This window comes from Xenopus tropicalis, chromosome 4, assembly GCF_000004195.4.
Source record: "Xenopus tropicalis strain Nigerian chromosome 4, UCB_Xtro_10.0, whole genome shotgun sequence".
Taxonomy (NCBI): Eukaryota; Metazoa; Chordata; class Amphibia; order Anura; family Pipidae; genus Xenopus; species Xenopus tropicalis.
The window spans coordinates 108,254,675-108,398,853 of NC_030680.2; positions in this window are offsets into that span (position 1 = coordinate 108,254,675).

Here is a 144,179-nt window from a genome sequence, read left to right on the forward strand (position 1 = left end):
TAGTTGGATAGTTACCTATCCAGACAATAATAATGTTTTCTTTAAATGGCTTTCTAGTCAATAGCTGAGCCTCGAGACTTGGTAAAGACAACTGGTAACTATGTTGACTCATGAATAAATCCTGATCTCCAGAAGATCTACATTCTGCGCTGCTTCTGAACGTCCCTACAAAGCCAGAACTGAGCAGAGAGTGTATTTGCATGCCATCTGTAAGTCTCTGCAATCTTTACAATTATTTTTACAGCTAAATGATATGCTGAGGGAAATCAAGTATAATATTTTATAGCAATGCTGTTGCTCAAACATCACTGATCAGATCCAACTCTGACACATGCGTCTGCAAACTGCTGCCCACCAGCATATGTTTGAATCTGCAGACGTGAGTTCCACATCCGCTGTGCGCGCTATCAATCATTAACCCTATAAACGATCAGTGACATGGTTCTGGGTGAAATCGAGTGTAGAAAGGCAGAGGGTTTTTATAGCATTAAACCCCAATGTGTTCACTGCCTTAAGCAACTTACTATCTGCTGGATCAGCCAATAGAGGAATTAATGATCAGGAAACTGAATGATGGACAAGCTATCTAGGTAAACCTTTTTCAGAAATGTATGATGATAGATGCACATGATTCTTTTATTATATTTAAGATATATATTTAAATACAGTATATATAAAGGTATTCACAGGAAGAGCTTGACATTATGTTAAATATATGAATTTTGGAGTAAATAGAAATTGTTTATTTTTTATATATATATATATATATATATATATATATATATATATAGTGCCAGTAAGGTAAGGTATCATATCAAACAAAGAACATAATAAACTGAAAACAAGCATTGCAGAATTAAACAAGAAAGTTAGATAGGTCTACCTACAAAAGCTTAAAATATAGAGATATCGGTAACAACTGAGAAAAGTTGCTAAAGAGAAGTTCATGGCAGGGCCAAAGGAATTTTATGGAATTCAGTCTGCTAAAAGACTTCATAGACTTTACTATATGACATCATTATTTTAATTTAATCTGTCCCTCCAACTTGCTGTGTAAACTATACTTGGCCCACTACTTGTAATAAGTTAGACAGTGCTGCTTTATGGTTTGGTATGTGTGCATGAGATAGGCATCCATAAGCAAGCAAGTGTGTGGTGGGGCTATTAGATTATATTCAAGAGAAGAGAGGGTAAGGCACTGAAGGCTGGGGTGCAAAAGCTAGATTAACTGGTAGAGGAATGCACTCAAGATGGGGAGTTTATTATGAGAGGGGAACCTGCCATTGAGGAGAGAATAGAGGGAGGGGGCAGTAAATATGAGGCAATGTTAGGCATACTAGAATATAAAGAAAGCAGTGATTGCATAGCACTATTATGTAGTTAATTAGTTAACCCATGTATTAACAAAAGAGTAAAAATTTATGGTACAGGGAGTTGCCCTTTTTTTCAGGATGAAACAGTGACTACCTTGAAGACTGCTGCTCAGTATTAAGTTTTTTTGGCTGCAAGTATGTTTTCTGCCCCTTGACTGACAGATTCATCCCTCAAGACAAGAAATCTCTTTGAATGTCTTTACCTCTCTCTTCTGCCCTGTATTACTGTATTCTCCCTGTTACCAAGCACATCCCCAGTGTATTGTCCTTATTGCTTTCAAGGAAAATACAATCTATGGTTTGACACACAAATATGGTGAAAGAGTCTAGCACTGGATATCATCAAAACATGACTAATATTAGTTTACAAGTTAAAACAGTAGGGGCACTCAGCTCCGTTCTATGGTCCAAGCAAAAGAGAGTTTTCTTATTAACCCCTATGCTGCCAGTCCTCTTTCATATTGGCATGCATGCATTGACAAAGCATATTACAGGACAAAGTGAATGCCATAGATTTTACATAGCGTTTAAATATTATTCAGCTTCTGGAGATAGTTCCTTCCAACTAGATACTGGATTGGATCTTAGTGAAAAGAAAAAAAAGGCAGTTTGCAGTATCACATTGAGATGCATTGAGATGATCAAGTTTGGTTGCAAGATCTGTTCTGGTCCAAAGTCTAACTGGTAGGAATTCTCCAGCTTCAGCATCCGAGCAACTGGTATTCAAGGAAACTTCCATATAAGCAACAGGTTAAAAACATATTGATTTAGTAATTGTACGATTTTAAGGGAATTCAAAAGTCTATTGCAGCACAGTAGCAGAAATGGAAAACACACATGTATGCAACTTCCCCATTACATAGTATTATTTGAAGTGAATTCAGTAGGAAAATTTGAGAGTAATTGCAGAAAATAGACTGCAGCTGTGCCAAATATTAGTCAGTGGCTGCTGTAAAAGCAGGTAGTTCAGCACCATATAATAGGGTATTTAAAGCTGAAGTATAATTTTGCAATTTTCTAAATTCCAGGTAAGGTCTCACCATGATTTAGCAGTGCTGCTCCAGTGGAATAAGCTGAGATTTAGGGCAAAAGAATAAAGAAAATGAAATACTTTATGAATGATGAAAAGCCTTGGAACTGTGATTTACTGAGGGGGATTTAGGAATTGTTTTAATAAAGTTAGTAAATGTATACTTATATTGCAAGTCAGTATAAAGAAGTGTTTTGAACCTTTTCAGCTAAGGGTTCAATAAAAAAAGATGGTTTTTTTTGTCCTATTAAATCTTACCAAATGTTGATCCAGTGAAAGGTGATAGGAGAACTTTTCTAAAGCAACAAAGACTTTTGATCACATTAAAACATCTGCTGCTGAAGTTCGGCATGCATATTTCTTTATTAATTGTACCTCTATAACTTTGTTGTCTAAAATCTACCTTTCAGTCTTATCATTATAACTTCATTATAACTTATGTGAGAGTAAGGGGCTGATTTATTTACCCACGAACGGGTCGAATGGAGTCCGATTGCGTTTTTTTCGTAATGATCGGTACTTTGCGATTTTTTCGTATGTTTTGCGATTTTTTCGGATTCTTTACGAATTTTTCGTTACCAATACGATTTTTGCGTAAAAACGCAAGTTTTCCTATCCATTACGAAAGTTGCGTAAAAAGTTGCGCATTTTGCGTAGCGTTAAAACTTACGCGAAAAGTTGCGCATTTTTCGTAGCGTTAAAACTTACGCGAAAAATGCGCAACTTTTCGCGTAAGTTTTAACGCTACGCAAAATGCGCAACTTTTTACGCAACTTTCGTAATGGATACGAAAAACTCGCGTTTTTACGCAAAAATCGTATTGGTAACGAAAAATTCGTACAGAATCCGAAAAAATCGCAAAACATACGAAAAAGTCGCAAAATGTTCGTTTTCAAGTCGGAACTTTTCCAATTCGGGTCGGATTCGTGGGTTAGTAAATCAGCCCCTAAGACTATGAAGAGTAGGTAGCATTAATCCAGTGGAAAGTATGGCAGTGTTAGCACTATACTTATAGGCCACGTGGGCACTAAATGTATGGGCAGTGTTAGCATTGGTAGTTAGTAAAAGAGTTCTTAATAAAAGTTGAAAAAGTTCATTTACAAAAGAGGCACATGTACAGAGAAGTAGAATGAAGGGTAAAATTGAGAACAATGTGACAGTATTCACTAAGGCCCATGTATGCTCCTTGCAACTTGCCAGCATCAATGCTCCTGTTCCATCTGCTCTAGTTATGAGTGAAATTTTTTTCCAAGTTTGAATTTCACATTTCACCATTGGTGAATTTTTTCAAAAAAACATGCCAACATTTTCCCACTGAAATTTTTTCTGCAAGAAAAAAATGCTACATGGAAAAAATACTTATTGATTTCGATGCATTTTGCATAAAAAAGGCCATTGGTCCATTGGTGTTGGAAAAAAGCAGTAAAAAAAATACCCACTGACTTCAATGAGTTGCTGTTTCATTAATTTTCAGGGGTTTTGGCAACTTTGGGGTAAAACAGGACAGACTCCACTTGCTACAATATTGCTGGAATTCTGGAATTACCCACTAACTTGATTCAGGCAGTAATCCCAAAGTTCCCCTATTGGGTTTCTACATGGATGCAACTGACTTGCGCCAAGCAAATTGGAAATAGTACTACACCCACTCTGAATTCTCCATCTCTTAAAAGTGGCCTGTAATCTGTGCCCTTTTTGGTGTATTGCAACAACATTTAAATTGAAATTCTAGGAAAAGTGTGTAAAGAGATAAAATAAATACAAAGTACTTTATTCTATTAATGTAAATAGTTTTATTAATTTTAGGGAGGTAGAAAGGTAGAAGGGGAAACTAGCTTGTTCTAGGAACAAAAGCTAGACAGATAGCTAGTATAAGACAGCGTGGGTCCCCACAAGGAGTCAGTATTTGGGGTACAGCTCCAGTGGTGATTGTACACCAGGTAGGGAATATGAGTGCATAGCATTGTGAGTGCATGGGTAGCCTTATATTAAAACTAAGAGACAGCTTGGGTGAAGCTTAGGTGCTGTAAGGAAACAGAGGTCATGGAGGCTTGAGAGGGAAGGTATGCTGTGTGAAGCTTGGGCACTGTAAGGAGACAGGGGCCCTGGAGTCTTTAGGGGATATGCTTTATGAAGTGTGTTCATACACATAGAAAAGTTACCTAGTTGGTTTACACCAGCCTGTCCTGCTCTGCATACTAAAACTTCTGCAATAACGAGTTCTGGCTCAACGCACTTCATGTGGTCATGACTACTGCTCTCAGTAAAGGCCTACATTGGTCCCAAAGGGAAACGGTAACCAACATTACAAGTGAGGCATTGTACAAAAAACATGGTCATTTGTGTCCTTAATTTCATTATACAGTTTTGTTTATGTTTACAAATGTGGCCTGCAAACTTGCGCCAGGCCTTGTAACCCATATCAAACAGAAAGAGTTGTTTCAGACAGGTAACCAGTAAATTCTACTTGCTGATTTGCTGCTATGGACTAGGATTTTATCTTGTTTCAGGCCCCAGGGAGCCTTAATCTGGCACTGTTATATATTCACCAAAACAGAACTTGGAAATCCACATAGTATTGTACAATTTACTAAAAAAGCAAATCTCCAGCTAGAGGTTTTACATAGAGAATAAGCCTGACATGTTCAACATCAATTAAAATTATAATTCAGAAACCTCTTTACACAGAATTAAACACTCTTATAAATAATAAGGCTGCTGACATGAAGAAGATCAGTTGACTCTAGGATTCTTTTCATTTGTGTCTTTCTAATGAGCTGATTTACAGTCATTTTGTACTCCTTCATTATGAATCCTCATCTCTGCTCATCTCCAGCCAGCAGCTGTGTCCTTTAAAGGTTATTGAATCAATTGTCTGATTTGTTCATATACGTGTGTGGGAAGGAGACGTGTGAAAAACGTATCAGTGCTGTGGTGGGTATAGGTGGCAATTGATAATTGCGAGTACCTTTCATACTTCACAAGAGATTGGAAATTCATTTTTCTATCATAATAGCTTATATTTCTGAATGGGGAAATTTAAACTGTGTAGGTTTCCACAGTTCTAATGAATAGAATGGAATAAAATTATAGACAGAGCAGTAAAAGTGATGTTAAGAGAAAAGAAACCTCATTTATGACCATAAGTGCACTAAAATCGAACCAAGTTTGTGCACCTATTGAAGCTGTTCATTAAATGTATTTGCCCAAAACATGCATCTTGCACTTTCACATAGTTCACACTGAATGCCATTTTGTCCTTTTTTCCAGTTCTGATAATTTGTGCTCTGTTGACATCAGAGAAGCCTGGAGCCACCACCACCTTGGATTTGGCAGTAATTCAAGGGTTCCCACAGCTGTTGATGTCAGAGCCAAAACTAGGGTTGGCAAAAGAGACACATGCCTAGGGCATAATGTTGGAGGTATGATGGGCACGTACTTGTCTGCCTCCACCTTGCTTTGGTCCGTCTGTAAGATGGGCTGCAGGGGCTTGCCTTGGGCACCCTAAACCTTAGGCCTGACACTGGTTGATGTCAACAGTGTGCACTAAAAATGACTCAATCACCACTCTAAAGATGCTAGCTTCAATTGCATGCAATGCATGTGGTACATCATGCAAATTTGTGGTGCTTGCAACTCTGCATGTGGCAGCAATAGTGCTGGAATTCTGGAAAAATATGCTTCATTGTGTAAAAAAAAATTGTAAATTACCTCCAAAAATGTACCTTAAAAGAGAAAACAGGGCTAAGGATTAAAAAAAAACCTTGAAAGCAAATAAATACAAAATGTTTCACGCAGAGGAGGATAGTACGTTTTTTGTTTTGGGAGACTGCTAATACAAGGCTTTCCAATAGAGAACTTATATATAAATGTACAGCAGCTGCTCCCTTTTTGGGGAGTCAAAACCTATATAAATATATATATTTATACATATATATATATATATTTATTTTATATATATATATATATTTCATTATGCTCCGCTCATGTGTAACAATGCTATGAATTTTATGTTTAACATTTACAGTGCTGGTTTCATTTTGTTTTCTTACAAAACATAGCAACCTTTATATTGCTACTAAACCCATTGAGTTTGCATAATCTATTCACTGAGAAAATAATCTGGGATAGTATAATTAGGGGAATATGTTTGAGGTCATGATGTCTCTAGATAATACAGACCCCTTCCTTTTGTCCTATAGTTTTGTCACACACATAGTTTTTTTAATGATTTCCCAGGGACAAACTAGAAGGCAAAACAAAGAAAATATTGGTGTATCACCTCCCATTATAGTTCAGCAGAAGCAAACATGGCACCCTGGATGCCATATGCTTCATCATTGCCTATGAAGAAACTTATAATAGATCTGGGACAATTATTAAATTTTTTTCAGAAATGTCTCATAGTAGCAAAATGACACCTATGTCATTAGTTGAAAGGCTCAACATACACTTTTATAAGTCAAACTGCTCTAGGCTGTTCAAAGACATTTGCTAAATACTAGCTACTACAGATTATGTTAGTAAATTTGCCTAATTAATTTTTACTCTATGAAACATAGGGGCAGTCAATCCTCCCTTTGATAAATGATAGGAATGCCTACTTTGAAGAAAAAAAAATGAAGACAGAAAAAATATTTAAAATGGAACTAGTGAAAAAGCCTGCATGGGCTATATCAAAGTGGCTTTTCATCCTTTAGGCAACCAGTAATCATCATCAAGGCATCATCCTGTAAAGGGTAGGCTTAAACATAAGACATAAATAGAAATCATTTTAAAAAATGAAAAAAAAAACTCCTCAAGAGCAGAAGGCACTGGAGACAACTGCTGGCTGACCATTCAAGTTGAAGGCGGCAGGTACTAAACCTCCTACAAGATTTACAAGGTGGCAGAGCTGACAGATGCTGAGATAAGCTGAGAAGAAAAGGTTATACTGGACCAGGAACCAGAGGAAGGATTTCCAGGAATCGGTCTGGTCAAAACAAGAAAAGCACTAACAACCAAAGGAAGCATCAGTTGAGTCATATAAATCTAGAAAAAAGGGATTAACCAAAGTAAAGTTATATTTTGTAGATTGTAAGCTCTTTTGGGCAGGGCCCTCTTCACCTCTTGTATCGGTTATTGATTGCTTTATATGTTACTCTGTATGTCCAATGTATGTAACCCACTTATTGTACAGCGCTGCGGAATATGTTGGCGCTTTATAAATAAATGTTAATGTAATGTAATGTAATGTAATAAGGACTTTCCCAAGAACTCTTGGAGGGGTCTATGAAACATCTCTACAAAGCAGAGTAATGCATTAACCCTGGTCTGTGCTGTACAGTAATCCTGGCATGACTTTTGTTCTGTATGTCCTTACAAATGTTTGTTGTAGGAAGTTATTTTAATTGTTGTCCTTCATTAGTTATGAACTCTGTGTACTTGCTGGCGCTGGCTACGTCCTTCATTATAGATGCATATAGGATTCTCCTGCAATTTACATGAGAAACCAAGTTTTTTACACTATTTGTGCTTGGACATGAAAAACATCATATTTGCTTTAGTGGTGAGCAGAAAAGCAGAATGGTTTATGACTTCATGCTGGATGTATATTGTACCATGTTGGGCTGTTGACATGACATGGGAGAAGTACTCAAAATGTAGAACCACCAGCTGGGTAGCAGACAGAGCATACAGGATTCTGATTAAAGAATGCCATATGCACCTGTAAATAAGGGAGTCATTGACAGCAGCAAGCACAGTTAGTTGGCAGAGGGACTAATATTAAAAGAATACTGTTATGGGAAAACATGCTTTTTTCAAAACGCATCAGTTAATAGATTTTTTTATATTTAATTTTGACCTGTGCTCTGATAAACCTCAGTTACACTTTACTGCTGAGCTGCAAGTTGGAGTGATATCCTTCCAGCAGCAGAACAATGGGAAGGGAGCAAGATAGCAGCTCCCAGTAGATATCAGAATAGCACACAATAGTAAGAAATCCGGCTTGGGACTCCTCCAGTTACATGGGAGTAGGGGAAACAATAGGTTACCTGAAAGCAGTTCTAATGTGTAGCGCTGAGATGGATGCCTACACACCAATGTAACAACTAAAAAAAAACTTTTGTTAAAATTTTAAATGGTAGAGTAAATTATTTGCTATGTAAACAGTGCAATTTCGAAATAAAAAGTATCCATAAAAATCACAACAGTATCCCTTTAAGAAATAGCTTAAAACAATACTAGCCATTGCAAATGTTAAACCGGATTACAGTATGGGTCCTCTAAGCCCCAGTGAGGGAAAGGCACCTTGGCAAGAGCCATGTCAGAATCTTTACAAGACGTGGGAGCATTTTAAAGCTTAACGGACATGTAAACCCTACATTTTCTTACCACGTATATAAGTTGGGCACATCCCCCCATCAACACGGCATCATCTGTACTGCATATATCCCTCTGTTCACCAGCTCCATCACCAGCAAAACCAGCATTGTCATCTCTTCATTGGCTGCTAGACTGATGGTTTGGTTAGTAACCTGTGTAAAGAAAAAATGATGCTCAGTTAGCCAACAGCCAAAGCAAATTTCTATAGGAGGGAACGAGTTAAAGGAGGAGAAAGAAATTATTAAGGGGATGCTGCAGCAGTGGGGTTTAGATGCCCTTAAACATTTTATGATTATACATTTGAACTAAAACAGGACCATGGAATGTGTATTGATTCATATGTCATGGCCTTTGGTCACCAAAAATCAGCAAGACACAGTGTACTTGAACTAATGGAGTATTTTCTGTTACCATGATATAGTATTGTCTCATTTGAGTTCTATCATTTTTAAAACTGCTGTTTTTCATTAGTTAAATAAATAGATGCAGATAAACCAACATATGATAGGTCACTAAAGCAATAGGCTACAGATCTCCACCTGGCATACTGATAAGAAGTGGTTATGATGTACAGCCCATATGATTTAATAATTACTTTTATTCTAACCCAATCAATATAATTTATTAAAATTTCATCACTCACTAAGTAATGTAGGTACATGTCTTTTTCAAAAATGTAACTCTTCCTCAATCAATAGATAGCTAAAAGGAGACAACAACACCAATAAACTGCAATTCATATACTCCTGTATAACATTCACACACATAACCTCATTGGACCCACAGTGGAATATATGTTATAAGAAACTATAAATCACTTTATACCTGATAAGTAAAGGCGCTGTAACCCTTATTTCTTATGTTCTCTTTCATACCTTTTTAATAAAACTTTTCCAAGGTGCCTGAATGGGAGTTTTTGCCTGTTCTTAGAGATTCTGTTTTTCCAATAGAAGCCATGATTTGCATTTTCTTCTGTATTCGGGGCCCTAATTTGCTTGTGTATCAATTATTGGTTGTGTTTTTGTATGTAATCTGTATATTTAATTTCTGCACTTATCTATTACACAGGGTTGTAGAATATGTTGGTGCTTTATAAATACGTGTCATTAATTATAATAGTAATCCTTCTTGTCACCTGCCAAGGCCTGGATGTCAATCAAAGCAATGTGTAGTAATCCTATACAATGCCATGGCCAGAGGGCAAACCTTAGTGGACAGGGACAGTGTCTGAAAGCATGGGAGGTAACACCAGGCACAAAGAATCCTTTATAACAGATGGAAGTTATATATAAATGCACTTACAGTCTAATAAATCTGTATCTAGTGAATGCCTGTCCTCAACTGGGCACAGTTAATCAACAGCATTTATAAGGCTAAATAAGACTGAATCTACAATACTGTTAAATATCTTAACAAAAAAAACCAGTATAAAGATTATAGTCATTTTACAAACCAATTATATTCCTATGCACACTGTATATACTGTAGGTATGTTAATGAACTTTATATCCATGTGCCATATAGTCCCCAATGCAAATTGTTAAAAATCTGATAAATTTGATAAATAATTTTACTAAAGTAAAGGGATAGGCAGACAAGAGAGTGGATGAGCAATAAATGCTTTCAGGAAATGCAAGGGAAAGAAGAAGGGATTGTAAGCTCTTTTGGGCAGGGCTGTTTTCACCTCTTCTATCGGTTATTGATTGCCTTATATGTTACTCTGTATGTCCAATGTATGAAACCCACTTATTGTACAGCGCTGCCGAATATGTTGGTGCTTTATAAATAAATGTTAATAATAATAATAATGCCTGGTATGCTAATGTAATGAAATAAATTACTGGGATATACTGAGTCAGAGAAACTTTGAGTAGTGCTAATAAAACAAATGATATTGTTTAGAAGGTACAAATGATGGCAATAGAAGTATCATGCTGTCACCATAACCTTCTCTACTTCTCAGTCACATGACTTGCCCAAGCCAGTCAGCTCCAGGCACACAGGAATCCAAGGTTATAACAAAGAGTAGAGCTGGCAGTTTACACATTCTGTGATACCTCAAACAAAGGCCAGGCCTACTGTCCTGTACCTCCGCCTTCCGTTTACTGACTATGTCTGGGCAGCAGTAGAATATTTGTTGACTTGCTCTTTTGGTGACATCTTCTTTTAATAAGACGAATCTGTCTCTCTGTGACTTTTTTTCCCCCTTCTTTCTTTTTTTTGCTGCTGGCTACGCTTACTTAAAGTGTAAAATGTCAAACTTTAGCATGGATGACAATCTCCCTGTGGGCAGAGAATCAGCCAGTGTATTATTAGCTGCTGAGATGCTGGAGAGATCACCAGCTTTTTATGAGGTCTGAAAGGCTCAGAAATACATGGGCAGTGGGTTAACCCTTGTATCTCCATTATTCCCAGTACGGGGGGGTGGGGGGGGAAGAAGCTGTGCTCTCTCATCACAAAGTGATAGAAATAAGATCAAATTGCGTCCATGAAACTGAACGTATACTAATCTTCTTGTCACTGATTTTATGATACCTTGGCACTGTATATAATTAAATAGTGACAATATAACCTTGCAGCATGGTTTGCAAGGCTGAAAATACTGTTTTTCCTGTTTTGTACTGTTTTTAAAACTTAGCCTTAACTGAACCCAATTTATGTAAATCCAGAAGCAATTAAGAGCAATTTTTTAACGGTTTAAGTATCCCCTTTGAGGATCAAAATTTGTTCAGGCTCAGAACAAGGCTACAGGGCCAGAACTAGGGGTAGGCAGAGAGACAAGTGCCTAGGGGGCAACGGAGAGGGGACACTGAGCACATACGTCTTCTGTGTCGCTACCCCTAGGTCTATCCTGTCTGGTAAATCCTTCATTGAACATTGAGGAGGATCAGGAGGAGAAGATTTGTTGCCGAGCGAAGTTGGAGACAAGTGGGGGGATGTTAGCTTTGATGTAACCTTGTCACCTCATGTGGGCGAAGGACATGCCTTGGGTGCCAACTTCATTTGGCTCGGCACTGCAGACTGATATTTAAAGTAGCCCTAAAGTACACAGAGGCCACTTAGCCCTCACAAGCCCAATAAATAGTGACTGTCTTTGACATTTTACAGCAGCCACTCTGAAATTTGCCAGAATCCACAGATTGCCAGTCCAAGCCTGTCCCCTTCCATTCTTTTATTTTCCCCAGTAACAGAAAAAGGGAAGGCCTAAATCTTTGGAATCTATTTTGGAACCTTATACAAATGTCCCAAGCTCTGGACATTTCAAGATTTTAGAGCAGAAATCCCCAACCTTTTTTACCCGTGAGCAACATTGAAATGTAAAAAGAGTTGGGGAGCAACACAAGCATGAAAAAGGTACCTGAACAAGCCAAATAAGGGCTATGATTGGCTAATTGGTAGCCCCTATGTGGACTGGCAGCCTATAGAAGGCTCTGTTTGGCTTTACACTGGGTTTTATGCAACCAAAACTTGCATTCAAGCCAGGAATTCAAAAATAAGCACCTGCTTTGAGGTCACTGGGAGCAACATCCAAGGGGTTGGGGAGCAACATGTTGCTCACAAGCTACTGGTTGGGGATCACTGTTTTAGAGCATGCAGAATGGATTTTGTCTGGTTCAGAATTTTTTTTGCAGAACTGCAACTCCCAGTATCCTCCAATAGTTCTTGCTGCAATAGTTATGTATATACATACTTTGTCTGTGTTTGCATTACTGTTATTGTGTAGCCCAATGTGATTTTTTTTTTTACAATATAAGGTTCTTATGTAGTGCCCTCTGCTTTGAATTCCATTGTCAGCTTCATATAAGATTGGAGATGGTGGCCCTCATGTACAAACAAAGGTGCATGTTTGCACCAGGGCAGTAACCTTTAGCAGCTTATTTGCTTTAGTTATTCCAACTTCATAAACTGATTAAAGCAAGTTGCTTATTGGTTGTTATTGCTTACTACCCTGGCATAAATGTATTCTAGTTAGTAATTATCATTACAGCACCCAAAGATGGCTGACTCAGCCCCAGTAAAACGTCAGGAGTCTTCTGTGAGAAAAACAATACATTAAATAACTGGTTCTGAGATTCCCTCGTATGATAAAGTCTTTTATTTGCAAGTTAGGAAGCCAAACAGATACATCACTGTGTGATAATAATGAATGTAGATGTGCTTTGTCGATTGCCATTGTGTTACTGTTGGAAGGGAGTCACGGCCCAGCCTGTTCTGGCAGAAGGTGACAGTTTTTATGTGGACAGCAATAGCCCATTTGAGAAGACTGCGGTGCTTGCTGCCCTGCACTAACAGGTCTGCTATTTCTGCTCATCCCCACGACACACGCCGGAGCTCATTTGCATGTAATGAGCCCTAGATACATGGTAAATGAGATCACTTTGCATTTCACTGCGTTGCCATAGATATTTGCCCAGCTGCACTGGAGAAATTGCCGGGAGTGCTTAATAAATGTAAGAATGCCTGCGTTAGGTTATCAGCCTTAAAAAAGAAAAGATAGAAAGAAAGAAAAATATGTATATTATTATTTCTGTTGTAGCTGTTTTAGTAATTTGTAGTGTTTCTGTAATCTCAAATAATCTCTTTTTAAATGAATATTCATTGTTCAAAGAGCAGGAGGTACGCAGATGGCTTGTATAATAAAGGTATGGAGTCCATTATCTACAAACCCATTATCCAGAAAGTTACAAATTACAGGAAGGACATCTCCCATAGACATTTTAATCAAATAATTCACATTTTTTTAAAAAATGATTATCTTTTTTCTCTATAATAACAATGCAGTACATTGTACTTGATCCCAACTAAGTTATAATACATCCTTATTGGTAGCAGAACAATTATATTGGGTTTATTCAATGTTTAAATGATATTTGGTAGACAAAGTATTGTCATCCAAATTGCAGAAAGATTCCTTATCCAGAAAACCCCAGGACTCATACCCCAGGTCCCCTCTCTTATAAATAGCCAATATAGTAAATAAGGTCATATATATATATATATGACCTTATTTACTATATTGGCTTTGATTCCCCTGTACCAAAATCCAGTGTACTTATGTGCACCTGAGGCACAGAGAGGTAAAGGAACTTGGCAGGATGCAGGAATGAAGTATGGAAAACAAACATCAGCATTTGCATTGGAACAGTTTTTACATACATCTTTACCCACTGATACAGACAGGTCCAGCCTTAGGGTATATAGCACCATGTGCAAAATAGAGCAGTGACAGCACATCAACAATTTGAAAGCAGTGAATAAAGTACGGTGGTCTCTTTATCTACCAGCTGCATCTAGCCTGGCTACAATATCTCAGATGGATTGCATACATACAAGTGGGTATTAAAAAAAAAAATCTGTTTTACTATAATTTGTGTGTTTGAAGTGTTTATATAGAAAGATGATAGTCAGTCTGGCTAGTTGTGGCACTCTGTTCGACAACACACACCAAGCATCCTAGCCAAGGATACAAAAGGTACAGTGTGAGAGACTCTGCAGAGCAGTCCACATCTGGCTAACAAGGCAAATACAGTACAGTATGGGACCTGGGGTTTTCCATGATTTGGATTTCTGTGATAAAAAAAACATTTTAACATGAAATAAACCTAACTGGATTGTTTTGCCACCAATATGGATGCATTACAGAGAAAAAGAAAATATAAATAAAAATTCAAATTATTTGCTTAAAATGGATTTGGGAGATGGCCTTCCTATGACCCTTAGCTTTCTAGATAATAGGTTTCCTGATAAGGGATCCCATACCTACGCTTACTAGTCATATTACAAAATACAACAAATTTGTACAGTGTAAAGAAGCTGTGGATACTTGACTAGAACCTCAAGCAACATATTATATTGCCAAACTTATCTCCTCTGCTTTTTTGGTTTTTCAGTCTAGTATTTGTGATCATCAACAGTGACATACAGAGCAGATGTCCATGTGCAGAGTTTGGTTGTCCTTTCTTGCTGTGCATCTCCATGGAAGGACCAGGTTCTTCCCCTCTAGCAGCCCCTGCGTGAGGTGTGCGTGGAATACACAACAGGAAGTAAAGATTTGGGTGTGTGATAGTGCTCAGCAGCAGCACTGAGCACTATCACTTCATAGTAACATAGTAACATAGTAACATAGTAACATAGTAACATAGTAACATAGTAACATAGTAACATAGTAACATAGTAACATAGTAACATAGTAACATAGTAACATAGTAACATAGTAACATAGTAACATAGTAAGTTGGGTTGAAAAAAGACATACGTCCATCAAGTTCAACCATAATGCCTATATATAACCTGCCTAACTACTAGTTGATCCAGAGGAAGGCAAAAAAACCCCATCTGAAGCCTCTCTAATTTGCCACAGAGGGGAAAAAATTCCTTCCTGACTCCAAGATGGCAATCGGACCAGTCCCTGGATCAACTAGTACTAAGAGCTATCTCCCATAACCCTGTATTCCCTCACTTGCTAAGAATCCATCCAGCCCCTTCTTAAAGTTATATAATGTATCAGCCAGCACGACTGATTCGGGGAGGGAATTCCACAACTTCACAGCTCTCACTGTAAAAAATCCTTTCCGAATGTTTAAATGGAACCTCCCTTCTTCTAAACGGAGTGGGTGCCCTCGTGTCCGTTGGAAGGACCTACTGGTAAATAAAACATTAGAAAGGTTATTATATGATCCCTTTATATATTTATACATAGTTATCATGTCACCTCTTAAGCGCCTCTTCTCCAGTGTAAACAGACCCAACTTGGCCAGTCTTTCTTCATAACTGAGACTTTCCATACCCTTTACCAGCTTAGTTGCCCTTCTCTGGACCCTCTCTAACTCAGTAATGTCCCGTTTGAGCACTGGAGACCAAAACTGAACAGCATATTCTAGATGGGGCCTTACCAGCGCTCTGTAAAGGGGAAGAATAACCCCCTCCTCCCGTGAATCTATACCCCTTTTAATACAGCTCAAAACCTTGTTTGCCCTTGCAGCTGCTGCCTGGCATTGCTTGCTACAGCCAAGTTTATTATCTACAAGGACTCCAAGGTCCTTCTCCATTATGGATTTGCCTAGTGCAGTCCCATTAAGGGTATACGGGGCTTGCATGTTTTTACATCCCAGGTGCATGACCTTACATTTATCCACATTAAATCTCATCTGCCACTTAGCTGCCCAGATTGCCAGTTGGTCAAGATCCTGCTGCAGGGATGTCACATCCTGGATAGAATTGACTGGTCTGCAGAGTTTAGTGTCATCTGCAAACACTGATACATTACTTATAATACCCTCCCCTAAGTCATTTATGAACAAATTAAACAAAAGTGGACCCAGTACAGAACCCTGAGGGACCCCACTGAGGACCTTATTCCAAGTAGAGAATGTACCATTAACAACCACCCTCTGTACCCGATCCTGTAGCCAGTTTTCTATCCATGTGCAAACGGCTTCACTAAGACCAATAGACCTTAGCTTAGAAAGCAGTCGTTTGTGGGGAACGGTATCAAATGCTTTCGCAAAATCCAAATAGATGATATCTACTGCATCCCCACTGTCCAGCTTCTTACTTACCTCATCATAAAAAGCAATTAAATTGGTCTGACATGACCTGTCCTTCATAAAGCCATGCTGATTACTGCTCATAATGCCATTCTCCACTACATAATTTTGAATGTGATCCCTTAACAAGCCTTCAAATAACTTGCCCACCACGGATGTCAAACTTACAGGCCTATAATTGCCAGGCTGAGATCTTACTCCCTTTTTAAATATGGGAATGACATTCGCCTTCTTCCAATCCCTAGGTACCATACCTGATGAAAGAGAGTCTGAGAATATCAGAAACAAGGGCCACTGCAATTCTGCCCCTAGCCCTCTCAGTACCCGAGGGTGTATTCCATCTGGCCCAGGTGCCTTGTTTACATTTATCGTGTGTAACCCTTTAAGCACCATATCCTGTGCCAACCACTGTGTAGTTGGAGCTGAGGCAACAGTGCAGCTATTGGGTGGGACTTGGCCCTCTGGCTCCTCTACTGTATACACAGAAGAAAAGAACTGGTTAAGCACATCTGCCTTTTCTGTATCCGCTGTAACCATATTGTTATTATAACTCAATGGGGCCACACCCTCAACCTGCATCTTTTTACTATTAATATACTTAAAAAACTTTTTGGGGTTAGTCTTGGCCTCGGCCGCGATGCGCTCCTCATTTTCTATCTTTGCCTTCCGGATTGCTGTTTTACAACACTTGTTATAGTGTTTATAATCATTAAACGCAGCTACTGTCCCCTCTGACTTATATTTCTTAAAAGTTTTTCTTTTTCTCCCTATTAACTTCTTTACCTCAGAGTTAAGCCACATAGGGTGATTCTTAACACTTCTACTTTTTCTTATTAATGGAATAAATTGAGAACAGTAATGATTTAATATCATTTTAAATGACAACCATTTCTGCTCTGTATTTTTATCAGAAAACATAATGCCCCAATCTATGCCCTGAAGCGCTGCCCTTAAGGAGCTAAAATTTGCCTTCCTAAAATTCAGTGTCTTTGTTGCCCCCGTGTAAATTTGTTTCCTGCACCAAACATTAAATGAAATAACATTATGGTCACTATTACCCAGGGGTTCAACCACTTGCACATTTGCTATACGTTCTGGGTCATTAGAGATCACTAGATCTAGTATAGCATGGTTCCTGGTTGGCTCCTCAACAACTTGTGACATAAAGTTGTCATGCAGCAAGTTTATAAACTTGTTCCCATTTACTGTCCTGGCAGTACTATTGCCCCAGTCAATATCAGGGTAATTAAAATCCCCCATTATTATCACTTGCCCCAAACTAGCAGCCTTTTCTATTTGCAACAGGAGCTGGGCCTCCTCCTCTTCGCTTACATTAGGGGGTCTATAGCATACCCCTACAATTAGTTTGGTAGATTCCTTACTATCTGTGAGAAGCTCAACCCATAAGGATTCAGCTCCCTCTGTTAACCCCATCACTTCCTCCCTAATATTTGCTTTTAATTCCTGCTTAATGAACAGACACACTCCTCCTCCTTTTCTATTGCCCCTGTCCCTCCGAAACAATGTATACCCCCCAATATTAACTGCCCAGTCATGAGACTCATTCAACCAAGTTTCAGCAACTCCAATCACATCATATTTCCGCTCCAACGCCAGTACCTCCAGCTCTCCCATTTTACCAGTCAGACTCCTTGCATTGGTAAACATACATTTAATACTGGTTCCGGCGTGAGAATGACGTGTAAACAACTTATGGGCCTCCCTGCCATTATCAGTATCCCGAAGCAAGTCTCCTCCCCCATTTTCCCTTACTATGCCCACTACCTCATCTATCCTGTCTACCACAGAATTTCCCTCTGCACCCTCCCCCCCCATTCCTAGTTTAAAATCTCCTCCAACCCTCTAGCCATCTTTTCCCCCAAAGCAGCTGCCCCATCATCATTGAGGTGCAGCCCATCCCTGGCAAAGAGCCTGTAGCCGACTGAGAAATCAGCCCAGTTCTGGAGAAACCCAAAGCCCTCCTTCCTGCACCAATCTCTCAGCCACGCATTAATCTCCCTAAGCTCCCGCTGCCTTCTTAATGTTGCTCGTGGCACAGGTAATATCTCTGAGAAAATTACCTTGGAAGTCCTCGCCCTCAACTTCGCACCTAGCTTTTTAAAATCGTTCTTGAGGACTTCCCCCCCCCTCCTCTAACTTTGTCATTGGTACCTATGTGTACCAAGACCACCGGGTCTTCCCCAGCCCCTCCCAACAATCTGTCCACTCGTTCCACCACATGCCGAACTCTAGCACCAGGCAAGCAACACACAGTTCGGCATGTAGGGTCTTTGCGACAAATTACCCTATCCACCTTTCTAATAATTGAATCCCCTACAACTATAACCTGCCTTCCCTTCCTAGCACTATTCCCCCCACCTGTATTAGAGGTGCCGGCTCCCAGGGTGCTCTGAGAGTCAGCCCGCTCCATACATGCTAGCTCAGAGCTGTCTTCCCCAGCATCTTCACCTAAAGCGGCAAATCTGTTGGATTGTACAAGCTGTGAACCAGCCCCCCTACCCTTGTGTCCCCTACTTCCCCTCTTAACTGTTACAAATTTGTCTCCCTCATTAACCTCCACTGTCCCTTCTCCACCCCCCACTACACCGGCCCCTGCCAGTGGTTGCTCATTGAGCCTCCTGTTCTCCCCCATGTTTGCAGCTGCCCTCAGTGCTGCCAGTTCCCCTCTTAGATTCTGCACCTCAGATTCCAAGAGGAAAACCCACCTGCATCTCTCACAAGTGAATGCTGCATGGAACTGCTGCTCCAGGACCACATACATGCGGCAAGATGCACACTGAGTAACACCAGCAATCATACTGCAACTCATATTGCCACTGGGTACTTACAGTCTCCCGAATGCAATCCCTTGTATAGTGCCTTTTAAGTTTCAAACGCCTTTTTTGTTTTTAACGCCTACTATACACTTAATCTACATGCAACACTTTAGATTAAATGCAAAACTCGCTAGCAGTTCCCAAACTCGCTGTGCAGTCAGAAACTTATTGAGGTTCAAACCAAACAGCCAAAAGTCTGCTGAGAATTTACCAGATTTACTCCACCCCCTTAATTAGTATGCTCAATCAGCCAGGTAGCCCTTACAAGTCACACAGCAGTTAGTTAATTGCACTTACTTCCTTCTTTCAGCCAGCACTCCCAGCATGCACAGTAAACCCCAAGTGCCTTTTTTGTTTTTAACGCCTACTATACACTTAATCTATATGCAACACTTTAGATTAAATGCAAAACTCGCTAGCAGCTCCCAAACTCGCTGTGCAGTCAGAAACTTATTGAGGTTCAAACCAAACAGCCAAAAGTCTGCTGAGAATTTACCAGATTTACTCCACCCCCTTAATTAGTATGCTCAATCAGCCAGGTAGCCCTTACAAGTCACACAGCAGTTAGTTAATTGCACTTACTTCCTTCTTTCAGCCAGCACTCCCAGCATGCACAGTAAACCCCAAGTGCCTTTTTTGTTTTTAACGCCTACTATACACTTAATCTACATGCAACACTTTAAATTACATGCAAAACTCGCTAGCAGCTCCCAAACTCGCTGTGCAGTCAGAAACTTATTGAGGTTCAAACCGAATGGTGTTTAGTTCCAGACTGGGATTCAAAATAGTTCCTGGCATTTCAAGTACACAGAAGTCCAAAAAGCCCACCACAAGCACAATAAGTAGTGACAGATTGTGATGTGCTATGAAATGTATATAGGGAATTACAAGAGGTGGTAAAGCACTATTTGATCTAGAGCAGTGCTGTCCAACTTCTGCGGTGCCGAGGGCCAGAATTTCTCTAGCATACATAGTGGAGGGCCGCTAATGGAAGCCAGTTTTGACCACTCCCCTTTTTAAACCACACCTACTTCAAACCACACCTATTTTATCACAATGGTGGTAGTGCAGCAAAAACCCAAATGCTTGGTCCTTACTGCGGGAATATCAACCGTCATTCATATGTGACAGAATTATATTATGTCATATTAAGATATTCCCTTAAATCCATATGCCTCCTCCTCCCCTGTGGATAGCACAGCAACCCCCACCACCTAATTACATACCTTAGGGACCATTCAATGGCTATTTCCAACTGCTAACAGACTCCCAGAACAAACCCCTTCTAGGTTCACCACCCACAGGCAGCATAGGGCAGGCAGAGTATGGCACACACAGGCAGCACTCTGCCTGTCCTATGCTGCCTGTGTGTGCCATACTCTGACTGCCCTACCCTGCCTGTGTGTACCATACTCTGCCTGTCCTATGCTGCCTGTGTGTGCCATACTCTGCCTGCCCTACCCTGCCTGTGTGTGCCATACTCTGCCTGTCCTATGCTGCCTGTATGTGCCATACTCTACCTGTCCTATCCTGCCTGTGTGTACCATACTCTGCCTGCCCTACCCTGCCTGCTTGTGCCATACTCTGCTTGTCCTATGCTGCCTGTGTGTGCCATACTCTCCCTGTCCTATGCTGCCTGTGTGTGCCATACTCGACCTGCCCTATGCTGCCTGTATGTGCCATACTCTGCCTGACCTTAGCTGCCTGTGTGTGCCATATTCTGCCTGCCCTATCCTCTGCCTGTGTGTGCCATACCCTTCCTGCCCTAGTCTGCCTGTGTGTGCCATACTCTGCCTGCCCTACCTGTTTGTGTCATACCCTCCCTGCCCTATGCTGCTTATGTACCATAATCTGCCTACCCTATGCTCCCTGTTTGTGCCATACACACAGGCAGCATAGTCCAGGCAGTACCTACAATGTCTGAGGTGTGAACAGGTGAACAATGGGGGTGATTACAGCCCGAGCCTGAGGTGTGAACACTGCTGGGGTTGAACAATGCAGGGATTAAAAAGTATGAACAACACAGGGAATTACAGCCTGAATCTGTGGAGAGAACCATGCAGGGGGCCAGTTAATGTCAGTACTGATACCATTTAAATCTTACACAAAGGTAAGCCATCAAAGCAGCCAGACAGGTAGGGGGCCACACAGAGAGGGGCCGCCAGTTGGACAGCACTGATCTAGAGAACTAAGATTCCATTGTTGTGTTTCACTGTGGAACATATCTGTGCTCAATGTCATATTCTTCAGCTGGTTGGGAACCGGGGAACTATGGACACCAGTTGGGCAGGTGATTCCATTATTTTTAAAACTACATGCCTGATGAAAGGCCAGAGGGCCTGGAATGTTATTGTTACCCTGCCAATTTAACTGACAGAAAGAATACAAATACAAACTGTGATTAATTACGTATATTTGTAGTAATTTTATTGCTGGCAATAGTAATTGTAGTAATTTTATTGAGATGGCATATGCGGCACCGCAATTTCCAGAAATCGCAGAAGTTGCCTTGAGAGACAATTTACATTCAAGCCAGTGGGATGGCATATCAGGGAGATTAGTCGCCCACAACAAAGGAGATTTGTCGCGGGCGTCTACCACAGCCCTTGGAAGGGATACAATTTTGTTATCACTCTGCTTATCACTTATTTACTGCCGGCCCTCTACAGCTGGGTCATATGCATTAGCTATAGATTGTGAACCCTGTCTCCAGACTTTCTCTTTGCTGCTCACCATTTTAACAACATATAATTATATTCCCACCCTTAATCTGGATACTGTTTAACCATCTTCTCAGTTGAAGGGCTCCAAGGAATTGTTAATTGGAATCTGACTGCCAAGGCAAGCTGCAGCTAGGGTTTGGGAAATACTTTGGCAGCAATCCCTTCCTACCTACACAGGTAAAATAATATATTAACTTATATAAAATAAAATAAAAAAAAAAGATTCACTGTGTGACATTTGCAGTAAATATAGCAACATCCATTTGCATGAAGCAAAAAAATAGGTTTTTCCTTCAAGTATCAAGCTTTTAAAGCAACTCCTGCTTGGATATTCAGTTTAGCTGATTTATGGGTTCTTTTTCTTTTTATTGAGTACACACAACTGCTTTTAAGACAACTGATATTGCTAAGATCAGGATTGTTGAGAAAAAATAGTAGCAGAAGCCAGGGACACTGGTATTGTTAATTAAGAAGTGCCCTTATACCTAAACCAAAAAGGAAGTGTATGCTGCAAAGGCTTCATTTAATTATACTTTGCACTTGCTTGCACTGTATGGGCCAAATGTCACAGTTTTACTTTGCTTATGAAAGGTGTATTGCATTGTCTGACACTTTGCACTTAACCATAATATACAGAGAGACACTTGTGCTTTCATTTTGTTTATTATAATTGGTTCCATGTCAATTTAAAACACCTCTTTGCAGAATGAAGTTTAGAATAATGTAATGCTCTCACTAGGTGTAAGGTTTGCTTTTCTCGAGTGAAATACAGTTTTCTATATTCATAGAGATGGCTCTTATATGAGCGCAGTTAGCTATTTTCCTGGGGTGTGACGTGTTTTCTGGTTACTTCTATTCTCTGGGGCTCAGAAATGTATTCTGTGCTAGAGGGTGAGTTATGGCTCCAGTAGAGGTGAATGCATAATACCATGCTAGGGTATTGTTCTTAGGTATCAAAGTAAAAAGAGGGCTAATTCACATTGCCCCACTGCATCAGGCATTGTGCAATTAGCTGCAGGCCCCTGAGATCTGTTTTGGAGCACTGAGACCTGAGAACTGTACTTAGAATTGAGTGTGGCTGTGTTAGACTACGCTATATTCTAAAGGGCTGGGCGGGGGGAGGCACATAGGTGTCGTCCACCTCTTGCCCCCTACCTTGTGTGAGGGGCAAGATAGGAACAGCAGGAAGTTACACTTTTTATCCAGCACAGTGTAGAGGGGGCTCAAGTGCTCTGAGAGATAAGGCTCTTGTGCCCCTTAGTGCTCTTCAGTGCCGGGCTAAGCCTGCCGGGGGCACCCTAGGCAACCTGCTCGGCTTGGCCCATCTAGGTGCCCCCCCCTCCACTGCCCTTTTAGAATCGAGCACAGCCTAATGCAGCCCCCACTTAATTCTAATCACTGTCCACAGGTCTCTGCACTCTGCACACAAAAAAGAGCACAGAGGCCTGCGACTACTTGCACAATGCCCCACACAGTGGACAAAGTGCAAAAAAATGGCTGATTCTAACTCTAATTCACTTACTGGTAGAAGTACTTGTGATAGACAGCCTTTTTTTTATTCAAGTGATTGCTGGGATGGGCCATGGCTCAAAGAGGGCTGTAGTGATGAGTGAATGTATTAAGGAGGATAAAAATTTCCATTTGTCTGCTAAACAACGTTGAGTAGAAAAATCTGTTTGTAGAGAAAAATATTGGCTTAGCATTTATTGTGCTAGTAATGTTCCTTAAGCCTTGTCTGCCTCTTAATCCCTTCTAGATTCTTCTACTGCACTCAGTTAGTAGAAAAATGGTTTCAAGGTACGTCAATGCTGTTTGAAGGCCTACCTTTGTTTGTTAATCATGTTTTTTTTATTCCAGTAGTCTCTTTGCCTGTAAAGCCAATGGCACATGAAGCAATTTCATGAGTTTTTTACTTGTAGTAGTAGCAGCTCATTTGGTAGTGGATAAAGCATTCAAAATGACCCCTTGTATGGCAATCCTTAATAAGCATGGATGTACAATCTCTTGTATTGTGACAAGCGCACTATCCATGCTTTCAGGCTATTTCTGTACAAGTAAATAGGGGTAGATTTTGTTGGTTTCGTTAACACCTATTGACTTACTAATTGCCTGATTGACAAAACAATTTGAATCGCCCCTGGTGCCATTTCTCTAAAGCTTTCCTTTAAGGAGGGCTCCTGTTTCCATATTTTACTATAATCCAAGTGCAAATTTTAGCCCTTCTGTTGGTGATACATCTTTTACTACTATCTAACTGAGCTATGGGGTGTGAAAAATTGCTTGTTCCCTTTCATTTCTTCCATGTTTACTTCTATCTTAGTGCTCCCCTGCAAGCTGAATGAAGGCCACTTACTGGGATTTAATTATGTGCAACCTGAATCATGCTAATTCTTCAAGGCCCCTTATGGGAGCCGGCCTCTTTTCTCTTGTTCAGCATGTAAAAAATACAGGGGCCGTTACTTGGTTACGAGACGTCAGGATGTGTTTAGGCCTTTGCTTCATGCACAAATGTCACCCTGCCATGAATCATTATATCCCATTTTCTGAGGATATGTTTGCAGAGTGGGCTCTGCCAGGGAGGATGAAGGAGGTTAAAAATAACATTATGAGAGGGTCTTTTCTATGGTCACAGGTGCCTTCACAAATATTGTTAACAAGCTGCCTGACAGTAATGTTTAACCATGATGCTGCTGGCAAGTTGTGCTCTTTACACTATATGGCTTTGAATACGATATTAGTAACACAACTCGACATGCACACAACTGTCATGCACACAAGCATCTTTATAAAACAACAGTGACATGAGTTAAACATTGATGTAGTGTTTATATGCGATAAATCATACAGGTACATATATTACTAAAGTGCACCATAATGTGCCCATTTTTGGCTGTTTTGTAGCACCATATGGATGACTGTGACATTGCGATTGCTTAAAGTAGGACTGGGTCTATATTCCGTTTTTTACTATACATGCTGTCTGTGTTCCTCACTATTTTAAGGATTGCAGATAGCAAGATCTGTCCAGGGAATCATAGCATAACATTCTACCCTACAGGTTGCTCAGTATAGTAATGCTGCAGTCCTGCAGAATCTGACAGTGTCCTACAGCTCACCACTGGCATTATTTGCTGGGTCATTTTATTACTTTTAAAGGGATTGTTCACCTTTGAGTTAACTTTTAGCATGATGTATAGAGTAACATTCTGGAACAATTTGCAATTGGTCTTCATTTTTAATCATTTGTGAGTTTTTTAATTTAATAATTTTACTTTGCATTCAGCAACTCTCCAGTTTCAGCAGTTATGTGGTTGTTAGGGTCCAGATTCTAAGCAACCAGAGAGTGGTTTGAATGAGATGCTGATGAGGGGACCTGTGTAGAAAAATTAGTAATAAAAAGTAATACCAGTAACAATAACATTGCAGCCTCACAGAGTTTTAATAAATAAGTTAATAAATTGATTTTAATCAATGAGCAAATACTAATCATATGCGTTAAGTGCTCAGATCAGTCTGGAGACTTATAGGGTAAGCAGTACATTTTTTGGCCATACAGTACCATCATACACTGCACTTACATAAGTCCCAGTGATGGATTTCGGTATACCGTAAATGTACATTTCCACTAGGTATATGAAAATAATAATCATTTACCATTTGAACAAAGACCATTACGCACCAAAACCAGGAAGGGGCAGTTCTCTGTATTTTTATGAACTACTTTTGGTAGGAGTAGGCTAGAGTGACCCCTGATAAACCATCTGTACACTGTATGGGCCAAGGTCTATGCCTGGATATGCTACTTTTTTATGTGTTTAGTGGTGGCTTAGACTGAACATTAAGGGTAATGTCCCAAGGGGAGATTAGTCCCCTGCAATAAATCTCTGCTACTGCAGACGACTAATCTCCCTGCATAGTCTTTCCATTGCCAATAAAGGGAATTGCCGGTGGAAAGGCCTACACATCACTTTGGATTTCCTCCTGCAGGCAACTTTGTGCGACTTCGGAAAACTGAAGCGATGCGTAGGCAATCCCCTTTATTGCTGGTGGAAAAAGGCTTTTTGGGGATAGTGTCTGCCTGTGGTAGCAGAGATTTATCATGACTAATCTACCCATGGGACATTACCCTAAAGGTACTTTATTAGTTTTTACTGATTGCAGTAAATGATTAAAGCCAGAGTATTACATTCATTCTTATGCCTGAGCTGGGAAAACTGGGTGACAAAGGCATTTTTCATATGTTATCCGGTAAAATAAAAAATACACATTTCACTTTGAGTGCTATTTAAATCTATTTCTCTTTAAGTTAGGTGTACAGATTTCTGTTCTGCCCTCTTAAAGGGGTTGTTCACCTTAAAATTAACATTTTGTATGATGTAACGAGTGATGTTCTGAGACAGTTTACAACTGGTCTTCATGTTTTATTATTTGTGGTTTTTGAATTATTTTGCATCTTGTTCAACTCTCCAGGTCGCAATTTCAGCACCTATTTGTTGCTAGGGTCTAAATTATCCTAGCAACCAGGCAGTAGTTTGAATGAAAGACTCAAATATTAATAGGAAAGGGCTTGATTAGAAATATAACAATAACTGAAAGCTGGAAAGGGTCAGAAGAAGGCAAAAAAATGTAAAAACTATACAAATAAAAAATGAAGACCAACTGAAAAGTTTCTAAGAATGGGTTATTCTATAACAGTGCTGTCCAACTTCTGCGGTGCCGAGGGCCGGAATTTCTCTAGCATACATGGTTGAGGGCCGCTAATGGAAGCCAGTTTTGACCGCTCCCCCTTTTTTTGAACCACACCCACTTCAAACCACACCCATTTTATCACAATGGTGGTAGTGCAGCAAAACCCCAAATGCTTGGTCCTCACTGCGGGGATATCAACAGTTATTCAAATATGAAAGAATTATATTATGTCATATTAAGACACACCCTTAAATCCATATGCCTCCTCCTCCCCTGTGGATAGCACAGCAACCCCCAGCAACATAATTACACACCTTAGGGACCATTTAATGGCTGTTTCCAACTACTAACAAACTCCCAGAACAAACCCCTGCCAGGTTCACCTCTCACAGGCAGGATAGGGCAGGCAGAGTATGGCATACACAGGCAGCACTCTGCCTCCCTTATGCTGTCTGTGTGTGCCATACGCTGCCTGCCCTATACTGCCTATGTGCCATACTTTGCCTACCCTATGCTGTCTGTGTGTGCCATACACACAGGCAGCATAGACCAGGCACTACATACAATGTCTGAGGTGTGAACAGGGGAACAATGGGAGTGATTACAGTCTGAGCCTGAGGTGTGAACACTGCAGGGGGAAAACAATGCAGAAACTAAAAGGTGTGAAAAACACAGGGGATTACATGTTTAAACAATACAGAGGGATTACAGCCTGAATCTGAGGTGTGAGCAATGCAGGGGGGGCATTTAATCTCAGTACTGATACTATTTAAAGCTAACACAAAGGTAAGCCATCAAAGCAGCCAGACAGGTGGGGGGCCACACAGAGGGCGGGCCGCCAGTTGGGAAGCACTGTTCTATAACATACTAAAAGTTCATTCAAAGGTGAACTACCCCTTTAAAATTAGTGTTTGTAGGATACCAGTACCAGTTGAAATAAAAAATGTAAAACACACACACATATATGTGTGTGTGTGTGTGTATGTACAGTATATATATTTGACAGTTTGTTTTACTGTTTGTTTTACTGTAATAAAATATAGAATACTTTACCTGACCCTAAAGTCTGTCTGATGACATCCTGCTTACACATGACTAATGTCATCACATGAGGGAATACAAACAATATTTAAACTTTTTGCAAACAGCCCATATTAGATGTTAACATAACAACGTCACTGTTAGAGCATAGGATTAGGTTGATAACAGCAAGTGCGATGGATGGTTGGTATAGCCCAGCCATGATGTACTGGTTGGTTTAGTCCAATGCCTAATGATATGCCGCAAATCCTGAAAAGTAATGAAATAATTTGTATTCTTACCTATATACAGAACACCTTTGTTCATTCGGTATAGTACATTAAGATTTTATTTACGGACTTTTATACAATGAATGTATTGTTCTTGCTTAAAAATCTACATATTGTATAGTGCCGTCTCCTTACTAAAAATGTTTAAATATTGCATTTAAGTTGCTGATTTAAATGCTGATTGTATTTAAACTTCAGATTTTATGAGGGTTTTTGCCATTTTGGGTTTATAAATGTAGGATGCATTGTTGTGTAGGGACCTATAGGGTCAACAATCCCTAAAGCTTTAAATATAGCTATAGCTGTTTCTGGGCAGACCCATGTAACCGATTTCCTATTTACATATTGTACATTATTGGTTCATAGGTAGAACAATCCCTTTTACACTCTAACATAGTGTTTGCAAAGGGGTTGATCTTTCTCTTTGGCCTGCATCTGTTGAACCAGGTGGATGTTCCACTGAGCCTGGGCTCAACAAGGCCCCAGTAAAGCCATCTTACCCCAGAGGGACTATTACCTTTGGAGAAGTCAGGGAGCAGGGACCCCGTGTTAATTTGCACCATGTACCACATGTATGAAGCCTAGATAATGTGAGTAGTGAAATGTTTCTGTCTACAATGTAGATTGGTGTAAAAAATCTTTATCTATGATTACATTAAAACCATCATATTCATATTCCCTACATGTTTAAAGCTAATTGATGGATTGCTGTTCCCTTTGCTAAGGGTCTGTGGCTGGTGCACCTGGACCACCCTCTTGACATGGCAAGTTTTTGTACAACGTATAATTGAGTGCCACCACTGTTTATGTTGCCTTGGAAAGTGAAACTCCTGCTGCTCAGGTACCTGTATACTTTTTAGTATACACATTGTGGCTAATTTGGCTTATTTTGTAACCGAAAAAAAATGAGAAAGGCAAAATCCAATAAATCATCTTTCTAAAAGAGCAGAGTCACTATTGCTTTAATTCACATGGGAAAATAAGAAGTATTTATTAAATTAAAAAATCCCAATGAAACAAAACAAGAATGTAGGCTTGCTGTCCCCTTCCATCTCCTTCCTTTGAAATCAGCAATAAATATAAAGAATAGTAGTAACACAGTACTGAGGTGTGTTGGAGTCAAATGGGCTGGAAAAAAAGGTTAAAATGGTTAATTTTGAGTTCATCTTGAGCCTTGGGGTAGCTGAATAAACACCACATATATCATGTGATCTTTCTGGTAAGTAACTCCCATTTTTCAGTTTAGGTACAGTGGTCTGTGTGCCTTGCAAGCATAGAGAAGAACAAATTAGCAAATGAAGTAGCATCCCGAGGCACATTTCTACACCACGACTCAGCAGACTTACAAGGCAAACATGCTTCAGGCCCCAAATTAACTGTTCTAACATGGGCTTTTAGGAGGAAGTAGACTGAATATTCATTGCACTGTTAGCGAAAAACTATAACAGTATTGACATGATACACCAGTGTGTATCTATGGGGAATAGGACAACATGAATATACTCTAGTAAAACACAGAGATGCTCCAATACTAATCAAGACTTATGTAAGTGTTTCGAAACCTGGAAAAGGTCACTTAAAGACATGGGCATCTGGGCAATGGTTTTGGTTATTCTTCTTTCCATGGAGCAATCCATCCAGTGACAAGGTTCTACTTTAGCCAATTAATTGGTAGTAGTGCAGGGCAGTGTTTGCCAAGGGAAGTCCTTCTGTCGAACCTGTGCTAAGTGTTAATTTTCAAAATACAACTAGCAACAGCGCAACCAACATATTTACGTTATTTATCATCCCTGTTTTCTTTAACTCATGGCTGATGGCGTAGGCACTGTTTTCCTTTGCCAGGGAAGGTAATCATTTTTTCTGACTCGACTAAAGAGCACTTGTACATAACTCCATTCAGTTTCCCCTCCACCATCTCACACAAAATATTTGTCTTATTTTAGGGTTAATGTCTATCTTAGTAACAATGCCATTTCCTGGAAACTCCTTGGTAATTCCTTGGTATTATTCTGTGCCCTGATCATTCAAATCTTGCTTAGAATAAGGTGGCCACACTGCTTCTCCATGCTAAAGGTTGTGTTGAAGATTACTTTTATGGAGGTCTAGGCTATAGAGAACTGGACTAGTTTTTTTATGCTTTTCCTTTAACTGGAGAAATGTAATTGACCAGTGGTAGTTCAGTGGTTGAACCGTTAGAACTTAGCTGGACATCATAACTGCTGGAAAATGGCCTCTACAAATTAAATGCAGTAAATGGATAAGACTTTGACAGACACTGGCTAAGCCACTTGAGAGTTTTGCCAATGGCATAATCCGCCCACTGCAAAAGGTCTGGCTGGATCTGCTTATTTATGTATAATTAATGTGGCACATGACATAACACATGGGGTGAGATTCAGAATAGGCCCCACAATTTTAAGTACACAAAGGCCTCAACAGCCCCACACAGGCCCAATATAAAGCCTCTGTCTATGGTGGCTTTGAGCAGCATGCCTGGTGTCAACCATTCTAGACCTGAAGTCCAAAACTGAGAATAGTTTTGTGATATAATCTGTTGGATTATAGTAACTTGGATCTTGATAATAGAAGCAGGAGTTCATCCTTTTAAGTCTGTTAATGGATTGATGACTAACAGGATCAATCAGAATTACAATAACAGAGTCACCAGCCTATACATAGAACTAGATTGTTACTGTTTTACAGACACCGCGTCTTATTTAACTGCTTCCTCTGCTTGACTGGCCTTGCTCATGCTACTGATTTGATGACAGTTCTGGAAAACCAAACAGTGCATTGAAGATGGGGCAATTTCAGAGTTTGTTTATGGCAGCAGGGTGTCATTACCTTGTGGCATGCAACTGTATTGCAGAAGAAATATCTCTGACTACCATACCCAGCAGGTACAAGCACTCTTCCTCAACACTTGGTAGGAAATCCAGGTCATTAAACAAGACAAGTAAAATCCCTCTACAGTATCACTATCTCTAGCAATTAATTTAGAGGCATGCTGAAAGCTAAACGGTTTCTATACTGTATATTTTGTTTCAATTATTAGCCGATTATCCACCCAAGAAAATGTTTGTGAGTGCATTCTGTTAGTGTTAATATACAGAGCTGCTATGATTATACATATCTGAAGTTATACAGTATTTATACACAGTAGGGCCCAAACCTGTAATTTTTTTTATCATTTATTTAAAACAAATACACATTTTTAATTATTTTCCAAGAATATATTACAGGTATAGGATCTATTATCCAGAATGTTTTGCACCTGAATAAGGGATCTTTCCCTAATTTGGGTCACCGTAACTTAAGTCTGCTAAAAAAAAGAAATTAACCCAACAGGGATTATTTTACCACCAATATGGATTTATGGAGATTAGTACAAGCTAACGTTTTATTATTACAGAGTAAAGGGAAATTTTTAAAAATTAGAACCATTTGCTTCTATGGAATCTATGGGAAGTGGCCATCCCGTAATTCAGATCTTTTTTGAATAATGGGATTTTTGGATAATGTATACCGTACTTGTATTTGGAAATGACAAAAATGAAATGTTTAAACATTTAGGGAAAAGCTTGTATGAAACTACTAGTTTATCTGAATATCTTGTTGATAGATCTGCCTTTAGCAGGTGCTAAGTACAGGCCTCCAGTTATATTTGTTTTTCACTTGTCCTGAAAGATGTAGGAAATCTGATGCAATATTTCCGCCTCCCCCGACGACATCATAACCGAGGAACATTACAAAACAAAAAATCAATCCTCTAATAAATGTAGCTGGTGTACAACCTTGATATCTCTAGCTCTGCTGTTACGGTTGCGCCGTCCTTAATTTCGTTATGTGGGTTTACCTCTCATCCCTCCTTCCCACCTTTAGGTTCAGCCCTGCTGCTTTCTAAACATGCAATATTTAGGACGCGCTTGACATCAACACAGTATTTAAAAATTATCTCTCCCAGCTGAGGGCATCGTGAAATTTTATGAATGCTCATGAAAAATTCATGCAACGTCATAAAGCTGCCATGATTATTTCATTTGTTCTCCTGCATTAAAACTGGAGCAACAGCCGCTGTGAGCTTAAACATCATGTGTCAGAACGGCTGTTCCACATTCCTGTACATCACAGCGGTAAATGACAGGTAGGCATCAGGGTGCTGGCCTTGCAGAAGGCTGTCTGTCTGCACTCAGAGTTTGCTAGCTGTAAATAATGCAGAACCTCCAATGGTCCAAGTACGAATAGGCTGCATTAACCCTAAAAGCAACAACAGCAATGCTTCAGCGTCTCTGTCAAAAGACATGGAAGCAGTTTACTGAACTGTGAAACAAGATTCTCAAGGATAGTCACTTTTTAAATCTGCTCTGACATCGGCGTTTTAACACATTAAAAAGCATATAGAGGAGGTTTGCACTGAAGAATGTTTTATTTTGAAAAGGACAGCAATAGTCATTTGCGATTTGAAACAGCCATCATAGCACATATCATTCTTACAGTACATACACACACAGGTACACAGACTATATTTCTTAAAAGAATAGACAACACTTTGTAGTGAAATTTACTGTATATTAAAAAGTACATTTCTATATATTATCTATATTAAAATGGGGCACCGAGAGTTGTGATTTCATAAGCATTTATCTTCCGTTTGGGAAGCCACAGACAACTGCAGAACACATTTAGGGCTGCTTTATTCAAAACAGGGGAATATGGACTGTTCTGGTCAAGCATCACATTATATATGTGTCAGCCCTGCAGGTCCCAGCCTTCAGAGGTAATGGATGGTCCCAGTCAACCTCTTTCTGCAGGAGATGATACGATCGGACGTTATCTACTCCAAACCAATTCACAGGCCTCCAGCCGCTGCCGCTCATTTATCATCTGTGAGTCAATGGATTCAGAGGGGCTCAGCCAAAGTGAAGTGACGCAGGGCAATTCAGGGGCTCTCCTGCCTGTGCTGACAAGGACAGCCTGACACGATAACGCTTTTGGTGACAAGTGACAGTGGCTGGTAGGAAAGAGAAGTGGACAAGGGCAGCGGGCAGCGTAGGAATGTGCCTTTGCAATAAAAGAATTATAGTTCACATCCATAAAAAGTAGGAGGGCAGCTGGAAGCACCCAACACATAGTTAAAGCTCCTACAGTATGGAAAAGAGTAAGTCTGCTGTCCAATAGATCATGACCTCTCAGCCAAAAGCTATGTAAAACACCTACATGTTATTTCAAATAGGATATAACGATTGCAAAGTATGATTGTGAAGTGTGATGCTCATATACTGTATAGCAATGCTTCTAAAGGGTAAATGCAGATACAGTATAAGAAAATGCACTAAAAGTACAAGTACATAAAATACTTGTTTTATAATATGCATATTATTTATTTGTTCTTTTTTAAACTTTCAAACAAAAAGAAGGAGGAAGTTAACTAAGACTGTTACTCTTAATAGGGTTACTGTTATAGCTAGGCCCTTCTGGCTTGCTCATTAACAACACAGCCTACACTCCTGAGTGTTACGGATAAGCCTTTGGTTAATCTAGAAGAGAGGCATATGTGTGAAGTGCAAATCTATTTATTAAGCAACAATTACATGCAGTGGATGTTTTGTTAAAGTGCTTACTTCTGGGCTCCAACAACAAATGCCTCCTTGGTGGACACACTTGAGTGCTTAAGGTGCTTGTTCATTCACTCAGGCTACTAATCCTCTATCACTCTACACGAGTCAGTGCTGCTACTGTGAGCTCCTTAAGTGTAAAGAATCTGTATAATCCTCATTTATGGGGCCCCCTTGCTTACTGTGCTCTCCATTACCCTTAGCTCTAGAAACATACACAACCTCCTTCTGAAGGGCATTCAAGTGGAAAATAATGATCGAAACCCTATTTATTGTACACACTAACATATCCGTATCAATTCTAGTCTTACCAACTTACTGGGTATTGCATCCCATGGTGAAGCTTGCACTAACCCTCCCACCCACACAACACCAGCCCTCTTTTATTCAGAGATTCTGTGGGGGCTAAATTATCTAAGGGTGACTGCCTGCAGTGCTTTTACAGGGGAACCAGAATAATATTGGCTGCACTATTTATGGTTGGAAAAGTGACTGCAAGAAATATACACCCATAAAAGTTAGTGTTAGTTCTTTTAACTAGACAAATATATACCAAAGATACTACATACAGGCTGCAATGTGGATAGAAGCCTCAGAGGTGAGCAACATAGTAAAATACACTCGTTTACCCCACTACCCTTTCTCAATAGTCCGGCGTGTTAAATCTATTGTCCATAATAACATTGCCAATGCAAAGTGCATACAAAGTCCTGACATCCTGCACAATTTGGCAAGATAAGGAAATAGCTTCCACACGTTAAAAGAGTAAATAAAAAGTAAATATCATTTACATAATGTAAGGCCCTAAGATAAGGAATGATAAATAAAGTAAGATATGTGACAGCTTTCCTCTATAAAGAATTTAGCAGCTAAACACGGCTTTAAACTAAAGGAAATCACAACTTCACCTTGTTTATTTAGTTGCTACAATTTTGATTTGTACCAATAAGGGACATTTAAGGTGCAAGCCTGATTTTATCGCAGATAAAGATTTAGCCAATAACAAGCTGGCAATTGATTTATACATTCGTACAGTGCAGCTGTACTAAACCTATAACATTTTTATTCATAGTACTTCATAATTTTGGTGAATGAATGCTAGTGAATCTGCTCTGGCATGTTTCTATAATAAGTTTGTGAATTTCCTGTGTAATCCAAACAAACATATTTTACTAATGCAGTACAATAAACCGAATCCTTATATATACTTATGGCTAATTTACTGAATGAAAAGATATTGTCTCATCTTTTTTCATGTCTCAAAGGCCAGCTATTTGCACCAAAGCCTTTATCTGGAGTAACAGTGTACATATGGTATATATATTATTTTTATTATTATATTATGACAGCCAACTAGTACTTAAAATGGCTAAGAATTAGATTTGGCACACGTTAGGTGATGACACTAGAGAAAGTATGAGCAATGAGCAATTGTTTTCTATGGAGCAAGTCACATGGGCTGCAGATCATGATGTATACTACTCAACTGCTTCTAGTGACACTCATGCATTCACTGTGACTAACTGGGCTTGCAGCCTATAGAACAGAAAAAAAGAATGTGAGCAGCAAACATAAGGAGACTGTCAGTACATCACTGACTGCATGGGATCTGCTTTTCCAACCCACTTTTTATATATTTCTATGTCGCCAACTCATTGCTGTTGTTTTACTATTTATCACTGAGCCCAAGGCGATAGCTAGAGGGCATATCAACCTTTATAATATTTGCAGAAATTGGATGAAGTAACATTAATACTTTTTTAGTGAGGTTATTATCAGATACCTGGCAGTTTTTTTTCACATCTTAAAGACAAGTAATAATAAAGAAAACAAGCATATTTGTAACAAGCAGAAGACAAGCAGTTTTTAGAAGGGGAAGAGTTAATCTTTTCAACTCTTACACCATCCTTGACCCCTTCACACAAAGGCATCCCCAGTGCAAGATTCTTATTCAACTTCAGACTGACAAAGTGTTTTTAATCTTTTCTTCCCATCCAGCTTGGAGATTGGGAAGTGAAAATCAATAGTCGCTGGCAGGAGCTCAAGCCTCCCTATGACTAGTGGACAGGAGGAGGGGGGGGTTCAGGTTGAGGGGGTGTCTGTGAAATACAGGACAGTACATTTATTGGTCTTGACCAGCAAAGGAATGGCACTCCTCCACAGTAATATGGGATGCTGGGTCATAGCTTCACTGAGATAGGAACAGCCCATTATAACCTATTGTAACTGAATGTTTGTATCACCTTTGCAAACACTCAATACAATGAATTCATCCATGTATTGTACATCAAAAGACCTTATTTAGATTTAACTGAACACCAAATAACATATCACCTTCTGAGCAGAAGAGCGACAGTCTGTTAGCACAAAACCCATTTAAACAATTGACTGTTCTAATTTAGATGATATATCCTCATTGACTAAGAAGTACCTTGTTCCCTATTAAAGGCATATATGGCTTGCTTATGTCATTATACATAAATAATCCCCTCACAGTCTGAAAATCTAAACCTTTTAAGCTGTTACTTACATTATGCAGTAGTAGAGAATGCCTCCATATTAAGGCATTGCATGTCCTCTCTGTTTTGTCCTTGCCCTCTACACAGGACTTCTGTACTATCTATAAGCTCTGTAAATTGAGCTGGGTAGGACTTATTTAGTTTATCTCTGGCCAAGACATCAGATAAACCAGTGACTTTAGGGATCTGTGTAAGCAGACATGTTTGACCACTAAAAGGCACAGATGAACATAAACTTCTCTATTATATACCTCTAAATTTAAATCATATATGTCAAACACAAGGCCCGGGGGCCAAATCCGGCCCGCCTGGCTGTTTAATGTGGCCCTTGGTGAGTGTGTATGACCATCCAGCCTGATCAATTTCCATTTTCCTGACATAGTAACTAAGACTAAGGGGTATATTTATCATGCTGTGTAAAAAGTGGAGTGAAGCATTACCAATAATGTTTTTACACATTGCGATAACTATACCCCTTAGTATCTTACTAAGTATATTAATAAAAAATTTGGCCCGCCTGTGTTTTAGATTTCGGCCCCCTTATATGATTGAGTTTTACACCCCTGATCTAAATGATTTCAAGATGTCCCCCCTGGCAGGACTTTGCTTTGCTTACAGTGATAAAATTCAGCATTTCAGCCCTAAGTTTGCTCTATTTTTGTTTTATGGAATCCTAATGCCCTGCTTTGTACCCTTTGCACTGCCAGTACAGACATCTGAAAAGACAGGGTTGGACTGGGCCAGCGCGACACTGTGAAAGAACCTTGCTGATCCAGACGAAAACCCTGCCTGCCCTACCCCATCGCTCCCTCGATGCTCGCCCTCCACCAATTGTGGTTAGTATAAAGTGTTTGGGGGGGGGAAGGGGGCGGCGGTAGGTGAGTGGGCAGGTGTTGGGGCCCTAGATGGGGTGTGGATCAGACACCCCAGTCCGTCCCTGGTGCTATATGATCCCATTGTTGGCACCCTGGCCAACAGTCAGACCAATGTGATTGGGTAGCCAAAACGAATAAAGAATCTGTTTTTTGGCATCCTTGCCAAAAAAGCAGATCTCATAGTGTATAGACAAGTTTTATTGCATAATTTTTGTAATAATACTAAGCAGCTTTGACAGGTAGGGTTAACCCACTATCTGTTTCTGAATTGCAAAGTGAACCCAATTAAAACTTAGCTTTGAACAGCCTACTACAAGATATAATGGAAACGCTAAAGTATGCATTTTGTGCCAAAATCTGCTCTGTGTGTGTGCTGACAAACTGATCCCGTGCCTGTCTGCAACATAGTGCCCAATATGTTTTAGTAAAAACTAGCCAAATTATTCGCACCACCACACCTAGGGGACTTGTGGTCACACAATTAGGGAAGAATAAACTGTAGTTCCACATGGTCTTGCAGATGAAAACAGCAACAGCTTTATTTACAGCTATCAGTATATCTTCTTTAATAATTACCCAAGCAAATTCCAACAAATAGAAAAAGGGTTCTAAAACCACTGGGCCTGCCTGATGCCTACACTTCTGTTTCTCTTCTTCAAGCCAAGGTTCCATACTGTACAGACTACAGCTACATGGGTCAGGCTTGCGTTTAGGGTTCTAAGGCCTATCTAGTACTAAGTTCACTGGGTCCATATCTGGAGAGGTACTGCTGGGGCACTGGCCCTTCCTTACTCCTTGTTGAAACCTCATCTGCTCAACTGGCTGGCTTACCAATTACATTCACCACCTAAAGTGAGCTTTACGGCTAACCTAACTGTTGACTCATTTCAGGTGGCACACCTCAGGCTACCTGGTGACTTTCACTCTTCTTCTCACATCAGCCAAGGAGAGAGTGGCACACACGTTTTTCCTTTATATGGTCTCTCTAGGGAAATTCCCTTCAAGTGCCATGGAGTAGAAACTGGTCTAGAACTTCCTCAGGGGAATCCCCTGCCATCTAGTGACTAGAAGTAAAATATAATATATTTGTCAGTGCACAAATACAAAGGACAGAGGGCACTGGATCAGTGTGCCATTAGTCTTCCATCAGTAGAAGCTACCAGTGGCAAGAAAAACATTACATAGATTACATTTGTGGAATCTAACTGAACTAAATCTCGGGTATGTTTCTGGCACCCCAAATCAAATAAAAAAGATGACGCAAAATAAGAGAAAATGTATTTGAAAAATAATATTCACACAAATGCTTTTTGGGTTTTTTCAATGGTTTAGGGTGTTTCTATGGCAGCCAAGTACTGGGAAAGAATATAAATGACATCATAAAAAGAAAAAATTCTGTTCCTGACTATGTCAGGTGAGTTTATTTTCCCATATCATAACGTAGGACAGAAATTCAAATACATTGATTGCACAGCTAAAATGGAATGCACGCTTGTCTAGAGGCAATGGGTAAGCACAGACATATTTGCATTGTTGCTCATGTTATAAAACATGAAGTGTTTCTTGTTTTGGAAATCTCGAGACTGTCTCTCCAGTCACCAAAATGGGAATGGCTGCTATGCTCTGCTTTAATGAAATGTGACTGCTGTGTATTTTGTTATTACTTCAGTATCCATTTGCACGCAGAGCTCAGACCTCCCCCCACCCAGCTCTACACCCTGCAGCCCTGTCGGCTGAGGTCTGATGAGATGTGACAACATAAAATACAACATTTCCTGAAAATGGGCAGAAATTCCAAGTTGAAAAGATTCCAGAAATGATAACAAAGGGCCCTGACTGTTATTCCAAACTTATAAAAAATATTAAGAAAATAGAAAGAGCAATTTTAGAAGGTAACTAAGATCACAAGGGTGACACCTAGAAGGCAGCTAAGGAGTATTCACACCAAATCTGTCCTGTTTTTTTTTTTTTGTTTTTTTTTTAAATGCCAGGCCAATGTCCATCTTCTCTTTGGTTGTGCTAGATCCCAGCTGATGAATAACAGAATCTGTCAGTTTTCAGGAAAGCAAATAACTGACACAAATGTGAGTTTATTTATGATATTTTGCAGATTTACAGTGGAATATGTAGAGTGTATATTTGGAAGTCAGAATATAAAGGTTACAAGAATGAATCCTAACGGCAATATCCTGATTAGAGTTTCCAAATGGCAACTGGAAGGTAAATTTCTAGAGGTGAAACCGGCAAGAATGACAGATTTTCCCCTCTGTATCAACAATACCAACTGGGTTCTGCAAAGGGCTGTATTTGATATTCTGATGTGTTTAATGAACCCTCACAAAGTGCCCTGTTTTTTGTACTTTGCACCTTGCTCTGCAGACAATGGCTGATGGTACAACCCTTTGTGGTCTTGTATTTTTGTCTCCCACCAGTGTTGCTTACAGACATGCAGCAGATGGGTGGTAATAATAATAAAAATTATAATAAAAATGCAAAACCTAGGGTGTGCCTAAACTGCAAGGCACTGGGAGCTCTATAATTACAAGAATTAAATACAGGGCTCTACACTGTGTACTAGAATTTTAATCTTGCACAACATGCAGTCTGCACTGGCCATGGGCACAAATGCTCCATGCATAGGCCTAAGGGGAAAATGTGTGCCCTGTAGTGCACTAATACTAGTGCCAATTGCTGTGGTAACTGACCCCTTATGTCTTGCTCCTGTTGCAATGGTAAATGACTCAATATCAATGCATACATATCAATATGTAACTGTAAGCAGTCAGCATAAGCTTCTTTATGAATTAGTCTCTCCTCAATTGATTCCTACTTTGGCTGCAAGTTTTCTGAAGCCCTTAAGGTGGCCATACACGCACCGATATTATCGTACGAAACCTCGTTTCGTACGATAATCGGTGCATGTATGGTATGTCAGCGAGCCGACCGATGTCGCAGGAAGCTGCTGAAATCGGTCGGCTCGTCGATCGGCCAGGTTAGAAAATTTTGATCGGGCGCCATAGAAGGCGCCTGACCAAAATTCTCCCTTCAGAGCTGAATCGGCAGAAGGAGGTAGAAATCCTATTGTTTCTACCTCCTTACCTGCCGATTCAGCCCTGAATGGTGTGTGGCGGATCTGACGATGTTTCGTGCGACCGATGGTCGTACGAAACATCGTCGGATCGCCACGTGTATGGCCAGCTTTAAGTGCTGCATTGTGGATCTTATCTGGTTGATAAGCAGCTAAATGGCAGCTAAAGAATGCATAGTGTGAAGAAGAAAGCATTGGGAGGCAAGAAAAAAGGACTATTTCACCAGGCATTTCCAAGTTTCGCCGTTGCCGAATTTTTTCGCAAAACAGGCACAAAAATTTTGAGCCCAGTTACATGGCAATAGGAAAAACAATAGGTTACCTGAAAGCAGTTCTAATGTGTAGCACTGGCTCCTTCTAAGGGCAAGACCCCACAAAGCGAGTTACTTGCGCAATACTATAGATGTCGCCAGTGGAAAGCCTTTTGCATCCAAAGTTGCGCAAAGTTGCCTGCAGGTGGAAACTTCGCACCACTTCGGAAACCGAAGCGAGGTGATGGGCTTTCCACCGGCGGCTTCTCATAGCGGTTACTCACCTTCGATAGCAGCGATCTATCACGGATGAATAAGTCGCTCCGCGGGGTCTTGCACTGAGATGGCTGCCTACACATTAATACAAAAATACATTTGTTGGTTCAAGAATACAATTTTAAATGGTTGAGTGAATTATTTGCTATGTAAACAGTGTCATTTAGAAATAAAAAGTATAGCATAAAAATTATGACAGAATCCTTCCCCCGAAAAAGAAATCCCACAAATAAACTTGCTGTGTACATTTTTTTCCCATTAAGACTAGCAACATGGACAGCAAGAAAAACTTGCGATTTGCATTTAAATTTTATTTGTGCCACTGTATTATAAAAACGGGTTCTCTGACTACAGCAGGTTTAGCAATGTTGGAGTGTCTAAATGGGGTGTTATATACTTAAATAAAACTTTGATTTTAACTGTAAGCTCCACTGGGGCAGGGACTGATGTGAGTGATCTATAATCTCTGCAAAGCTCTGTAGAGTACTTTGCTTCTATATAAATAAGGAAGGAAATAATTTAAACTTTCCTAGGTTTTCATGATGTACAAAAAGTATTAAAGTATGTGTACTAAGTGCATTCCTCTAGATTTGGTAGGATGAGCAAAGAATGTCTTTCAAGGTAAATCTGGCTTTAATGCACAGGAATATATGTTGTAATAGGTGCAACACAGTGGTGTAACTACTAGTGATGTGCAGGCCAGCTCAAAACCCATGGGACTTATGGGTAAACCCCAGTGTAATGACCTTACACTGCTGACTTACTGGTTCCAGTGGGCGGGTAGGGCACAGGTCTATCAATAGATGGGATTATCTGGGTCGGGTAGGGTTCGGGCTCAGAGCAGGTGGGTAAGGGTCTGCAGAGGGACCAGGCACGTACAGCAACCCACACCCTTGTATTCAGCCAACTGCCCCACTCCCCTCCAGCTTGCAACGCCTGGTCACTTTTAGGTAGGAGAGTGGCTAGGGCAGGCGGCTGGATACTATAGTTTGTACATCTATAGAAGTAGTAGATTCTGTAGCCCAGGCCTACCCTCATGGGGGGGGGGGGTCTGCTTCCTCTACAGTTACGCCATTGCTGCAACTGCAACAATTATATACCAAAAGATGGAGCAGACCTTAGCATACCAGAGAGTGAACAGTTTGCAGGTTATAATACTAAACTAAGATCTGTGTTCCCCTACAACACCATTAACGTTTAAATATAAGCTGTGAAGATATGCATCATGGGAAAAAGTGAAGAATTCATCTATATTTTGCTGCTATGCCAATATTCCTACAATAATCCTAAACAGCTTTCACATCACTTTATCTAAATACCACTTACCAACCTCATATTAGTCATTATGGCCAATAAATAAGTCACTTACTTTACAATGTTGTTCCGTGATAAAAGACCTAAATGCCTTACTAGATGGCCGCATATAAGAATATTATTGCTCTATAGAAATGTTCTCACCTTTGAGTCACCTCTTAATAATCTTTCAAATTCTTTAACATATGAGCTCCCAAGAGTGTTGTTGTAGAGTTAGTGAAGCTTGAAGGACACATGAAGTCAGTGTGCCCTAAAAGGACGCGAGAGGATGGGAGTAATGGTAACAGAGCTGCAGCAATGCAGCATGGGACTGTTTCACAGGTGAAAATCAGCCACCTCCCGCTCCACTCCGCTCCGAGATAATTGAAATATTCTGGGTTCTGGCAGCAGCACTTCAGCTTGTCGTAAAATCAATGTCATTTCCGTCCTCTCATCTCTTGGCTAAGGCAGTTTTTCATTTTTTTTTCCAATCTGAAAGAATGCTCTATATCATCTTAATTATATTGGCCTCTTATCATGGAGGTCAGCCGGGGCCCCTGAATGTAGAATGAGGTATAATATTACACAGTGGTGATGTCATGTTTTGGACCAATAATATCAAATCCATTTTTACAATATAAAGCACAGAAATCCAGGCACATATGAAGTCATTTTCTCTAATAATATATCTTCTATATAAATATATGTCAGTTCAAAGCATTACTAACATATACTATCAACACCAAAGCTTCTTTTAAGGAAATCCCAGTACTTATGGTTTCCAATCTAATATCTACTCTCAGATATACATATATATATATATATGCTGTTATCAAAGAGCAAGGGTCTTGTCTGAAGCCCAGGCAGCATGAAGCTGTTGACTGCTTTCTCTCTCTCAAACTGCAATGGCTGCCTGAGTGATCATGTATTCCCCACAGCCTGCCAGGTAAATTAAAAAAAAAAAAGTGCTAGCTATCTATGTCCGAGGCTCAGACTTGGGGGAGTCCCAGCCCAATACATCTCAGTAACACAGGAAAGATGCTCATTAATAAACGAGTGAGCTTGCAGAGATTCCATAGAGGATTGCTTGCCTCCCATAACACAGGACGCGCTTATAATGCTCCAGCACTTCCAAATCATTTCTGCTAATGAATATTTAACCACTGCACTGCTGCAGAAACTCCAAAGGTTTGCCCATTTGGCAAGGGAATGGTTAAGAGTCTTGTTCTTTCTGTTTCTTTTTAATATTTAATATTATGGTTCTAAAATATGTATTTGGTTATCTGCGCATAAACCTTAGATGGAGACTTGGATAAGAGGCAGGACCCAGGTTTAGGGTCTTTGCTCAGGGTTAGTCCTCTTGAAAGAATGGTAAAGTTTGTAGTACCAACGGTTCAGTACCAAAAATATCTATCTATCTATCTATCTATATCTATCTATCATCTATCTATCGATCTATCTATTTTTATACCAGTCAAATATAGATTCACATCCTGCATGGCTAGTTAGCAATTCATTTAGAAGCATGCTGCATGGCTGCACATAAATCAGTTCAGTCTGCAGAATGCACCTAAATTAAGTTTTAATTAGCCATGCGGGATGTGGATTCAATATGTGGTCGGTAGTATAGGACTGAGGTGGAAACCATAAGAACAATACATGCCAAGGAAACACATATTCTTTTAGCAGATAGAAGGGAGATGCTCAATAGGGAAACAACGGGAATAATAACAAAGCAAATTGATAACATGACCTGACTGTGTTAAATGGGCCTTATCAGCCAAGCATTTGTGTGTTTCTGATGCCGTTCTGTTTACACCTCGGCCAGCTGCAAACCCAGAGGTTCCTGAACTCTGCCAGTGCATGCTAGGCTTTGTTTCTCATTTACATTTGCATATTAAAGTGTTTGCCTGAAATGGGCTATTGAAATTAATTCAGGATTAATTGGTGTCTTTATCTCATTAAGACGATCTAATTTAGGGATGATGAAATTGTTTAGCCTCGCGTTTGCATAATTAGATTGCTTTGAATTGCTGTCATTATAGTCTCTTTAGCATCATCTGTAGGCCTCAGACAGACGCACGCAGTAACCTCATAAAGACCAATCATGTGTTACAGGCAAGACGCTGTTAACCCCTTTTAACCTGAGCTTTTTGAAATTAGCTGTTTAATGGAGGCACTTGCTGTTCTGTGTGTGATCCAAGGTGAATAAGGTCCTGGGGAGCAGCCTGTTATCTCTCTCTTCTCTGTTTTTATTTACACTTATAGTGTCGATGTGCAATTAACTCGCAGCATTTTCTATCCTCTGCATGTCCTCCCCCTCCAGGCTTCTATTAAAAACCCACAGGGGTTTGAGAGACAGACGCAGACTCAGCAAACATTGCATTCTCTTCAGGAAACCTGTGAGTAGCTAGAACCTCAGAGCCCACGGGCACATAGAAACACAACACTATACTTGTTCTTATGGTGCCCCCGGAGATGTGGCGCTCCCATAAAGCTGCATGGGAAATGTGTTCTGTAAAACATGAGCCAAGATAGTAAATATAATGCATGTTTGTTAGAACGGCTCCAAAAGAACAAGGTTTGGGTTGTTAAATTTATATGTGGGTTATTTGTACTGCAAGTAGTGGTGGCTGCCGTGACATAAAATATTGGTGATGGATCAGAATGGTTGTGGGAAGAATACTGTCCACAACAACAGGTTCTGTTTTAGTAACCTAGAATGCCTGCTTAATCAGAACCCCACAGGTGACCAAATACTGTAATAGCTGGTCTTCAACCTGATTACCAAACTAACAGATCTGTGGACATCTAACCGAACATCTGTTGGGAGAAATTGTCGGCAAATGATACAGATTCCATTGGCAGTCATGTGGAATTGCTGAGAGGCAGTGGGTGCCACGCAGTCATGGTTGGTAGATTGTACCTTAGAAGAACAAGTAATATCATTAGGCAGATGGATTTTTTTTTTTTTTTTGTAACTTACATGCATTTGTAACTTGCATTATATTTGCTATCTTGGCTCATGTTTTACAGAACACATTTCCCATTACAAGAGGCCAAGTTTACTATCACAATAGCTTATAATCATGTTAATACTTGAGAATAAGTTAAAGTTAGCAGATAAAGCCTGTGCTTAGATATACAGCATTGGTTTAACCAAATAGGAGTAAGTGCATAAATAACTTGGGAGTTGCGGAGAAACCTCAAAACCTTTGGAAAAGAACATGGGTAAGCCCAGTGTCTTCTGGGGGGGGGATAAAATTTACCATTATATCTCAGGTTGATTAGAGTTGCTGGTTTGGGGTGGCATCTCCCTGCCCAAGTGGATTAGTTATATAATAGTCCCATCTAGACCATATCTTTTTCCAGTTCTCTTGGGTACCCCGAATGTTAGCAGTCATATATTCCATTTTAGGCAGATGGATTTTTAAACATGCTGGATTAAAATTTCCTTGCTGTATCCGACAGATTTAAGGACTTCTTGGGGTGATAGTGAGCCAGTTGGATTGCAATGTTCATGTTCATTTTTATATTATTTCTTCCATACAGAATTACATTTTTTTACTTGAGCACTCAAAGACACCAGCAGGGCAACTTCCGGGAACCACAAAGGACTGTACCTCATGCTCCTGCTTTCAAACAAGGCCAAGTACAAAGTATTTCTAATCACTGGCACTGCACATAGAGCAGCTGGGTAAGAAGAAAATGAGTTAAAAATCTTGTTCTTATTCAGACAATGCCAGACAGCAATTACAATTTAAAGGATTTAATTAACAATTTGATTGCACACAGTGCACACACAAATATATACAAGGTAATAAAATAGCTGTATAAAAGAAAGGTGCATAAAACATGAACACCTAAATAATTTAAGTGTACCACTCTTTAAGCTCTGACTGTCAGATGGCACAATTTGGCATCATAGCTCAGACAAGCTGTATAGGTGCATGGAGTTGTTTCCAGCACACATTGGCTATTATAACTTGGTGTTTTTGAACTCTTTGAGCAACCTTTTTATGCAAGTTATTTGCTGTATGCAAAAATGAGGCATAGTGCTGGATTTCATTTTATGAGAAAAGCTTAACTTTTTTTTACCTGTAAATCACATTCAAAGGTAAAAAATGTTGGAGAGCAACACAAGCATGCAAAAAGGTCCTGGGGTGCCACATAAGGGCTGTGATTGGCTATTTGGAACCCCCTTTGGGGACTGGCAGCCTACAGTTGTGGTACACCTGGTTTTTATGGAACCAAAGCTTGCAAGTCAGAAATAAGCGCCTGCGTTGAGGCCACTGGGAGCAACATCCAAGGGGTTTGGTAAACAACAAGCCACTGGTTGGGGATCACTGTCCTAATTCAATTCCAGTTTTTCCCATAGAGCCAGATACAATTTAATGAGAAAAACCTCTCTCGCTCTTTATCACATGAAAACATGAGTCTATGAGAAAAAGAAATTCTCTTGAAATTGAATCTCACCAATAAGTTTTCATGTAATAAATCATAAAATATTTTTTTCTCATTAAAATGAATCTGCCCATAGTGGGTTAAAGATTGAGATCTATGGGAGAAATATGATTCCTGGCAAAACATTGCACTAAATGTAGCACAGTCTTGATAAATCTCCTACAGTTTGTAGCATTTCATCCAGCTTCTGAAGCATTGTGCTTGTTCTTAATGGTACACTGAGCTTGCAATCTAAAATGTAAGAAATCCAGCATGCTGGCACTCCAAAGAAAATCTGACCAGCACTTTTAATAAACAAGGAAATGAACCTGTAGTGTTTGTGCTTTATTGGATCATTAATCATAGGCTGGCAGGGAACTTGGGCAACAGAGTTGGCACAGAAATGGAGAACTGAACAACAGTATTTGCAGTCTAAGGGAGAAGACCCACAACCTGTACTTCAAAGATTAATCCAAGCCTTTGCAATGCATGGGGCAACAAAACAAGCTCATAATCTAGTGTAATAGATTCTTGCAGTTAAATTGGCTCTAGTAGATTTTAAACGGCAAGAAAATAATACTTGCTGTCCACTATTTCCAGTGCCTTACACTGCCTGAAATTATTTGAAATCTCAGGATCAATATATATAAATGTGACCTTTATTGGCTAAAGAAAAAGGTTTGTGTCCTCCTCAGGCACATAACTGAACAAAATAGAGCGACACAAATAATGAGAAGACATAAAAGTGTAGGCTACTGGAAATGAACAGAAAAGCAGAGTTAGCAAGAAAATTAATGTTATAAACAAACAAAGTTAATGCAATGTTCCTTTCAGCTGTCATATTCTCTATTTAATCTGATGCCCGATGCCTCTCCAGCAGCTTTCAGAGTAAAAATGCATCTAATTACTTAAAAAAAACTCAAGCCTAGTTTAGATGGTTAAGTTTGGATGTTAAGAAGAGTAACCACTTGGCATCTTACCAATGCAGAATGAATTATTCTGATATCTTTTGTATTACTTGTGAACTTTCTTTTAGTTTGTGATTTCAGTCTGTTACTGGAGTTGTACACCTCCAGGTCCAACACTTAACTGCTCAGAATTGCTTATCCTTGTAAATGCCCCTTTATTTTATTTTATTCTGGATAACATTTGAGTCCAAACTCTCTTGTTTCTAGAAAAGGCTGTCATCATTAGGACCCTAATGTCACCTGTAGTTGGTATGAACATGTATAAGTAGCTGCTAGCTACCTACACATAAACTACCTAACCTGCCCCCTTAAAGTCCAAATACAAACTCTAAGCTCCTGCATTGTTGACCCATGTAAGCCCCTGCATTGTTTACACCTCTAAGCCCCTCCATGGTTCAGTCCTCTAAGATTGTTTACTCCTCTTAAGTCAGCCATACACGCATCGCGAAACGAGGTTTCGTACGATATTTGGTGCGTGTATGGCGGTCCTACCCTGCCTGTGTGTGTCATACTCTGCCTGCCCTATGCTGCCTGTGTGTGCCATACTCTGTCTGCCCTATGCTGTCTGTGTGTGCCATACTCTGCCTGCCCTATGCTGCCTGTGGGTGCCATACTCTGCCTGGCTTATGCTACCCTTGGGAGGTGAACCTAACAGGGGTTTGTTCTAAGATATTGTTAGCATCTGGAAGTTATTATATGGTCCCTAAGGTGTGTAATTATGTGTTGCTTGTTACTGTGCTACCCACAGGGGCAGTGGTATAACTTTGTCTTGCCAGGCCCCCTGCAGAAAAATCTTTTGAGAGGGCCCAATGCAACCAGTATCTCCCCCTCCGTCCCCCCTCCTGGCCCCAACTGCTCTGCACCTCCTGGCCCGGGGAGAGGGGACTAAGGTACAGCAGACCCCTGGTCAGGGCCCCCCTTCTGCCCGGGCCTCCCCCCCACAATCACGGGATCTGCTGTATGTATAGTTATGCCACTGCACAGGGGAGGAGTCAAGTGGATTTAAAGGTATGACTTAATATGACTATGATATATATGAACTTTTTTCACATACGAGTGATGAGTGATAACCAACCAATTGTCTTTTTGGTGTGCTACCACCATTATTGTGGATATGGTCTTAAAAAGTTTGTGTTAATATGGGTGCGGTTTAAATGGGTGTGATTTAAAAAGGGCTTCCATTATCGGCGCTCAACCACATAGACTAGGAAAATTCCTTCCCTTGGTTCCACAGAAGTAGGACAGCACTGTTCTAGAATATTGACTTGGGAATCTGGAACACTAATTAACCTACAGTTCTTGTGGTGGAACTTTTGTTTCTTTTAGACTGAAAGAAATTCCTGAAATATATTTTATAGATACTACAGCTTTGTAATTGTGTAAGCATTTTGTATATACATAAGGTATGTATATTAAACTATAAACATTAAATATTCACTTCTTCTTGACCACACAACTTTATTTAAACCTTGAATACAAATATAATTAGTCTTTACATACTCAACATTTATTTAAATATCCTCTTCTGGATCCTATTTAAGTACTATATCTGGTTATTTTTCCTTTGTGAACACAGTTGTTAAACAACAAATCTCTGTTCCTCTGTTTTGCCACCAATATGGATTCATGCAACTTAGTTACTCTTAAGTGCAAGTACTGTTTTATTATTACAGAGCTGATCTGTTATTCAGGTACACAGGCCAAATTATTGGAACACGTGAAGTGAAGACGAGTAGGGGTGCAGACATTTTTTGCCTGGTATGGAATTGTAGTGAAAATAGCATTTTTTGAGTTTTAATTCACTGCCATTTTTTCCCCCACATAAACAATTCCCATTGCACTTGAAAGAAAATTCTTGAGAAAAAACGGCTATTGACTCCAACACATTTGGCAAAAGGTTCACCATTTCACAAATTTTCAGTGGTTTTGCAGATTTTTCTTTGAAGCATAAGGGGGCAGTTTTGTTGATCACTAAAGAGGAGCTGTGGTGCTTTTTCCTCATCTGCCAGTGTACAATATACTAGCAGATATGCTACATTGGTAGATACCATTTTCAAATAAGGTTGATCCCTGAACCAACAGATGTCCATTGTACATGGATGTTGATTGGAAATGGCAGGGTGCCAAATCCATACAAAAATCATATGAAACTTAAAGTGCTATACATGTATGGCTTACACTTTGCAACTGATCAAGCCATGTTACCATCTTGTTTATGTGTTGGAACATAATAAGAAGTACACAACACATACACAAGATGGTGATATGGCTTGATCAGTTGCAAAGTTGTTTCCAGGAAAAGCTGCCTAGTATTTGGTATCTTAGGTGCTTTTTAAAACTGTCATGTTTTGATTAAGCATATAAAAATCAGAAAGCCATGACAAGGATGAAGGTGCATGGTAGCAAATTTGAAGGAAAGGGTAAGGTTTTTAGAGAAATGTTGAAGGCGTGTGAAAAGCGATTATCAATTTGTTCTGAGCACAAGTAGAAAGGAAAGAAGTGGCTGAATTATAGATTTTATTGGTCCAACATATGGTTGAAATTACAAGCTTTCAAACTTCACAGGGTTCTTATTCAGGTAGAAAATGATTTTCTAGTTGAAAAAGAACCCTGTGTGGTTTTTAAAGCTTGCAGTTTCAAGCATATTCTATGCCAGTCCCATAAAAAAGATGCACTTTACATTATTTGTAGAATCCCATGTCCTACCTGGCTTCATTTTCAAATATGGACCATTACCTCTTTCCCTATAAAAGAGTGATGGAAACAAGCAAGTTGCCCTTTAGAGGTTGTGATGATGCTTAAATAGCACATATTAAAATTCAAAATATTAAATATATCATGTTTCTAATAAACTCATTTATTGGGAAAAAGAATGGGTAATTCCAGCCTTACAATAATCATCATGCCATAATTCTTATTGCCAGCCCTTACTTGGTAACATGAATTAGCTTAGATTGTAGCTATTCTGCACCAGAAAAAAATGTTTATATTGGGGCATACTCAAATTTAGGTGCTTTGTTATTTTACTGATTTAGTTATACCATATGTAACATTCATAGTGAAAGCTGTGCAGAAGGGCATAGCCAATGTGTGTGCTATTATTTCATTCAGTAATATGGACATTCATATGCCTTTGGCAAATTTCACATACAATGCATTATACAAGTATGTTTATATATTATACAGGATTGTTTAGGCACAATACAAGTATGTTTTGCATTTCCCCTGCACACATCAGTTACTCTAGTTGTTAATCCATTACTGACAGTTCCATTATATCATAATATAATATTATTACATAAATCATTTATTCAGACTTTGCATACTACAATTTACTGTCGCTGTGCCCTCACCAATGCAGTGGTGTCAACATCAGAAAGTCACAAACACATAAGGCAGGAACATCCAAGATGTTATTCTGGCACTCCTGCATATTTCCAGCGTCTTTTGCTTGGACTTTAACCACAAACTTTGCAAACACACTGGTACCTTGTTATTGGACTCCTGCAAGCCTTGCCTGTCTGTGCCTACCTTGCCTGGTACCTGTTCTAGTGCTTGTTTCCTTACCATGCTTGCACCAATCCTTCCTTGCCTGTTCCATGTGAATACCTTGCCTACCTTGTTCAAACTGCCTATGCCTGTATATCAGTGATCCCCAACCAGTGGCTCGGGGGCAACATGTTGCTCACCAACCCCTTGGATGTTGCTCTCAGTGCCCCCAAACCAGGTAGTTATTTTTGAATTCCTGACTTGGGGGCAAGTTTTGGTTGAATAAAAACAAGATTTCCTACCAAATAAAGGTCCCTGTAAGCTGATAGGGTGCATAGAGGCTGCCTAATAGCCAATCTTAGCCCTTATTTGGCACCTCCATGAACTTTTATGGTGCTTGTTTTGCTCTCCAAGGCTTTTTACATTTGACTGTGGCTCACGAGTAAGAAAGGTTGGGGACCCCTGCTGTATATAGTGCATGCCTGTTTTTCAGTATACAGTATGTTCTAACTATGCTCCATTTTCTTCTGCCACCTTAGGCCACAAATCCAATCTAGAGGTCAGCAGACTGTAATACAAGACTTTGTTTTCAAAATTGCAATGGCTGCCACCAATTATCTGGAACCTACAGAAAAATGTTTCTAAAAAAGTTTCCCTAGTAACCTGAGCAAGGAACCATATCATGCTTTATGGTTGTTCAGACAGTTTTCCATGATGAATAGCTTATTTCAAATGTCAGAATTATACATCTGAGAATCTCAACATGGTTTAGATTTCCATTATGCCTGCAAATCAAACCTTAGCACACATTAATATCCATTTATCTTTAGCTCATTCACCCTCGTCATTCCTAAGATAATTCCATTGTGAAATCTCTGCCATGTACTGCGATGCAGCTCATCTCCTAGTCCCACCTCTCCAACTCAAACAATGACACATCCCCAGCTAATTAACTGACTGCAATAATTCAAAGGAAGTCTATGATTAGAAATCCTTTTAAACTTCTTAAAACTGCCTAGAAGAGTTATCTTTTCTTTCTTTCACTGTTCAACAAAAGCCCATTAACCTGAAAAAGAAAATGGCTTCACAAACCTCCTATTATATTATAAATTATGATTCTAATCATAATCAGAGTGAGGTCCCTGGTTCCCTGTGCTTGGACACTGTCTTAAATCAATACCATATCTTTTGTGAAATTCTCTAAGCGCCACAGAAATTCTCATAGCCAAGTGGAATATATTAGCCTTATTCAGTAAATTAAAGTAGATGGTACTCCTTGTGTTATCTTTTTGCCTTTTATTTAAAAACATATGTGTTTACTTTTGTTGTTTTAAAAGTATAAATATGGTGTTATTTGAATTAATGGAAATAATGGGGTATCCAACATGGCAAACCTGAAAACATGATGATGTAAGGAGAGACTAGGGGAGATTTTATTGTGTTTTTGTCCACTTGCTCTTCTGCTATCTCTTCTGGGGCATTTACAATATGTTGGGACAGTTTCCTGGAAACCTAAGTCTATGATTTCTGATGCATTTTATACAATAGCATTTTTATCATCGTTTTTTAAAATTTGCCCATTTTTTTTTTAATTAAATCATTATTTTAGTTAAAAGAGAAATGTACTTGCCTTTTGATAAATACAAAACTGGAAGGAGAACCACATAAAAAAACATAAAATCCACACTTTAGTAAATATGTGCCATGGAGTCAAACTCAGGTGGGTACCTTTGCCTATTTTAATCTTAGAGTAAATAAATGTTGCCCTGCTATGTAAAATAAAAACACATGAAACGTTGGCCTTTGTCAGGACCACATAACAAGTGAGTGCAGTGTTCACCCCCTGCAAGTAGTTAGAGTGGATATGCCATTTATGTCAGTCGACAGAAATACCAATTTTCATCATGCCAGCAACAACCTAGTTCAGTGTACATTGTTGGTCATAAACTGGTAATTATTCTAAGCCATAAATGAGAAGGTCTGCTCACTTGACAAGAAGTGGCTCTTTGCACAGTATAGCTTCTTGAGAAGTGGGCCAAACAGGGCTGGTCTGTTTATTCAACTTCCTGGGCAAAGACCAGGTCAAATGGAGGGTACTTATATTCACAGACCTGTTGTTGGGTTGGTTTGGGCTGACCTACTGTTCCCTGTTGGTTTATGGACAGGTGGTGGCCCATAATTGCTGCCAAGCCCCTTTCTTCCCTGCCCTGTTTCAAACTGACTTCCGACACAGAAACTGATTGACACTGTTATTTATTTATTCTCATTAAATCCGCCCCATCCCTCTAGTTGGGGGGGGGGGTATATAAGTCATTGTGGAACGGTGGGCCAGCTTGGGTTGAGTATCATAAGCATATAGGTAGTACTGGAAACTATATGAAAAGATTTGTTGCCTAAGAAAAAAAAAACATAGTGAATAAGCCCCCTAGAGAAACTCCAACAAAAATAGTTAATGAAATTTTATTCCAATGTAGGAGCCACTAAATCCATATGTAGGAGCCACTAAATCCATATGTAGGAGGCACTGAATCCATATGTAGGAGGCACTGAATCCACAGGTAGGATACAGATCTGCAGTAGTTTAAATGGGAAATGATTATTAAGCTAGTTAGTATATCAACAGTTTTCGAATACTTTTTAAAATTTAGCCTGCAATATTTTGTGAAGGATTACACAAATTAATAAGAGTGCAGAAGCCAATATGACTCTGAGGCAGCAAACCTGCTTGCTAGAATTAAAAATGAATGCAAATACAATGTATTGTTACAATATACTTTCCGTTGGAAAAATTGTTTGTTTTTGTCAAAAGCACTAATAATCAGTAGTTTATAGAAATGAAATGCCGAATGGAACCACGGGGTCACCATTTCCAGTTGGGCTATGGGGCCCCGAATTGCAGCGTAGATAGCAGAGGCTGCTTAGAATGCAACCGTGTTAGTACCGTGTTAGTACTTTTTTTTTTTTTATACAGAATAGCACTCAATAGTAAGAAATCCAAGTCTGGCTTGGGACTCCTCCAGTTACATGGGAGTAGGAGAATCAATGGGATACTTGAAAGCAGTTCGGGGGGGGGGGCATATTATTCAGAACACATGCGCATAATGAGTGAGATTCCCAGCTGGCTCATTATGCACATGTGTGTTACATAGGAACAGTGGATGTGTCATCACACGCATGTGCATAATAAGCGATTTGTAGCACCTGCTAGTTATGCTCATGCGAGTGCCACAACATGGCTGCCCAGACTGGGAGCTCTCTCCCGATGTGGGCAGTCTAGCACTGCAGGGGGCTATTTTTTTTTAAAAAAAGACTTTTGTTTCCCCCAACTGGAGTGTGGACTCTATTAAATGGCCCATCACTTATAACTTATATCAGTTGTCTCTCACATACAAATTTTTGCACAAGTAAATCTCATGTTGAGAAATCAGATTGGTATTACTGAGACCAGCTTTAAACAAATATAAAGGAAAAATAAAAGAGAAAGCACAATGGCCCTTTAATTTGCAAATAAAGGAAAGAAAAGCAGAGACGCGTAAACGCAAAAATTCAACATCACTTTAAATGGCTGGTATGTTAATTTCAACCTATTTTTAAGGGCTGTTAAGTTTCTCTCCTATCTTAAACCTGGTGAAATTTATCAAGGGAGGAGGATAATTTTATAGCACCCAGCACCTCACCATTGCCATGGTAACAGGAGTAGTTCAGTGAAATAAACTACTTTTCTCAGTTCTCACAAACAAATAGGGATTTGCAGAGATATGTCAGGAAAACAATTAGAGGATAAGTTAACCTAGGATGGGCTGTCAAATTTATAGTTCTAAAGGTGTTGTGAACTACAGCACCCAGCATTCTTATCTGGTTATTTACTACTTTGTTGGCTGTAGGAACATATCTGTGTAGTGACCTTGTTGTTGGTTTAATATATAGTGCACTGATTGCAGCTCCCGTCCAACACTCGCATCTTCCCAGAAACCATTTTTACAATTAATAACGCCACTCTCAAATCCTTTTCCCAGGCCTCTTGGGATAATCTTTGATTCTGCCTTTTACTTCACTCCTTCTATAATCAATAACTAAATCACATCACTTCCACCTATAGAATTCTCTAAAAATGTGATTGTTTGTTCCACCAGACACCATATTACCTATTGCAACACTCTACTGACTGGCCAGCCTCTCCAGTTTTCATGTCTCCAGTCCATAATAAATGCAACTGCTAAGCTAATACCCAATACCAACTGATCTTTCTCTGCTATTCCAGTTTGTATACATTGACTTCACTGCCAGGGTCGGACTGCACCCAAGGTGCCTCCACTGCACCCCCTTAACCCCCACAGGGGCCCCTGACGTCCTTCCCTTAGCGCACATAAGTTAAAACGCATCAGGGGACAGACACCAGCGGCCTGGGGGGTGCCTACAGGGATCGGGTCTGGAACGCTGGGGCCCACCGGGTTTTTTCCCGGTGTCCCAATGGCCCAGTCTGCCCCTGTTCACTACTACTTAGGATACAATCCAAATATTGACCCTGGTGTCCAAAGCAGTTCACAACTTTTCCCCTGATTATATCTTTGAATGTATCTCCAGCTAGGTGGTGGTTCAGCACATGCTCATTTCTCACACACTACCTATTAATGGTTTGGGGCATTACAACATAATAAAACATGATAACAATGTAAATATGATAACAATGTAAATATCTTTATACCTATTGTCACCAAAGGTGTCAGAATGAGGGGAACCAGGGCAGCTATGGCCTTTCCAGAATTTTTACCCTCAGCAGGAGGACGCATTAAAGTTTTCTTTGCTACATATGCAATACGCCACACAGAAACATACCCTCCTCTGCCTTTTCCCAGAAGAAACTAAAAAAAAAACTAAAAAAACACCATGTATGAATTTGAGATTTTGACAAGAAATCTAAATCTAAAACTGAAAATGTTTTACTTTGATGACTTGAAGATTAATGTTGTTATTAGGGATGCAGCGAATCCAGGATTCGGTTCGGGATTTGGCCAAGATTCGTCCCTTTTTGGCAGGATTCGGATTCGGCTGGCTGAACTGGAACCTTAAAATCACGTAACTTTTTGTCACATAAACACGAAAGTTGAAAAATGTTTGTGGCGCAATGAGCACGCAGCCACATTTAACCCTTCCAAAACCTAATTAGCATATGCTAATTAGGATTTGGGTTCAGTTCGCTTGAATCCTTCACAAAAGTGGATTCGTTGCATCCCTAGTTATTATCATCATCATTATTATTGTTATTATTATTATCTTTTATTCATGTAGTGCCAACATATTCCACAACTCTTTACATCACTCGCATTAGTCCCTGCTCCAGTAGAGCTTACAGTGTAAGGCCCTATCACATTGACACACACAGTCATTTTTGTCAGGAGCTGATTAACCTTTTTGCATGTTTTTTGAGTGTGGGAGGAAAGCAAAGCACCGGGAAACCTTCACGGAGCATACAATCTCCTTGCAGAAAGATTGTTTGCTGGAGTCAAGCCAAGGACCTCAGAAAGGCAGCAATGCTTACTACTTGTCCAAATCTAATTTTACAATTTCCTCAGCTATAAATTGTGAAGGGGCCCAGCTTTTCCAGTTTGTTTATTTTTACACACTGCCATGTCATAACTTCGTAGGGGGGGGGAAGACTGTTAAATATTTTTGGCAAAATGTTATGTATATTAGAGTTGGGCTAATTTGAGATTTAACAATCTAAACTCAACCAATGAACTCTTCATCACTGTCTCTTCAGCCTTTTAACATTGACTGTGGAACCTCTTTTAATCTTTGGGGCAGATTTATCAAAGTGTAAGATTAGTGCTCACCACAGTAAAACATTAATCAAATGGTGAACCCTAACATTTACCCATTGACAAATACGCATCTAAAAATCCCATCGCAATGAATAGAGAGTGGTGGAATTTTTCTGTGGTGAGCTCTAATTTCACGCTTTGATAAATCTGCCCCTTTGTGTTTAGCTTTTTGTCACTTTCAGCATCCCAGTTATTAAGTGCTTCATACAGATCTGTGTATTGATCCTGATTAAATAAGTGCATTGTGAGCATGTCATTTATGGGCTTTTTTTTCTGTAAATGAAACCATTCATATTTAAGATCCATTTACTGTCATTGATATGATTGTTTCTCTTTGGCTCTGAATCTCTCCAAATATTACTCCTCTTTATAGACATTTATCAAAACTGCTGTCAATAATTTATATGCAAACAAAATTGTGTTAGCCTACTATAAAGGCAGTTAACATTCAATGCACTCAGTAGGTTAGGTTCCATTTCACCTTCAGAACCCCAAGCATAGCCTGCCTATATTTTCTAAAAAAAAAAAAAAACTATGTTTACTTCTGAACATATTATATATTTCTTTATATTTTCCAAAATTCCTTACAATGTATAATGTAAAATGATAATACAGGTAAGGGATCCCTTATTCGGAAACCCTTTATCCTATAGACTCCATTTTAATCAAATAATTCAGATATTTAAAATTGATTTCCTTTTTCTCTGTAAAAATAAAACAACTAAGATATAATTAATCCTTACTGGTTGCAAAATAATCCTATTGGGTTTAATTAATGTTTTATTGATTTTTTAGTAGACTTAAGGTATGAAGATCTAAATTATAGAAATGCCTTTGTCCAGAGCATTCTAGATAACAGGTCCTATACCTGTATAAGTTTCCTTCTGCTTCAGTGCTGCTTAGTTTGTGTTTAATTCCTTGCTGTAATGGCAAATGTTCCACTGAGCAATGAAGCAAACTACTCTTCTGTCCTCTTTAGTAAAGTGTAATAATACAGTTGACAAACACATACTTTACTATCTCTGTTGTCCCAGGATCAGTATGTATCTCACTATTGCTCAGGTTTGTTTACTAAGGGTCCTATGGACAATTTTGCCCTGGGGAGGGGATTGCAAGAATAGGAATTTACTAGGTGACCATAACCATGTCACTTTAGCTGAGCTCACCATTTATATTTTACATTTTCATTATAAAATATTACTGCCAGTTTAAGGATTTAGACAAACGTGCAAACTGTGGTAGTGCGCACACAATTAGCTTCTCTGGGTTTCTCGCTTTCCTTCTTGAGGCAGTTTACAACTCTGTAAAAGCCCCCATGGGAACAAGAAAGATCTGCTTAATACCAGTGCTTCATAAGATCTAAAGGTTTACAAGTAGGCTGCTTGTTGTCAGCGTATGTAGAGCACTTTTCCACCTTCTTGTGCTTATTTGCTGATAATCCTCCCTTCAATATCATAGAAGTCCATAAATGGAGTTCCCAGAACTTACTTAGAATGGAAAAGCCTGTAAGCCTAAATATTGTATATTAATGAACCTGTTTAGTTTTGGAACCGAAGGATAAGGATATATGATAAATATTAAACTGATATTTGTGGTGACCAGAAAAAGAGGTAACTGTTCTCCTAGGCCAGTTAATAGCTATAATTGTACAGCTAAATTCTACAATGTAGCAATATATATATATATATTTCAGGTTCCCACTAAAGCCAGTCTTCTCTTAATGTCTAAGTTACCAGTTATCCCCAGTTTTTTAATATTCTCCTTTGTGTCGTCAGCTCAGTTTGTTATTTATCAGTTAGCCAGATTGATTAACTTTGCTCCCATTTTGTTTTCCACAAAAAGGAAAATGTTATGTCCCACATTTCCATAGACCCCCATGCCAACCAAATAGTTTTTATCATCTGTGTCTGCAATGCAAAACCTTTCCATTATTCTTTAACATGTGCTTAACACAAACCAGGCTCTTCTCTTATAAGTAGATAATCCTTGTATTTGTTGGGTCTTCTCAACTAAACCCCGCATGATCCCCTGATCTACCACTTGCTTAGCATTTATACAGTCACTCAGACATATTGGACTGTTTCAGATCATTTTGCAAAAAAGGAATAAAGCTTAAGGGCCAATGTAATAAAAGTCACTAACAGAAAAAATACTTGCAGTAACGTTTTTACTCTCGGTGAACAGAATTTAATACAGCTTTTGCGATCCAGGAAAGTATTTAGTGAGCTCATCTGACAGTGGAAGAAAGATTTCAAACGTTATAGTTTGCACCAGTGCGGAGTGTATGGAAAAAATGTCTTATTGAAGAAGCTGTTATTTTTGCATCAAAGGAATATTAATAACTGCTATGTGTATGGAACATTTTTGTTCTTATTTGTGTATTTTTTTTTCTGTGTACGACTTTTATTATATTTCCCCCAAAGTCAGAAAAGTTCATTGCTATAGCAACATATGTGAATTGCATTGAAAGTCTTATTTGTTCCAAAAATATGGGTACTTTTTCAAATAGTTACAGGATAAAAAAAATACACACAGGGACAAAGTAAAAGAAGATTAATAAACTAAAAGCTAGAAAGGCTGGGGCATCAGTCTGAGGTGGGGTACAAATTACATAAATGTGTTTATATAGGAATGAACCTGTATGTGTGTTTGTGTGGATGTGTGAGTGTGTTTTGAAGTTGCATGTGTGCATTTGAATAGAATTGGGATGCTGGAAATTTGCAGCTTAAAGCATTTTAAAGAAAGATTTTATTCTTGAACCAACAAATGTATTTTATTTTAGCTGTAATATTGGTGTGTAGGCGCCATCTCAGTGCATTGTGCTTTCAGAAGAAGCCAGCGCTACACATTAGAACTGCTTTCAGGTAACCTATTGATTATCCTACTCCCGTGTAACTGGAGGAGTAATGGCTTGGGTGAGCCAGGCTTGGATTTTTAACATTGAGTGCTGTTATAGTAAAGAGTGACTGAAGTTTATCTGAGTACAGGTCACATGGCTGAGGGCACCTGGGAAACTGCTGAAGCAGCTCAATTAACTTTTGCATGTTTCTTTAACAGTACTCTGCTTAAAATTATTGAAACATTAAATAAACCAAATAGTCTAGTTTTGTCACCAATATGGTTTCATGTAGCTTACCTTTCATCAAGGTACTGTTTTGTTACTACAGACAAAAATTATTTGCTCAAAATGAACTCTATGGGAGGTGGCCTTTTCGTAATTCAGAGCTTTTTTGAATAATGGGTTTCCAGATAATGGATCCCATACTGTATGAAAGAACTGCTACATAAATTGCACATACATATATGGGCATGCTGCACAATGACAAACTCACATACTGTTCAGGCACAGCACACATTTATACACACATGCACACATGTAACATGCTCACACAGACACTTACACCCATACACTCTCTGTTACATTCCACTTGCAAATTCCTAGTAACCTGCCTATTTCCTGACATCATCCACCTTTCATGCCCATTGATAAATGACTTTTTACAAAGGTATTTAATCCCTTCTGCTTTAAATCAACCTTCTTTACTTGTTCTGGCTTTCTTTGAAACCAATAGTCAGTGGTTTCTGCTTTTTTTCAAAACAATGCATTTTTATTACAAGCATATTTTTGTTCCAACCAATACTTTTTGACAGCTCAGATATAAATGTCCGACTCACTGCTATAAATATGCACCAAAGCAGAGCTTGCTCCTCTGAAGGGAAAATGATTTCTTTTGAAGAAGCACATTTTTATTTGAATCAACCGATTCCTGAACTAATATAAATATACATTCATACTTCCTGGGTAAATGATGGATATTTTATTCCATGAATCTCCTTACCTTGGATTTATTTAATGTGCGGTGTGGAATGTTAGTTAGAACAGGTTTGGACAATACATGGGGACTTTCTGGGATTGTCCTGACACTCCTAGCTCTCCCCAGATTTGCTTGGCACAGAAAGATCAGAGTTCCCAGATAATCAGCATAAGGGCACCATCTCCATCCAACAGGTGCCCTCCTATTGGTAACACTTGACTTTACTGACCACACCCCTGTGCTATGCTTTATAAAAAAAAAATGACAAATATTGCTTTAATGCCTGGATACATGATAAATTATATATTTTATATAATGTCATTTATTTGTCAGGTTTTTTTTTTGCTAAATTTGAAATTAAAGAAAAGAAGAGAAGTGAGATAGAGGTACAAGATACAATTCACTAGAGTAGAGGTTAAATTCTATTGACATCCTCTAAATCTTGCGAGGTACCCCATATTGCATCAAACTTCTCTGGGCAGCCTAGATATGCCAATAAAAAAAGTGCAGTCACAAGGTAAGCAGCAAGTGTAAGTGGAGTTCACACACACACGCACACCATGCATATATTACAACAGCATTACTGTGCAGGTACTGGGGAAAGGTATATTTCCTTACAGGGTTAACCAAATAGAAAGAAATAAAAGTGTGGAGCATACCCTATGCAGGTAAGGGACCTGCTATCCACCATGCTCGGGCCCAGATACTTAAGGTCTAAAATCAATAGGATTGTTCTGCACACAAGGATTAATTATATCTTGGGATCAAGTACAAGGTATGTCTATGAAGATTCTCATTCATCCAGGTCATGATATACAGTATCTAGTAGAATTAAGTCTAAAACAACTGGACTTTTCTGAGTTTTTTCTTGAAAACGTTTCACCACTCATCCGAGTGGCTTCTTCAGTTCAAATGACTGGTAGGGAATTCCCCGGTATTTAAACTCTTGATGGTAGTAGAGTCACAGACATCCAATCACAATGGTTCCATTGAACTTGTTCAGTTAGGTGTTAGCTGAAACTGACAGGTGTAAGAAGGTATGATCCAATCACAATGGTACCAAGATTCTCATTGATGAAGGTGTTAATCCTTCAAAGTACATGACTGGAAGTGTGAACTGTTGTGAAACTGCCGGGGTAAGGATGTCAACGCGCCATTGTATGTTGGTGACAAGCGGTGTCTCAGGCCCCCTCCTCTGTTCAGGGATGGTTTTTCCAGGTTGGCATAAATGGCCTCTTTCACACCTCTTTCAAACCATCTGTCCTCTCGGTCCAAAATATGCACGTTACTGTCCTCAAAAGAGTGACCTTTTTCTTTGAGGTGTAGATAGACCGCTGAGTCTTGTCCTGAGGAGTTTGCCCGCCTATGTTGGGCCATTCTCTTACAGAGAGGTTGTTTTGTCTCCCCAATGTATAAGTCTGAGCACTCTTCACTACACTGGACAGCATAGACCACATTACTTTTCATGTGCTTGGGTGTTGGGTCTTTTGGGTGCACCAGCTTCTGTCTCAGGGTGTTGCTGGGTTTGAAAAACACAGGAATGCGATGTTTGTTGAAAATTCTCCTAAGTTTTTCTGATGTTCCAGCAACATATGGAATGACTATGTTGTTTCGCCTGCTGTGTTCCTCCCTTCTGTTTGTAGGTCTGGTCTTTCTGTTGGTCTTTGATTTGGTTTTGATGAAGGCCCAGTCTGGGTACCCACAAGTTTTCAGAGCTCCTTTTAGATGTTTATATTCTTTCTCCTTGGCCTCTGCATTGGATGCCACAGTTTCAGCCCGATGATGTAGAGTCCTAATTACACCCAGTTTATGTTCCAAAGGGTGGTGGGAATCAAACAGCAAGTACTGGTCTGTGTGGGTGGGTTTCCTGTATACTTCAATATCCAGGTCCCTCCCCTCTTTGATAACTATAGCACAGTCCAAAAAAGCCAGTTTGCTGTCTTTCACATCTTCCCTTGTGAACGTGATGTTTTTGTCCACCGAGTTTATGTGTTTGGTGAAGGCTGGAACCTCGCGTTCTTTAATTTTGACCCAGGTGTCATCCACATATCTGAACCAATGACTTGGTGTTGTTCCCTTGAAGGTGTCCAGGGCTTTCTTTTCCACTTCTTCCATGTAAAGGTTCGCTACAATTGGAGACACAGGCGAACCCATGGCACAGCCATGTTTTTGTCTATAGAAAACGTCCTTGTGCTTGAAGTAAGTGGTATTGAGACATAGGTCCAGTAAGGAACAAACTTGTTCTGGGGTCAGCTTTGTTCTGCTGCTGAGGGTGGTGTCTTGTTTCAGCCGTTTCCTCACTGTATCAATTGCCTCGGCAGTGGGTATGCATGTGAACAGAGATGTTACGTCATAGGACACCATTGTATCATCGATCTCCAGCTTTAACTCCTTCACTTTTTTGACAAAGTCCATGGAGTTCTGAATGTGGTGTACTGTGTTTAGCCCCCTTAGTTGGAAACACAGTACACCACATTCAGAACTCCATGGACTTTGTCAAAAAAGTGAAGGAGTTAAAGCTGGAGATCGATGATACAATGGTGTCCTATGACGTAACATCTCTGTTCACATGCATACCCACTGCCGAGGCAATTGATACAGTGAGGAAACGGCTGAAACAAGACACCACCCTCAGCAGCAGAACAAAGCTGACCCCAGAACAAGTTTGTTCCTTACTGGACCTATGTCTCAATACCACTTACTTCAAGCACAAGGACGTTTTCTATAGACAAAAACATGGCTGTGCCATGGGTTCGCCTGTGTCTCCAATTGTAGCGAACCTTTACATGGAAGAAGTGGAAAAGAAAGCCCTGGACACCTTCAAGGGAACAACACCAAGTCATTGGTTCAGATATGTGGATGACACCTGGGTCAAAATTAAAGAACGCGAGGTTCCAGCCTTCACCAAACACATAAACTCGGTGGACAAAAACATCACGTTCACAAGGGAAGATGTGAAAGACAGCAAACTGGCTTTTTTGGACTGTGCTATAGTTATCAAAGAGGGGAGGGACCTGGATATTGAAGTATACAGGAAACCCACCCACACAGACCAGTACTTGCTGTTTGATTCCCACCACCCTTTGGAACATAAACTGGGTGTAATTAGGACTCTACATCATCGGGCTGAAACTGTGGCATCCAATGCAGAGGCCAAGGAGAAAGAATATAAACATCTAAAAGGAGCTCTGAAAACTTGTGGGTACCCAGACTGGGCCTTCATCAAAACCAAATCAAAGACCAACAGAAAGACCAGACCTACAAACAGAAGGGAGGAACACAGCAGGCGAAACAACATAGTCATTCCATATGTTGCTGGAACATCAGAAAAACTTAGGAGAATTTTCAACAAACATCGCATTCCTGTGTTTTTCAAACCCAGCAACACCCTGAGACAGAAGCTGGTGCACCCAAAAGACCCAACACCCAAGCACATGAAAAGTAATGTGGTCTATGCTGTCCAGTGTAGTGAAGAGTGCTCAGACTTATACATTGGGGAGACAAAACAACCTCTCTGTAAGAGAATGGCCCAACATAGGCGGGCAAACTCCTCAGGACAAGACTCAGCGGTCTATCTACACCTCAAAGAAAAAGGTCACTCTTTTGAGGACAGTAACGTGCATATTTTGGACCGAGAGGACAGATGGTTTGAAAGAGGTGTGAAAGAGGCCATTTATGCCAACCTGGAAAAACCATCCCTGAACAGAGGAGGGGGCCTGAGACACCGCTTGTCACCAACATACAATGGCGCGTTGACATCCTTACCCCGGCAGTTTCACAACAGTTCACACTTCCAGTCATGTACTTTGAAGGATTAACACCTTCATCAATGAGAATCTTGGTACCATTGTGATTGGATCATACCTTCTTACACCTGTCAGTTTCAGCTAACACCTAACTGAACAAGTTCAATGGAACCATTGTGATTGGATGTCTGTGACTCTACTACCATCAAGAGTTTAAATACCGGGGAATTCCCTACCAGTCATTTGAACTGAAGAAGCCACTCGGATGAGTGGTGAAACGTTTTCAAGAAAAAACTCAGAAAAGTCCAGTTGTTTTAGACTTAATTCTACTAGATACTAAGTACAAGGTACTGTTTTAATATTACAGAGAAAAAGGAAATCATTTTTAATTGATAATTGAGACTATCTCAGGGACCCCAGTAACTCCCCTGTTAACATGGTAGACCCAAACGTTATAAATCAGCATTTAGACCTGTTGAATATACCACAAGACTGAAGATAATTAAACCTTTAATGTGGGGCTCTTTTTACCTACAGGGGCCTCGGACACGGGGGCATAGCAAAAAGCACCCCTGCATATATGTAGTCACACATGCATATCAGATTGCTTCAGTTAATAGCTGGATGCAATCAAAACAATAATTACAGTGAAAATATGGCCACAGTTCTGTTGGTGAGTAATTGTGTGCTAAATTGAAACTGTTAATGCAATTTCTTCTGCACCATTGCTCCTAATGTACTGGGGATGTTTATACCCTTCTCAGTGACAGGAGTTTTCATGCTTGCTGCTATAATCTCTGTGTATGCCAGGGGTCTCGAGCTGTGTTTGTGACTTGGGTAAAGCAGCATGCAGAGACCCCAAGCCATTAACTCCTCCAGGAGGCACAAATAAAATGAGTGCACTGAAGCAGTGTTTCAGTACAAGGTCCCAGGTGTCCCATCACCTGGGAGAAGCAATTCTGCAATAATTAGGATGTGGTCAATGTTACAAAGAATAATAAAAATCAGATTCTTAGGAACAGGGACATTATGACAATATACGACACAGGTCTATTGAAGGCAACTAAGATGGCATAGTTTTCAGTTGTCCCTAATTTTTAGCATTGTTCCCAGGTTTTGAGTCTTTCTGTGTTTGGAGAGGTTACTGGTTTTTAACACTAAAACAACCACACAGAAGGATTTTGATACTCATTTGGCCAGAAATCTATCCCTAGTGTTTGTTCTTATCCTGTGACTTATATTTATTAAAAATGGATGGTCAGAAATTCAGAATTCAGCTACATGCTTACAGTAATGGGTTCTCTTATACTCAAACCCAGTATCCAAAATGCTCTGTATTGTGGAAAGGCCATCTCTCATTTTAGGCAAATAATTCAAATTTTTAAAAAATATCTTTGTTTCTCTGTAATTTTAAAACAGTACCTAGTACTTGATTGCAACTAAAGCACAAGAATTGAATGTATTTAATGTTTAAATGCATTTTAGAAGACATAAGGCATGGTGATCAAAATTACAGAAAGATCCCTTATCTGGAAAACTCCAGATTCCAAGCATTCCATATAATAGATGCCATAGCTGTATAATCATGTTCATTAAAATGGCAAGTGTGGTGCAGTAGTCTATGGAATGTTTTTCTGACGTTTTTATATCTAAACTGCAGGGCATAGACATAGCTTAACAAGGGATTCCAATGGTCATTGTTTAATTTTGCTCTGGTCCTGATGTGAATGGTTTGGATCCAGAGAAAATTACCAATTAAAATCATATTCTGCAGTGATTCAAAATTTTTCCAGGGTTGGAACCTGGCATGGTTTTACTGTGTAAAGAAACTCGTCACAAGAGGGTTTATGGATTTGACTTCAGTCAAAGCCCAGATCTGGACTGACTTGAGGGGCTCAACACCAGTTTGAAGGATCTCTGGTTACACAACTCTATCAAATGTAACAAACTCTATCAATAGTTTTCATTTTTCCCACCTCAAGATCAGTAATTGTTTAGGCTCCAGCACTACTGAGTTCAGTTTTTGTAGCTGTATGAAGCCCCACCCCATTGCCCTGGCATGCTTTCAATGCCTACCCTAATAGAGGTCCATGCATCTCTATGTAAAGGAGATATTTTAAGCATTACCAAGTACAACACAAGGGTTTTTAGAGGCAGAAGCCGGATTCATACATGATCTTATATGTAAAAAGACTAAAATAGTCTGTCTGAAAGCTGGAATTAAGGATCTGCAGCCACAATATGTAGATTTATACTGTAATAAATGTTATCCTTAGAACCATAAAGCTTCATGTGTGGGGCAGAATGCCAAGTGTGGGGCAGAATGCCAAGTACAATTCTCAGATGAAAATCTCCATGTTTTTACCCACAATGCAGTGATGGAAGAAACGCTGAGCATTATGTTGCAGCTCGCAATGTTTGCAGCAATGCATTCATTAACAAGAGTGTGCACTTTGTGAATTATGCTATAACAAAATTTTTTTGGGGGGAACCAAGAAATGTCACTAGTAGTGACATATGTGACCAATTTGCTTGATGCAAGTCAGTGGGTCCTATTGATAACACCCACTAGTGGAACCCTGGAACGGCCACCACATGCAACCTGATGGTAATTCCAATTTGTGGACTTGCACATAATTCATCAGAGCAGGCTGGGCATACAGTACTCATTGATGCTGTGCAAATTGTTAGGAGCATGTTACGGGCCATGGACTTTTGTAAATTAAGTCAATTCAAATTCAGGTTCCATTTTAGTGCTGTGTACTTGCGCTCGTCAATGTATAACAACTTCCTTTGTTGGGATGCAGTCTATAATGGACAAATAATCTATGGAATTCCTAATTACAATGGAGTTTGCTGTAGGCTGAGAAACACTTACAGTGAATATAAGAATTACAGTTGGAAAATAATAAATACCAACCCCATTGATGGCAGCTACAGAACGGAAGATTGCTCTGCCATATCTGAACATCTCATGACTACATAAAGTGGTTGCCTTTCCATAACTCCAAGGGGAACTGTGTGCAAAGGTATAAAAAGGTGGCATTTTATCTCCCTATTCCAAACTCTTCCCACTCACTGATCCTTTCAGCTGCATTTATTGTGATTTCTATTGTCAAACGGTGACACTTATTCTCCTAATTCAAGATGTATTCCCTCTTCTATTAATGTCATATTCAAGAAGCTCAGAGAGGATTATATGTGTGCAAAAAAGAACTCTCCCTTGGAAAAATAATGGTGATTGCTATTGCAATTTAATAGTTTTTGTTTCATCAAATATATAAAATGACCAAGGAGGGGAAATCCAGCAGATAACATAACATACACCATACAAAAGAATATTTCTGGTCTGAATAGTAATAATCTATTTTTATCTCAATTTTGAAGTGAATGCACCTTTAAAGCTGCAGTGACAGGAGGGTGAGGCTATGGGAAGATAAAAAAAAATAATAAAATAAAAGCTGTGCAAACGGCAGCAAGAGATATCAGAACACTGAAATAAGCAGCAGCTGCTTGCAGTAGATTGCGTGCAGAATGCATTAAATAGGAATCTTTGGCTGCCCAGTCAGACTGTCTGCAGAACAGTTATTAATCACCCATGTCACAATCCCTAATCCTATTCAATGGAAAAGAAAGGTGAGAGCCCATAGCCCCCGTCCAATGCAATTAGCATTGATTGTGCAGAGTGCAGAGCTTGGCATTGACAGAGACGAGTTAACAGAATCTCTATGAGAAATAACCCCTTTCTCAGACATTCTTGCAGGAACATATGCCCTGTGGTGTACAAGGCAAGAGGCCATTACCATACTAAAAGCTGGTTCTGTTCACCCCAAACATTGTCTGCTCTTGTTTGCTGCTCCAGAAGATGTGCCACATATGTTGGCTTAGGCACTCAAGGTGGGTGACAAATCTTCGGCAAACTCCAGCATATGATATGTAGGTGATGAGTTGGCATTGACTTCAAATTTGAGACCTGATTTGTCAGAACATGTAATACTTCATAGAAAACAACAAACAGCAAACTGCTATTTCATAATATTATTGGACATTTCCAGCATTTTGTTATTGTGGGTCTGTGGCACATTCCCTCAGCTTTGGGATACAGAAGGATATAAAATTCAGGCACTTTGTATTTATGGCAGAATAACAGCATGGTTAAAACATTTTATATTTCGGCAACTCAGACAGAAGTTTCAGATGGAACATAATGGAACAAACTGGATGCTTTTTGGAGAAGATCAATTTAGTTAAACACAAAAAAATACTAAAAAAACAAATCTTAGTACATTGTCTCTGTCTAAACCACTTGTTTTGCTTGTGTTGTTCAGAACCCCTGGCAAACTGCCTTTGGCTTCTCTGTGAATGTAGTCCTGCCTAAGAACTAGTAGCATAGTAACAGATCTTCCTAAATAGGCATAAGAACTATGTAGCCTGGATTATATTTATGAACTGTTATTTATATAGTGCCTGGATTATATTTATTAACTGTTACTTATATAGCGCCAACACATTTCTGCAGAGCTTTACAGAGATTTTTCATCATTCACATCAATCCCTGCCCCAGAGAAGCTTACAATCCAAGGTCCCTATTGCATTTACACACACTATGGTCAATTTAGTCAATTAACCTGTCTGTATGTTTTTGGAGTGTGGGAGGAAAGCGGAATACCCGGAGGAAATCCCACAAAGACAAGGTAACAAAATACAAACTCTTTACAGATAGCACCCTAGCAGGGATGGATTTTAGGACCCCAGCACTGCAAGGCAGAAGTGCTACTCACTGAGCCACCATGCTGCTCCCTCCAGTTTTCTTGATGGACATGTAAACAAAGATTATTTTTTGTGTGCACTTTTTGGCACTTCCAAAATGAGTGCATCTTGATTAGAATCATACTTTATATTTTACTGTAGTCATGGGATACATATCACATTATGTTTGCGATATCTGGTAGACAGAATACTTTTTCCCCCTTGTGCTTTGGTTCATCTGTACTTTGCTCCTAAGTTTCACCCATTCACTATAAAGCATTGTGACTAAGGCAGCACCTTCCCCTCTCACCCAGAAGCCTATATATAATGACAAGTGAAGGCTCATTTTGGGGTATCTTAGTAGCAGTTGAAATCTGAAACACTGTGATTAATGTGAATTTACTGGTGAAAAAACACAAGACTGTTATTTATAAACTAGCTGAATCATAGTTTTCCTACTTTAAATCTTTAAGACTAGCAAACTAAGGAACCATTGGGCTGGTTCTGCTAGCTAAGCCCACAGGGTGCTAACACAAAGAAAATGTGTTTTCATCAATAAAATATGTTTTAATTGCATAAGGAAAATAAGGAAATGAATCTGTCATTTGATAAATCTGCATTTTCTTTTCCTCCCATCACTGCAGTTCATCCCCATTCAGACACTGCCCTTTTTTTGGTACAATCTGACATGTAACTACTACCAAAACAACCACTGCTCACCATTTCTTTCTTTCTTTAGTTTTTCATACTTGCCTGACAAACTATAGATGTTATGGTGTTTCACTGAGCAAATCCAATCTCTTGCTATGAATGCATGAGAGATCAAAGTAAGAATCCTCTTGCCTCTAAAAAACACAGTTCAGTTCAATTAGAAACTCCCACAGGACATGGGCAATATGGAAGTATAGTAATTAGCATTGCGGAAAATTGTGGGATCCTAGGTTCAATTTTCAACATTTTCCCTGTGTCTGTTTCCTCCCCAGTCCAGAAACATTTTGTTAGGTTAACTGGCTTCTAATCAGTCTGACCCTAGTGAGAGGGTGTGTTCTCTGTAAGGCACTGTGTGATATGTCAGTACAATACAAAGAACGTATAATAAATAAAAAAAGAGAACATTAATACATAAAAACTCACCCACATTCTATTGATTCCTATGGGATTTTTAGAAACATATTTATCAAATGGTGAATTCATTTTCACCCATTGATAAATACACTTCTAAAAATCCTATAGGGATGAATAGAACATGGGTGAGTGTTTAAGTATTAAGCTCTAAACTCACATTTTGATAAATCTTAATCTTAAAATCACAATCCACTTTATTTCATACCTGCAAAGGGCAAATTCCACATGGGCTAACATGCACCTAAAGATATTCTGAAAATGTTATATTTCAGCCTTAAGAAGTCAATGAATTGTATATCACAGCAGAAAAGGACACAACAACTGTAGGTGATGAGATCAAGAAAGGGTGCTATTTGAAATAGGTGGTTCACCTGTAAAGTAGCTTTTAGTATGTCATAGAATGACCAGTTCTAAGTAACTTTTCAAATGGTCTTCATTACTTTTTTTTTTTTTATAGTTTTTGAATTATTTGCCTTCTTCTAACTCCTTGCAGCATTCCAAAGGGGGTTACTGACCCCAGCAGCCAATAAACTATTGCTCTTTGAGGTAACAGTTGTTATTGTTACTATTGTTATAATTGTTATTGTTACTTTTTGTAACTTATTTTAATATTAATGTCTTCTCCTATTCATATACCAATCTCTCATTCAAACCACTCTCAGGTTGCTAAGATATTTTGGACCTCAGCAACCAGATAGCTGCTGAAACTACAGACTGAATCAAGGATCCAGTTTGGGATTTAGTAGAACCACAGCACATTTCAAAGATTCAAAGTTTAATCTATGATGTTAAACCAAAGTAAATCTAAATGAATTTACAGGATAATAAAAGTTGTTAACAGAATAAATATGACTTGTTTGTGTGAATCATTTTCCTTTGTATGAAGTTATTGGCAGTAAGGTTTTTTTTATTACATGCACACTGCACATTAGTACAACATCTAGGGGCTGATTTACTAAGACACGAATTCCGACCGAATTGGAAAAATTCAGATTGGAAAACGAACATTTTGTGAATTTTTCGTATTTTTTGCGATTTTTTCGGCGCCTTTACGACTTTTTGGAAATTATCGCGACTTTTTCGTTACCAATACGATTTGCGCGAAAAAACGCGAGTTTTTCGTAGCCATTCCGAAAGTTGCGATTTTTTCGTAGCGTTAAAACTTGCGCGAAAAGTTGCGCTTTTTTCATAGCGTTAAAACTTAAAAGGCGCGATGTTTTGCGCAAGTTTTAACACTACGAAAAAAATCGCAACTTTTTGCGCAAGTTTTAACGCTACGAAAAAATCGCAACTTTCGGAATGGCTACGAAAAACTCGCGTTTTTCCGCAAAAATCGTATTGGTAACAAAAAAGTCCGAAAAAATCACAAAATACCGATCATTACGAAAAAAAACGCAATCGGACGCATTCGGCCCGTTCGTGAGTAAGTAAATGGGCCCCGTAGTCTTTCTTCCACTGCTGCATGGAGGTCGCTAAATGATATATATTAAAGGGGTTGTTCATCTTTAAATTAATTTAAGTGCAATAAAGACAATTATATTCTTAGACAATTTGCAATTGGTCTTCATTTTTATTATTTGTGGTTTCTGATTATTTAGTTTTTTGGTCAGCAGCTCTCCAGTTTGAAATTCAGCGGCTATGTAGTTAATAGGGTTCAAAATAACCTAGCAACATATGTGGGTATTCCACATATGTTGACTGAAGGATCGGTCACAGTTATCCATAAGGTAAAGCTCAAAAAGCTTTCTTTGCATCTAGAACAGCACACATTTGCTCCAAATTTTCTCTTTGGCATGCCATCGTCAAGATGCATAGCAATAACTTACTTCAAAAGAGATAGTGGAGAGAGCATTCAGGTCCTTGAGACCCAAAACTTTTTGTGATAAAAAATTCTGCATCATGGTACAGCCTGGTGATTGCTCTCCCCTCTTTGCCTCTATGGGACCCATTTATTTTAGTCCAAATTTTGGACATATAAAAAAAAAATTTGGATACAATCCGATAATTTCTGATGTGCGTTAAAAGCGCAAAAATTTTGCATTGTGGTCATTTGAAAATATTGCAGTACAATCCGAAAATTCTGAAATTTTCATATCTGAACGATCATAAACAACGCAAAAAACTTTCTGATTTTGATCCTTCTGTGCATGATTTTGGAAGCCTAACCTAGGACTCAATGGCACTCTGCAGCTCCAACCTGGCCCAAGGAAAGTCTCCCATAGGACTCAATGGCACTCTGCAGCTCCAACCTGGCCCAAGGAAAGTCTCCCATAGGGCTCAATGGCACTCTGCAGCTCCAACCCGGCCCAAGGAAAGTCTCCCATAGGGCTCAATGGCACTCTGCAGCTCCAACCTGGCCCAAGGAAAGTCTCCCATAGGGCTCAATGGCACTCTGCAGCTCCAACCCGGCCCAAGGAAAGTCTCCCATAGGGCTCAATGGCACTCTGCAGCTCCAACCCGGCCCAAGGAAAGTCTCCCATAGGGCTCAATGGCACTCTGCAGCTCCAACCTGGCCCAAGGAAAGTCTCCCATAGGGCTCAATGGCACTCTGCAGCTCCAACCTGGCCCAAGGAAAGTCTCCCATAGGGCTCAATGGCACTCTGCAGCTCCAACCTGGCCCAAGGAAAGTCTCCCATAGGGCTCAATGGCACTCTGCAGCTCCAACCTGGCCCAAGGAAAGTCTCCCATAGGGCTCAATGGCACTCTACAGCTCCAACCTGGCCCAAGGAAAGTCTCCCATAGGGCTCAATGGCACTCTACAGCTCCAACCTGGCCCAAGGAAAGTCTCCCATAGGGCTCAATGGCACTCTACAGCTCCAACCTGGCCCAAGGAAAGTCTCCCATAGGGCTCAATGGCACTCTGCAGCTCCAACCTGGCCCAAGGAAAGTCTCCCATAGGGCTCAATGGCACTCTGCAGCTCCAACCTGGCCCAAGGGAAGTCTCCCATAGGGCTCAATGGCACCCTGCAGCTCCAACCTGGTCCAAGGAAAGTCATGATACTGAAGCTTGAATGAATCTGAAACTTTTGCACTCGTTGCAAAAAAATACAATTTTGTTGCACAAATTGTCGCAAAGTATGAAAAAGTTGCGGAAATTAACGAAAAAATCTCAGAAAATACCCACAGTTCTAAAACTTAGAAAAAATATGAATTTTTCCCATTTGGACCCAATCGTACATTGATGAATGTGCCCCTATGTCTCCATAAGGTGTTGTACTGAGTGTACTGGGCAGCCTAAATAGATTGTCTTATCTGTGCCCAAAAGCTTTATTTAATCAGTCATTTATACATAGAATAGAAACTGCTCAGCTAGCTATTTATAAGTGAAAAGTGAAATTTTCAATAGGAACCCATGGAAGCATCACATGATACAATAAGTAAGATATTTTTTTACTGAAGACAATATGAAACACTAACAAAATAATTTCTTCCAACGGTGAATATATTTAAAAGCTACAATTTCTTTTTAATCTCACTTATGGGCTAAGCCGCTAATGTGATGTACGCCTAGAAAATGTAACACAGGAAAGAACTTGGAGCGGAGCTCCCTCCTCCTTTTTTTATGGTTCAAAAGTTCTAGTTTTGAAAATGGGAGTTTAACTTGAAACAGCTGTTGGACTCACAGGCCTCTAACACAAAGCATTTACACATTATGTGCTAAATGCAAAAAAAAAAAGTGTTAATCCTGTTATTAGAAAAATCTGCAGTTATCTTAGTTTGTTTCTAATGCGGCCACACTTTCCATCTCCCTCTGCTTGGCTCATTTTCAGCTGCTTGGTGCAGCCGGAGCACCCTCGCTCCCTGTTACTCTTTGTGTCTCAGATATTTTAATTGATTGCAGGACCCTTTAGAATCAAGAGGGTTAATTGTAAAGTGGCCTTTCAGAGCAAATGTATTTGCGATTGGAAGAAGCTCTGCAGGCCATGCGTGTTAGAGGAATGTGCAGTGACTTGATGGCTGTGATTTAGACGTGTTCTGCATGCCTCAGTTCATCATGATTACATTAACCTTTTCCAGGAGTTTCAGATTAGGCAGTCTGAAGACCTTAAAAGATGAGGATGTATTTTTGAACTTCCTTTGTTTGGCTTAAAGAAGAGGGGCCTAATAACTCTATTATACAGCTCAGCTTTCACTGCTGCAGGGCTGGTTTTAACCTTTATTTTACCAAGACCATGGCAGAGAAGTTATGGAACTCAGATTTAATATGCACAAGCTACTCAGGAACAATACTGTGGTAATTAAGAAATATAAAACAAAAAACTATCCCGCAGACTTTCCCCTAAGAGGCACTAGGGTTGCCAACTCATCCTTATAAAGCTAAACATCTATAAATTATACATGCAGCCGAGTGAAGTTTTCTCTATATAACATGCATCATCAGGCAAACACTATGCCACTTTCACAGGCATTCGCATTTAAAGTGATAAGGTGGCATACAAACTCATACAAAATATATTTACCTATTTATCCCAGGACACAAATGTAATTTTTGTAAAAGTGAAAACATGGAAGCAACAGTCAAAATACTGTAGTTTCAAACCATATCCAGTCTTCAGGCTGGACCTTTTATCAACTATATTAATTCACACCCCCAATTAATTGGTCATTTGCAGTTACAGATGTTTCAAAACGTTATTGGCCTAAATGATTTTTGGGCCAGAGATGTTTGTCTTGTTTCTGTAAATCTGTACTCATGCCATGCAGTATCTGTGGGTCTATTTTATACACAGATATAGAGGTCAATTCTGTTTCAATGTACTCCGAAGATTTCAGGGGAAATAGATAAAACATTGAAAAACAATAGTACATAATAGCATTGATATTATATTAAAATAATAAGATGTTACTGGCATACCATAGATTTTATATTTCAATCATTTCAATACAAATCAAGATTTGATTTCACTCAGCTCTTAGATTCCCATAGGAATATGATTTTCCTATTTCAACATATTATAAAACATTTAACTTCAGTCAACACACAATTATATCCTAAGAAATACCAATACTCATTCATTTATTCAGTTCGCTTCCTAAGAAATGCTACTTTCAAAATCCTCCCCTAAACTAAGGAAACTTGAGTAGTTGTAGCAGGAACATAATGCACTAATGGTGCCATCATTACTTTAGGTGGTTGCCAGTTTTTCCATTTTGGACTTCTTTTAAAGACAATCATGGAGCCAGATTCATTAAAGTACAAATCCAAATCACGAAATCCGATAATTTCTGATGACTTGAAAAAGTCACGAAAATTCCGTTCGCTTGAATATGAAGATTTCGTACTTTCCGATCTGAAACGACGGGAAAACCTTTCTGACTTTGAAACTTCCGTGCATGATTTTGGAATCAGGCTCATTTTTGTAATCGGACCTGTCATACTTTAATGAATGTGCCCCTTTGTGCGGGGCTGTGGTGTCCATGGTTGGCCTTTTAATTGCATATGCACTTGACTTAATTGCATGAAACCAAGAGGATCGCACCAGAAGGGTGAGTGAGGCAGGTCCCATAATATTAGCAAACCATGCAGGCCTTTGTGATATAACTTGCTAGCTGGACGCATACTGATTGCTCCCTTGGCGTGAACTACCCATCACTCCCACCCAAACACAGTTTAAAGAGATACTGTCATGATTTTTATGAAATTGCACCCAGTTCATAAAAAACAAACACAAATGCAAAAGCTTGTAATATCAAGTTGTGATTGTGAAAGTGAAAGTTTTTTTTTTATGCATGTCTGCTGCACATTTTGACACAACCTACTGTGGGAACAGTAGACTTACCACCATATTCAGGATTGAGGTATCTCCAGGGTTCAACAGCATCAAAAGGAGCCAGAATGGTGCAAAAACGGAAATAGGCCATCACTAAAATAAATAGATTAATAACTACGTGCTTGGACATTACATGAATAGCATCAATAAATGCAATATTTGTGTTCATTTTAGCACACGTATAAATGTCGTCATAAATGACCCATTGTATCTCTAGCTACTGAAATGCTACTCATATTTTTTTCACTTATATCTTCAACTTACAAAAATAAATATTTTCAAAATGTTTAACTAAGTAACATGAATGTCCAGCAGAAAATAAAACTTCTGATTGACTGAAGAGAAGTGCAGCTTTTAATCCAAGTCCATCTCAGTCTGGGCATTTCATGCAATTTGATTAATTACAGCCATCCAGTCAAAACAAATATCTGGCACTGACCCACACTACTGACACAGGTCAGCCTCTGGAATACAGAAAGCGGAGGGGGTGGCTGCTTTTTTTCATTGCGATACTAAGGTTAAAGTTTACCTGAGTCCCGGGAGAGCTACAGAGACTTCATCAATTCTGAAGGTCAACAAGAGGATATTGGCAACACAGCAGGGTTAACTCATTTCTTTCCTCATCATTGTTCAGAAACATTCTCTTGTAATCTCTTGTAAAAGGAGATATATATATATGTGTGTGTGTATTAGCTATAAATGAAAACAGTTGAACAATTATCACACTTACTAGTCCTGGTAACTTAGTTGATAGGTAGGAAACAAAGGTGCAAGCCAGAAAAAAGAGGTTTCAGGCTGAGTGGTATTAACTGAAGTATGCAAAACCATTGCAATAAAAAGTGCCAAGAGCATATGTTGAATTTAGAAAGCTGAACATGAATATAGTGGTACACTTGTTTAAACAGCTCTGTATTTATTTCATCATAGCTAAAACCAATGCTTGCATTCCTTGACATTGCAGGAGGACCGAATAAAGCCTTGGCCAACATCTGCCTACTCAGTAAGCAAGGGAACAAACCACACTAGTGATGTTCGGGTCAAGATAAACACCTGACACTAAACCACAAACCTAACCCGCAAAATGAACCAAGACAAGGAAACTTCAGGAGCAGAAGAAGACTGTACTTCCCCATTCTGACCCGCACCCAACCTCAACCCACAATGGTCTCCCAAATTTTAATCCAAACCCATCTGACTTAAGGGTAAACCAGCTGGTCCTTGTGGGTTGCCGGTCAAACCGCACATCAAACCACACATAGATGGGAAATGGAAACTGTCCTGAATCTGGCTCCAATAAACTAAACATACAGTAGGAGGTAATGGAGGGTTGTTTCTGTCTTGAGCACAGTTGGCCCAGTGCTCCTACTAGTGCTGGGGGTTTTGCACATTACGCTAATAATTAAAAATGGTGCATGGCTTGTGCCATGGTTTATAATTTGCACTATTTGTCTTTGTTTCTGTGCAACAAAGTACAACATTTTAATTCCATTACCAGTGATTAAAATGATTTTAGACACAGTTCTCTTTGTTTTAGATACAGGTTTGTTATGCATGAGCAAAACAGTATCTTATAATTATAAACAGGTCAAACAGATATATTCTAAACAAAATGCATGTGAATTAGGAAAATGAAACTGCAGAGAATTTGGTGTGAAGGGTGCCCTCCACTTTCTGTTTACAAAATATACACATTTTGTGTTCTTATTTAAACTCTTAAGGTATCCCTGCAGCTCTTGGGATGCTGATAAACTAATCCTTATAAAATGATGAAACTCAAATTGTGCAGCTCAATGCTGTAAAACTGAAGCCCATATAAAGAAAATGAAAAATCTGTAAGACCCCATTTTACTTTTTTCACGGGACAAGAAAAAAAAGGCGTAAGATCAGGGAAAATGTAAAATCGTTAAAATGTATTGTGCTTTATAAAAAAGTTGGGCCACATAAAAACAGTGTAGAATGTGGGAAAACTGAAAATCAATTTAAAATTGGGGTTTTGCTGTAGGATAAATATGAGGAGAGAAATGGGTTAGAAGATGTAGCTATTGTGTGCTTGCAACTGACAGCAAAGATGGAAAATAGGATGTAGTAGGTGAAGAAGTAAGGCAAAAAAGGAGAATGAGGGCATCTCATCCAGTATCCGCAGCACTGTTGTGAGTCACAGCCTTATACATTAACTCCTCCAGTGACCTTGCACAACAGCGCCCGAGGCATAGTAATGTCTCACCAGTCTCTCTGTGGCTCGGCAGCATACTGTCTCAGTGGCAGAAATGTTTTTTAATAGGTTTTGAGGGAAAGGCCTGGCCTGCCTTCCCATCTGTACCGTCTGCTGGTTGCAGCCTCAAACAGCCCTTGATGCCACACAACATTACGTTGAATTATTTAGACTGGTAAATCTTTCTGCATCACACATCTTTAGTCCATCTGTTAAACCAGAGCTCATTTTTTCCCCCTTTATATTCATGAAGGCATCTGCTAGTGGTATTTTGTCTCCCCCTACACTCATGTTTTCTGTTAGATGCACACCTAAAGGATGCATAAATATGTCTTCCTAACTTCTATCTTTGTGGTGTAGCATTAGTGACCTATAGAGTCTTTTCCTCTGTTCACCTGGCCCAATGCTTTAGTAAGTGTCAGGTCTCACTTTGACACAAGTGACTTTGGACAGACAAATTCAGAACAAGCGGTTATACTGACTTATAAAAATAGAGCAGCATAATACAAAAGCAGATACTAAAATGCTAATGTATTACCGGTATGTTTCAACCAGTGACAGATTTCTACTACTACTCCATAACCCCCAATCATATCTCCATATATTCATGTATGCTAGGGCAAGGAAATGACATGATAGCAAAACATGATTTTGATTGCAAAATGATGTCATTATACCCTATCCTCTGTGAAGTGCTGCACAATATGTAATCTATATTAAAATAAAGGATACTAATAAAATACATGTACGGTAAATATAATAATATAATTAGCCTTTACTGTAACTCCACTACTACTTGACAGAATGTAGTGCCATGTTTAAAGCTGTTCCAAGCACACAAGTGGCCAAACCCATTCACAGTGTGAGTGACCAGAGTGACCTAGAAATGTGCTAAACTTTTGTCTTTTCCTCTGGAGAGATAATTTCCCTTAAATGTTTAAAAGATAAATCAACTAAATGGAATAATCATACTGTATCTAAAAGGAGTGGTTGGCCAAATAAACCTCTGGGTGGATACCTTCAAGGTACGATTACCTGAGTGATGTAACTGCCTACACCACTGAGTCATTTTGCTTGCAGGCGGTTCCATTATAGAACTAGAAGGTAGGAGTGGAATCAATACATCACTGTCATTTATTCAGACCCATGGTGGGAATTTCATATGGGGGAGTCTATCAGATATAAAATCTTTACCTTCTGCATGGCAAAAACTGTAAAATAAAAATAAATCAGTGCTAATCTAGACCTTCCCAAGTAACAACAAAAGTCTTGATGCTTGCACTACCACCCAGGAAAAAGCGACAGAGACTCAAATTAACTGCACATTTCTCTAGTTTGACAGTCAATCTGACAGTATACCCCATATAAAATAAAAGCAACTAAGCTTGCCCAGGTGCAGTAACCCATAGAAACCATTAAGATATTTGCTTTAAACAGATGACCAGTAAATGCTTCCTGCACTTCAGCTGGGCAAACTTATTGCTTTTTATTACATTACCCCTGTCTCTTATCTAATGACCCCTTTGCTTCTTATGTCCTAAACATACAATTTCATTGGCCTTCACGAGCATATAGCTGCATGTGATGAGGTAGCAGTGGTGGCCAACAAGTCCAGTCAATATTGATCATATACTGTATATGATATGATTTTACAAGGATTAACTTAAATAACATGAAAATGTTTAAGGGAAAGGAGCCTCTTAAATGCAGATCCTGAGGCCAAGTTGGAGTTTTAAAAATAATTGTAAATTATTACTGATGCTGGTTGATTGCCCTCAGTAATAAATGTGATGAGAGAAATGAACCTGGTAGCCTGAATAGAAAGGTATTAAAAGGCATTTAGTATTCACAATGTTTTACTTAGGGGGAGATTTATCAATTCACGAACACTCTGAATGCGTTTTTTTCGTAATGATCGTTATTTTTGCGATATTTTTCACAGTTGTGACTTTTTCGTATCTTGCGCGCATTTTTCGTCGCCGTCGCAACAAATTCGTATTATCACGCTGAGTATGAAAGTTTTGGATTCATTCAAGCTTCGGTATCGTGACTTCCCTTGGGCCAGGTTGGAGCTGCAGGGTGCCATTGAGTCCTATAGGAGACTTTCCTTGGGCCGGGTTGGAGCTGCAGAGTGCCATTGAGCCCTATGGGAGACTTTCCTTGGGCCAGGTTGGAGCTGCAGAGTGCCATTGAGCCCTATGGGAGGCTTTCCTTGGGCCAGGTTGGAGCTGCAGAGTGCCATTGAGTCCTATGGGAGACTTTCCTTGGGCCAGGTTGGAGCTGCAGGGTGCCATTGAGCCCTATGGGAGACTTTCCTTGGGCCAGGTTGAAGCTGCAGAGTGCCATTGATTCCTATGGGAGGCTTCCAAAATCACGCACAGAAGGATCAAAGTCAGAAAGGTTTTCCCGCCATTTACGATCGTTCAATATGAAAAAGTTGCGACAAAAAATTTGCGCAAGATACGAAAAAGTCGCGACGGCGACGAAGAAGTCGTGATCTTCAGAAATTATCATATCCAATCCGAATTTTTCCTATTTGGGATTCGAACTCGTGTTTACTGAAGACTTGTCTGCTTTAAAGGATTACATATACAGTAGGTAAAGCCTAAGTAAAATAGTATTTCCACAACAGAAGAAGGCTCAGTCTGATCAACTGCATGTATAAATAAATAAATAAATATATATATATATCGTTTTATTTCTGCATGCAGCACTCTACATTAGAAACCTGTGAAGTTGTTCTCCTGCAGCCTGTGTCCCATAAGCATTGCTGGCCTGTTGGGGCTGAGAAATACAGAGAAAGCAAAACACAGGCAAGCCACTGGGAATAGGACATAGTATGAGAGGGACACAGCCAGTAAAATGGGGACCACAGAAAAACATAATACGCAGCAAGAAGGAGAATGAATTATATACAGCATTGAAAGTCACAGGTTCATTTGGAGGCTGGATGTCCCTTTTATGCATTTCTACTTTATGGTATAGTTGTGTAAACCTGTTAATAAATCATTTTAACTGACTGTCAGATATAATGAAAGTTTGGCCTGTTAGAGGCCCTTGGCAAGCAATGCTAAGTACCAGAATAACCTTTTAATCCCTCCAGATCCCCCATATTACTCTTTACAGCTTTTCTTATTACTTTCAATAACTCTTTTGTTCCTCCAGTTGTTACATCACCTCCTTAATATATATATATATATATATGGTTTGGAAAACCCATCTTTAAAGCTATTTTTTATACCACAACACCATTTTCCATAATATATACAGCTACACAAACTCATAATTGATGCTCTTCCCAAGTCATTCTTCATGTTTCATTATCATTGTCCATAATATATGAAACCCCACAAACTTACCCTAAATGGTGTATCTCCTAACTCATTCTTCATGGTCTATCACCCCCTCTATAATATATAAAGCTTCACAAGCTCAACTTTCATCCTATATTCTCAAGCTATAACTTGATCTCATTCTCCAAGCTTTACCTTTTGAAATCACTCTTTTGGTAATATATACAGCTCCACAACCTCACCCATGATGATATAATATCAACTTTAATGTACATGTCTCCAGAAACTCATCCTTGATGCTTTATCTCGAACCTTTTCCTTTAAGCTGTATTATGCCGCTCTATAACATTGTAAACAGCTCTACAAACTCATCCTTGATGCTTTATCCCACTTTCTTTATGATATGTCCCTCTAAATAATATATGCAGCTCTACGAACCTATCCTTGATGCCAACTAAATCTTCATTCCATTCAGTATTGCCCATTTGTATAATAAATTGAGTTCTATAACCTTATCCTCAATAAGGTTATGTACATGGCACCGTACATTAAAACAAAAAATTAATAGAACAGACAGGAGTCAATACAATAGTACAATATAGCCAATAACAAAATACATTTGAAATACTGTGCTTAGTGTAAAATAGACAAGTGGAAGGAGGTCCCTGCCCTGAAGAACTTACGATCTAAGCTCTGGATGCTATTACATCTATACCTTTAATTTATATCTCCGCAAAATCATCCTTGATGCTATATCATCTGTACACAATTTGCTTTACAAATAAGAGTTTTATTACTTGTAGCCTTGTGCATTCTGTACACAACATTGAGCTGCGTGTGACATTAGTCTGGGAACAGAATGAAGCTTGTACTTGGCAGCATAAGAATCTCCTGTGGATCAGGGGAGCTGCTTAGGATAATATTTCATATGTAAATTTAACTCTTTTCCAATGAAGTCATTGGGTTTCTGTTATTCCCATATAGCCACTGGTGTCTAAAATGAGCAGATGTGTTTGTCTCTTGTGCTAAACTAAGAAGCTCAGACCGAAGTGAGAGCCAAGGCCATCGCTCATAATTGCTATGTATGTGCTTGTAATTGTCTCTGATACCTGCATCTTCTTATCTTGCACAAACAGAGCAAAAACCTACACATGTGTTCACACATACACACAAAACACTACTCATGTGCACACACATACCTGGCTCAGTTTCATCAGAATTCAGTTTATGTATCAAAATATTTTTTGGACTGTTGGAGAAAACTGATAGTGCCCAATTCATTATTAAGTCCAATATTTCAGTGCTGTGTGGCAATGCTAAGCTTTCTGGCAATCATTGTTGTGTGGTCTGACCACTAAAAAAGGCAGTGTTTTTGTCTGCCGTGCTAAGATGTTCAGACCTGAGAGCTAAGACCATCACCATCTCTTGTGGTGCACTGTATAGTGTAGGATTTTATTGTCAATCTCTGTAAACCACCAGTGTCAAACAGGCTTTGATCTCCATCCAGGATTTGATATCCACAAGTTACATAATCAGTGGATGTATATGCATACATATGTTTTTGTAAATTTTCTGCCAAAGGTGAAACCGAAATGTCTTCTCATGGCTCAGCAGAATACCATCTTCAGTTTTTGCCGAATTGATTGGAGAAGTCTTTGGAGAAGCAGTACAATAAGTCCCACTCATATATTTATACAGAAAGAAAATAATGTAATGTGCACACTGAACTCTATGCTATACATTTTATGCAAAAGAAATTAAAGTGAAGCCACACAATAACTAACAATAGACTCTATTTTCTTTCCAAGGTTGAAGAGCGTAGCAGCCACTCTGTTTAGATTTAATTCCACTTCATGAAATAAGCATTACCATTAAGTCTCCCAATACAAGCACACGCTGAATACAAACCAAAGGTTGACAGGGGAAGATAGGAAAGGCAGTTCAATTAACACCAGGTAATGAATAGGTTCAAAGGTGGGAAGAATATAACCAGGAGAGAATGAGAAAGAAATACACGGAATATATAGCAAAAAGGCCATTATGCAGTATCATTTTCCTGCTGAATTGTGTAAATCCTTTGCTGGCATAGATTTATAATTATGTTTTAGAGGGTTGGGCCTGGTAATTCTCTTTCCAAGCAGGGCAATTTAACTTGAAACCTGAGGGCAGTATATGGCTTTCCAGAGGATATTTATGACCCCATCCCAGCTAAGTGAACCATAGACTTTATAAACATCATCACAGAATAATTCCATCCATGTGTACAGCAATTGGTGTATTGTTCACTCCATTTAGCTGATTGCATATACAGTAATATCGCACTACATTTTAGGAAGGGACTTATACTAGTTGAATTGTTGAGACTATGGCATTTTAACCAAGACTAAATACAAGACTATAACAGGTTAATAAAATCTAGAATATACAGTTCAAAATGGAGGAGGTGCTGCTGTGTAAAACAAGTGATGGAAATAGGAAAAAGGCATGGACTCATTCTAAGTCGAAACCAGGTAACCTAATATTCTGTCCATGGATCAATGAGAGATGTACATAGGTAGAGAGATAAATGATAGATTCCAGCTTTGCAACATTTATATATGTGTGTTGGGGGGGGGGGGGGGTAAGGTTTTGACAACCTAGTTCCCTGTGGGAAGGTTTTGGCCACAGTGGCACATGGGGAGATTAGTCGCCGCTATAAATCTTTGCTCCCACAGGCGACTGATCTCCCCAAAATGCCATCCCACCGGCAAGAATGTAAATCGTTGGCATAATTGTCTCTTCAGTTTCCTTGAGAGGCAACTGGGCCTGATTTACAGTTGGGATGGGGAGTTCCCATATTTTCCTGGCAGTTCTGTAGTTGACCAGAGGGTTTCAGGGTTTCCTAGTTATAAAAGGATAGGCCAGCATGTCTCCTTGGTTCCCCACTTGCTGGAGGAGGTGTTCTGGGAGCCTGTTGCAGAACTAGGTTTCAGTAGCAGTAGGATAGATTGGTAATAGCTCACTCTAGGGGGCACATTTGCTAAGGCGTGACGTTTCGCCTCAGGAAGCTTATCGCTAACTACATCAGGTGGTATATCTAGTATAAATAAATTTAAAGCAACTGGACTTGTTAAGTCCTTCTTAACAAGTCCAGTTGCTTTAAATTTATTTATACTAGATATACCATGACCTGGATGAATGTATGTATGTATGTATGTATGTATGTATAACTTTATTTATAAAGCGCCACAAGGGTACGCAGCGCTGTACAGTCTTACAGAATACAAAATTACACACAGGGAGGACGAGTGATATAATAAATAAATACAATAAATACATATATGTATATATATATAAGTACCATGTGGTATGAGACACAGTAGGAAGGAGGTCCCTGCCCCGTAGAGCTTACAATCTGAGTGGTTGGGTAACATACAGGCACAAACTGGAAGGTAAGAGTGCACCAGGTATGGGCATTTGCCCTTAAGCGCAGGACTGGGCAAAATAATGTCTTAGTGCTCCAGAAGGTAACAGCTGAGCTTTTTCTTAAAGAGAGTTAGTGAGTGTTCCCTACGGAGGGACGGAGGGATTCAGGAATAGAGTTCCAGAGGTAAGGATCAGCGAGATAGAAAGGTTTAAGACGAGAGAGCGCAGTGGGCGTGGATGGTGTAAAGAGACGGAAGCTCTGAGAGGAGTGAAAATCTTCATACGTCAGGTGGTAATTTGTGGAGAATATGCTTATTCACCAAACTGGAATTTTCATTGCAGCAAGAGAATGCAAGTGCATTTTCACCAAGGATTTTTTGATGGCACATATTTTTCCTAGCAAATTTTCTCTAGCAGCACTATCTTTCAGAGAAAATTTGCTAGCATATGTGAGTTAGTGTTAACTGAAATCAGTGTCTATATACAGGACAGATGTGTGTGTTTATTAATGATGTTGCTGAACTTAGTAAAAATGGCCAATTATTTTTCTAAATATTATTGTTACAGTTTAACAACAACATTAACAAGCTTTTTCTAGCAAATTGCAACACAGGGGTTGAAATTTCTGAGTGTATTAAAGGAACAGTAACACTAAAAAATAAAAATGTTTTAAAATAATTAAAATATAATGTACTGTTGCCCTGCACTGGTAAAAGTTGTGTGTTTGCTTTAGAAAGACTACTGTAGTTAATAGAAATAGCTGTTGTGTAGCCATGGGGGCAGCCATTTAAATTGAAAAAAGGAGAAAAGGCACAGGTTACATAAGAAGATACCAGATAAAGTGTGTAGAATACAATGGGAATCTATGCTACTTATCTGTTATCTGCTTAGTAACCTGTGCCTTTTCTCCTTTTTTCAATTTAAATGGCTGCCCCCATGGCTACACAGCAGGGTATTTATATAAACTGTAGTAGTGTTTACGAAGCAAACACACAACTTTTACCAGTGCAGAGCAATAGTATATAATATATTAATTATTTTTATACACTTTCATTTTTTGGTGTTACTGTTCCTTTAATACTTGGACAAACAGTATACACATGTTAATGACTTTAATGAACCACGAACACTTAACAGGTTAAGATAATATTATTTATTTATAATAATTTAAACATAAAAAAAATGTTTGTGAGAGGATGGCAGTCACCATGTATGAAATGCACAGTCAGTAACAATACAGGAGGTGCATGAGATAAAAACCTTTAAGACTTACAACTTACTGTATATAAATAATACCACTTTAAATAAAAAAAACGAATGTGATGTGATGCAGGGTTTGACGTTTTTATGGAAATGCAGGATTTTATATCACTGATATAGTCACTTTGCGGATCTTATTTCATCAATTCAGTCATTCAAGTCAGAACCAGGCCAAATAGACTTTGATCAAAAGGGGATGAAGAGAAAATGTCTCCCTTAGATAAATTACTGAATTTTCACTTCTTCACCTGAGTGAAAATTTGCATAGCAAAACAGGGACGTAAATTCTCTAGAGCTGAGGTTTTTCACTAGCTAAATGTCTCCTTTGCCTTTTGGTAAATTGGCAAATGCACGGCAAATTGTCTTTGTGGCAAATTTTTCGCCAGAAAAAGACAATTCACCCTTTAGTAAATGGGCCCCCAACAAGGAGGCCAGTAAGGGTTAGCACCCTGCAGTGTCAGTGCCCTCAGTACAGGAACTATAGCGGCTAGGCTCAGGCATGAGCGAGTGATCCTTTGGGCAAGGGACTACTGTGAGCTTCGCCTTGCATTGGGGATTGTGTCACCAAAGAAATCAGTAAGCACAACAGAGACCGTTTCCGCACACCCTAGCTCTCCAAAATTGGACGCCCGGTGCACTCTGCTAGAGGGATCGGCACCCTCCCAAAACTGCAAAGCAACAAAAAGCAAAAGCACTCAGGCTACAAGGGAAAATCCTTTAAAAAATTTATTGCGGAGGTGCAACGTTTCGGAGCAAACCTAGCCCCTTTATCAAGCATGATACTTGATGAAGGGGCTAGGTTTGCTCCGAAACGTTGCACCTCCGCAATAAATTTTTTAAAGGATTTTCCCTTGTAGCCTGAGTGCTTTTGCTTTTTGTTGCACCAAAGAAATCAGTACAACCTCTGAGTGTTGTGAACACATCTGTGACTGATAGTAAAAAGTATTTGAAGCATTTACTGTTTGATCTGGTACCATCAACATCAGCACCACCAAAGAGATTGTGAAGCTATTCCATCAATAAAGAGTTCATTTGCTTTTTTAGAAACACTCTTGCCAAAGTAATTTGTAAGATCAAGTTCTATGTATGGAATCAGTGTGGTCAACCCTTCCTCCAACAGTAACACGAGGACCCACCTGAGAAGAAACTGAAACTCTCCAATTCCCTGCAATGCTCAGTACTTTACTGGGATTTGCAGGGAATTCTTACTGCCCAAAGCCAGCCTGGGTAAGATCCATCACAGCACAAGGTACTGGTAAGTACTCCATATTCCAAAACCTGTTACATATATTCATATTTGTTTGCTCAACCTTGTCATAGTTTTGGCACTACATTTGTTTTTAAGCATTTTTAGAACCAAATCTCTAAATTGATGTGTGTTTTATAGTTAGTCATTGAGAAAATGGGGGTGAGTTCTGTATTCAGATGTATTAAAGATAATGTATCCCCTAACTTAGGCAAGAGTCATACCTTGCTTTCTCTTGCTTTGGGTGGCCCAAGGACATTCCCTGTAACGTCCCATAGATTATATATCATTCAGACAGTGTTTGTGTGTAATTCATTAGGCGTAAGTCAAATGCCCCATTGCCCATGCAGGTGCAACAAGTAAAGGAAGCCCTGCAGGTTACATATGCTCAAGGCAGGTGTTAATTATAGGGATCTCTTGCCTCCATGCCATCTGTACTTTGCATCTTCCATCATATTACCAATATGGAAGCAACTGGAATTTTAGTACAAGACACAAGTGCAGAAGTGTGTGTTTAAATTGTAAATTTAATCAATGCAGTTTTGTGTTTTTCACTTCTTAAATTAGTACTAGACTAATGTTTTGGCTTGGTAAGGCCAAGAGAACATTCTATCACATTTACTATAGTTTACGCACTGAACCTTTACCATTAAACTGTAACGGCCCTATATCTGCAGTAATGGACAGTATAATAAGATTTAATCCTCTGTGGTTGCGCTTGAAAAATAAGGCATCAACATACAGTACATTAACAGAACAGGTATGGGACCTGTTATCCAGAATGCTCGGGACCTGGGGTTTTCCGGATAAGGGATATTTCCGTAATTTGAATCTCCATAACTTAAATCTGCTAAAAACATTTAAACATTAAATAAACCCAATAGGCTTGTTTTGCTTCCAGTAAGGATTAATTATATCTAAGTTGGAACCAAGTACAAGGTACTGTTTTATTATTACAGAAAAAAAGAAGATAATTTTAAATTAGAGTTATTTGCTTATAATGGAGTCTATGGGAGATGGCCTTTCCGTAATTTGGAACTTACTGGATAACAGGTTTCCGGATAAGGGATCCCATACCTGTACACAGAAAGGTGTATCTCTGAGATAATATAACTTCTCATAATGTTTAATACTAATACTAATCAGCCTCCTGGAGGTCCCAAATCCCCAAAATTAAATTACAGTTCACCCAAAATTATGTGGCAAGAATATCATATGGTGCATTTAGCTCCACCTCAATATTTTAACACTGCATCCCCCTACCATCAGTATGACGCTATGGGGGCCATTTACTAACCATCATAATTTTTATTCTGATTCAGATTTTTAGGACATAAAGTTGAGGAAAAAAAAGTCACAACTTTTTTAAGATTTACTACGCGTCCAAACGGCTAAAAATCTGAATCCGACAATTCGCCAGCAAAACTTGCCTAGACCATGTAGAAGTCAATGACAGATGTCCCTTCCCTTTCCTGAAAAATCCTTCTTTTGCCTCAAAACTTTAGAGGTTTCAGATTTTTGACTCGACAATATGACAAATTTTAGTTTTTGGGGCGACAATTTCCCACACTGACTTCTTCGGTTTGGATTTGAAATGTCGGCCATTCGTGTAAATGAGTTTAGTTGAATTTTTTAAAATAAAGATATTAGAATTGTTAACATTTTAGTAAATCTGCCCTAGTCAGATATTATATGTATTTTTTCTTTTTAGTACTTGATTCTACAGTGGTAATTAAGTACGGGGGATTTATGCAGAAAATTTGCTCTGGGTCTGCAATTTACATTTTAGCAATCAACATAACAGCAAGCTGACATATAACTTGCCAAGTCCACTGTGTACAGTCTGTCCAGGAAGTGAGGAGGAGTAGTGATTCTCAGGGTGACTGACAGCACCCTCTGTCCTTGCAAAAGGCTGGCTGGAGGCCAGATCAATGGAAATAGCATTGCATTCATACAGCGATAGCCACTCACATCAGTTGCTTTTGTCTATTAATTTCACCGTGGCTTTTGTCATGTCTCCTCAGAGATGAGTGAGACTGTTTCCAGATATGTCTAAAAATGATTAGTGTCGCTGTCTCCAAATAGATGAGGCGGTATTTATAATATGTATGACTGTTATCCAAAGAAACCTCTTCAATCACTAAAGCTATCTTCAAGTGAGTGATTATATTCAATGTTCAAGACAGCCCTCCAATGAATGTACTCGTTTTGCAGCTACAGCTGTATGAATAAGGGTGATGGCATAAGGAGTGCTTTGTTGCCTGCAGGAAAATGCCAGGGAAAGTGCCCGAGAAATATTCTTCAAAGGCAATGTCTCACAATTACATAACTCATATGTTTTTCTAGCAGCAATTCCCATTCGCCACAATAAAGAAGTATTTTCAGTCCAATGTGTGACATTCAGGCATTGGTAGACTTTACTGATCTCTAAAGGAAGCAAGGTTTTGCCATATTGGAATATCCAAATTTGTCTTCAAACCTTTTGCCAGTTCAATTTGATATGAATTGTTTACACTTTTTATGGTGAAACAAATAAAGGCAAGTCATTGCAGCCTGCATAGTGGATATTATTTTAGTTCTGAATTAAGTGGGAGCTATATAAGTGAACGTTACCATTTATTATAAAAGTCATCACACTCGGGGTAACAGAAGTCACAACTGTAACTACAGAATTCTAGCAAATTTCGTTAGGGCTTGACATATATGGCAGAAAAAGAACAGAATGCAAAGCCTGAAGAGTTCTGTCTTCATCCCTTGCATATATAAACAGAGATAAAGTTTGAGTCAGCAGCAGTCAGCCAAAAAAGGCAGCTCGGCAGACGTGCAGATAGATCATCTGTTGTGAAGGCTGATGTCAAAGATCATAAAAATCAAATAGAATATGGGAACAGACAGGTGCTGATTGGAGCAGTCCCCTCACACTGTGTCCTGGAGCCTTGAGTTGGCCTGAGACACTGGAATTCTCCTACAACAGATGTTTTCATGATTATAAATACTGTATAATTTATAATCTGCAATCTTCCTGTCGAGCAAACTTAGAGAAATCTGTTTATGGGAAATGGCTGAAAGATCCCCTTTCTGAACTTCCTAACTAAATGGCGCATTCTCTTAGAACAGCAAAAGTGCAAAGCAAGTGGGAAAAAAATCCAAAATGCCCCATAAATTCAATAAAGCAATTACAAATATATATAGATTGTTTATCTATGTATATCTTTATTTTTAGATAAACAAAGACAACAAGAACCAGGATAAACCATAGACAGGATCTCAATAAATACACCCATACAGTAAATATGAACTGAGCAATCATTCTCTGTTGATAAGTTTAACTTTCATACTATATCAGATAATAGTGTTTAATTACGTTGAGTTAAAAAACCCCAACATACTGTTCTTCCACTTCAGCTTATTCTTCTGCCTTTTCTTCTTATTCTAAGCACCCCCCGTTTTCTAAACGCTACTCCTCCTACAGTTTTAGGGGTACAACACCCAAACTCCCCACACTTCTTCGCCCTATAGCGGAGCAGGTTGCTTGTGCTTTGTGATCCCGCCCCCCGTCTTTTTGTAGCGCCGCTCCGAACACCCCAATTTTCCCATTGACTTTGACAGGGAAGATTTTCAAACTGCTGCCACACTTACAGCTTTGAATCTACATCCCCCAACCTTGAATAACATAATCATGGGGTCACCCCGAATGAAATATCATAATTTGTTGGATGACCCAAAGTGGGAGGGGCCAATAACAGCCAATCAAATTTCACCCATTGACTTTAATAGGATATTGAAACTGCTGCCAATCTTACAGCTTTGAGGCTACACTCCCCAAACTTGAATCACATAGTCATGGGTTCAGCCTGAATGAAAATATGATGATTTTTGAATGCCCAAAAGTGGGCGGAGCTGTGAACAGCCAATGAGATTTTACCTATTAACTTGGCGGAAATTCAACCTGCTGCCAGTCTCACAGTATTAACACCAGGGTCCCCAAACTTTTCAAAGTTGGTAACTAGGGGACTGCGGTTTTAGTTTTGAAAAGTGGGTGGAGCCACCAACAGCCAATCAGATTTCACCAAACTTTGCACAGTCAGTCATTGGGTGACTACATACTCAAGGTTAGGAAAAGTGGGCGGGGCCGCCAAAAGCCAATCACATTTCTTTCATTGTTTTCAGTGGGGAAATTTTAACTGCTGCCATTCTCACATGTTTAATGTCAGGGTCCCCAAACTTTGCGCAGTTGGTCACTGGGTGACTATGTTTAGAAAAGTAGATGGGGCCAACAACAGCAACAACAGATAGACAGATAGACTCCCCTATATACTTTATAGGTTTAAATTTAAATTGCTACGTTCTTTAAATATTAATACTAAGGTCCCCAAACTTTGCAGAGCTAGTCACCAGGTAACTGTGGTCCACAGTTAGAAAAAAGTGGGTGGAGCCGCCAACATCCAATCAGATTTTACCTATTGATTTTCAATGGGGACAGTCAACCTGCTGCCATTCTCACAGTATTAACACCAGGGTCACTAGGGGACTGCATTTTTAGGCTTTAAAGAGTGGGTGGAGCCACCAACAGCCTTCACCTATTGAATTTTTTTGGATTAAATTTAAAATGCTGCCTTTCTCACACTATTTATGTCAGGGTTCCCAAACTTTGCACAGTTAGTTACTGACTTCGTATTCAGGGTTAGAACAAGCCACCAACAGCCAATCCATTTCCACCCATTAAATTTCATTGGTTTATATTTAAACTGATGCCATTATTTAAGTATTAATTCCAGGGTTGTTAAACTTTCCAAAATTAGTCACTGGGTATGTTCAAAGTTAGAAAAAGTGGGCGGAGCCACCAACAGCCAATCACACTTCACCTATTTACTTTCAATGGTGAAGTCCCTAAACTTTGCAGGGATGGTCACTAGAGGACTGCAGTTCAAAAATAGGAAAACTGGGTTGGGCCACTAACAGCCAATTAGATTTTATCTATTAAATTTTATTAGTTTAAATTTAAAATGCTGCCATTCTCACACAATTTATGCCGGGGTGCCCACTGTTTGTCACTGGGTGACTTCGACTCAAGGTTAGAAAAAGTGGGCACACCCACTAACCACCAATCACCTTTTGACTTTTATTGCTTTAAATTTAAACTGCTGCCGTTCTTTAACTATTAATCCTAGGGTCCCTAAACTTTGCAGAGTTAGTCACTGGGTAACTGCAGTTCCAGGTTAGAAAAAGGGGGCAGAGCCACCAACAGGCAATCAGATTTTTACTATATAACTGTGGTCCAAGGCTAGAAAAAGTAGGCGGAGCAAACAACAGATCAGATTCCATTTAGTGACTTCACGTTTTTCAAACCAACATGAAGTTTGTTCTCAAACTTTCCATTCTAGTTCTAATTATTATGATTTAAAGCACAGTTGTGTATATTACCTAGAACTTTACTCAAACCAAGGCTCAAGTTTATAAGAGCATAAATAACTTAGTGGTGTATTTGGGAAGAAGCCAATTAAGCCCAGTGTAAATGTGCACCATGCAGATAGCACCCATGTAGGAAATAAACCCACAGCTGCAGTGCTGCAAGGCAACACATCAGCACTCAAATAAGCACAGTATTTAAGTGGTTCAAATCATCCACCACCCCCATCAAACCAAATATACCATTAAAGACCATTATGTTTGCTTGTACCAGGAGTGTGAATATTATAGGGACCTTAGATTGCAAACTCCATTAGGGCATGGACTGATGTTAATGATGAAAAGGGCTGCATAACATGTTGGTGCTATGTGAAAAAAGGATAATAATAATTATGAACAAAGTCTATAAAATGGTGCACTTCAAATTCAGGTACCAACAAAGGCACAAGATACATATTTGATTGATGTGGCAGAATTAATGTAAGAAATACCAGCAGGTCAAATATCACCGTGTAATGGCTTTTCTAATAATTACTCCCAGCTGATATGATCCTACAAGACACAAAGTTTTCCTTACATGCAGACTTCTCTTTCATCCTTAGATCTAAATGGCCGTTTGAAGGATATTAAGCCTACTCTTCTTACAAATAACCTTCGTGCTTTAACGCAATCACCTATGATACTAGCCACAAATAAAGCCTTTGTAATTCGCAGGGGACAGGTAATAGTGATGTGGTTGTAGTTCTCGATTATGACTGACATTCATCTTTCTGTCTGATGAAGATTTATAATGCTCTGTGGGCTTCCAGCAGCAGCATGGTGTCCAGCAGGAGAGCTTCACTAGACAAAGCCCTTTCATCCAAAAGAGAGAAGTTTCTTTCTTCATTTGCCAATGATAAACATTTCACCTCATTTAGTCTGTTATCATAGAAAAAGGATTAGCATTCAAGGGCCACTAAACCCTACTTTGAATTTTTGCCTTGTCTAAATCATTAAGTGAATGATTAATGATTTACCTTTGTTTTATATAGTCTCTTTGAAGGTGTTACTGACTATACTTTATACTGTAGTTTTAACTTTTAACAGGCTTTAAATTGTATATCTCCTTAATCATTCCTCTTGTCCTCTGTAGTCTAGCAATTCAGTTGCTTTGTGCTTATTGCAGTTGAACATACATGACTTAAACGCTGGTCTTGAATTGGCATGTAGGGGTGGCCATTGGCCTACCCAGAACAGGAGCCAGGCCTATTCTACATACTGTACTGTTTCAGATGCATGTTTGTTTCAAATAGAAATTGAGTGAATTAATGTGTATTACAAGAGAACTGGGCAGTGTTTGACTGGGATTCTGGCATCCCTTATGATACTTTCCCTGTCCTTTCAGAGTAAAGTACTGTCCCTGATAGCAAGATGATGAATAAATACACATGCCCTGGTATATACAGTTCATATACCTTCCTTGCAAGCAAATCCTTAATAGGTGTAGAAATACTTGTGTGCTCAGTTGAGTCATATGTCACTAAAACATGTATATAATATAATAAATAATTATAAAAATGTGTTGCTTTATAGTTTTATAAACTAATGTTATTAATAATATACAGTAGTGAATAAAGTACCCCCTGTTGTAAAATATGAGGATATTAGAAGCCACAGAGTTCCATGACCTGCATAAAAGCATGAGGCCTTACAATCTTATTGAAGAACCTGAAAGAAATTGGCATATTTTGATATGTTTTAATAACATTTTAATAACATTCTAAAGTCCTTCTTGACTCTAGGAAGAAGACCCTCTTCAAGTTAAAAAAAATCTTCTCTACTCCCAACACTGGATGTATTTTTGTTCTCTTCTGTCATTTGTACCATATATTGGGGTTGTATTGTCCCTCTCTGAGGGTTGTTTGTGCAGTGGCCAGAGGGTTTTTCTGGCACTATTTAGTGCCATACCTTTTGGAAACACAAAATTCATCAAAGAGGAGTTATAATTAGTCCTTGGAATATGCATGAAACACAATTTAACATTTATTTCTGTTAATGAAATAGAATTCTGCTAAAAATAAAGCTAATGGAAGAGACACTCGGTATTACAATGGGCAGAGGTTTAGCAATAAGGGGAAATAAGACCCCACAACTGCTACAGAGCAGTAACTTCTAGGGGCTGATTTACTAACCCACAAATCCGAAAAATTCCGATTGGAAAACAAACTTTTTGTGACTTTTTCGTATTTTTTGCGCCGTTACGACTTTTCGTAAATTGTTGCGACTTTTTCGTAACCATTACGACTTGCGCGAATTGTCGCAACTTTTTCGTAGCCATTACGATTTGCTCGTATCTTGTTGCGACTTTTTCGTATTGAGCGCTCGTAAACTGCGGGCAAAACTTTCAGACTTTGCATGATTTTGTAAGCCTCCCATAGGACTCAATGGCACTCTGCAGCTCCAACCTGGCCCAAGAAAAGTCTCCCATAGGGCTCAATGGCACTCTGCAGCTCCAACCTGGCCCAAGGAAAGTCTCCCATAGGGCTCAATGGCACTCTGCAGCTCCAACCCGGCCCAAGGAAAGTCTCCCATAGGGCTCAATGGCACTCTGCAGCTCCAACCCGGCCCAAGGAAAGTCTCCCATAGGGCTCAATGGCACTCTGCAGCTCCAACCTGGCCCAAGGAAAGTCTCCCATAGGGCTCAATGGCACTCTGCAGCTCCAAACCGGCCCAAGGAAAGTCTCCCATAGGGCTCAATGGCACTCTGCACCTCCAACCTGGCCCAAGGATAGTCTCCCATAGGACTCAATGGCACTCTGCAGCTCCAACCTGGCCCAAGGAAAGTCTCCCATAGGGCTCAATGGCACTCTGCAGCTCCATCCTGGCCCAAGGAAAGTCACGATACTGAAGCTTGAATGAATCCAAAACTTTCGTACTCGGCGCGACAATTCGCGCAAGTCGTAGCGCTACAAAAAAGTTGCGGCTTTTTGCGAAACAGTTGCAATGGCTACGAAAAAGTCGCAACAATTTCCGAAAAAAAATCGCAAAATACCGATCATTACGAAAAAAACGCATTCGGACGCCTTTGGACCGTTCGTGGATTAGTAAATGTGCCCCCTAGTCATTGAGGCTGTCCTTGTGTGTCTTGTTCAGGTGTTAGTGTTACAACCCTATTTTTAGGGAAAGAGGAATCTACACAAATTCTGGATAAACTTTTTGAGAGAAGAATAGGATTTAATATAACTGAAAATGGGGTAGTACCATTAGCAGTTTCAGTAAGGGAAATATTCTCTTTTTACTCTGGATTCTTCTTGTACTCCTATAAACATGTGTTATAGCTACAGACAAGTTTAATAACCTTCTAATTAAAAAAAACATTGGTAACCATTCATTCATGCCCTGGGATTTCTTTATTAAAATGTGTAATATTTATCTGCTTTCTATCAACACCCTCCAATAACAGTTTAAAGAACTGTTCCTTCCTCCGGCAAAAAGGTATAAAAGATATTGTGCACTGCATTATAGGAAAAAAGATATGTGTACCCACCTTTCAACAGATTCAAAACTGACAGTGAATATACAGTAGAACCCCGAATTTATGTCCCCGGATTTAACGTTTTTCCGCTTTTTACACCATTTTGTTGTGGTCCCACCAATTTTAATGCATTCCTATGGGCTCTATTCCCGCACTTTACATATGAATTTCCTGCATTTTACACTGTTTCTATCATGCCTCCCCCTAGCAAATCGCTTAGTTTTAAGGTGAAAATACAGCTTACTTTAGGAATTAAAGTTTCCCCCATGTCTTGCAATCACAAGCGCCATCTTAGGAAGGTCAGCGTCACCACTATTGCCTCATATTTCATACTGCGCATGTGCGCCTATCTGGGAGCTTACAAAATACCGCGAGAGTTGGACAAGTATGGGGAACGGCTGTACAAGGTGCGGATTTTCGTTAAAAGAGTACAGATTTTTGTTTTAGATAGAAAAATACAGTGCTGTACAGTATTCTTTTCCACCTCTTTTTAATAATTTATAGTGATATTCAAACTATTAGCAAACACATGCATTAAATGAAAAATGTTTTACAGTACTGTAATAAGTTGTTTCGGTACTTCTGCTAAAACCTGTGAAATAAATCGTTGACATTTATGTGTCTTTAACACATTTCCCTGATTTTACATTTTCCCTGATTTTACATTTTTTCCATGGTCCCCTGAAAAACGTAAAATGGGGGTTCTACTGTATATATATATATATATATATATATATATATATACTGTATATATAATTATGATTAAAGGGGTCATAGGGCTCATTTAACCCTGGGGAGGGGAGCAAGTGCAAGAGTGCGCCCCTTTGTGTTGATTTACCAGGATTTGTGACCCCTGAGTTGTAGCTCTCTGCATGGAGCAATAGAGGGTTCTTTCCTTTTTGTCACTCTTGTTCCTGGAATCTGTGATTAGCTGCCATATGTCATGTATGGTTTACCTCCTTGAGCTCTGGGCCCGAGCCATGCAGAACTTGCATTTCTACTGGTGAGCTTCAACTTACTGGCCTTTACACTAGGTTATATACGCTATACATTTACCTAATGAAGGCCACCAGTCCTGACATTGACCTGCAACTCCATACCAGAGTACTAGTGTAGCTTAAATGTAAACTCACGTTAAATATCAAGCAGGGGCGGGCCAAGCTGCCCGGGCTCCCTAGGCAACCCGGTCGGCCACCTCGCCCCTGCACCTTCCTCATTCGCACCCCCCCCTTTGACGCGCATGCGCAGTTGAACGCGGAGGGGCGACGTTCGCGCTGCGATTTGATGGATCATTGCCCCCACCGCGTAAGGACAAGCGGCGGGGGCAATGAATGACTAAAGAGCACGGACTAGGGGTAGGCAGCAGAGGCTGCCTGGCGCCCCCCAATCGGTGTGCCCTAGGCAGCTGCCTCTTCTGCGTACCCCTAGTCCTGGCCCTGATATCAAGTATTGGTGTCCTCTACAACCCATTTTTGAACAATATATGTTTAGCCATACTATTGAAAGCCACCTTAGATCAAAACCTTTAGACTTTCTTTAAACGGATATCTTCTCAGCTGTCTATCTGGAGCTGATTGATTCCTGCCCTGCCACGTGTAATTGTTTTTCAATATGCTCACTCACAATAAATGGAGCTGTCTCTGGTCCCCACTTTGACAATCCAACACATCTTGGTGTCTGTATGGACAGGAAAAGTAATGTTTGAAATCACTGCACGCCCAGGAGCTGATACAATACGATGTGTCTGCAACACAGAATGTTTGTTAAAGCAGTAAATGACATTGTCTAGAAAGGATCTATGCATCTTGCTATGGAATATGATTGGCAAACCCCCAAGGAAGGCTGTAATCACCCTTCCTGGGAGCCTGAACGCCACAGGCAGCAGTTGTGCATGCAAAAAGATGATTATAGAAAATGAGTTTGCATGGACGGAATGTAGATGAAATTCTGCATTAGATTTCGGAGGCTGCCCGCACCAAGCAGGTGAGAGGTTGAGCTCTTGTTTTCAGCTTGTGAATAACAACGCTGACTTAAATACCCTAGTGTGCATGCCGATCCAATGAAGAGTATGTATGAGATTGAATCACAGACTTCTAGATCAAGGTGCTTCTTTGTTAACCAGCATTTTACAAGCTCCGAGACAATGCTGCTGATATTTATAAAATACATTTTTAGCAATTTGTTTCACTGATTTCAGCTATTCTAAATTAGGATAGATAGCTGTACCCCAATAACTTGCCCCCAGGGCTGGCCTTTGAAGTTTGTGCAAGCACAAAGGACACCATAAGTATATATTTTTGCAATAATTATGCACTGAATGGTAAGATAATGCAAGCAGCTTTGGCCAATATTTGTGTAATCATCTTTCCAATTAGTGAGAGCAGCCCATGGCTTTATTTACACCAAGGCTGGCCCTACTTATCCCACTTATTGGTTATTATTATTATATATTTTTTTGGTTAATAAGTGGATTTTCTTTAAACTCAGCTTTATAATAAGTGTGTTCTACCCTATACTAAGCACATTTAAATACTTGGTCTTTGGCCCAGTGACTATAATCACTTACCTTAGATGCTGGGCCAATGCCCCACTGATCCTCTGCACTGTCTTGACAGATAGGGGAAAAATCTGGGCCCTAGCTGAACATTGAACAGCAGCTAGCAACAGTACATTGGCATTTGTAAGTCCCAGCGACTACATGATTAACTCTCATTAGAGACAGCTACTAGAGTTTGGGGAGCATATGTTGTAATAGTTGGGCTCCAGGTGTGCTGAGATAAAAAGCTGGGTAGGGATAGGCTGAATGGTAGTCAGGTATGATCAGGTGGTGCAAGGAGAGGGGTATAAAAGGCTGTAAGCAAGAGGGTTCTTATCTTTTTCTTCAAAGGAACAGGCTACAAGGCATTAATCCCACCCACTCTCCCATGCATATATATATATATTTAAATAATAATAATTCTAAAAAAAACAACAACACACATAATTTAGTTGCAGCAGATCAAATGAGGTTTGGGTATGTATGGGTATGTGTTTGGATACTAACAAAAGTAATAAAATATATCTGGTATAATTCTGGCTGGGTATGGCAGAACAATAAGTTAGGCAGCCTGCAAAAAGAATAAACAGGCTGACTGTATTACGTGAATTGTAAGTTTTGGATTTGGAATATAAAGATATTTACTTTATGATTTTAATACTTTCAAATAAAGCTGTGGCCTTTCTTCACATAAGAAGTAAATCAGTGTGCCGTGTGTGTTATTCATATAGATGGCAAGAAAAAGGGATCCAGCATGCCGAGCACACATGTACAGTAGAGTTCAAATTCAAACTTTAATTGAAACTGTGCATGAGCGCTGTCCTGAGCAACAATGTGGATTGTAGCAGACATAGCAGGGTGGCACTCAAGGGAACATACCCAGGACTGGTGCACTTTTCAGCAAATAGAAGCACCGGCCTGAAGTTTAAAGTAAGAGATACATTTCACTAGTGGGGTGCCTAACACATTGGTACTACCCAGTGAATTTAATTTGACTTGCCCTTTAAGCAAACAGCAAAAAGAAAAGCTGAATAAACAGTTTGTTACTGAAGTATATTTAAATGTCTGCAAATCAATATACCTGAGTATTGTATGGAACAGGCCTAATGCAAATGGATAAAAGCAAAATGAAAAATAATGATTTTTAGATAAAATAACAGTGCACAGCTCACTCAATAGAAAATGTAGTCATTTGCACCTACGGTCTGAAATTATATAAATAATTATTATTATAAGCCATGTGTAAATCCAAAGTACCTGTATATTTCTGATGCTAATTATTCAATATCATAATTACAAACACAGATATCCACATAAATACAATTTTGTGGAACAGTAAGTTGTGGAGACAGTAAGTTACTGTCACTGTAAAATGCACTTTAAATAACTTGATAGAAACTCTGGAACCTACTCTCTACAATACTAAACAAAAACCCATATAGCAACACTTGCTCAGGAAAGCAAGGCTTCTATCACACATCAGATCCCCTATCACCGTCCCCTGCCTCAAGCACTCACCCAGTACTGGTTACAGTCGCTGACAGCATTTTCACAGCTTCACTCACTTGTCTCTACACAAAATGCTGAGGTGATAATCTCAGTTGCTGGACTCTTCCAAGAACAGAGAATGTTCAGTGATCAGTGAAGATCTTGGCCACAAATTCTCACATGGCCAGCCCCTTGCTGCCTGGAAGCTTTTACTCAATGATCAAACTATATACGTTCATGTCAAGTGGCTTAAATTCCAGTGTCACACCGGTCTAAAGAAATCTGAAATCATAACATGACCTGTACTCTAACCATACAACAAGTCTTTCCCAGCATTCTGATGCCTCCTTTAATTTATAGCTCCATGAGCAGTAAAAAGGCCATTCTTTTACCCAATTTCATGTTAGGAATGCCCGAATCATAACATGTCAAAAACTAAGTTGGCAAAGTAAACTTAATTTCTTTGCAAAATGAATTATTAGCAAGAGATGTCAAAATAATTTTGTCATGAATTGTATAGGTTCAGAACTGGAATAGCAGCCTCCTAACCTCAGCCTCCTTGCAAACACAATGGCACCACGTAGATGGCAGATCACATTCTCCTAAAATTCTTAGCTGTTTAGCAGTTTAGGGCACAAAATAGCAATGTTTTAAGTCTATGTGGCTCTTGATAAACTCCTAAATATAAGCATTTGTATCTATATATTGGAGTGCTGTCAAGTGGACTTTTGATTGTAGATTCTGGTGTTTGGGGGCACCAGTGGACTGGCACCAAATAATTAAAGCAGTGATCCCCAAGCAGTGGCTCGCGAGCAACATGTTGCTCACCAACCCCTTGGATGTTGCTCCCAGGGGCCTCAAGGCAGGTGCTTATTTTTGAATTCCTGACTTGGTGGCAACTTTTGGTTACGTAAAAATCAGGTGTACTGCCAAACAGAGCCTCCTGTAGGCTGCCAGTCCCCATAGGAACTACCAATTGGCCATCATAGCTCTTATTTGGCACCCCTGAAACTTTTTTCATTCTTGTGTTGCTCCCCAACACTTTTTCCATTTGAATGTGGCTCACAAGTATAAAAGTTTGGGGATCCCTGAATGAAAGATTTATAAGGAGAAGGTGTGCAACTCCTTACCACACAAGCTAAATGTATAGAACGTAGACATCTAGCCATATCAAAACCTTTATATACACCAAATTGTTAAATTGCAATCACTGCATTTTTTTTTAGTAATCATTTCATCTTATGTTATTTTCCTTTGGCAGTAAGGTCTTAATGACACTGCAAACTACAGTATGTGTTTGTGATTAAAAGTACTTTCAACTATTCAACTCAAAATATGAATGTGGTTTTACTTTAATTAGCAGCTGTAATTTTAGGCAAGAAAATGGCAAAATTGCAGTGACATTAATCATCATTTTTGTAGAGTTTCATTGACATGAATAGTAAAAATATATATATTATGAAGAACCCATAAGGTTATTTATCATGACCTGGAAGAAAGTACTAGATCACTAAGGGGCACAAAATCAGCAAAATCTCAGCCCTTAGTGCTCATTTGAGAAGTGCTTCATTTATGTGCTCTGCAGATGTATGCTGAATGTCATACGAATGAATGTAATACAATGAGGGACACCTGTACGCCTACCCCCACCTGCCTAGTGCATAGTGTAAAAAATCAATACCAAAAACTGTAGTAACACGGAACCATAGGTTTTCTTGGCAGAGCAATAATTGATAAAACTATAAAAAAAACTTCAAAAATTAATATCAATTAAAAATTTTCTAAGATAGGAAATGTTTGTAATATACTAAAAGTTCACTGAAGCAATTCCATGTTTGGTCCTTGCACGGTAGATAATGAAATTACAGGTATGGGACCCATTATGGGACCTGTTCTGAATTACAGAAAGGCCATCTCCCATAGACTCAATTGTAATCAAATAATTCACATTTTTAAAAAGTATTTCCTTTTTCTCTGTAATAATAAGACCTTTTACTTGATCCCAACTTATAATTAATCCTTATTGCAGCCAAAGCAATATTATTGGGTTTAATTAATGTATAAATAATTTTTTAGTAGACTTAAGGTATGGATATCTGAATGACAGAAACACCCCTTATCTGGAAAACCCCAGGTAACAAGAATACTGGATAACTCCTCCCATATCTGTACCAGGGCACAGATAACCCCCCTGTATAATGCACTAAGGAAACAATCACAACACAGGGTTTAGGGGAGTGGGTTGTATACTAGTTATCAAATTATCTACTTTGCAAGGACCAAACATGAAGAAGCTTCAATTTACTTGTTTGCCATTTTTAGCTCAAGAAATAGGAAAAACATTTTCATAAATAAAAGCAATCGGAAAAAGTATGTTCAGTGCAAGTTGTATTCATTGTACTCATGCTGAACAAGGAAGTATACTGGTTAGGGGAGAAAAAGTCGCCATTGTGTCAAAAAAGTTGTAGTCGCATTCAAAAAAGTCTTGTCAAAAAAGTTGTGCGGTAGCCACATTTCACAAATTTTTTGCTGTTTTACAAATTTTTCAACAGGACAGATTTGCTCATCACTAATTAGGGAGAGTCAATATTAAGGCCCAGGCACAGAACACAAAATGGGTATAGGTAACCAATACTGCAAAACATATAGTTTATATACAAACAGAGGCAAACTTTGCCATAATACTAAAACCAATGGAGAGGGGGATGTAATGAAATAAAAATCTAATTACCCACTTTGTAATAAGAAAATCCTACCTGCTAATTGTTTCCTATAGGTGAAAACTCTCAAATGTTTTTATTATGGCCCTCCGCAGGCTGGTTGATAATATGGTCTATAGCAAACATTCCAGTTCTATGTAATTTAGCCCCACACATGGTTACCCGGATTGAATGAACCTGATTATCCAATTTACTGGCTGAACAATCAGATTACAAGAGCAGAGCAACTGTTTCTACATAAGGATCAATCATCAGATGACCACATTTTCAGTTGTGAATGATTACATCTTATTTTGAGCTTAATATGAGAGCCCCAAAGTTGCAGCAATATTTCCTGCAAGGTCAGATGAAAGTGAAGAAGTAGCAATGGGAATATTTACTGAAACAGTAACATACCGTTGAAATGTTTATCTTCAATGTCAGTTGGCTTGGACACATTCTTCCCAGGTAACAAAATATTCATGAGTTCTTTTCCTACTTTTCCCAAAGAGATTTCGTTCATCCAGCCATAGGATTAATGCGATTTTGCCAGTTTTGAGCATTTCAGTAGAATTTTGGTAGAAGGCAACGGAAACATTCTTTTAAATTTAGAAAATGAGTAAAACTGAGTAAAGCAGGTGCCATAGTAAAAATTTTATTAAAAGATTTTCATAAAAATTATAATTTTATAGGTATGTGTCAGGGAGCTCATGGTTTCAGGAAACAAGAGTTGTATAAGCCTCTACTACACCCCCCACATGGAAACAGCCCCTGAGGGTGAAACAGGACTGGCAACATGGAAAAGTGACAAATGCTGAACTTGATGCACAAGCGGTGCGAGCAATGACAGAAGTGTGAATAAAGTGGGGCACGATGCACACATGACGTGAATACTGCCAGAAACTGGCACAGGAGCACTGAAGTGATAATGCCTTCACACCCAAATCTATTGGCTTCAGCCCCTAAATCTAATATGTTAAAAATAGTCAGTTTGATCAGTGGATACTTCAGCATGAGAAATGAGAGAAATCCAGAGAAAGTAGAATGTTTCATTCTAAGAATGTTGCATTTAATATTAGGTACATTCAGGAGATGGACATAAATTATTATGTTTTGATTATGTGCTGGGGAAAAATGACTTACTGTGTCAGCCAGTAACATGAGAAGGGAATACTCACAATGGTACTTGGTTTGTTTCTACATCTCTTGATCTTATTCTTCAACTAATGATATAGTGTTTTTGGTTTGAAAAAAATGTTCATTTGAATTCTATATTAAAAAATAAAGCTCAGTGACCAGATTGTTTATAGCTGACATGTTATGCTAGAAACATTAGGAAAGTTTTGAACTTGACCATCTAACTTAATGAAAAACAAATACATGGTCATACTTATTCCGGAAGAAAGCGGGTGATACAGGTCACCCTACTGGTCCCTGCCCAAAAGAGCTTACAATCTATAAGGATGCTTTTAACGTCCCTACTGTGCTTCTGCAGGAGGACCATTAGTACCATGAGTAACACTCAGGGACAGGCAGGGACCAGAGAAGACCTATGTAGTAGATGTTTCATTTTTACAGGTACCATATATTATTCATTATTGGTTACATGATAAGGATGATTTTTAAAAACTCTTATGTCTCCTTTGAAAATTCAGTAAATAAAATGTAAATAAACTGATCAATAAATGCCAAATTCCTTCCTAAATCTAAAAAGGCAGTGTTTAGCTCCCACACAGTCACATCGCTTAGCAAGATAGTGACAGATTTAGTAACCTGGCCATACAGCAGGCATAGATAGCAGTGTTAAAACAGTTAATGCCATGGCTGTTGCAGGGGGTGGAGGAGTAAATGAAGCCCAGTTAAGATATATTGTTTTCATGCACATTTCTCATTTCCACTTCACTATAAATATGGATTATGCAAGACGACAAACCGTGTTTTTCTCATCATGATAATCTTTTCCTGGCAGGACAGTTCTCTGCGCTCTTTCAAAAGGAGACAAAAATCCCGGTGAAATATTTGCTTAAAGTGGAAACTTTCCCAACTGACCGCAATAACTCTGTACCTATAAACATGTAACTGCAGAGACTGATTTGAACTGTACAAGAACAATGTAGACAAACATTCTGTAAAAATCAAAGTCGACCGAAGGAAGAAAACAGACAATTTTAGTTTTTTTAAGGGGAAGCAAAGCAATTTGTACAAGGTCATTTAAAGGTGAATGTAACCAAAGTCTTGAGGAGAAACTCCCAAGAGCTCAAACATCATGCATTAGCCCGTCTCACGTCTATTTCTTTAAAGCGGACCTAGGAGTTGATCCCAACTGCTAACATTTAACATTCTAGATTAGGACTGTCAAACTGGCCTCCCTGGGGTCAGCTTACTGATGGAGAACCAAGGGTGGGCTATACATTTGTATGGGTGTGGCAACTTTACAAATTGGTTCATTTTTTTCAATAGAAAATGCAAAGAAAATATGCAATATGCTAAATAATATATCTCAGCTAATCAAGTAAAAAAGTTTAAATTATGCACATGCAATAAATAAGCAATTCTATATACAGCGCCAATATTATTTTGTGGCTTATTCTCAAAAGATCCTAAGTTACACTTAAATATGGGCACTAAAATATGTGTGTTTGTGCTAACACTGTTTTAATCTGTAAAAAAGCTTGTGCTCTGGACTGTAGTTAAAAGATCCTGCACAAAAAAGATTATCCACAAAAGATGTAATCCTAGCCATAGAGCCTATCATTACGTTCTTGTGAATGAAGCACATCAGGTGGATTTTAATGCTTAATCTGTAATAAAGGATATTTTAGTTACAGTCCAAGCCTTTTTATGGATTAAAACTGTGACTTCTTCCCTGGCTATGGGTTTGGGGCATTGGCACTCTGACCACTGGGAGAATTGCTTTTTATGCCTTAAAGTTTGGAAGTTCTGGACTGTGCTCCTCCATTGGTGTGGGACCCAGAGCAGTCTTTACCCGGGTCACAAGACATACAGGGTGAGTCCTGCTTTGGTTTCTTACACATCATTGCATTCCCTTCCAAATGCTGGACCTGGAGTATGGACACCTGGGTCAAGAAACAGTTGGAGCAAGTCTGTCATATTTTTGGCTGAGCTACACTCTATTGAATACTGTGCTACCTCTGTGGTGTCATTTCTCTCAGAATGTGAGGCACTGTTTTTTTGGTTCTCAATTGTGCCCATACTTTCCTAATAGTTGCCAATTCCACAGTTAAAATATCTGCATGTTAAGTTGTTGTTGTGTAGGTTTCTACATCTGCTAAATACCACACTGACAATCCTGCTCTTAAACAATGTTGTTTTCCCTGCATAGCAACATCCAGAACATACAAATTAAGATAGCAACATTTTTACCATGGAGAAAATAATGCTGCTATAATTACAGTGAACAGAGATAAACATCTATGGAATCAACGCTATCGTTCCATCTCTCTCTGTAATTAACAAAGGGGCCATTAAACATAGAGACTTGCTGTCCTTATAATCACGTCAAGAGTTCCAGAGATAATGATATTGTATAGCAAATCAAGGCACTCCCTGCTATCAATGGAATATTCACAGAGAGCAAAGCTGGTGCTGATGGGGGATACAATGTGCAGGGATCACACAGAGAGAAGCTGTGGCAGGGTGGCATGGATTGTGCTATAGCAATATATAGCCATGATTATGACTCTGTGCAGTGGCATCAGCTTCTGAAAAAGTAATAAGATAACTAATGAAGGAGTTGTTAAAATATGGGTAGTTCTTGAAAAGTTGGCGATGCACTTTTCTGAATAAAAATAACAACTGAATCACCCCTGCAGCTGAAATTGTTGCATTCAAAATTTCTATAATATGCCAAAGCAAAACTGATTTACTGTATGTTACTAAATAATACATATATTCGTTTTCATGCCCTTTCCTACAGCTCTGCTCCTTTCATTCATTATTGTCATTACATCTTATATATAATTACATAATTATATAATTACAAATATACTTCTTTCCTTTTCCTTCTTTCCTTCTTTCTTTTCAGTCTTCCATCTTCATAGGCTAGATCAGTTTTTTTGCCAGCATGCTTCTTGTTACATCTTTCGTTGAATGGTGGCAAATGTTGTAGTTCATTTCCACAAACCCTATGGTGGATCCATTGTCTAGTGAGTGATGGAAAGCTCTTTAGATAGTATCCACTGCTGAGCCACAATTCTACAACTGGACTTTGTAACCATGCCCATCTCTGTATTATAGTTCCTGCCCACAAGCTGCAGTGGATAGGTGGCTGTGCAGCTGAACCCTAGATACCTAGCAGGGTATCAAATCTGGAATGAATTAGGGGCAGTACACACAACTGTATTTAAGATGGTACCTTATCTATATATTATGGCCACAAAGTGTGAAAACAAAAGATAACGTTTTGGGTGGATTAACCTCCCTTCATCAGATACTATGCCTATGTACTATATACAACCATAATGCAGCATTAACTTGTTGTAAAGGTACAGACTTGTTGATCCTTAATATTCAGGTCCCTTTTTCCACTTTCTTCCTATCCCATTAACTTACCCTTACACCAAATACTTTTTGGGTGGAAAGGCATACAGGGCACCTTACTGGAACCCAGCCCCTAGGCCTATCTCTTACACTTGATCTACTACACGCTTATGTCTCCCTCCTCCCTTTTGGCTGCCCCATAGGGCAGCCCAACATACCTCCCTGCTACAACCAAATGGCCATAACTGCCCTTTCTTACACCCCAATCTCCCCAGTAACCCATGGGCAGGAGGGAGAAAAGCTGTCTTCTATGCTATGGTAAAATGTCTGCCATCTCTCTTACTTATACCCTGTTACAGCCTCTATTGCCCCAAACCACCCGTCCTACTAACTGCAACCCCCATAAACCACCAGCCACACCTCTATAGTAACCCTATTGATCCAAGGGTCCCGACCCTTTGTTTTAAATGTCAATAACAAATGCAAATATAAATATAGGCAGGGACAGCCTTGCAGTTTTTTGTCTGTGCACAAGGGGGGAGCTCTAATGACCTTTTGTACATTTGTACTAAAATTAATTTGCTGTAATCTGAATGTTATTAATTGTAGGCATTAAGGAGATAAAAAAAAATTTGAAAAAAATTAAAAATTCAATATACCTTCTTGTTTCTTGGGATTTTTTTTAATAGTTGCAGCATTGACTGAGAAGGGTGTAGATACTCAAGCCTCTGTACGTGGTATCGGTTGCGTGAAGGCTTCTATTGTTACACAGAGAAGGCTTTATTTAATGTAGGCACAAAAGTGCTTAATTAGGTGGAGAATGAGATCATTTCCATAACAGCAAATAGAAATGCAGGGAAAATGTTATGTATTTAAGTTAGTTTTGCTTATATTAATAGAAATTTATCCAAATCTGCTCTAAATTGCACGCAGTTTGCATATTTACGTAGCGGTTTAGCAAATGCTTGCTCTGTAGTAATAACTCCCTTTAATGATTATAATGTTGGCTTTTAGCCAGCACATGCTGAGGGTAACATATAAACACATTTCTCCTAGCAGTTGCCAGTACATGGTATATAACAAGTAAACTACTACATAGATCTTCGTGCACATTGCCAGTACATTCTCCCCTGTGCATCCAAAATACAAAGCTGTCAGGCCTGTGCCCACTGCTAAAAGACCTGATAATCACTGTAATTTAGAAATGTGCTCAAAATGCCCAGTCTAGCAATTTGCCATACTTGCCAATTGTAAAATGCCAGTTGGATGAGAAGAGGTTCCTTTAACAGCCAAGCAAAGCAATTAAAAAAGGTTTTTAATGCTACAAAGAGACAGCAAACCTCAGGCACAGCCACTGTGCCAAGCAATGAGTGCCACCTTCAAGGCTTCATTAAAACTTTCCTTATCAATGATGCGTCTCAGCAGAAATCAGCAGGCCGTCTGTACACTTTCCCAAAACACTCGCTTGCCCTTTCTGCTGCGCACTGATAATTTTAATACCTCTATGTCTGATCCTCCTGCCTCTATGTTTACTCACAATTGCAAGGAAATGCCTTCTCCATGGGTCTGATTTATTCCATACCAGTGATCAATTTGCCAGTGATATGCAGCTTTGAGCCGATACATTTTTATGTGGGATTTCTTCTAAATGGGCAAAAGGCTAGAAGTAATAGGAGTCCAGTTTCATGTAATTAATGTTACAAGTCATAGGAATGGGGGGTTTCTGGGTTCAAAGCACCAAAAGAAAATGGCTCCACAATGACTGAAGAAATGAAGCCAAAACAATAAGGGATTTTGGCAGCGATTATATACATTAAAGTTTGACACATGCTTTATACTGACTGCAGAAAGTCCTAAACCAAGAGGTGAAAAGTCAGGGTCAGACTGGTGTCGGTGTGTGATGGACGAGGTGGGGGTCACAGGTTCTGTGTAAAGAATTCAAATTTTAATTCAGGAGGGGAATTATTTTTCTTCCCTTGGCTGTTTTTTGTAGGTTTCCCACCTGGTTGTAATAAAGCCATGCACATCCATTCTGCAAAATCACTTAATGTTATTGCCATGAATGTTATGCACAGGTTAACAGAAAATCAAATTATACAGCCAAAACAGATTCATTTCTTTTTCTTATCTCATTTACCTTCTTTTTACCAGCGTACAGTACAATTCAGTACTATACAAATGTAATTTTCACATACATTTTTGTAGTTACCTTATATTAATTGTAAGGAAAAAGGAAGGGAGCTTCAATATTAAACATACTGTAATTTAGAAACTCATCATGGTAGTGCACAGTGGCACATGGCTACTAGTGTGCTACATTCTGTCGCATGATAGGCCAATAAAGACTGCTCTCTTGAGAAGGTTTCCATCACTGCCAACACCTTGTAATATTTTTTTCTAATTACTTTTGGCAGCCCAGGGCTAGGGATATGAGCTCGTTGGAAGTGAGAGTACATGGAACCAGAAGAAATCATTGATTTCATGATGGATCAGTAGCACCCATCCAGTGCAAGGCTACAATCTGTTCCAATATACACACTATCTTTTTTATACAAATGCAGAACATATGATTTATAGGTGGTATAGGTAGCATAAGACCATTTCTATGAATCTGCCCCATTATTTCTCTTTTGAAGAATGCCATCATCACTATAATCATGATCTTTAAGAAAAGGAAAGAATGTTATCTATAACAAACAAGCTTTGTAAGTCCAGAAATGCAACCATTTTGTTGCAAAAACTGTTATAAGAGATTGAAATTGTGGCGATATACTAAACTTCCTCAAGTTTAAATCAGTTAATAATTCCTAGTAAAAAATTATGTTACATTTTATCATCATCATTTATTTATATAGCACCAACAAATTACACAGCACTTTACATTCATTTATAACAAATAGGGATCTTAAAATTATTTGACGAACAAGGGTTTACAGAGTAAGAATAGGATCAGAAGGCCCTACATGCAAGAGTTACAATCTAAAAGGTTTAAGGGTACATTTTAAACAAAAGGAATATATAAACAGATTGTTGACTATGATACATAAATGTCTGATTAATCAAGTTACATTGAATATGCTTCCTTGAATAAATGGGTCTTTAGGAAGTGTTTGAAAGTTTGTAAGGAAGGGGAGAGTCTGATGAGTCAAGGCACAGAAGCCCGGGTCTTGCAGTCGGGAATGGGATGAAGTCATAAGAGGAGAAGAGAGGCTAAGAGAGGAGAAGGTCAGAAGCAGAGCATAAAGTTGTATTAAGCAGTGTATTTTGAGATCAGAGCTGAGATATAGGGAGCGGCTTTATTGACAAGTGTTAGTAATTAGAATTTGATTCTAGAGGCCCCAAATGGATTGGGAGTAACCCACCACCAGTGCTCATTGAGGCCCCAGAACTTTGTAGTGTTGTACTATATGTTGATCTACTGTAGATTAGGCTGCTGTTTAGGAACATAATTATAATTGATTGGAGCCAGTGAAGAGATATGCATATTAGTGATGAGCGAATTTCGCCATTGGCGAATTGTTTTGCAAAACTTCCGTAAAAATTTGGCGCAAGAAAAATTGTTGTGCGTAAAAAAATTAGCCTTGCATCAAATTGGGCGCGGTCGCGTCAAAAAAAGGGCGCAGTCGTGTCAAAAAATGTGCAGGCAACAAATTAAAAGACAGAGCGACCAAAGAAACATGCGGGTGACCAAAAAGAGACACGGACGACAAATAAAATTGTGCAGAAATGTGTTTTGCAAATTTTCCACCGTTTTGCAAATTTTCTGGCGAAGCAAAATGGGACAGATTTGCTCAACACTAATGCATACCATCCATTCTACATATTATACCATGCTTACCAGACTAATCTAATCTGAACCAAGGTATGCACTTAAAACCTTGATAAAAAGTCTGAAAATACTGGAAACATCTTGTGAGAAACAGAAAGTATAAAAAACCTATGGGATCTCTTTATGGGGGAGAGCTTCCCAATTCTTTTCTCACCTCTCATGTTCAGCCCTGGCAACTTTTCCTTCTTTCTGGGTCATTGTTCTGCTTTCGGTCTATTAGGACATCTCTTCTGCTTTCCAGGGTGTTGTTTTTAAATCTGGAAGAATTAGAATTTCAGTTGGATGACAGGTGGCCTAAAATGCAAAATTGCCATTTTAAAATGCTAAATTATTATTATTTTGAGATCCATCCTACCTTAGAGCCATGAGATGCCAGCAGAAACCTACACAGCAAGAACACTTCCAGAATATGCTGGCTTCTTGTCAGAGTACACATATAAAAATGGCATTTATTCATTGTATCTGTTATTTGTTCTTGTTTTTAGACTAGTTTTAGATTAAATTAGTAGTACAAGCATGCAGGAGAACTGTACTACTTTATTTCTTTGCAACATAAAAAGTATTTTTAAGGATTTAAATGTTTAGCTGTATGCAGCTTGTACTGTGTAAAGAAAAAATACCCAAAAAAGAAAAAACATAAGTAAAAAAGAAAATCATACGAAGCTTGGCATGCAAGGAAAACTCAATACACTTATCCAGTTAATCAATCCAGTACATACCAAGTAAGGAAAAGACCCAGGTGTAGATACCCTGGGCCAATCACTCGTTTGTAAAAAGTTAAAGTGTTCCTAACATTGTCAAATGTTAGATCGAGTTAAAAAGGACCAGGGCCGGAACTAGGGGTAGGCAGAAGAGGCAGCTGCCTAGGGCGCAAACACTGGGGGGCGCCAGGCAGGAACCTCTCCTGCCTACCCCTAGCTCCTTTTTCATTGCCCCCGCCGCTTGTCAATACGCGGTGGGGGCAATGAACTATTGCGTAGGTGCAGGGGCGAGGTGGCCGACCCGGTTGCCTAGGGCATCCGGTCGACTTGGCCCGCCCCTGAAAAGGACCCACCATGTTCCAATATTGGTCCGGGTGTCTGAAGTCTCGAACCCGTAGCTTGGGAAGATATACCATGTAACAATGAAGACTCCAAAGCACTGGACAGCAAGGATATTCTCTTAAAAAACAGCTTTATTGATCCATTAAAAGCATCACGCCTGACGCATTTCGTGCGCAAGTGCACTTGAACAAAAATTCCACCAATGTGTGCAGGAAGGTAACAGGGTCTACCTATATCAACTGAGTTTCAAAGTATTTGATAATATGTTCAAACCCCCATAATTGTAAAAAGCAAAGCCCCAAGTGCCATAATTGATCTTAATAAATAGCATGTTGTTTTGAAAATGTATGTCTAAACTACTTTTACTGATAACGGTGATCAATTTTCTTTTTTCAGGAATGGATTAATTCCGAAATTCCACATTTCGCCATTGGCGATATTTTTCATAAAAATGGCACAAAAATTCAGTTCTACAAAAAATTCAAAGAGTGAGAAAAAAGTTGTGATGGCATCAAATAAGTTGCAGTCACATAAAAAAAAGTTGCGTTGCCTAAGTCTACAATCCACTGAACACATCTCTCTCTATGGGTGACCAGCTTGATAGAGGAAGGGCAAGAAACCAAAGGAGAAATGGGACTGAAATGGGACCAATTAAGAAGAGGGAGGAACAGAGAGACAGTAGGAAATTTATAGACAAGAGTTGTGTAAGGACATTAGCTTGAAGGGAACCCAGGAAATACTGGTAAAGTCTAACCTCCTAAATGGATTGGGAGTAACCCAGCACCAGTGCTCACTGAGGCCCCAGAACTTTGTAGTGTTGTACTGTATGTTGATCTACTGTAGATTAGGCTGCTATTTAGGAACATAATTATAATTGATAGCAACAATTATTAAAATAAAAATAATTATAAATGTAAAAATTTCTTTGGGTGTTTATGGGCATTGGTTTGTTTGTAAATAATGCAGCAGTGTCACAATGCGGCCCTGTTATAATCATGTACCCAGTCCCTTGACGAAAGGAATGTGAATGAGCCAGTCTCTTGATACACATAATAGAAAGATTCTTTAATAATTTTAAGATCCTTTTTAATATCTGGAGAGCAGAAATGGAAGAAAACAGATGAGGGGAGGAGAAGAGGCATTTGTGCTTTCCTGCTTTCCCTTACTAAATTTGCTGCAAAACTTCCATCGGTTTTATTTTTTATTTCTATGCGATCTATGAGTTCTGCATCAATGTCTGTGAATTATGAAGTTGTAGGGCTTGATTAATGCACATTTATATAAACCCAACTAGAATTTAGTGCAGAAGGTGAAAAATGAAAATGTAGGGGATGTGAGGAGAACACTAAGCAGGAGAGCTAGAAAACAGGGAAGCAATAGGGGTATATTTATCATGCTGTGTAAAAAGTCCAATAAAACATTACCGGTGATGTTACTTATAGCAGCCATAGGGGCCGATTCACTAAAGTGCAATAACGCTTATTGCATGCCTTTTTGTGTTAAAAAGCACACGATAAATAAGTACCGATTCATCAAAGTAATTTCACATGCGTTAAAACGCATATCACATGAGCAAAAAAACGCACTATTGCATGCGTTATTTACTTTGCATTGCGTTAATTCTCACATAGATATAATACTAATGCATGATTCACAAACACATATGAAGCGTTAAATGCGCTAAATATCGCATTAGTCTGTGCGAAAATTAACACCTACTTGGGACAGGTGGTACTTAAAGGAGAAAGAAAGGCAAAGTCACTTGGGGGTGCCAAAATGTTAGGCACCCCCAAGTGACTTGAATCGCTTACCTTGTACCCCGGGCTGGAGCTCCTGTTCAGAGAGAACAGCACCAGCCCGGGGTACCTGCAGCGCTTTCTCCTTCCGTCTTCACGAGCGTGCGCATGAGCAGTAGAGTGAAAAGCCGAACTTTAACAGAGAAGTCAGCTTTTCACTCTACTGCGCATGCGCCTATTGTGTAGTCACAGCGAAACGAAGCCAGAAGGAGGAAGAGCATCGCTACAGGTGCCCCGGGCTGGTGCTGTTTTCTCCTAACAGGGGCACCAGCCCAGGGTATAAGGTAAGCGATTAAAGTCACTTGGGGGTGCCTAACATTTTAGCACCCCCAAGTGACTTTGCCTTTCCTTGCCCTTTAAAGGAGAAGGAAAGGCAAAGCTTAAATCGCTTACCTTTTGCCCGGACTGGTGCCCCTGTTAGGAGAAAACAGCACCAGCCTGGGGTACCTGGAGCGCTTCCTCCTTCCTGTTCACTCGCGCGCATGCGCAGTAGAGTGAAAAAGCCGAACTCTAAGAGAGAAGTCAGCTTTTCAAAAAATAAGAAGCAATTAACGCGTTTGCATTTTGTTTTTTCAGTAGCTACTTGCTGGGTTAAAACTTGCTCACTCCCATCGATTCTTACATAAAAGCACAAACCCACAGGCAGGCTACAGGACTATCTGCCCCATACAAAAATTTTAGAAAAATCCACAATGACTGAGGTTGTTGTATCTAAGGAATACCTTTTTTCTTTCCTAATCAACTGATGACATCACAGGAACACCATTGGAGCTCAGTGGCCAACTGCTCTTTCCATTATGTGTGTTGTCCAGCACTCAACCCAATGATTTAACACTCAATGATGATCACCCATGTAGAGGATCAATATTGATATTAAAGGTAATAATTCTTTTGCCAGCTGTTTGGATTATAATTGTAATCATAGTAGCTCTGAGCAGCCCCATCAGAATCTGATAGATCTCAAAAAGATTAAAAATGGAAAATCCCAGCACTTTGGTCCTATGAGCTGCTATGAAAAGAGGCTGACTGAACCAATAAAAAGAGTGGTAAGAAAGCAACTGCTAGAGAAAAATGAGACATGAATTTAAACTTGCAGACAACCATTTTTTATATTTAAAACATGGCTTCCATCTAGCGTAGGCCTAGATCTTTTTAGATCTTATCAATGCAACATATTAGAACATACAGTATATTTGGACCTTTCCAAGTCCTAGCCTCCAGAAGCCCTGTTCCAATATCTTTATCAATATCAATATGAAAACAGGCTGTCTGCAAGTTAGGGTTATGTCTGTGAATTATTAGGCTGCACCACTGTTATTAAACCAACAGTTTAGGAAGCATAGCTAGCCGCATGGACATAAAGAAGTCATTTTCATGTCTCTCTCCATAATTCCATAAATAAGGGCTAAGGCTTCTCTTTTCTTTTTTTTTAAGGTAGTGAAATGTGTATGGCATTAGGCATGTGATTACCTTCTATTTTCAAAGCTTTTTCTTGCATCATCTGCCTCGTGTAAGTGTTACTGACAGGTTAGTGATTGGGAGATATCAGAATGCTGGCTGTAAATGTGTTAGGACAGAGAGATGACAAGGACCTCTTGCACCTTGTAATGTAAGGGATATGGTTTATTGTTTAGCATAGTAAGTGAATTGAGTCGAGGGTCCTAACTGCTTTGCCATGGATATTGTGACATTTCCCACAGATCTATTAGATACATAACTGAGGGAAGAAAAACAAAACTGTCTGTATAAACCAACAAAACACGAAGTTGAGGGGCTGAGACTGGATCAATAACTGTAGGCACACCCACAACACTGCTACAGTTTTCAGTATATGAAAGTAGAAGTTAAGCCAATTCCACAGCATGCAAGTAGAAAAAGGCATGTAGAAAGAGAATAAGTCACTGCAATTGCTTCCCTTTGGTCAAAACTAAGAAATTCAGGGGAAAAGTAAAAGGAAAAATTAGTGTTCTTAAAATGCTGGGATGTCAGCAGATTTGTGGAGCTGCTCAATAGATTAATTCTCTGGCTGACCTAAAAGGAATGGATTCCCAGCCGTAACTCAGACTGGTAAAAATTGATTTCTATGTTCTTTTTGACGGAATAAGATAAAATCCTCTGCACTGGCAAGACTTTCCCCACTCCCAGCAAACAGATAAAAACATAGGCTCAGATAGCTCTGATTAATTGAAAAGTCACTTTAAATATTGTCCCCAGATCATCAAAGAGAAAAAGAAAACTTGCAGCAACTGATTGCTGAGCATGGCACTTGATATTCTTTCACACAAAGACACGTTGGAGAGATATTGTTGCCATAACTTAATATTTCTGCAAAACTGAGCACAGTAATGTTTTTTATATGTACTTATATGTGCAGTTAGGGCACATGTCAAAAGACACAAGTTAAGTGACTAGAACTGTGGTGCATACATCCTTGTGTACTTAGGGTACAGTACAAATGTTAAGTACAGAACAGAATATATGTTTTACTCTATACTCTCAGCTGTCACATATTAATCCAGAAAGTTCTAAGGCTTTTTATACCCCAGTATTGAGTTTCTTAATATTTTTTCATTTTATCTTACATTTGCACCCTAATGTTACTTATCATACATACTACATTCGATTCACATATTATACATAAATGAAGACACTAGGTGATTCCCAGTGTAGACCTGATTTTCTATATTTTGTGATAGCCTTTTTGCAGCAGTGGAATTTGAGTCCCGGCACCTGAACAACCTGAACATAATGGTGAGCCTTCAGGTGGTCAAACGCTGAAAGGTCTGATCATTAGGCAAGATTGCAAAACAAGCAGATCTTTCCCCAATATGCCCATCTCAAAGTGGGCAATATTAGATTTATCAGATCTTTAGACCCTCAGGCCAAACAATTGGATCATATCGATGAGATGTACGCCATCGGGAAGAGGAGCGCATTAACGAGCCCATACACTCACCCAAACATTTGCCTATTCAACATCTGACCGATTTTTGGCCACATATCATTTAGATTGGCCCGTCTGAGGGCACTATGTATGGGCAATTATCTGTGAGCTCTGTCTGTCAACAGCTTTTATTGGCTACCTTTATACACTGATATATTTGTTTTAGAGATCCCATGGAGAGACTGACTGCTCAGAAAGCAACTAATCACTTTAACCTGCTGGGATATTAGCTGCGGTTGCTCCTGGCAGTCTGGACTAGACCATCCAAAGTTTGTATCAAGCCATATAGAACAAGGTATTTCTTAAGAGGAGCAAATAGTTCTGTAACAAAGGGTGGGGTCAGTTGACTTTGCATGTAATTATCTGCCAACGTGAGTTTACCTATTGGCTACTTTATAATAGTTTTTGTTCTCTATGTCCATTTGTTACAAGCAGGGAGAGAAGAAAGAGAGGGTAAGAGATGGGCATGCCCATATCCTGAATTACATACTGTGTTTACTAGAGGTAGCAGTGTAACTCAAGACATGCGGAATTGTATGCCACACCAAGTTATCCTGCATAGCCTACATTGCCTAGATGAAATTTTCTGGTGAGGAACAAGCTGCAGTAGTTTTCAGGCAAAAATAGATGGCAGGCAAGCCCTTGGGATCTCATTGCTGATGTCCCATTTAGTTTCAGTGCAACAGGTTCAAAATAGGCAGTTATGAGCTTGCAACCCTGACCAGTGCAGATGGGAAACTTAGCACCAGTGAGGAGACTCTGCTCATTTCATCTCATAATCACTCCAGTGACTGATTAATTGGACCCAGAGAAGCATTTTAACTACATCTGCATTTAAAGTCCAAATTCTGCAAGAAAGTTTTTATAAGCCTTGGGATTTCTTTTCCAAATTTCTAATAAGGTATTCTGATTTCTGTGTTATCTCAAGCCTTTCAATCTGCTTCGAGCCTTTCTTGTTTCAAGACAAAGCTGAACGCACCAGAGAATTTAATATGCACTGAACCACTAAATATCTAAATTTCTCTTTTTAAACAGTCAGATTACAAATGCTGTTACTGGGAAAAGTATTAGGAATTAAAAGACATTAGCACACCAGAGGGAACAGACACAGGAGGATAAAGCTCTATCTCTTTAAGGCTTAATTATTTTAACAAGCTTGTATATTAATGGTATCTTGGCAGCTTCTCTCTGCTGCTTGATTGTGTTTTTTATGAGCCCTTGTTAATGTTTTATGTATTTTATTGTTCAGAGCGCTCTGAATATTTCAGCGGGGCACTCCATAAATAATGTTTATCTGACCCACTTACCAGACTGCACCTCCCTGTTTATGTGTGTCCATTTGGTTACACTTTATTGGGTAACTGGTTGTGTAGCTCTGCATATTTAGATTCTCATTCTATTGTGGAGATTCTAACATTTTTGAAATTGCCCTGGGAATGTTGGGAGGTACAAAGAGGTGGAAGTGGAAAGAAGAATGTGTGGTCAATTATTTCCTATTAGTTCCTTCTATTTTTATACTCATAAACTGTCCCTGCTGATATCAGTACAGGATGTTTAGAAGATAATAAAATAAAGGAAGTCAGATCTAACACAGAACTGGGGATAATCCATAATGGGAATAAATCACCAGCACAAGGTTTTCCCTTTATCAGTCCCAGTTATAGTGAAGAAAAGAAATAGAAATTGTAATTGCACCTTTGCTGGAGGCTTTGGGGCAGAATTATCAAATATAAAGTTGCCATATTTTCTCAGTTTCAAGATAAAATATGGTAAATGCAAATATACAAGCGAGTATTTTAGGAAACCTCACATAGTCTGGATTTATTGAAGAAAATAACCGTGAAAATTTACCCCAATAAAAAACAATTTTCCCAGTTTATTAAACCATTGAGATTTTCAGCCGCGTTGAAAATAAATGAAACAGTGTGAATCTTGCTTGTGTGGAAGGTATTTTTCTGAGAAAAAAATATAGAGCTAGTTATCTCCAATTGGATGAACCGATACCACCTCAAACTGAACCTAACAAAAACTGAACTAATGATCTTTCCACCTAAGCCTGGTCCTACCCCCCCCCCTTTACTAACTCATCGACCCTGTTGATTCGGCACGTTGTTTGGGGGTGATCTTTGACTCCTGTCACTCCTTCTCTGACCATATTAACATCAAACCTGTCACTTTTTTTACGCAATATTGCCAAAATCCGTCCCTCTCTACTGCAACACTAGGCTGCTCATACATGCTCTCATCCTATCTCGACTTGACTACTGCAACCTGCTACTAACTGGCCTCCCTAACTTCCATCTTTCCCCCTACAGTCTATATTAAATACTGCTGCCAGAACTCTCCTCCTCTCATCCAAGAGAGTTCAGGCCCTTCCCCTGCTAAAGTCCTTATTGTGGCTTCCTATTAAACAAAGAATATCTTACAAACTCCTTCTCTTAACCTTCAAAGCTCTCCATTTCTCTGCTCCTCACTACATCTCTTCCCTTGTGTCTCCGTACGTTCCTGGCCGACTCCTTCGTTCCTCGCAGAGCAATCGTTTGGTTGCGCCCCCCACTACTACTGCTATTTCCTGCCTTAAACCTTTCTGCCTTGCTGCCCCTTACATTTGGAATGCCCTCCCTGATTTCCTCCGGAGAGAATCCTCCCTCAGTCTTTTTAAAACTAAACTAAAAGACTACCTTTTGGAGCACTCACCCAGCACCTGATTTGGGAACTGGCATTTATATTGTAATGACACCCACTGTGACCTACAGCACTTATATTTGCTATTATTTATTGAAATGTATATACTATACTTTGCACATCACTAAGTGAGAGTACAGCTTGTCTAAGGTGAAGCTGCTGTAAGTCAAAATCCATAGTAGTTCTGTGTACTGGGGTATGAATCCTATTTGTTCTGGGCATCTTTGCAGTATCATTAGTAGCATTCAATGTTCAATATACAGTGGTGTGAAAAACTATTTGCCCCCTTCCTGATTTCTTATTCTTTTGCATGTTTGTCACACTTAAATGTTTCTGATCATCAAACACATTTAACTATTAGTCAAAGATAACACAAAATGCAGTTTTTAAATGAGGGTTTTTATTTTTTAGGGAGAAAAAAAATCCAAACCTACATGGCCCTGTGTGAACCTAATAACTGGTTGGGCCACCCTTAGCAGCAATAACTGCAATCAAGCGTTTGCGATAACTTGCAACGAGTCTTTTACAGCGCTCTGGAGGAATTTTGGCCCACTCATCTTTGCAGAATTGTTGTAATTCAGCTTTATTTGAGGGTTTTCTAGCATGAACCGCCTTTTTAAGGTCATGCCACAACATCTCAATAGGATTCAGGTCAGGACTTTGACTAGGCCACTCCAAAGTCTTCATTTTGTTTTTCTTCAGCCATTCAGAGGTATATTTGCTGGTGTGTTTTGGGTCATTGTCCTGCTGCAGCACCCAAGATCGCTTCAGCTTCAGTTGACGAACAGATGGCCGGACATTCTCCTTCAGGATTTTTTGGTAGACAGTAGAATTCATGGTTCCATCTATCACAGCAAGCCCTCCAGGTCCTGAAGCAGCAAAACAACCCCAGACCATCACACTACCACCACCATATTTTATTGTTGGTATGATGTTCTTTTTCTGAAATGCTGTGTTACTTTTACGCCAGATGTAACGGGACACGCACCTTCCAAAAAGTTCAACTTTTGTCTCGTCGGTCCACAAGGTATTTTCCCAAAAGTCTTGGCAATCATTGAGATGTTTTTTAGCAAAATTGAGACGAGCCATAATGTTCTTTTTGCTTAAAAGTGGTTTGCGCCTTGGAAATCTGCCATGCAGGCCGTTTTTGCCCAGTCTCTTTCTTATGGTGGAGTCGTGAACACTGACCTTAATTGAGGCAAGTGAGGCCTGCAGTTCTTTAGATGTTGTCCTGGGGTCTTTTGTGGCCTCTCGGATGAGTTGTTTCTGCACTCTTGGGGTAATTTTGGTCGGCCGGCCACTCCTGGGAAGGTTCACCACTGTTCCATGTTTTTGCCATTTGTGGATAATGGCTCTCACTGTGGTTCGCTGGAGTCCCAAAGCTTTAGAAATGGCTTTATAACCTTTACCAGACTAATAGATCTCAATTACTTTTGTTCTCATTTGTTCCTGAATTTCTTTGGATCTTGGCATGATGTCTAGCTTTTGAGGTGCTTTTGGTCTACTTCTCTGTGTCAGGTAGCTCCTATTTAAGTGATTTCTTGATTGAAACAGGTGTGGCAGTAATCAGGCCTGGGGGTGACTACAGAAATTGAACTCAAGTGTGATAAACCACAGTTAAGTTATTTTTTAACAAGGGGGGCAATCACTTTTTCACACAGGGCCATGTAGATTTGGAGTTTTTTTTCTCCCTTAATAACGTAAACCTTCATTTAAAAAATGCATTTTGTGTTCAATTATGTTATCTTTGACTAATAGTTAACGGTTTTTGATGAGCAGAAACATTTAAGTGTGACAAACATGCAAAAGAATAAGAAATCAGGAAGGGGGCAAATAGTTTTTCACACCACTGTATGTATATACTGGTGTATGGTACAATGAAAACGTTTTTTCCCTGATATAGTAACCTATAGGAACCAATCAGCAAGTAGCATTTACTGGTCACCGGTTTCATAGCAAATATATGGTTTCATAGCAATTATATGAAATGAAGGACTGGCCCTTACATTGCATTTATTACATTATTACAATATTCCCATTAGTGGCAGTTGCTGAAAGCTCTAATTCTAGGATGAATAAAATGTACAAAAATCTAAAAACACAATTGTTTAAAAGTCACAGAGTTTCAGAGCTCTATTATTAATTTAAATTACATTAATCATATTAAATTCAGAATAAGTACATTTTTAAAAAATGGAAGTTATTAAGTGTTATCCCCCTAAACACGGTACAACAGCAAATTATCCTTAGTGGTATTATATAATAAGTCACAGTAAAGCACCTTTTTGAGGTGTGGGTGTTTAATGGCAATTTCTGCATCTCTTTGTTGTTTTAATAGATTGTATTATTGGGTAAATGGGCTAATGGGCTGCACATCTCAGAAATGCTTAAATGTTTCCTGGTAAAGCCAAACATCCTTAAGACTGTAAGCTCCTGTGAACAGGTTCCTCTGATCCCATTTTTATTCTGTAACCCTAGTTTGTTAAATTATTGTAAGACCCCCTGTTTGCAAGGTAATTAATGTAATGTGCTGCACAACTTGCTACCGCCATACACATAATGATGATGATGATGCACCATTATGACAAATAACCATTAAGGGCAATGTTTCATTACATGACATTATATGATTTAATGTCAATTAAAATCATCAGTATAGTAACTCCTGTAGATAATCTCTGACCAGTAGTTTTACTAGACATTTCTAAAATAAAATGAACTATAAACAATCATAAAAGGGTACATTTACCTTTAACTTAGAAACAAAAGCCACGGACTAGTATTCCATTAGTTGTAGGTAGCTATTATTGTAAGCAATGTTTCACTCTCCATAAAGGTTTCATTTCATGCAGTGGCATCACTTCCTTTTACACTTCATTAAGGGATCCAGCTCATTTGCATATTACATTATGTTTAATTGCTCGATGTTCACTTGTCAGTTGAAAGGCATAAACACCATTCTTCCCTGTTTCAGTGGAGTTCAACAGCTGAAATCCCAGTAAGAATATGTTCAAGTTTCAGTGGTTCAAGAAAAAATAGATATTCTGGAATTTAATAATGTAATGTTATTAATGTATTAGTTTATTTGTCAGTAAAATAAGCTTATGTTCACAAAGCCCCACACCAGAAAATGCATGATTGTCTGGTGAGTGAGAAAGTGGTAACACATATCCACCAAGTACTGGCCCTGGGCAAACATAATAGTGATATATAACAAGGCATTATGTCTCACCAGTTATCTCATTGGCCAATGCTACAGGCACAATTGCTGAGCCCTTAGGGTCCATATACAGAACCCTTGTGCCTGTAGCAATAGCAGGTGGCTAAACCATATATATATATATATATATATATATATATATATATATATATATATATATATATATATATATATATATATATATATATATATATATTTATATATTGTGAGAGAGGCAATGGGAAAGATCATTATTTGGTGTGTTTCCACCAGTGTTGAAGGTGGGATACAGGTAGCGACAGGTAAAATGCCTGGTTTTGCAGCAGGTGATGCTGTGTTTAAGTTACTGGCTTAGGAAAAGCCAAATTAATAGTTCCCTGAAGTGAATTGAGGGAAAGCAGGAGAGACCCTCCCATTCCATACTCCAGTTAACATATTTTGATTTGGCCAGCTGTAGGTAGCTGCCTGATTGGGTTGCAGATGAGCAGCCAATAAAAGGGCTGGGTGATTAGAGAGAGAGAAAGAGTTGAAGGCTGAACAGCAGAGAGGGCTGCCTGTGTAAGGAACTCCCAGAAGAGCTGGGGGTGCCTCCTGCCACTGCAGGGAGCAGAGGGAGTTATGACCCGATGGATAAGTGCTGAGAGGGCTCAGCAAGGCTTAATGTGAAGCCTGAGTGTTCCAGAGTGTCGAACTAACCCTGGAAGGTGAGAGCCCTGAAGAAGGGACAAATCACATCCATGAACTGTATGTTGATGAACTGTGTTCCTTCAAGCTGTATGTGGGGTAGAATTTGCCCAAATAAACCTTTGTTTTGCCTGAAGATGTGGTGTCCCTGTCTCTATGCTCCAGATCCTCTGCATGCCTGCCTGCCTACCATTGCTAATTCCCCTAAAATTACGTGTACAGGCAGTCAGCATGTCACAATATATATATATATAAAAAAACCATAAATATATATATATATATTCTAGAAAAAATCAGCACTCACCACTCCATCCTGATGATGATCCTATGGGGATCGAAACATGTGGATGCGATGATTGAATAAACGGACTGTTTATACATCTATTGCCGTGAGTGCTTTTGACATATAGGCTATATATATATATAACACAATACCTACTGCCTCTTGCCTTGATATGTTCAGGGGCATCTAGAGTCTGAAAGCTTTACATTTTTCAAAAGGGAACACATTATTTTATTATTTCCAGGTAATTTATTTATATTTTATATATTTTTTTTTTCTCAGTGAATACACTTATTTTCAAGTGATGAGCAGTGACGTGAAGACAGGAAAATTGACACTGACATTTATTCTCCCCATAAAAAGCCTGTTAATAACTGGTGTAAATCTGGTGAACAACAATGCATTAAAGAAGGACAATGTTCCACCAGTTAATGGGGGTAGTATGCTAATATAGCAGTATATCTAACTAGATTTTTTTTGTCATATGTTGATGTCAGCTACTTTAGATGGTGCCATGAGTTATATGAGGGGTTTAGATGGCAGAAGAGCAGTAAGCTTATCATAAAAACAAAAAGTATTTCTGTAATCTGTAACCTTAGGGAAGGGTACATGGTGCCTTAGGGAGCATTGTATGACTTTATAAAGGTCCCCTTGCACAAGGCAGCAGAGTGTAACCAGGATGCTTTGTTTAGGAAAGTCTTCTTTTTACACAAAAGTATAAAGATTTATATATCACTTAATAAGCAGGACAACTCTTGTTCATAGTAAACCTGCATGGATTTTTCTGGGGAGTTTAAGCTGGCATTTTTTAATTGTCCAAGGAAAAGCACTATGGAAAACATAAGTGTCTATGTAAAACTAGATGTCTGTTTTTTGGTAGGTATGGGTATTTTAGAACTTTGCTGAAGATGTAATGTATTATATCCAATTCATTCTAATTCAAGGCATCAGATAATAAAAGAGAAAGCCACGTATGCTTAGGGAATGGGAACAGGCTATACTGCTATTCATATAACCAGTAAAAGGTTTCAATATCCCCCCAAGCTGCAATCTAGAAGCTTTTAAATTAACCTGAAGCACCCCAACTAAAGACTTCTCAGGCAGGCTGACACTGCATTCCTATTTCCACACAATGCTGAAAGTGACATCCTCTGTGTTACTACAAATGCACTCGGCAGAGCGGCTGTTAGATACAAGCTGTCGTGAAAACTGCAATCTGTAGAGAGAGGGGGGGAAAAAAAACCAGGCCTCATTTTCAATATTCTGTATTCTCATAAAAACGTGTTGTTTCTGTCACTTTTCAATCTCCTCGGCTCGAGCCGAGCACTGTATAATAGCTAGTTAAAGGCAGCAGCCTGTGAAATGGTATTTTTAAAATAAATGGAAAGCCACGTCGGAAAGCTTGGGAGGAATATTGCAAGGCCGGGGACTGACGGACAGCCCCTGAGAAAAGCAACAAGCGTTTATCGTCTGCGAGCGGGGGAAGGAGAAAAAAAAAGAGAAGTGGATTAAATGGAAGCCGCAGCCGGCAGCACATTACCAAGTCTGATATTGACACAGCTGCCGTGTAGGTTATTTTTCATTGTCTCGTCAAGACAATGTATCACATAGTATCAATCTTCTTCCTATCCATAGACGTTGCAAGCTAGCGGCCTTGCCAGTATCTATCTCCTATATCGTTATAATCGCTTACGTGAATAGTATCATTATTACAATGTGGCCATTCTAAAAAAGAAAAAAAAACATACAACTTTATACAAGGCACCTTTGGGGTCTATCACGAGTGGCATATGATTTGGAGCACATCCCCAGAAGGAGACATAGCAACAATAGTGTTATTCACACAGCCGTTTGGGTTCAGCTCAATAAAGGAACTTGCAAAACACAAAAATATTGCAGAGGCTCAAGATGTGATTGAAAACAAAGCCACCAGATTGTGTGCTGTGCCATATGGCTTGTAATTATTCATTCAGTGAGATTCATGCTTAAAGGGGAAATATGGCCTGCTTAGAAGTATGGTTTACTTTTACTCTCTTCTTCAACACATATTCAGTAGTGCATTGCTTATCCTGCAAAATCAAGTGTTTCCTAAGGAGAAGCCTCATTTATACACTGTAAAAAAAGAAATGGTAAAATGCTTCCTTGCCATTACCAACTAAAATAATACTAAAACATTTCTAAGATACGGGCATTTTATTGGCAGAGTGGTCAATATTATGCCCTAAAATATTTTTATGCAAAGTCAAGAATATTAGTAGCCCCCACCAGGGAAGTACAGGATTGTGATGCTTTGAAACATATCAAGTGTTAGAAGGAGGCAAAGCAATTAATGAGGTCCCTGGGAGAGTCCTAGAGACTGTCGAGATATGAGTGGAAGAAAGCCTGGTGTGACATATCTGCCTTGCAGGAAAACAGGCCACAAGGCAGATAAAGGTGGCTGAGACATCTCCATGAATGGAAGCTCCCTAAGGATTGCTACAGCAGGCTTATTTGTCTTGAGGTATAGGCATTGTCAGGTAAGGGACATTTTGCAGCAATACAGTCTCATTGAAAAGTCACTCATGTGACCTTAGCCTAAAGGCCTCTACTTATTACAGTGATAATATAATGCTTTGGCCTTTCCAAATAAAGAATCATTTATCTCACACTGACCGTCAATTTTACTTTGTGCTACAATATTACTGGAAGTGTATCTCTGGCTTAAGTGGACTGATGTCTTGTGGCATTTATGACGCAGAAAAAAAGTCACATGAAGGTGCTCCAGGCAATAAGTATTGACATGTTAACTGGAAATAGGAAGGGATATTTATAAAGGCACTACAATTCACAAATGGCAATATGCAGACCCAAATTAATATGGGTTTCATCCATAATGCAGCATTGGCCACCAGAAATGCAGCATAATTGCAGGCATACTAAGTTGCGTCCACTTCAACTGGCACTCAGTGCAGCAATACAGATGCAAATAGGAACTCATTTTGGTAAATTGTGCAGAAGTTGTGGGATGCCTCAGATTTTGTGTGCAGTCTCAATAACAGCATTAGCATCCAGTGCCTGTAATGAGCTGCTCAACAATACCAACTGCCTTTTGATAAAAAAATAAGTGTCTGAAATGTTGTCTAGTCTTTGCCAAATAAAACTCATTTTTCAGTGACTTGAGAGTGTTATAGAAGGATTCCTTTGAAGCATTAACATTCAATTTACTTGCTGAAAGTCAGTTGTGGCTATTGGTGGTAATTCCAGGGTTCCCTTGGGTGAAAAACTGCACTTGTGTTTAACCAGAAAAGGCTTTAAATTGCTAAGGATGATGTATCTGCACAAGTTCCTTTCTGAATGGCATCAAGGTAGTACATTGCACTCGTGCTTACAAATGAGTCTTTGGATTAGTAACCAATGTCCATTTTACATGAATATGTTACTTATTTTAACCATCATGGTGCTCCAAACAAAAGTATAACATGTGACCTGTCTGAAATGTCTTACCTTTTCTACAGTCCTCTTATTGGCCTGTATACCTGTTCCCAACTTCCTCCCTATCTAGCTCATCATCAATCCCATGGCTACAGCAATGGCAGCTGAATAACTGTTAGATGAGACACTCACTGCGGAATGCTGAAGGTGATTTAGAAACTCAAGGGCCCTTACTGAAGACTGGATAAATTAAGTGTGACTGTACCAATAGGCCACCAGGTTAGCAGTTAAATTTGAGGAGCTTGCCTGTGTCTCTGCAGTTGTAGACATAGAAGAGCTATTTGTAGGCTTTTTTTCTAAGTGGATTAGGGTAAAACAGACTTATTTCAAGTGCATCACTCAATGAGCAAATCTTCAGACAGAATTCCTCATTAAAAGTAGGGTATTGGAGTACCATGAACAATTGCCTTGCACATTCCATGTTCAGAGACACTTAAGGTCCCACCCAATCACAAAGTACAAACTGACTTACCAATAATCCAACGGCTCAAATTAGAGCACACCCATTCCACCATATTGGTACTCTCATTGAAGCCTATTCAAAATAGGTGCTGTTACACCCTGCTATGATTAAGGGGCACATTTACTAAGATCCAATGTTTTTCTGGGCTTAAATCACTATATGTTAAAAATTCGGAGTAACCACGATGATTTCTGATGTTCTAAAATGTCTGTTATCGGCGTAAGAAAATATTGCAATTACATTTCGAAAGTCACAAAATTTTTGTGCCGAAAAGTCCATTAAGCCACGAAAACTTTCTGGCTTTGATGCCTTCCATGTCTGGCTTTGGAAGCCTTCCACAGGACTCAATGGTAACTTGTCCCGAGGAAAGTTTAACCAAAGCTTTAAAGAATTGTTCATAGTCCTTGCGCAAAATATGTTTTTTTATGGAAATTAACGAAAACCACGAAAAATTGGAATTTTAGCAAACTTTTCCCATACATTCCGAAATGTTCTATAAGTTAAAAAAAAGTTAGAAAAAATATGAAATTATCTCAAAATTGTTTAGTAAATGAAGATGTTAAGAGTTATTTTAAGTGACTTAGTAGAGGGTGTGGCCCTAATTATTATTATTAACATTTATTTATAAAGTGCCAACATATTCCGCAGAGCTGTACAATAAGTGGGTTACATACATTGGACATACAGAGTAACATATAAAGCAATCAATAACCGATACAAGAGGTGAAGAGAGCCCTGCCTAAAAGAGCTTACAAGTATTCTCATGGGATGCTGTAGATGGAATGTTGCAGGTTAGATATTCTGGCTGCAGTGTGACACTTGGCTGCACAACTGAGGGGGCTAATCCTGTTTAAGAGGTCTAGTCATATGATAAATATGGAACAATGGGCTAATACAAATGTTTGAACGACTGCTGTAGCTATGGTATTAGAGGGTTACCACTGTACATGGGACACAGAAGTCTGACTGTGGCACAGAGGTAAAGAGGGCAGGGGTGGCCAACCTTCACAGCTAGCAGTGACTGAATCACATGTATTATTCTGCTTCATAACCCGACATGTTATCACTCATCTGTGACATATAAGCACCAAAACAAGGCCAGTATCTCTGAGGAGAATAACAAGGATAAAATCAAAGCAAAATCACCCAATATTTGTCAAAGCAAATAATTCTCATTTTAAAAGTATGATTTCTTGTGCATGTGATTGACCAAAGCAAATAAACCCAGGCTCATCTTGCCTCTAAATTCAGAGTTTTACAACTGATGTGAGCAACAAGCTTATTATTTAAAGGGTATGCTGCTCAGCATATAATTTTTGTTTAAAGGAGAACTAAAGCCTTAAGTGGAAGGCAAACCCCCACATCAGTTAATACAGCCAGCAAACATTTGCCTGGAATATACAGATCTTTAGGGATGCTAGGGTGGCCATACACGTTAAGATCCACTCATTTGGCGAGGTCACTCAATATACAGCCAGATTAGCTACCCAAATCGCCATCTTAAATCTACCCATGTATGAACTCCTTTAGACTGATTACCCAGCCCTCAATGAGGTTTGATTAAGGAACACAGTAAGATAAGAAAATATGGTGGTAAAAACAGAAAACATTTATATGTTTGGTAAGGACCAGCACTTTCAAAAATAAAAACAACAAAATGTCTTTATTTCATATATGACTTGTGTACAACATTTGGTCCACATTAGGACCTCTATCCATATATATAAATATAGCCCAGAGTGGGGAGCACATCCATCTAACATGTCGATACCTTGGTGCCAGAGCTAAGATTATTGTATAGTAGTAGATAATGACGGCACTCAAAGGATTTACGAAAGTCCAAATAATGGACTGAAACGTTGGACGAATAAATCCTCACCACCTGCATTTGATATGTGATTTTTTTCGATTTTATAATTTTTCTTTTGGGTGAGTAAATCCTTTGAGTGCCGTCATTATCTACTACCATATATATAAATATACATATATACCCTAGTCACAGACTTGGCTTCTACTCCTGAGAACACTCTCATTTTTGCTTCTTTTGTTAAGAGTGTTTCAAAGCAGCTATACAGGAACAACAGCACATGTCTGAAAAGCATTTGTGGCAATTTTCATTTTAGAGCAATTTCTTTTTATGTATCACCCACACCTCTACCTCTAAATTCTCCTGTGAGTCTTTTTCCCCAAGCTCTTTTATTTGAATACATTCCTGATAATATAACATAGGAACTAGTGCTTACACACAAAGCTTGAATGCATGAAAAAGCTTATATTTACTTGGGACACATACAAAATTATATTTGACCATCTATTCTTTTTGCATTTAAGTTTACTGGTTTTTTTTCCTGTTTTTGTCATTTTATTCTTATCAGTAATAGATACCCGCACTAAATCCCTGCTACGGTGGGTGACTAATCTCCCCAATGCCTTCCCACCTGCAACAAAGTGAATTTCGTTTTTCCGAAATCGTGTGAAGTTGCCTGCAGGAGGAACCATTGCGCAACTTGAGAAACTCATTACAAAGCAACATGAATGCCTTTCCACTGGTGATTCACTTAGTTGTCAGTGGAAAGGCATTGTGGAGAAATCTCTCTGTGGGGCATTAGCCTTAGTGCCTTAAATCTGGCTTTCAGAGAATGCTGGGATCTGCAGTTTTGCTGCTAGAGATCTAAAGGTTTGAGATATGTGACACTATTTTGTGTCATTCCCTATGACAACCAGGTGCCTGGCTGCAGGAAGCATTAAAATGCTTTCCGCTATACTAGACAGAAAGACATACATTTCGCTTACAGACAATGCCTGTTCTATATTATTTCTTGTATAGTGTGATAAAATAGGCAGCTTTATCCCTCACTCCCAAGCCAAGTTTAATAATAACCCTTCATCCAAAGAGATTGGCACAGCTTTCCTTTCCCATTTCTTCTGGCAAAAAAATATCTTCAGACTCTTGAGTAGCTGCAACGGCCAGTGTGAAGTGCCAGACACTTCAGCAAAGTGAGATATTTTAATTGGTTTTTGCACAGATAGTAGCCGTAGTATTGTTTCCATTTTATTATTTTGCTTTATTCAAGGAAAAAAAGAGTGAACTGTATCTTATAATTACAGACAAGGCTCTAAGGTGTGAATATCTCCTAAGGAAATGCATAGAAAGTCATTATGATTTCACAAAGGGAAAGTAACTGGAATCCATATTTAGCAAAATTAAAAATCTGAAAGAAATTCATTATATGGAATACCAACCTCTAAGAATAGGGAGAATACCCTATGCTACACAAGAAGACTAGCCAGTGGCACCTCATTTAGGCCCCCATCACTATCACAGGGATCTTTTTGTATTTGTGGTTTCTTTGGAAATGAATTCACCTCCATGGCCTGCCTATGTGACGCTTTGCATTAAAGCTACACCCCTGAAGGATATACATAACTTTATACAGGCCCCTATTTTTAATTGTGCCTTCAGGGACAGCATTCAAACAATTATCCAATGGCAAAATGGTGGGGTATTTGACCATCCCCATCAATGTAGTTCCTATCCAAGGAAGGGCATCATCGGAGGTTTTATTTTTGAACAGGATGATTCAATGGGATTGCTGGGAGATGGTGTAGTGGGATTGGATATATCACTACTTCCTGAAGTGACTTATGTGACCAAATGGATTGGACAGTTCATGGCAAAGTGAATTGGCCAAATTTATGCACTAGTCTCTGGGTGCGGGAAGCATATATTTTATACAATTAATGAATTTTTCCTATTGGTCCTGCACTCATTTGTGGCGTGGCCTACTCCAGATAGGGGACCATTGCCTCCCTTCCAAAGGTACACATATTAGTTCAGATTGTTACTGGGAAAAAGCATTTACCCGTCTCTGTTATTATTCTTAATATTAACACCTCCAATGGCTGTCTCAGGCTACTGCATCCCAGAAATGGCTGCCTTGCAGTAGCGCTGCAGAATATATCCATCATCATGAGTCTTACTGCTGTATGTTTTCAGGTCCTGCCTAAACCAGTTGTGACTTCCCAAGAACAGAAAAAAATGCTCTCTTTCTGTAAACATCTGAATTTCATCTCAGAGGACACTCTGTGGTTAGGGCTTTTCATTCTCTGTCACTTTGTGGCTTCCCAAATGTCAGTTATGCAGAAGCCTACGCTTCCCAGTTTCATTAGGTGTAAATGTGTTTTCACACTTCCGCCAAGGTAGAGTTTCTCTTCATTGTGGATGTTTAATTATCTGACAGTAATTACGTTCGATGGCATCTCAAAGACTTACTAGGTGAATGGACACAATTATAAAGCACAGAAAATGACCCTTTGTATCCAAATACCAAAGCCACCAATGAGCACCGGCATTTCCAGCAGATAGGGTGCAGGTTTCAGAAGAATTGTACAAACCTTTGTAATCTCGGAAAACGCAGAGCACGTCACTGCCAACAAACAGATCGAGCTTGGCATGAAACTCTCATATTTAATTTATAGCTAAAAACATTAATTCAAACAACATGGCCTGTTCCACATTATGCCAATACTGCTACTTGCAAAACTGATTTTATTGTCATTACATTGCTGCTGTAACCCTTTCTCGTCTAGGCGATGAGTGGCCAGTGAAAATAATCATTAGCAGAACCAATACAGCCTCCCTGCTTTATACAATGTAATAAACTGTAATAACCTCAATTAACAGAAAGGCAATTCAAATCTTGAATAATAAAACAAATGCATGTTAGTGGATTTGTTTGGAACAAGATGGTTGTGGGCTTTAATAATGTAATTTATTAGATTTTCCAATGAAAAATTACCCAAAATATTTCAATGCAACTGCAAAAAGATAATAAAATAAATTACAGTATACAATATATATAGGTTAGGGCTATTACACCCTATATTTGCAGTTAATAAAAGTGCTTAAAATATCATTTATCACTTTATCTATACAGCAGCACCTCTGGATACAGTAAATATCTGTAGCACAGCAGTCCTCTCAAGTCCATATAAACATATTATTAGTATTGCTATTTATATAGCGCCATAATTTCATACTACACTTTACACAGTTAAGTGATACAAATAACCAAATGGTTAACATATATAGACTAGCATTTCTCGCAGTTACTCTTGGATATTGTTAGGAGACAGTAAAGAGAAGGGCACTGCTCGCAAGAACTTTCTAAGAGAGGTAGGGAGACATAAGGTGAGGGTAACCAGTGTGGCTTTAGAGTTCCTGTTGGTTAGGATCTCATGCCACACCTCCCAGTCCCGACCATGCTGCTATATTTAAAGGTAGGAGAAGGCCCGGGGAGCGAGGACTATGGTACAGCAGACTGAGATATGAACCAATAGCTAGTGAGTAGTATGTGAGCAGAGGGTAGGGGTACTTTGTGGGTAATCAATTTGCTGAGGCCTTAGATTACAGGCTTGAAGGAAAAGGTTTTAAGTGATATGCTGTATGTGTAAAATATAGAATACCCCTAAGATGCATGAAATATACCACTAAAAATTCACTTTGATCATTTCTAGTAACTGTTTAAATTGCATGCTAATCCAGCTGCTGTATGTTGCATCCCATGACTGGCCTTTACTGATATTTCAAATGCATCTTATGGTTGTCCATAGCTGAAGGACACTCATGGCCAGGCACTTGGTTCATCTTTTGAAGGCGTATTTAGAAAGGTGTGTAAAAAATGGCATTAAAATGTTCCAAATAGCTCCAATTTAGCAGCCATGGTATGCTATATACAATCACACATATTTATAACATGCAATGAATTTATGCATATAAATAATTGAATTTTGGTTTAAAAAGAGGTACCGGTTTGAAAAAAAAGCTACATAAAAAACAGCACCAGTTTTCAAGTCAGAATTTCCTTTGCCTGAATTCGTCCCACTGACTTGTGGGTTAATAGTGGGTTTTACCAGGCCTAGGGTGGTGTAAAATAATGTTGAAATTGAGTAATGCGTATCATGTTACTAATTCACCATTAGAAATACACCATTGACTTCACTTTGGTAAATAAAAGTGCACATTGTAGGTTCAGTAGCTGCATCTTTACACATTATTTTTTTTATCCATGGCTTTAAACAAATATTTATAAGAGCGTTTCTAATACTATACTTTCATCTTAAGTTAGTATTTACCTTTACAGGTATGGGATCTGTTATCCAGAAAAAAGTTTCAAATTACAGAAAATGATTTCCTTTTCTCTGTAACAATTAAAAAGTAGCTTTGCTTGATCCCAGCTTAGAAATAATTAATCCTTATCAGAAACAAAACAATCCTATTGTGTTTTTAAATGTTTAAATTATTTTTTTGTAGACTTATAATATGGAGATATACAAGATGGGAAGATTCCTTATCCAGAATACCCCAGGACCCATGGAGTCTGGATACCTGTATAATGTAGGATAATAATGAAACTAAATCTGTGATTTACTACTATGCTTACTACAAAAACCCCAGAAGTTCTCCATTTAGGTCTGACTCAGCCCACATCTTGTGCAAAGAATGTGACTGCATGGATCAATATCGACTTGTAATGGTGTAAGGATTGGCAAATACCTTCATTGGATTGGAGACTGAAAAGGTGTTTTTGGACTCTAAATTAAAAACACATTACCTTTCCCCAAGTGCAACTAAACCCATGAGATTGCTGGCAGGAAAAGGATTACATGAGATCTAAACTCCTCAAATGAATTAATTATTAAGAGTGGTCCTTTGAGCACATTTGCAATGTTTATTTATTTTCTGTAAAAATGTTCTGTAATTAGTAGTTTCTGAGATATTAGTAGTTTTAGACTGCTAATGCCCAGCTTTCTTTAAAGGTCGGAGTGTCAGCAATCCTAAGGGTAATGGCCTACGGGGAGATTAGTCGCCTGTGGTTAAAGAAACAGTAACACTAAAAAATGAAAGAGCTTTAAAGTAATAAAAATATAATGCACTGTTGCCCTGCACTGGTAAAACTGGTGTGTTTGCTACAGTAACATTACTATAATTTATATAACAAGCTGCTGTGTAGCCATCGGGGCAGCCATTCAAGCTGGAAAAAAGGAGAAAAGGCACAGGTTACATAGCAGATAACAGATAAGTTCTGTGGAATACAATAGTGTTTTATCTGTTATCTGCTATGTGCCTGTGCCTTTTCTCCTTTGAATGGCTGCCTCCATGGCTACATAGCAGCTTATTTATATAAATTATAGTAGACTTTCTGAAGTAAACACAACTTTTACCAGTGCAGGGCAGCAGCACATTATATTTTAGTTACTTTTATACACTTTCATTTTTTGGTGTTCCTTTAATCTTGCTACCACTCTTTGGGTTCTGTAAGGAGTCATTTAGTTTTGCCCACATACTGTGCTGCTTGTACTTTATAGAATATTATTATATTGTTTAGTAAACCCTCCCTACACACAGTACGGATTTCCTACACCTTGCGACACTGCGTGTAATGTCAACACATAGCTCTGACAATAGTCATACCTGTCATCACACAGTGCATCATTTTCACATTCAGCTTCATTGTTCACACATTTCAGTAGAATGTAATGTGTGGCCAAGATTATTTAGGAAACTGGGCATGTCAGACTTGCTGTTGTCCGGTAGTTGTAAATGATTCCAATATTATTATAATGGTTTGTTTATAGATTTGTCCCATTTTGGCTCTTTTAATATGTATATTGCTTGCATTGATTGTAGCTCCTATGTTTAAGAAGTTAACAGAAAAGAGAGAATGTTTCATAAATTACATTTTCGCCGGTGGGATGGCAATCCGGGGAGATTAGTCGCCCGCGAACAGGGAGTTTTGTCGCTGCGACTAATCTCCCCGTGTGCCAGAGCCCTAACAGGTTATATTATCTATTTTATTCCTGGTTACCAGGGACTTTATGACTCCTCTAAACACGACTCAAAGCAAAGAAACAGTATTTATATTAAGACAAGAAATAAAAGAGGAATTCAGAGCGAAAATGGCTGTTATTAAACCTATACAGTTTTCAATACACGTGTTCTTATACAGATATAAAAAAGGTAATAGGAAGGGAAAAGTAATCATTTAAATTCTACAAGAATTCTACATAGACTACAAGACAGACTCCATTGACACATAATTTAGTACCTATATATTAAAGGGGGCTGATTTACTAACCCACGAATTCGAATCCGAATTGGAAAAATTCCGATTGGAAAACGAACATTTTGCGACTTTTTCGTATTTTTTGCGATTTTTTCGGCACCTTTACGACTTTTCGGAAATTATCGCGACTTTTTCGTTACCAATACGATTTGCGCGAAAAAACGCGAGTTTTTCGTAGCCATTCCGAAAGTTGCGATTTTTTCGTAGCGTTAAAACTTGTGCGAAAAGTTGCGCTTTTTTCGTAGCGTTAAAACTTAAAAGGCGCGACGTTTTGCGCAAGTTTTAACACTACGAAAAAATCGCAACTTTTTGCGCAAGTTTTAACGCTACGAAAAAATCGCAACTTTCGGAATGGCTACGAAAAACTCGCGTTTTTACGCAAAAATCGTATTGGTAACGAAAAAGTCACGATAATTTTCCGAAAAAATCGCAAAATACCGATCATTACGAAAAAAACGCAATCGGACGCATTCGGCCCGTTCGTGAGTAAGTAAATGGGCCCCTAAGTGTTCCAAAGGAGCAACCAAAAGTGTTAAAAAAAAAATAATTGATTGCTTCATTTGCAAAGGCACATCCCCTAAAAATAGAAATATTATGGTTACAAGGGAAATGTAAAAGTCAATGGCATAAAGATTTGTTGTCCAGGATTCTTAATAGTGGTCAAGAAGGCTTAGCTGAAGTAAAAAGCCAAGTTAAAAGGAACAAGGCTGAGGGGCCTGAGATAAGTTTCATTGTAATATGTGAAGCTGTTAAACTCTTTTCTTGATGTGTATTAGTAAATACAAAATTACTAATGTTGATACTCTTAGGATTACTAACACAATATCATACATATATGCAAGCTTAAAGGAACAGTAACACCAAAAAATGAAAGGGTATAAAAGTAACTAAAATATACTGTGCTGCTGCCCTGCACTGGTAAAAGTTGTGTGTTTATTTCAGAAAGTCTACTATAATTTATATAAATAAACTGCTATGTAGCCATGGAGGCAGCCATTCAAAGGAGAAAAGGCACAGGCACATAGCAGATAACAGATAGAACACTATTGTATTCTACAGAGCTTATCTGTTATCTGCTATGTAACCTGTGCCTTTTCTCCTTTTTTCCAGCTTGAATGGCTGCCCCCGTGGCTACACAGCAGTTTATTATATGAATTATAGTAGTGTTACTGTAGCAAACACACCACTTTTACCAGTGCAGGGCAACAGTGCATTATATTTTTATTACTTTAAAGCTCTTTATTTTTTGGTGTTACTGTTCCTTTAATATAAATCAGTATTACACAGGGTAAGGAAGAAGGTTATAAACTGATTGTGGTGTTCACGATGGTCTGGAAGTGGTGACAGTGTCTCTGTAGCGACATTAATGACGGGACCAGTGCAGCTCCACTAAACACCAGGGTGATCTGAATGTGACATTGGGGTGGTGAGTGGTATGAAATTCACAACTTTAAAGCCCCACTAATGACAGTGCTCCTTGCCAGTTTGTAAGATCATCCTGCTGCTTGTTACTCTGTCCCTCCTGCTAGTTTATATTTGCTAGTGTATATTTGCTTTCTGACATTGGGTAAAGACCTGGCTTTACTCTGCCTGCCCTTACCTATTGCCTGGACAATGGACTTGTTAACCTTGTTAACCCCTGTGGTGCCATACCTTTGACTTTTCCCTGCCTTGCCTGTCTTTTTTTTCTTGTATGTGCCAGTAGCTTCACCCTGTTTAGTCTGATTTCCCTGCAATATAGTGTGTCTCTTATAGTGTGCATGCCAGTTAACCCTACATGTGCCAGTGCATAGCTTCTGCATTGCTCTGTTACTGCCTGCCCTGCCTGAAAATCAAAATAATGTTGTTACATGAGAAAGTTACATGCAGTGTTCCCTTTCGACAGTCCTGTTGTGTCCAATGTAAATACTTGTAGTATTCATGTAGTTTACAGATCAGATTTTAATATCAGTAATATCATTTACTGCATTAGACTTGAAGGATGCAATCTGTAGCATAGATGGAAGCACAACAAAAATCTTATGTAGTTCAGCAGAAACTTATTGCTATGCACTACTGACACAGATGGTTGACAATGAAAGAAATGAAACCATACCAATGCACCATTTATATCTCAGATGCTGTAAAATACAAAATATGAAAATGTAAAAACATATTTATATTTTGATACACATTTTGCAGCAATGACTGATACACTATAAAAGAATTAACATGTAAGTTGTGGTCTTATTGTAAGTTAAGTATAGATGCATTTTTGAACAAAACATATTATATGCATATATTTTATTAAACTGCTACATTTTATGGATGAAAGGGAATGTTCATTTTAACATAATAATAAAAAAAGAAAGCAGGCTCATTTATAAACCACCAGTGGAGTTGCAGTTGCACAAAGTTTGTAGTAGTGGTTGCGCAAAGTGACGCCATTTATTAAAGATACAGATATAGGATCTGTAATGCAGGAACCCCTTATCCAGAAAGCTTCTAATTATAGGAAGGCCATATTCCATAGACTCCATTTTAATCAAATAGCTAAGATTTAAAAAAAAAAAAAATTAAAAAAAAATGTAAATAAACAGTACTTTGCACTTGATCCTAACTAAGATATAATTAATCCTTATTTGAGGCAAAACAATCTTATTGGGTTTATTTTAGGTATGGATCTTCAAATTACAGAAAGATCCCTTATCAGGAAAACCTCAGGGCTTGAGCATTCTGGATAACAGGTCCCATACCTGTACTTGCATCTAATGCCACTCCTTGCACTTCTACAGACTTGCACTAAATGCCGCTGAGTCCATCCCCCCTGCTTCTTCCAGTCACATGCAGTGCGTCTGTTGACACAAGGTAACCCTGGAACTACTGCCAACTCAAAGGTGGGGATTCCTCCAGGGTTCCCACACTGATACACAGTTACATAGTTACATAGGGTTGAAAAAAGTCCAGAGTTCATCAAGTTCAACCCATCCAAGTAAACCCAGCATACACAACCCCCACCTACCAATCTATACACTCCCATACATAAACTATAAATACAACCACTAATACTAACTGTAGATATTACTATCACAATAGCCTTGGATATTCTGATTGTTCAAGAACTCATCCAGGCCCCTCTTAAAGGCATTAACAGAATCTGCCATTACCACATCTCTAGGAAGGGCATTCCCCAAACTCACTGCCCTCACCGTGAAAAACCACCTACGCTGCTTCAAATGGAAGCTCCGTTCCTCTAATCTAAAGGGGGGGGGCCTCTGGTGCGCTGATCAGTTTTATGGGAAAAAGAACACCCCCTATCTGCCTATAATCCCCTCTAATGTACTTGTACAGAGTAATCATGTCCCCTCGCAAGCGCCTCTTTTCCAGAGAAAACAACCTTGACAATCTAACCTCATAGCTTAAACCTTCCATCCCCTTTACCAGTTTAGTTGCAGTCTCTGCACTCTCTCCAGCTCATTAATATCCTTCTTAAGGACTGGAGCCCAAAACTGCACTGCATACTCAAGGTGAGGCCTTACCAGGGACCTATAAAGAGGCAAAATTATGTTTTCATCCCTTGAGTCAATGCCTTTTTTTTATACAACACAGCGCTTTATTTGCATAAGTAGCCACCGAATGACTGGAGTTAGACAACTTATTATCTACAAAAACCCCAGACTTGTCCACATTGAACCTCATTTTCCAGTTTGCTGCCCAGTATTCCAATTTTGTCAAATCGCTCTGCAGATACAGCACAGTTGTAACTAAAAAATAGGGCACAGTTGTCATTTTGATATCTAAAAACAGATGATTTTCAGCATAACTGTGTCTCATTCACATTGTAACGTACATGCAATTATGCATAATGCATCTTCCGCAATTAAGTCAGGCCCTTTAAGGCTGCAAATTATGGGAAAACACTGCATTCTGGGTATAAAACATGCCAACTTTTGCCTGAAATTGCCCCTGTGATTGTAAACTAGCCCTTTAAAGTTAAATATAAATGTATTTGGCCCTGAAGCATAACATGGTGTTGTTGCTGTGAATGTGTGCATGTGGCACCAAGCAAGGACTGCGTGTCTTCTCTGTATTTCCCACTTGGTGCAAAAACTCATATATACGCATTTGATCCTAAAAGCTCAAAGCTGGTATATTGGTATGATATAGAGCTGCGGAAACTCACTGAGCTTTATAGAAATAAGAAATAGTACACAATCACGGCACCAAGATGGATGCAGATGTGATGTTTGTTTAATAGAAACAGTTGATGCTTGAGAAGTTGAGAGTTACAAAGGAAACCTGGCATATATTTCGAGAGAGTGCATTTTCTCATCTCCGAGCATGCTGTCTGTCCTGCCCCAATAGGGATATTCCAAAGCTCCGTAGGGGAAAAATTAGAGGAAACCAGTGGTAAGACTCTGTATTGAAATGTAAATGTCTTCAAATTATTAATCACAAGAGAGCCAGCATGGCTGGGCTTTATCCTAGTAAATCAGGCAGGGTAATTTCAAGGAAAACAATAAACCCATATCCAGGGAGAAGCCAGATAGAGCAGTGCAGAGCATCCATATTCAAATAATATTTCCATTTAGATGCTGGCCTTCAAACCTGCAGGATCTGCTTATGAACAGAAAGAGGATCCCAGTGGACAGACGGGGAGGGTCTGCAGGGCCAACACAATAAAGCCTTGTTATTAATGAGTATATCTAACGCAGCATGTTTGCTGATGGAGCAGAGAGGAATTTTATTAGGTGCCTCTGTATATTGTGCCTATTTTAATGTTGTTTACTGGCTGCCTATGAGAGCATATGCTTACAATAACTGAACTACATTAGCACCCCTATAATAACATCATAAATGCTTCATTAACAAACTAAAAGAAATTTGCCTATATTCTATTTGCCTATAGTCTATTTATTGTATCATATGCCTAATCAACCAATATACCTAATAACTCCTAAAACCCTATTACAAATAAAACACACGTCACTTTCACTTTACAGGTTCCATTCATTATTTGTATATTGATGACGATGCCTTACAGAGTGCTGTGCAACATTCCATCTAAGCCATGAGCTTCTGCACACATACACACATTTACAAACCACTCTACAGATTGTGGTATACACAAAAAATTTAAACCTCTTTAGGAACATAACCTTTAGCCCAGCAAAATATGGAACAAATACATGGCCCATTGTGTCACGTTGCCCCAGTGCCTTGCCATTCAATAGAATTTTATCCTACTTAATCAGACATGCCACGCTACCCATTTAATGATCTGCGGCCATTATATAAATATATTTTTATATTTTACTAGAGAAACTGTTGTCTGATTTTCTGCCTCAACATTTGAACCTTTCTTGTCACAAAGGGGTATACAGTATTTCTCAAAGCGTGAAAATAGAGCTCCGTGTGGTTTTGCCAGAGTCTGATTTTATGGTACTTGTATAGGATTTTTCAAGGCACATTTATCAAGAGGTGAAAGTGAAAGTTCATCCTTTGACAAATAGCCCTCTACAAATTCTACACAAGAGCTGTGAAATTTCATTCTGGCAAGCTTTTTTCAACACCTTGATAAATATGCCCCAAAGAAAACAATGTTGCAGATATGGTATTTTACCAGCCTGACCAGTAAAACTGATAATTGGTGGCAGCATTAATAATCAAGAAGAGTTTAATTTGGTATATTTTTCCAGAAAGGAGGTAAAACTAGTCACAGATCTACTAAGGTTAAGGTTTTTCAGACTGCTTAGGCCTTCTTCATGTCAAGATTAAAACCCTCTGCAACCTGAGAGCAGTTACACAAATGTGTGGTGCCGACTGTTAGCATTCTAGGTTAGTATGTTGTTAAGCAACAATGAAAAACATGTTCACAGATTTATTAAAGGCCAATGTAAACCTGTAATGTAATCTTAAATTATGGCAAGCTTTACTTTTGTACTAATTATGCATGTAAAAACATAATTCTTGCTATAGAACTATGTACACCAAAATGAAGTACTTGGCAAAGTCCAGTAATACAGTGGGACTAACTATACAGAAATATAAAAAGCAGCATGAATAAAACAACTGCTATTGACAAATATATTTTTGGCACAGTTATTGGAATCATGCATCTTTCCTACTTGGGACTGTACCACTGTGAAAAATCATTTTGACTCCTGAGAAAAAATGCTGAATACAGAACAAAACTGCATTATGCCTTGGTATCCAGCTAGTATAGGACTACTGTCAACAAACCAGATCTTCACTGAGTGGAGAATCACCCAATGCTCTGGTGGTTAGACATTAATCTGGGATATGCTGAGTCCAGCAGGATGGGATAAAAGTGCCAAATGGCAGGGATGCACATAATCCAGTACTGTGTCCAGTGCAGTTCAATGTCATGAACTGGGTTACTGACAGGTCTGTAGTAATATAACCTTAGTTGAAATATAGTAAATATTCAGGCATTGTCGTATTGTAATAACATGTCTCTACCATATTGTTATAGTAATTTCTGAATATTGGTGCTTGTTGCATCCTTCTGTGACACAAGAATCAAATTATTATTTAATACTCCAGGCTAATTTGGACAGAATCTATACAGAGATCTGCACTTTTGTAGCTAGCCAAATAAATACACACACACACAGATATTGTACAATGGTGTTTGAACGCAATAACTAAGCACTGATAAATGGTGCTGTGAAATGGTGAATTACTAAAGACCCTTTATAAGCATGCATCATGTTAGCCCCAAAGGTCCTTTAAAATACAACTGCTTAACATTTCAGGGATACTTGGCATTTGGGAATTTTTATTATTCTTTAAAGCAGCACTTTTCTCTTTCTATGCTCCATTGCAGACTGCTCTCCTTATTTTCTGGTCTGACCGTGTAGCCTTGATACTACTGCAGGTTTTTTTTACAGTAAACAGCGCCTTTTAGTGGCCAAGCTGATTTTTGCAGTTGTTTGCTACCCAGCTATTTCTAATGGGGAAATTGTTTTAGATTACTGAATGGAAAGGGGCAGTGTGATATTTTGCTGTGCCACCAACTGCAACTCATTCAACACAAATATATTCTTTATTGTTTTTAGCAACACCAACAGACAGAATACTGCCGCACTGCACAGAAGGGGAATAATACTAGATTAAAACATTGTACTCTTGGATTTCTAAAACCTAGAAATCTCTCACAAACTCATTGTGTGCAAAAACTTGGAAATCGTCTCCCATGAAAACCCCCTGTGTCCCCACACAATTTCCTTAGGCCAAGAATCCATATACAATCAATGGCAACAGATCTCATCTCTGGCACTCCTGCCCTCCAGGCCTGCGCTCCCTCTCCCCACGTCCCTGCTCCTGTCACTGAGGCTGAGAATTGCATGGACTGGATGCAACCTTTTTTAATGAGTTCAATGCAGAAGGAAAACCTCTAGGGGCAGAGGAGCTCAGCAAGGTCTGAAGTTCTGACAATTGCTGCACGGAGACAAAAGGAGGAGAGAGATGAAGGGAAGAGCTTTCAAGATCTGAGTCATTAGGATGAAACCTGACAGCCTTTGGAAGCAGAGATGCTCGGGCTGGATCACATCCTTGTGTATATTAAAACCCATTGATATTCTGTTTGAACATGCAAAAGAAAGGTTTATATTACCGCAATCAACCATTGGCTGCCGTAGAAGAGAAGGAGGCAGTGATAAGTGGGTTTTACAAATGCAAAATAGGGCTGCACACAAGAGCTTGCAATTATGCACTAGAAGCACAAAATGCTGCTCCCCTACACTCACAAGCAGAAATGTGGGTGAAAGTATTAAATGCTGTATCTGCAGGAAGTATGCAATTATAACTAAAAGGTGTTTTATGGATTTATTATGGGTCAGCACATCTAATACACAACCCAGTTTTGAACTTTCGTCCTTTTTAGCCTCGTAACCCGGCAGTGTTTTGAATGGCAGACTAGAAAATGAATTGGAAAGGGTATGTGTAGAAAGTATGTTATACAGTATGTTTGGGCAAACTGTTGCATTCTCGGGGGGCATATTGACTAATTATCCTGGAATGCTGGGATATATAGGGTTATAGGTCCTGATGGAAACACTTCCATCACTCGACTGAAAGTGAAGTGAAGAAGTGAAGATGAGCCGTATCTCTGCAGGTGTTGTCAGGGCTGGAAATAGGGGTAGCCAGAATGGGCACATGCCTATGGTGCAACACTGGGGGGGGTGGGTTGGCACAAAACTATTCTGCCTGCCCACCCCTAGTTCAAGGTCATGAAAGATTTTGTAGGATGCAGGCATTTGATGAGCCGGGGTCTGTGGTTCTTGTTGCCTATGGTTCTTAGGTGCAGTTCTGACTTGGCCAGGCATTGGTTGCTCTTCAATTTATTCTATCATTCAACAGAAATGTGGCC